We start from the raw sequence: 144,179 nt of genomic DNA, 5'->3' as shown, positions 1-144,179 counted from the left end.
ATATTTGCCATCAGAGAATCTCTCATGATTTTGTGGTACATATAAGCACTCTTATTTATACTGCTAGCAGGGGACAATCACTGCCAATGCTGCTACCAGATCATGTGATTTCAGTCTTTTTTTCATGGCCTTCTCTCATGGCAAATATCACAGTATTGTGTGTTCTAACACAACATCCACTTTTAAGTGGTGATAAATGTTACCTTTTGGTATTAATATTGCTTTTGTAGCTTTAATTATTTTTTAATAAGCCAACTGGCTTTTAGCAACACCAGTGCTTGATTGGCACTGTGATCCAGCATATATTGCTAGCGGGATGGATACTTCTATTTCCAGTAATCAGGTATCTACCATTTAGAAGGCCAAAATCATGTGATCTGTTAATCCTGGCAGTGATTGTCTCCCACTAGCACTATAAACAAGTGTGCTTACATGCACCTCAAAACCATATGAGAATTTTTTATTTCTTTACTGCCCACAAGGGGCTAAACACATAGGGGACAAACAAGGACAGACAAACGGAGTAAGTTGATTACATTGACTCCAGTACGTAACTGGTACTTATTTAATTGACCCCAAAAGGATGAAAGGCATAGTCGACATTGGCGGAATTTGAACTCAGAACATAACGGCAGGTGAAATACTGCAAAGCATTTCGCCCGGCGTGCTAACATTTCTGCCAGCTCGCTGCCTTATCCATATGAGAGTTTCTCTCAGTAAATATTGCTAACAACATCCACTTTTAAGTGGTGGTAAATTTTACTTTTTGATTATATATATATATATATATATTATATATATATATATATATATGTGTGTGTGTGAAAAACAGAGAGAGGGGGCGAGTCAAAGACAGACAGACAGAAAGAATATCAACTGCAAAGTATCTCACTGCCAATACTGGAACATTATTAACAGCACATTAGACTTCACCAATGCTTCAGCCATTTAAGTACTGTAAATCGCTATTTAGCTGTCCTGTACTGCATTGGGGTGTCCTACTCAGTACCTCACCTAGAGTTGCTAATTCATTTCTGTGCTATCCAACAAGAACCAGGCTCTGCTCTGCTTCCCAACAAATCCATCTCATCTATCTGTATTCCTGGCTTTAGTTTGTTACTAAGATGCTGCATCAATTATGTTTTCTATTATATTTAGTTGTTAATATAGTTTCCATGTCTACAGTTTTGCAGCTAATCAGTAAAATGTAAGAATATTTGTTGTTATTGTTTTTTTTTTTCATCTATTATTGTTTAATTTTTTAATATTCTTATTATCATCAAATGTAATGCTTTGAAGTTTCGAGATTTCAATGACGTGACTATTTTTAGAATGACATTGTAGCATAGATGTGAGAGGCGCCAGATCTGGTCAGTTTGAAGATAAAACAGTTAGAATATATGGGTCAGATATAGCTGGCTTAAATGCTAGTGTTAAACCCAGGTCAGTCCTGATTGAGTGACTTATGATCAGCAATGATCTTGTCATAACTTTACCATCTTATTTTTAAATAATATATCTAGTACTACTGTATCCAACATATCTTGTATTCTTTAAGACAAGAGTGCAATTTGAAGGGTATTTGGCTGCTATTTCTAGCAGGCTGGAGAACTATTTGGAGCCTTCTCTTTTAGGCTCTGTTCTTTTCCTATCTACCTTGTTTTTTTGTTGTGCAAGATAAGATATTAAACCAGTACTTTGTTGTAGATGCATAGTCAGACAGCAATAAAGTATGTTATTTGGTTGTCCAACTTTAATGGTTCCATATGGTTATTTGAAGTTTTGCTTAGTGGCTTGCAGGTTTGTTGTTAATGAAAAGACATTTAAATTTCCTATTTTTGTAATATATTATTAATGCTTGTTTGAGATTAGATTTAATGTTTGTCATGTTCTGTTTTTTGAAGTCTTTTTATGTCTATCTGTTATGTAGTCTAGATGATTTTTGGTTCATATAAACATTGTCTACATAGTTTGTTTTTTATTAGACATAATATCTGTTCTATTTACTATAATAAACTTGTTTCTGTTTTTGTAATTATTGATGCAATAACATTTATTAATATTTCAGTACATACTGATGTAATATATGTATTATTGTTTAATAATAATACTGAGTGTGTTATATACAATGCTCAAGTGCACTACAAGTTGTCAGAAAAGGATAAAAAGAGAGGACAGAAAGCAGCAGTAATAGCCAAAAATTACATGCCTTCTGCATAATATAAAACACAAAACAACAAAGGTGAACAGTAAATGGGTCATAAAGAGAAAGGGTGCACCGACACATCAGGGGTAATGTTAGCAAATTTCAGAAAGTATGGAGTTTTTTAAGGATGTAGTGTCCTGACAGTTAAGAACAAATATAGATAGTATATTCCATACTTTGACAATTCTGAGTGGGATTTTATAAGCATGTATGGCAGATGTTGAATTCAAAATGGTGATCAAAATTATTGGAAAAGATGGTGGGGAATCTTGCAAGTTTTACTAAGTCAGCTGCTAGATATTGAAGCCCTGAGATGCAAGATGTTTAAGATATGCTAGGTGACTGAGGGAAGGTATGTCTCTGAACAGCATCCAGCATCATCATCATTTAATGTCCTTTTTTTCATGCTGGCATGGTTGGACAGTTTAACAGGAGCTGGTAATGCAGGGGCTGCACCAGACTCCATTGTCTGTTCTGGCATGGTTTCTATGGCTCATTGCCCTTCTTAAAACCAACCACTTTACAGTGTGTAATGAGTAATTTTAATATGGCACCAGCACCAGTGCTTTTAATGTGGTACCAGCACAACTAATATTCTGGACAAGATGAGGGTTCAGGACTTGAGATGAAAACTGTAAGTGTAGATGTACTACAGCCATTTACAGCTTTAAATAGACAACCAGTGATTGATTGGCAAAGTTCTTACTGCATGATGTTACATTTATACCTGAGAATAAGTTTGCTGAGCTATTGGAATCTTTAGTTGTGTTGGATGTAAGCATTTTCCAAGATGGCTAAGCTATATGAAATTGCTTTAAAAAAATGCTATTCTAGTAAACAAAATCAGTATTCAAATAGCTTATTTGATTAAATAATGTCATTAAAAAGGAGAAATGTATATAGTTAGGTTTTTGTATGTGCCCATGCACATTACACACACATACACATGTGTATGTATGTATATGCAAAAGATATGATTTTACTTACCATAATAGTAAATTTTTTTGCAATTTATACGTTTTATCCATCTTTATATATATATTTACACTTTCTTCATTATTCAGTGGAGAGCAGTTAAAAATATCCTCTAAGGCTAAATGCTAATTCAAACTATCTGAACTATATAGTCTAGACTTATATAGCTTTGAATTTCTCATATTTTCTATCATTAAATTGTTACTCATCTACCATGTTTCTTCAAACTACCTTAAATTTATTCCTGCTGTGTGAATTGTAATCAGTATTAACTGAAAAAAAATATTTTACTTTTTTAATATACATGTTGCTAGCTGTTTAGAAATTTTAGAAATCTTTAGATTTTTTCTTGGCCACGTAAAGTGGTATTTTCTATTTTTAGCTATAAATTTGGTTTCAAATCAATAAGTTTACTTATCAAGGTAATTTTTATTATTGAAAAATCAATTTTTTTGCAGGGTTTTAAGTTTACATTTTGATCAGCCAGATCAAATCATATACAAGCTGTGCACTTTGAACCTCTCTGTAAATACACTATCCCCCTTTTTCCCCCCCATATACACTTTAACCCACACCTCTTCTTCATATGCAGTGGGATTTAGCATTTTGATAAGCATTTACTTATTCAAACCTTTGACTGAATTCCAAGACAATCTAGCTTTCTTCTTTTATTGTCATACACATGGGTTTATCAAACATTCTCTACTATTAACTTTTCTTTGTTTATAAACGATTCATCATATCCTTGAATAGCCCATCTTAACACATAATGATGTTTCCTTTTCTTCTTTGTTGATGACTTGTCACATGACAGATGATTATAAAGCTAATCCTGTTGTCAATGATTAGATATTCGACAAATGAGATTGTTGTTGATTCCTTGTCTTGATGTTGTCATTGGTGACATTCTTTTTTTTTCTCCCTTGAGGTCATACATCTTTCTCAAAGTGGGAGACACACTCTGAAGTGATTCCATACTGAGACAACTATTCAGTTGTGAGTCAGAAAGTTTGCAGCATGCCTTCATTGCTTTTTTAATGTGCTCTTTGTACCTCACTTTTACAACACACAGAATTGTTTTCAAGATAGCCCGTAAGAGATCTCGTCCCTCCATATTACCCCCAAAAGTATTGGAGGGAGTGGATGTAAAATAAATCAAGAATCTTAACATGTCAATGATAGAGTCCAAGTTTCACAGCCACTCAAAAAAATTCAAATGCAAACTACTCTATATTCCCAGCGTTGTGTGCAGTCAGAGGTCCTAATTATAAAATAGTTCTTTTATAATGCTGAGGAAGAAAATGTGGAGTTTTGAATTTCTTCATATACATGTTCCCAAACTGACAACGATACTTCCAAGTGATGTGATGTGCATTTTGAAGCAAAGTGTCATCAATGAACAATTGCACAGAATTTGTTTTTCCTCAGGTACTTGCAGTATTAACTTCAGTTTTTTTTTTTCTTTTTAACAATTAATTTTTAATTCTGACACATTGGTAAGTATTTGATGCTGATATTATACTATTCTAAAGCAATTGTAGCTGATATGGAACAGCAGCTGAATCACCCATATACTGGAGTTCAAATAGTGTTTTGAACCTTACTTTAAGTCTACGGAGATTACTAAAAACACCATCTGAACAATAACAGATTCGAATACCATCAACTGAATTGATATCTACTTGTGAGAAGAGTGGCAATGAATTATAAACATGTTGAAGGGCACAGAGACAAGAACACACAAACTTGCTTCACTCTAACATTAGCATCAAATGTTTTGGATTCTTTCAAATATTATCCAAGTTCACATCCTTTCTTGAAACTGTCACAGAAGTCAGAGGAATTTTGGTGGATAACCACATCCCTGTAAAACACATCACAAAATATTTCTGTTGACTATGAGAAGCTTTGGTAAGGTCTATAAAGGCAAAGTACATATCTCATTGTCATTTTCAAAAGTTTCATGACAAAGAGACAAGAAATGAATATATCAGCTGTGTTTTGACTCAAAACTTACAGTGAAACTTTAGAAAATCTCTGAACAGTGTTGAAAAATTTTCCCCTCTAATTCCAAGATTTTTTTCTGCCACATCAAAAAAAAAGAGATATATCTTGACTGTTTCTAATATCAGCTCTCTCTTATATACAGCGACACTGTTAGTGCATTTCCAACATAAAAGAATTATAGAGTTCTTTTAACATATAGTAATAATTTCATTAATTCTGGTTACTAAACTTACACTGCCATATTTGTAAATTTCATTTGGAATATTATGTGTCAGGAAATTTTCAGTTTTCCAGGTTTTGAATTGCTGTCTGTATTTCATTTAGTATTGGATCAAAGACAATTTCAAAACGTTTTTCACTTGTAGATTGTTGGTAGAATTACCCCATATTGAATAGGAAACAGAAGTGCTCACCTCATCATTCAAGAATTTACCCCTCATTTTTTATTAAGATTTGTTCATTATAAGAGTATAAAAGTGTATCAAGTCAACTGTGCACAGCTAAGGTCCATTTACTGTTTTAAGCACATTGTAGAACTTGTTCTTTATTAGTGATTGGGTTACATATGACATAGTCTGTCAATTTCATTTTGTAACATGTTGTAACATGTTTTGTATCAACATTTGGTACAAGTTCTGGAGTATTAAGATTTTCCACCATACTAATTTTGAGAAGTTGTATTTTGTAACACATTATTAGAATCCTGCTTCTTTTTTCAGCAATTATCCTTTGTGCATGCAATTTTAGATAATTTAGTACTCTAGTAATATTTTGCTAAGATAGTTTACAACCTACTATTGTTTTGTTGGTTTTTCAAATGTTTTATTGCTTCCCCACTACTTTACTTTTAAGAATATATGGCTCTAAACCTTCTTCTGGTCTTTCTTATCCCAGAGTGTACATAATGTTAAATCTCTTCTAATGGAATACTAATATAGTCCATTCATATATTGTCCATCTTTCCTCAGTTCATGTTCTATATATCAGCATGTTATTATTTTTGTCTTCAATGAAACTATTTCTCTATTTAGCCCATCTTTGGCAATTTGGTATGTCCGTTTCCATCTGATTTCCGTTAAACCCTTCTTGCAGGGTTCTAGAAAGGTTTCAATGCTTGTAAAACAGATAATTGAAATGAAAACCAAGGTCTGGAGAGGAGCACTGTAAAAGTGTGACATTTCACAGTAATTGATTGGAACACTGAGACAACTATGCAAGAAAAGTATTTGGTGCAGTTCTGGAAGACAAGGAAATAATGCAAAGATGAAGCAAATGTTGAACTGGGACAAAGCTGCTGCCCATTATAACCAGGACTTTTCAACATATTTCTTGAACAAATCCTGACTGGTACCCAAGAAGATTCTGAAGGCACAGGATTGGCAGAAGATTAATTGCAACCTTAAGATTTCCAGACAATGTTGATCTGTTAACCTGTCCTAAAAGTGAATTATTTGATATTAGGAGATTAGATATTTATTCAAGAAATATGGTGAGGAGAATTTGGGTTATGGGGATGAAAGAACTGAGATACAGATGTGAATTGAAATAGAACAATTATCAAAGATCTGGAACAGCAAAAACATTACAATGAGTAACAAGCTATGGCTAATACAATCTATGATAAGTGCAATTGTTTCGTATGGATGGGAGACATAGACATGCTCAAATAGCATGGAGAACCCATGCCAGCATGGAAAATAGATGCTAAATGATGACAACGATGAAATTGTCAGTATTCAAGATGAGGTGCTTTCAGAATTGTTGGCATTACTTAACAGGAATCGCAGACAAACCAGTCAGTCTTAGAATAACTTAATGCATTAATTAGGTAAAAAGAAAGACTGACAGAAATAGCATGTCGAAGAAAAATGCAGTATTTCAGTCACAATAGTAAAATGACTAGGTTGCTTGCAAATATAATCATGTCTGGAAAAATAGATGGCAAAAGGAAAGACTAGCTCAATGATATTCAGATATGAACTGGAATAAGAACATCAGATTGCATAAAAACAGCCCAAAATCAAGAATGATGGAAAAGGTTAAGAAAAGATATTCAAAGACCTCAATAGTGAATATATGGTAATGTTTTGATTTGATTTGACTAATATTTTGATTAGCTAATGAAGCAGTGTTAAAGTGTTTCATGTGCTGAATGTAGAATGAACAGAAATGCACATTTTTTAACATATCATCTGATAATCCATCAAGTATCGAACCCTCTACATGGTCTAAATCATTAGACTGTCCTAAAAGTCCCTTTATCAAATAATAATGTAACCAAAAGATGATCACTTCTTATATCAATCTGCCTCCACAATGTTTTGTACATATATTCTTGATAAAATGTTTGTGATATACAATTTATTCTCTGAGTAGAAAGTGAGAAAACACAGGTAATTTTAGATCATTTTACTAACCCTTTGTTTATTTATTGAATTGAAGTCACCAAAATGAGTTTTCAAAGTTGGCTCTGTAAAACTTATCTTTTACCTTCCTGTTGGTACTTAAGGTTGATTCCTAAAAACTGAAGATAGTTATAAACTTGGTTCTTAGACAGAAGAATATGTAATGTTGTTATACATTCATTTATTCCTAGAGGGGTATCAGGGAGGGTGTGAAAAATTAGGTTCTTGATTGTATTGTTAACACCATGAATTGCTGGTAGATTAGTTCACCATTTAAAAAATAGTGTAACCACTGCAATTTATCTGGCTTTCATAGTTTCAGGACTGCTGAAAGAGATGACTGAGATCAGCTTCTGAGTCATGTGAAATCAGAGCAAGCATTCTTTCAGCCCACATTTACTAGGTCCCTTTATATGTGCTATCCTTAAATAAAGTTGTTTACCACATAGGTACGACTGGAAGATGTCTTTGCTCTGAGGACAGCATTCAATGACCATTTAGTCCATGTGTATTATATTGTAGGACAATTTCCAACCAATGTCCTGAGCCTGATCCTATTGTGAGCATTCCATCAACAAAGGACTTTATGTAGATAATCGGAAGAGCCTGCACAATGAGCTGTTTGAGGTATTGAAGCTGGGCAAGCTTCAGCATAGAATTGAACTCCTAATAACTGTTCTCAAAATGATAGGTATCTCATGTTTGTTGGAGTGAGCTGCTACACACCTTATATATTGAGGTACACTTTGAAGTTATTATTTTGTGTCAAAATAGATCTGTAAGCCAGTCCACCTGGCCCACTGATACTCATTGTAAGAGCCATATGGCTAAGACTGTGAGGCATTGATATACTTGCTACATGAACCACAGACATATTTCTATTCTTGCACCACCTTGCAAAAATTTCAGGTAAGGGAGTTCTATTGAGTGTCAGAAATTGGAGCTGATTATATTTGCCTGTATTTTCAACCTTATATCCATTTTGTTTTTACAGAACATGTCATCATAATGTCATAGTAAAAGAAAACTTGCTAATGTATTTAAAAAACAAAATCACTGTATAAAATCTTCTTAATTTCTATAACTTTCACACATGTTATGTTAGTCTTACATTCACATACAAACCAGATTATGAATTATTATTAATGTCTCTTTTACCACTCTTGAACTCAACAATACTGTAATTTTATCTCTCTAACATAATTCCTTTGCTTCTTTTACAAATTCCCCATACACCCAGCCTTCAAAAATGATTTGTTTTATACATTTATTAAATCTGTTGTTCTATCATTTACCTCTTAACTCTTTCATAGCAATATTTTTATCTCTATACATCTTTTATCTTTTACTTGTTTCAGTCATTGAAGTGTGGCCATGTTGATGCACTGACTTGAAGGGTTTAGTCAAATAAATTGACCTTGGTACTTATCTATGAGTTTGGTACTTTTCACTGAAATTATTTATAGGGATGTAAACCAACATCAGTTGTAAAAAAAAAACACATACAGATATATATGATGAGTGTCTTTCAGTCTAACAAATTCAGTTACAAAGCTTTGGTGGTCAGCCCAAGGCTATAGTAGAAGACATTTGTCCAACGTGCCACACAGTGGAACTGAACCCAAGACCAAATCAAGAACTTGGATGGCTGTAGTAAAATAACAAACTTTATCATTATTAAGTTGGTGCCTGGAATGTAGCATAAAATTATAATAGAATATGAACATTATAGGTTCACATAGTAAAATGAACAGTCCTGTCAGAAACAGAGGCAATCTCAGGTGGGTTGGTTTCTGTATTGATTGTAACTATCTGAGGTATAGTCATTTGATAGCTTTCTTTCAGTAAGAATTAATGATTTGTTCTTAGCTTTGACTTAATATTTTTGAACTCCATTTGTTATTTTCTTCTTTTTGTTTCTTTAACTACTTTATTTTAACCGACCTTCAAAACTTGCACTTTACGAATTGAGATAAAAATTTATATTTAATTTTAAAATATTTGAACAAGAATGTTACTTCTTAACCTTTATTGATCATAATTTCTTATCATAGTATGTTCCATGTTTATCCAATTTAACAGTGTCATGAAGTTCACAACTTAAATGTGTGCATGTGAAAATAACTATAATATACTTTGCAAACTATTTTATTATAATAAACATTTAACATACTTTTAGGAAATTATTCTCTGATAAGGGTTAAGTTTCCTTGATACTGGAGCTATTATATTTCTTGTGTTTTGTAAAATTTAATTTTATTAGTCAACCTTAAATTGGAAAGGTTATATTTAGCCCATCTTTAATCCGAAAGGTTATATTTAGATATTTTAATAAAATATATTTTTGTTCTCTTCTCTAAAAATATCACACACATACACTCAAATACATTAAAAATATTTAATTCATATCTCAGATGAAAATAAAAAAATAAATTACTGGGATGCAATGAATTTAAGTTTGTGTAACATATCAAATCTAATAATATAACCATAACTGCTATCAGCGCATTTGTATGTTCTGTAACTGTTAAATGTCAACAGCTATTGATATAAATTGTTTTCCTTAGTGGAATATGAATTTCTCTTCATGTTAGTCTACATTTATATAGCAACTATAAACAACATACAAAGAGAACTTCATATACTTTTGAACTCTAATTTAAGTACAATAATTGAAATTCAACCTGCCATGATCTCTGGGGATAACATTCTGCAGTTTAATAATTTATGAATCTGCACCACTATATTTACCCAGAAGCATATATTTTGGATACTAATTAAATTACAATAGAAACTTTTTCAATTATGTATAGAGCATTTAATGAAAGTATTTTCTATTTCAGTCTTAACTGGCATAGTTTTTCGTAATAGATTCTGTAAGGACAACTACTCTAATCTCTATGAAAATCTCACTAAGTTTATTTTAAGATGGTATAAAGATAGCTACTTTGAAGGTAAACTCATCTTTAAAAACTACCTCTGGTATATTGTCCATTTATATATCTTCTCTGTGCCACTTGTGTTGCTACTAGACTGTTCTTCAAAACTTTTTGCATAACTTGTATTTTGACTGTCTCATTCAAATGTACATTTCCTATTCCATCTTGGAACTCTCTTCGTAAAATCTATACAAAACACTTTATCATGCAGTAGCAATGATCCGGAATTGCCTTTCTCACATTAAACCCTATGACATTGATTATATTTACATCTTACACCTCTAGTCCATAACAAGATTGTTTGATTTCAAAGGACTTACTTTTAAGCTTTATAGATATATTTTACATAACCAAGGTGGCTATGCATACAAGTAAGAATGATACACAATTTTATTCATGTCTTCTTAACTCAATATCATAAAAACCTCACATAATTCTTTGAACTTACTAGCAATATTTTTTTAGCCTTACCAATTGCTCAAAAAGAATATCTCTAACTTATGTAAGTCCTTCATTATTTCCAACTAGCAATTGCAATATATTCTTTAAATAGCTTCCGTATCAATTTCTATCACTTTTTCCTATGTTCTCCTTCCTGTTATATATCCTTGTGCTAAGTTAACTTTCAATTCTGTTCACTTTTATTTTAACCTTCACTTTGTAGGGTTGATTATTTAACCCAAAGAACATGGTTTTGGATATGTTTGTATTGTCAAAGGGGAAGAGGAATCTAACATCTCAGGACTGACCATTCATTTGTGAGAAAATAAATTTTCCAACTAGTTGATAAATTTATTTTGTACCAAATGAAATGATATATTCCCACCTCTGCCCATGACATAAACTTATTCAAAGTCATGTACTTCACTTCAAAAGTTTTGTCAATGCAGACCACCACCAGTTACTTTGGACTTTATTATGCATTTAAACTAAAGTAATTTTTGATACCTACATATATGTCTTTTCATTAAAAAATGCTTATTTAGATCCATTTCTAGTATTTTTATCTCAAGTATAATTATGACAAATTTGGGAAAAAAACCCACCTTCATTCATTAACATACTGAAGCTATTTACCATCTTGTCTGATTTATATATATGTCCCCACACATATGGACTCCATGTCCACATACTGAAATCCCAGGCAACATTTGACAACTGACTTTGTTTTATTTAATGTGTATTCTATCATGAAAAAGAAAGGCTTTCTAGCAATTCCAATTTACTAAAAAATTTGAACTTTTTAGCTAATATTCGTTTTAATGTTCAAAGATTCATTGAATATTAAAATGAAATCTTGTTCTTTTGTGAATAGGTATACATTTTTCTTATCAAATCTATAGTTTACATTTGATCCGCTTAAACAATATGTTACTCTTTTACTTGTTTCAGTCATTTGACTGTGGCCATGCTGGAGCGTCGCCTATAGTCGAGCAAATCAACCCCAGATTTATTCTTTGGAAGCCTAGTACTTATTCTATCGGTCTCTTTTGCTGAACTACTAAGTCATGGGGATGTAAACACACCAGCATCAGTTGTCAAGTGATGTTGGGAGGACAAACACAGACACACAAACACATATATATATATATAGATATACATGATGGGTTTCTTTCAGTTTCTGTCGACCAAATCCACTCACAAGGCTTTGGTTGGCCCGAGGTTGACAATCTAAACCTTTCTGAAGCTCTTTTTATAGTATATACACTAACTTCTTAGTTGATATGCATTGCAACATTTTGCTTTTGTTAGGAAAATGTGAGAGTTTACTGCTACTACAAATATAATTATCAATTTAATTATAGGCAGTGAAGTTGATGAACAGAAGTGCTGAAGTAAAAGAATTTTTATTTGTTTCACAAAATTTACATTCTGCCAAAGTCAATTTTACCTTCCAGCTCCTTACGGTTGATTAAGTAAATACCAATCTATACTGAGGTCAATTTAATCAACTAGACCTCTGTACCCACTCCACAAACACACACACTTAAAATAAATGTCATTTACAAATAATAAATAGAGCCAGAATGTATCAGACATTAAACAGATATTGAACTAGACTATATGCAGTAGAAAAATAAAATAGATCCTTTACTGTTAACCTCCTTTGCTGTTTGTGCAAGAGACATTGGTAGATATGGTGAAATAAAATTTAGGTTAAGAGTAATAAATGTATAATTTCAAAATTATTCAATTGTACAGTAACAATTTTATTAATAAGTTCTTTGATTTCTAATTTTCCCACATTTTAGTATAAAATCCACTATTACAGTGAGTCGTTTTTGAAATAAAAAAGGTGACCTATAAATTATTCAAAATATCATACATAGCACATGTACCTCCCACACATGCATATGTACACAAATGCACATATCCAGAATTATATTTATTAAATATTAATTATCACTGTTCCCTTGGTTATTGTTCTTTCATCTCCAATAAAAAAAATGTTAATATCATTTTCTGTATTCCAATTTGAGAACATTATTTAATTAACTAAATTACTTTCCCCTTATGTTTCCTCAAATGTTCCTTTCATCTATTAAGTTCTAATAATAAATTCTTCATTCTCATTTCATGACATCTGAAAACTCTGTAAACAATAGTACAATTAAAGCTAAAACTGCCTGTCTAATGTCAGACACTATACCTCCTGTACAATTTTTTAAGGTTAATTACTAGCCATTGTTTTACACCTTGCATAAATTTCTGTTAGAACCAGTTCTAACAATAAATAATGAACCAAATTTTTATAAGCATCAGTTGATGTGTTGTAAGGATTATTTTCTCCGTAATTTTATACATTGGCCTCAATCTGTATTCCCTTGTTGAATATCATCATAAAACGCCTTCCTGTTCCTACCCATCTCAAACTCTTTACGCACCTTCAACAGACAGCCTTTATTTCTAAACATTTATTCTCCTTCTCGGTGCTTCTGTTATCTTCTCAACCATCTTTTCTTATACCTTGATCACATCTTTCAGCCAAAAAATAATCAAAAAAATAAAAAATATATATATGGAAAAGGATAAAACATTATTGTGTCTTTGATGAAAGCATTGTATTTTTGTATCTTTGAAAGCAATTTTTCTCAATAAAATGTTGTTTGAGCTTGATTTTGTATTGTTATTTTTATGTTTATGCACTTTTGTCTGTTGACTGATAGAAATCTATTTTTAATATATATTTTTTCTAGTCTTTGACACTATTTTTTTTCAATAAGAGGATAATTAGATTTTTTTTTTTTCATTGAAACATTTTAGGAACTGTTTAGTAGCAGGTTACCATGCTACTGCTCGGAGGGAGAAAAACATTAACTATGATTCACTTGATAGAAAGCAGATTAAAATGTTCTTTGCTATATTTCTTTAATAGCAAATACAATGTAAAATAAACTATACTGTAATTTACAATTACCAACTGAATTACTTTTACTATTTGAATAACATATTGTTTTCTTTTTCCTTCATCATCTGAACAAACATTTTAAAATAATGAAGAAAAAATCTGTCTATAAGGTTACTATTATCAAATAATTAAGTTTACATTTGGATCTCTAACTATAAAGTCATTGAGTTTAAATTAACTAGATTGAAGTGTTTTCAAATAGTAAACATTTATTTTTTTCCTACTGATGTGAGGTTATTTTAATTTGTTAAAGATACTAGTTTCCATATTAAAAAGATGCAACATATTCAGAATGGCATTTTTTTTATTTATTTAAGATTCACCACTGCAAATAAAGCATTAAACTTCGCCAAAATGTGTGTTGCTTTTATAGAGTGTGATATGTGGTTTAAGATGGTACACTCTTAATGTTGTTGGTGAATAATGTGCTGGAAGGTTTGCTTGTTGCTATTGTCATTTTGTTTCTATGGAGCTGGGTTTCTAATTTATGATTGTTTGGTTGTTATTAAGCAACTGTGTCTGTGAGGTTTAGAGATCTGAAGAACACTGTTTATAGCCATTATCAACTCTAAATTACAAAATATATTCCTCTGCAACTACATGCCTAACATTTTACAGATATATTAACATTACACCAAAATAACACTGCAACAAACACTATATACCAAAATAACTACAATATCAAGCATCAGTTAAATCTAAACTATAGAATTCAATGTAAAAGAGAGTCAGTGCATATGATAAAAAAGAAACGAGAGTATTAAAATCAATGCAACTCGGTACAAGAGTTTGGAAAGAATGCTTAGTTTTGAATCTTGCTACTAAAGTTTAAATACTGCTACTATAGTAGTTTCTGCTCTTTTAGAGTTTGCTGGTTTCACACAATCTCTACTTAGATACCCCCAACTCATACATCTTTCCTTTTCTCAAAGATGTTAACCAGCAACTGTTCAAGAGAAACTTTAACAGTATCATGGGGTAGAAATTTCATTGATTGTTCCCTTCCAAAGGAAAGCTTTTTGCTTTGAGTCAATGACGGAATCCGAACACAAAACTATATAGATTGTAGCATTTGTTTCCAACTTTCAACATTCCGATCTATTTGCTTCATTTTTCTCTCTATGGTTGGTAAAATAAGTATTACTCTTGCTCTGGGTTTGATTCATTTAGCTAAAACTATGTGACTATTTAAGATGGTACCTCAAGTACCATTTAAGATGGTACTTGAGGAACATTTGCAGCCAGTTCTAGATCAGGAAAGAAATGAAAAGACATCCTTATTAGTGACAAGGATGTCTTTTCATAAAGGCAAGCATAGCTGAGTAGAAGAAGTTTGCTTCCTAACTACATGGTTCTGGGTTCAGTCCCACTGTGTGGCACCTTGGGCAAGTGTCTTCTATTGGGCCAACCAAACCTTGTGAGTGGATTTGGTAAATGAAAACTAAAAGAAGTCCATCATATATCTATAATATATATGGTAGCTGGTAATTTGACTTCTGGTAATTTCACTCCTAGTATTTTGACTCTGGTAATTTGACTCAAGGAGGCTATGGTAGATATGAGAGGGCACTGAGGGTGACAGTGTGTAGGTAGACACACGTGAGAGTGCAGAGGTGTACATCAGGTAGTAATTATGGGTGGGGAAAGAGGGTGATTGCAAGGGACAGATGTAAAGAACAAACTTGTATGGCCTCAGTTTCATCTTTTTTAAAATTTGCCCCTCAAAAAGTAAATAGCTCCCACCCCAAATTTTAATTTACTCACATTACATAGATAAATATTCAAGATAAATAGAGGATGTTATTTATTTTCATTTTAATATAAAAAGTTCATTGGTGTTTGTAACTGAGATTACTCAGGCTTTATATGTTAATAGTTTAATCACTGTTTTTTTTTTTCTTTTATTTAGTCCCATGTCAAACCTATGATCAATAGCATTTCAGAAGTGACCAGCTTTTTGTTCAGACAGAACATAGGGACTATATTGGTAAATCTGACCTTCATTTTCTTGAAGACTGTAAGGGTGAACTGTAATGAAGATTTTACTGCTATTTCAGAAACTATGCAGAGGTTCCTATATGGTGACAAACTAATTTGCTAAAATTTTAATCTTGTTCTGTCATTCTTAAAAGAGTGATATTAAAATTGTTATTCTAAAAACCTAACTGGTTTTATTTCAATAACATCAATCAGCAGCTGCTGTAACAGTGAATAATAAATGCTATTTGCATATTTGCACCTCGTTCCTTTGATATATCTGAAGTTAAAATAGATTAAAATACAAATTGCTTTCAAAAAGAAATATTTTACCTTTTTTTTTCAATATATTCTACAAGAGATCATACTTCTAAAATATTTCACAACATATATTGGTTATTTAATTGCATCAAAATTATTTCCTTCTATTTCTCATTTGTTAATAATAAATTTTTAAAGAACTCATGCCAAAATGGGAATTGTAACTTTTCCTAAGTTTTCCTTGGGGGTGATATTTATTATAATCATAAATATTCCACTATATTCATTCCCTTGTGTCAAAGTAACATATATTTCAAAAACTGTGGAGAATTTCTATATGATTTTACTTAGTTCTTGTTCTCTCTCTCTGAAAGCCACAAATATTTCAGCTGGTTTAGTAAAAGTCAAAGATCAAAATACAAGAAGATAATAATAAAGCAACTCTTTTATTAGATTTCACCAGAAGCAATGTTCACCTAAATAGATTTACATTGTGCAAATATTGTAGCAGCAGTAACCAGTGATATGATTAGTTGGATCTTGACTTCTTGACTTCACTTAATTTGACATTTTCTCCTTTTAGTATTCCACTATATCAACCAGATTAAAGGCTGATATGAAAGAAAGAACTAAAAAAAACAAAAAATCTATAAACCCTAAGTCTACTGTTACTACCAGATAATCATTTTCATAATCCATGTTCACCTTCCATTAGTATGTTGATGTAATGTTGATTAAATGTTGAAATCTCACCATCATCCTCACAATTTTAATAAATCAATTCACATGTTTTTTCTCTGTTGGCATGAGGTACTATCTGTGAGCAATGATTGTCCCTCTCTAATTCTTTACAATGTAGACTTATGCATTACAAATCATGGTATTGGAAAACATAGTGTGAAGAGTCTTTTGCTTTCAATATACATGAATGTTCTAAATTAAATGTAAGTTCCTGGTGAGATGAGTTGATGCCCCAGTATTGATTCCTTGTCATAGTCATTTTATTTCACTTAGTTACTACAATTCTTGAGGAGGACATGTGTAACACAGTTTAATTTCCTTCTTTAAATCTGAAATTATGTATATGCACAAAATCAATATCATTTTCACCCTATTTACAAGAACTTTGAGTCCAATAGCATTAACTTCTTTTCCTTACAGTACAATATGAAAATATTAGTTTAAAACTTTGGCCATCAATTTCAGGGAAGAGGGTAAGTCACTTATACATTGATCCCAGTACTCAACTGGTATTTAGATTGACCCCAAAAGGATGAAAGGCAAAGTCAACCTCTGCGGAATTTCAACTCAGTACATAAAGACAGACAAGATGCATTTTCCCCAGCATGCTAATGATTCTGCCTGCAAACTGCCTTACAGCATGAAAGTATTAAAAAGAAAAGAATTGTATTTAAAATATTTTAAGACTTGTCAGCATCATTTGTAATAGGAAGATTACATACTAAACCATGGATTTATTCAGTTTCACTCATCACAATTCTTTTAATTTTTTTCCTCTGCATAACATTAATAACATGTTACAAAGTAAAATTGCAGAGAGAAGGAGTATCATCCATTAAGTATAACTGATATGGATCTTATTGACTCAACGGAATTGAAAGATCATATCCACCTTGATGGGATTTAATTCAATCTGGTGTTCTTCCATTTCTATTTCTGCTTTTTAAAAAATCTTTTTTAGTCAGAGTGCCCATGATCTATTACAAGACCTCTGAAACTGGTGGGAGGGAGAGAGGAAGGAAGGTATCCCCAGGCTGGAAATGTTTGCAATAGAGTGGACTTCACTGAAGGCACTAGGTGGGGTGTTAAACCAGGCAACACCTAGGCCATGGTGAGATTTGAAGCCAGAATGCAAAATGGCAGTACAAATAATGCAAGATATTCAGTCAAATGTCCTACTAATCCACTACACAAGACTGTCACATTTTTAAAAATCAAATCTGAAAGGATGACAGGTAAAGTTGACTTTGGTATGGGTTGAACTTAGAATGCAATAAGATGGAACAAAAACTCTGAGGAATTCTGTCCAACACTCTAACTTCTCTGCCAAATTGCCATTGTCTTTTAAATTGTTCTAAAGTCAAAAATAAATCATCTCATTATTTCACTCAGTAAGGCAGCAAGCTGGCAGAATCGTTAACATATCAGTTGAAATGCTTAATGGCATTTCGTCTGCCCAACTTGTTCTGTGTTCAAATATTGTCGACTTTGCCTTTCATTCTTTCAGGGTCAATAAAATAAGTATCATCTGAGTACTGGAATCAATATAATCAACTTCCCCTTCCCCTGAAATTGCTGGCCTTGTGCCAAAATTCAAAACCATCATTATTTCACTAAGGTGGCAGGCTAGCAGAATCATTACTGCACAAAACGAAATACTTAGAACATAAAGCTGGAAGAAATGCTGCTGAGTTCAAATTCTGCAATGGTCGACTTTACCTTTCACACCTTTCAGGGTTGATAAAACAAGAACCAGTTGAGCACAGGGGTTGATGCAATTGATTAGACACTTTTAAAATTTCAGGCCTTGTGCCTATAGTAGAAAGAATTATTTTACCAAGTGTTAATGAAATGCATAAGGGTTGTAAGAAAAGCAAAATTGTAGCAAGAACAGAGGCAAGTCAAATAAGACGGGAAAACTTGACAGAAGCAATTTACTCTGGACAAAGCATGTCTCTAAAATTGTCAAGAAGGCTGAGGGTATCTTGGCATCACTCAACAAGACCTTTGTCAGCCACTCTTCAGCGATCTATTTAAGGCTGTATATGGCCATGGTGCAGCCAAACTTGGAATTTGCATCACCAGTCTGGAATCCCTATCTTGCTCAGAACATTGACTTCCTGGAAACTGTTCAGAGACATGCAACCAAGCAAATACCCTCCATCAGGCATCTACCACATTCTGGGCATGGATACATTGAAGCTCTGAACCTGGCACCCACAAAATTATTAACAATTGTGCCTACAACAACTCTGAATTCCAATGTCTAATGCACATGGGCATGCCTACAAAGTCAGAAAACAGCACAGCTTCCATAACTTTTGGAAACATTTTTCATTCTCAGAGTTGCTGAAGCATGGAATAAATTACCTGCATTGGTTGTTAGCTGCTATAACATTGCATCCTTTAAAACCTCCATGCTTTCTGAAATTGGCCAACACCACACCTGATATCACCCCACTCCATATGCATGCACACATGTATATCATGACTCATACACTGTTCACTTTCCTGATATTTGTACATAATTCTATGTACTATACATGCACCTTTGATAAGTTGTAGTGCACCGGAGCACTGTACACAATAATTCCATTCATTCATTATTATCATTATGACCTAAAATATATTACATTTAATACTGAATTGATGATGGCTAATATCTGGTTTTGAGCATAGTAGCCAACTGAATTCTTTCATGGTTCAACATGAGCTAAATGTGTGTACTCAACAAAAACTAAAAGCACTAAGACATATGAAAATGCAACTCCTTCAGATATTGTTATCATGGTGGTGGTAAATATTCGAATTATTGTTGTTTGTCTAACTTCTGTCAGACTTGATTGAACAGATCTTTGAACAAAGGCCTTCCAGTCATGACTGTCCTGTTTTTTTTCTTCTTTTTAAAGACTAAAATATCTAGGACTAATTATTCAATGTGTCTTTCCTTTTTTAAAAACAAAGTACAGTTTGAGGCAAATTTGGCTTCTGTTTCTAACAGGTTTATTAATCACGATGAGATTCTCTTGTGATGGTGGTGGTTAAAGTTTTGCTAAAAATCCAAAAATGAGCAACAAAAATAAATGGCTTTATTTAATTTTCTGTTTTGTGTTAGAGAACTTTGTTCATGTGTTATATTCATTCTCAAATGTTATTTTCAACCATTTAGTTATCTTTCCAGGTGTGAAATTATAATATAACAAAGAACATTCTAATAAAGTTAGTGATTAAATTATACATTATGATGATGTTATTTCTTAGCTTTGGTATGGTAATAGCAGAAACTCCAAAAAATTAACAATCTCACAGTGAAAAAATTCACCACTAGTGAGACAAATTTCTATGGCTTTCCAACATCATGTAATGACTATAATTTTATCCCAACGTTAGTCATTTCTATCATTTCTCAGTATTAATGAATAGCTGTTATTCAGTTAAGAATAGCCAATTCAAATTTCTTTCAAACATTTTTTTTCCCGCAGCAGTCATAATGTGGCATTAGTTTGTGAATATGACTAGAAGGATCCATCTTACAAATGTGGGGTAATCAGAGCATCAGATAGAGTACCTCACAATATTTATTCTGGTTTCAGGTGTCCTGAGTTTAAATTCTACGAAGATCAACTTTACTTTTCATTCTTCTGAGGTTGACAAATAAGCAATCAGTCTAGCATAGTGGACCAGCAGAATCATTTAAAGCATTGTGATGGAATGCTTTGTAGTATTTGTTCTCAGCATTCCGAGTTCAAATCCCACCATAACCTACCCGAGAGGTAGACAATCTGTAATACAACAGCCTGATACCTTCAGTGTCTTTAACATAGTCTATTTCATTGCTAGCATTCAAGCTAGTATCTAATTACAGGATATCTTCCTCCCTCTTTCCCACAGTCATGAGTACTGTCTTTCCTTCTAACTAAGAATAAATAAACAAACTTAACTTCTATGTGGTGCAACATGAACACATATCTACAGAAATACATATGCAATAGCTATCCAATACAAACAGCCATCTAACATTTCCATCAATGAGAGAGAGAGAGATGACCCTACATGTAAGGTCTCTAATATTTTTATATTTCTTTATTCAAGTATAATTTTAAATTGTAAGTAAATTTGCATGCTTTCAACTTCATAACAGAACTAGAACCTACGGTTAAGCTTATATGGTTCTTTCTGGAGAACAGATCAACTAGTTTTGCCTGGTTTTTGCCAACTTAATAAGAGTCTCTAACCTGTTCTTTAAATGAAATGAAAGTGTACCTAAACTGTTCCATTCTACAGAAAGAGGAAACAATTTTAAGCTACTTATAAATAATGCTAAGAATAACGTGTAGATTTTACTCATATGCATACTAGCACATACTCTGGCAGTGTATTAAAAGTATTAGGACAATGTATGTGTGGATAAATTATACTTGTGTGTGTGTTTAATAAACATATATTTAACCTTGACGATTAACTATAAGTTTATATATAGATTACAATTCATGGTGTTCTTCACTATTTTTATACAAATGATTTAATCTATTCTTCAAAAAGTACTTTTTTTTTTTCTGGAGTTAATTCAAATATTGTCATTTCATTTATTTAATCTTCTCATCTTTCAGCAAACACTTCTTGACAAATCAGCATCTATTACAAAATTTCTTTTGGTAATAATAAAGACGATTCAGCCATAGCTCTATGACAACAAGTATATAACAACAGGTGCTGTCAACTGCATTTATTTGATATTCATTTGATATCTAAAGAATGTCTCTAAGTAATAGGTGCAAGTATGGCTGTGTGGTAAAGAAGTTTACTTCACAATTACATGGTTGTGGCTTCAATCCCATTGCATGGCACATTGGACAAGTCTCTTTAACTATAGCTTCAGGTTGATCAATAGCTTGCCAGTAGAATTTGGTAGATGGAAACTGGACAGAAACGTCTGTATGTTGTATGTGTCAGTGAATGTGTCTCAAAATCACCAGATAAAACAAGACCGAAATGATCAAAATGGTAATATAGCCAATAGTTAAATATAGATCAATAAAATAAGAACTGAACAGAAATAAATACTGGGGCTGTTATGAATAACGGAAAATGCCTGAAGGCAGTGTTCTAGGAAAAGAATATAGCTGAAGTTGATATTGATTATAATGATGAACAATTTCTCAATTATAAAGATAAATAAAATTAGGAGTTTCATATTTTGTATTGCTAAAGGCAAATCTGTGTTTTCAAAGTAAAGCACAAACTAGGCTTGAATTTCATGAAATTTGGAAACTGTTTCCTCAGGGTTTTAAATTTCAAGAATTTACTTTCATTAAATGTGGGAGTTGTTCAGAGATTGGACTTTTTAGCATGATTGAGATGGGATTTTCACTGCAATTCTAATCTTGTTCTGGTTTAGATTAAAACTGATAGTTTCAAAACTTAAGCAAAACTTAAACTTGTCACTATTTTAATAAATGTGGGATGATCATTTTGCAATGCAACTTACTGAATTACCAAAAACTTCACATTAGAGTGAAGTTCCTTTGAAATTATAGAAATACATAGCAGAACTCTGTTTACATGTAGTTCTTCTTACAAACATTGCACAGTATCTTTGAAGAAGATAATTTTATAAAGGATATTTATCCTCATCTTGTTTGATGTTAACACAACGTTTCGGCTGATATACCCTCCAGCCTTCATCAGGTGTCTTGGGGAAATTTCGAACCTGGGTTCTCATTCCTAAGATATTTTTTTGATGTTGTTGTTATTATTCAGGTCACTGCCTGGAATTGAACTTGGAATTTTGGGGTTAGTAGCCCACACACTTAACCACTATGCCTATGAATTAAGAGCGCGGGCTGCTAACCCCAAGATTCCAAGTTCGATTCCAGGCGGTGACCTGAATAATAATAACAATATCAAAAAAATACCTTAGGAATGAGAACCCAGGTTCAAAATTTCCATAAGACACCTGATGGAGGCTGGAGGATATATAAGCCAAAATGTGTTAACAACAAACAAGATTAAGACAAATATCCATCAAATGTAAATAATTCCTCATCTCCTAAATACAGAACTGTAAATATCACATGTTTAAATTGTGTATAGTATAAACCGATTTTTATTTTTATTTATTTTTTCCTTTTAACTAATACAAATTTTATCTTTAATATCATTAACAGCAACCATGCAATGCACTAAATGGTGTCGATTTAGCAGAAGACTTAGCATTATAATAGCACTGGCTCTTATTCCATCATTTTCAATATCATTGATTCTGTGCTGGGCTAAAACAACAGGATTTTAAAAAAAATTTCTCTTGTGGCTGTTTAACTTTTGACTAATTAAAAGATTTTTATTAAAAGTATTATTGAGTTTATTAAAATGTCAAAGAAGCCAAAGAAATTTTTCAAGTAATCTTCTTTATTAAATAAATGAATAAATAAAGATACTTTATAATATTCTTTTATTAGTTTTCTGAATACGTATAAATTTTATCAAAATTCTTTTTAAAAACGTTACATGAAATATATATCTTTTTTTTTTTTATATAATTTTTAATAATTTTCCATAAAATTTTTTTCTCACGATTGTTCTTTCTCGTTCTTTTGATTATATAGAGTGTAAATATGCATATAAAATAGAGGAAATATAATCCTTGTAATTTAATTAATAAAATATCCTGTAGATGTTTCGACGTCTATGGTTCGATTTTCCAATCACATGAAAAATTACTTGAAATAACTTGGGAAATTTTTTAAGAAAATAATTGAAAGGTTCACCCAGGATATCTTTGACTTCTTGACTCCTAAAGATATTAAAGATCATTTTAAAAAAGTATTATAATATTCATATGACAATACTTATATAATTACTACAATAACTATCAGGGGGCAATTTTTCAAAGATAATAATAGAAAACTGAATAGATACAACAAATTTTGGAAAGGAATTTAATTATTAAATCCCAATTGAGTGTGACAGCTGTCTTTTGCAATTTTATTCCTTGATTTGAATTCTTTTTTCATTCACCTTTGCTCCCAATGTATTTTAAGAATTCAACACATTACACATGTGTTAACTAATCCAATTTCCTATGTACAAAGCTTAGATGCTTTCAGTGAATGTTTTTAAAATTTTCACTGATTTGGATTCTTATACATTGCATTTACATATATTTTTATTACTGAGCTAAAAATTTACACACATGCACACACAAAACCAATGCAGCATACACACACATAAGAGAGGAGGTAAAGAGAGAAATATATATATATAAATACACCCCAATATCATACAGGTGGAAGGTAGTACGGTGGTTGAACAATAAGTCATAAAAGCTAAGAGACAGGCTCAGAAAGAATGATGGTAAGATGGAGAGTAAGAACTACTATCAAATAGCTAGAAGAGAAGCTAGACATTAAGTATGCACAGCGAGTGGGGCAGCCAAGAGCAAGAGGTTTACAATGTTCTATACCATGAGAGCCAGATATGTGAGGTGTCAAGTTAAATCAGATTGTGGTCAGCAAAAAGTGCAGATGGATGACAGCAGGGTGGAATATTTAAGGCATATAACCCCTCATTAGTTATTTTATTTTTTGGAATTTGCAGAAAATCTTTGCAAATTTGTGTTCTAAACAAGGGAAACCATATGACTATGGAAAAACAAAACAAAAATTTTTGCGTGATTTGCTGTTATTTTTAGCACATCTCACAACTACCTCATACCATCCTTGTTTGTTTGTCAGTCTGATGTATTGATGTCTTTCAATATCTTTTTCCCCATGAACACATTTAACGGTCTATTGCTGTGATTTACACCAAAAATTCAGATTGTATTTTAAACTGTGATTTCTAAAAAAAAAAGTTGGAAAAATTTTTTTTAATTTCTTTTTGCATAGTTCTATGATTTCCTGTGTGTAGAATACAAATTTGCAAACATTTTCTGCAAATTCCCCAAAATAAAAAAGTTATGAGGGGTTATATGCCATGCATAAAGCAGAATTCTGCCAATAACAGCTAATTTACTTTGACTGGTGCTGAGAAAGAAGAGGCTGGAAAACAATACAATGAAGGGTTACCGAATAGGGGAAATGTGTGTGTGGTGGGGGTGGGAGTGGATGTAGGTACCCAAAGTGGATCCATAAAAAAGGATCAGCTACTGCAGTTGATTACCATTAAGGATATGAAGACAGGAAAAACTGCTGGACTAACATAGATACTCCCCAGCAATATAGGGCATGCACTGGTTACTCATATGGCAATCAAGTAGTGTAGGAAGATGCTATCACTAATATTTAGTATAATAGCATCATCATGAATGGCTACAAGAGCAAAGGAGACATTTTAGAAAAAAGTCACTGCAGAGACATTAAACCAATGGGTCAAGTCATAAAAGTGAGAGAGAGTGAGAGCGCTATAGCAATGTATTACAATTTTATATAAATAATGCTGGATTTTACTAACAATAGAAATAGCAGTAACAGGAGATAACTATTGAGCAATCTCCAGTGATACCACAAACACTAAGAAACCAAAGGCATTGGGCCCTTGAATTTATGCAAAGATAACACAAAAGGCATATGACAATCAACTTTGAAGATAATGATCCACCATGGCTTTAGCTGTGATTACTAAAACAAACTAAAGAGCACATATACACACAAACAATTAAGTGCAGACTGGCTGTGTGGTTAAGAAATTCACTTCTCAAACACAATTTTGGGTTCAGTCTCACTGCATGGCATCTTGGAAAAATGTCTTCAATTGTAGCCCCAGGCCATCCAAAGCTTTGTAAGAGAAAATGGTAGAAGTAAAGTGACTGACTAAGTGGTTTATTGATTATGTATGTATGCAAGTATGTATTTGTCAGTGTGTGAGTATAGATATCAATTCATCATGTCATTATCAATGCCATCTAAATGAAATATGGTGACATTGATTACTTTAAACTACTGGTGTGTTAACAGTGTTGCTATAATGAACAGAACGGGTCAATAGACTTATATTCAACACTATGTTACAATAGATGAAATCGTGTCTATGTACACAATATGTTGAAGGACAGAAAAAGAAAGAACAGCTGTTTATGCTACACATTTCAACTTTGCTTGGAGTCTCATCAGCAGCTGTACACCTTCCTTACCTCTCCACCAACATACTGCTTATATCAATCATAAGGCTGTGGGGGTTAATTCCTAGTCCAAGTGGTATGTTGTATCCATAGGCAAGTCCATTTATTTTATATTGCTCCAATCCACTCAGCTTGCAAAAATGAATACGGAGATTGAGAGAATGCCCAGTCAGCATCAAGTTAGCAGAGAAGAATTAACAAATCGGTGATGCAACCAAAAATCATTATGCATGAAGAAGGATACCTCCAACAAATAGACAGTTATATCCTGTCTTTATTTTTCTATTGACCCATCTACCTCTCTCTTCCTCCATCCCTCAGGCCCTAACCTTCTCCTCTCTTTCTGCTCCATCAAGCATTTCCCCCCAGATCTCATCCTAACACCTACCACTCCCCTATCTTGACACAACTCGACTACTGTAACTACCCGAAAGCCAAATTGGCATATTTTACACCCTTCTCCTCTGGTTACCTCCATCCCTCATCCTCTCCTTCCTGGAACCACTTCCATTTCTTATCATTCTCCCTGCTCACAATATTTCCACCAATCACCTACTTTTGTACCTTCAGTACAAAAGTAGGTGATTGTTGAAAGCATCCCTCTCCCCTCCCTTGACTAACTGTCTGCATCTTCTCTAATGCTCACCTTCTTGTACCCTGAGAGTTTGCTCTGGCTCACCATCACAAATTTCCTTTATCTCTTCAACTACTCCCATCCAACTATATATATATATATATATATATAATAGTGGTTAGCCATGCATCTCCTGTGTAGCAAGACACCTATGCTTGACTCTCTATCTTATTTTAGCCTTCCAGCATCTAGCATAAACCCATCTTCCCCTCTCAAATATTTCCCATTTAGTAGTGGAAGCTTTTTATTTTTTGTCTCCTTGTTCTTCTGTCTTGCAAATTACTTGGCAACCCCACTAGTGCCAGTGGCATAAAAAGAAAAAGAAGCACCCAATACACTCTATTAAGTGGTTGGCACTAGGAGAAACATCCAACCCTAAAAACCATTCCAAAGCTGACATTGGAGCCCAACACTGCCATAGTTTGCCAGATCCTGTCAAACAATCCAAATCATACCAGCATGGAAAGTGGATGTTAAATAATGATGATTTCTATGTAAATATATATATGTGTGTGTGTGTGTGTGTGTGTGTTTGCTTGTTTATTCATTCATTTAACATCTGTTTTTAGATCATACTAGCAAGGATTGGATGGAGAGTTATTTTAGGCAATATTTTACAGCTGGTTGCACTACCTGTTGACAAACTTTAGGGATTTTGAAAACCCAAAGTGACAGGTCATATTTTGAATAAGGATACACCATTTCACCCAAGCAATAACAAATATAGAATATAAACATGTATATCTATGCATGTTCCACTCTGAAGAAAAAAAAAAGAAGATTCATGGCGCTGAAGTTCTGTTCAGCCTGAATACCCCACATGAATCCTATCAAGGGTCCTCAGTGCAGTCACTGAATCAGCAGGAAATAGCAACCAAAGAATTTTCTTTCGTCTTAAAGAAAGAAATGATATGTGTAACATAGTCCCAAACTACCCTGAGATTATAAGAATATATGGTCATGGTTGGAAAGTTTTTCACCATAAGTCTGCTCAATTCACGACAGACTTGGACTAGCTAATAACTAACAATATATATCTCATCTGCTAATGCACCACATGATGTCCCATTTCAACACATCACATTTAGGAAAAGTCCTATTGATACAGTGAGCTACTTCTTTCTGGAACCATGGAATTCAGAGTACAAAAGTTCTTTAGAACTCTCTTTAAATACATCTCATACTATGAATCAAAGAAAAAGTACAAGATCATGCATCTCATTAGAAATAGCAGCTAAATCTATCTCAAACATTATCCTACTGTCTTAAATGTTGACATTAGATAATTTAATTCATGATATACTATGCCTGTACAAGGAAAGACAAAATGACTACGGCTGGAATAAATGTATTCGATAATAGATATGATCAATTCAGGGTTGACTTGGGATTAAACAACAATAACACTAACAAAAACAACAATGTCAACAGCATCAGTTGATACGTTAATTTGAAATGAACCAATGAGGAAGCCTTTACATGGTCACTCACCTCATTAGAGATAGCACCCAAGTCTCCCTCAAATCATTCCCTACTATCCTGAATAAGAAAGCACATTAGATAATGTGGTCCATAGTTCCGGAAAGATATAGATAACTGTATCAAACGAGCTTCTCTGAAATGTGTTGCAATGGGACATCAAGCAGTGCATGAGCAGATGAGATGCTCACTACCCAGAATATCTTTGATCATGTCTTCCACATCTGGACCAACCTGGGGCTAAACAACTGCAATACATAAAAGCCAAAATTTCCCTTAAATCACAATGTATTACATCGAAGATGGAAGTAAGCATAAAACTATTCCTAGATCTACAAATAAGACAGGATGGTCACAGCTGGAATGGGTCTTCTCAGATAAGGGTTAATCTGAAACTAAACAAGAGAGAAATATTTGATATTTCTACAATCTATATACTGGAAGTTCTAATGAATTTCCCTGTTGAATTCTTCAATGATTCAACAGGATAACCAACAGCTGTTTATCTGTGAATATTTTTCGCATTTTAACATAGTTCTTTTGAAGTCATTCACAATATTTCAAAGTGAGAGATAACAAGAGCTGAGAGCTATTTATTTCTTCTATAACATTCGTATGATCATCTTCATCAACACCACAACCAACAACAACATCATTTTACATGGTTTTTTTTCATGCTTGTATAGGCTGGACAGGACTCAGATTGTTATAGTTATCTCTTTTTCAACATTGTAATTAACCTAGACCATTATAATCATCACAATTTAACATCCATATTTGATGTTGGCATGGGTTAGACCCATATATATTCATACACACACACCTTCCACATATAGATATGTATCACCACATATAAATAAACATATATATATATATGAAATCATCATTTAATGTCCACGTATGTATATGTAAGTATATTATACAAACACACACACACATAAATGGATATATGTGTGTTTTAGTGTGTGTATTTGCTCATTGGTTTTAAGTTTGTTTTCTATGCTGGCATGAGTTAGAGAGAGAGAGACAAACTGTTGCAGTATTTAACAATCCTCTCTGAAGCCAATTCTTAGCTGCTTCAAGTAAGGAAATATTTGTTTAACTCTACTGGTCTTCAAAAGTACAGAGCAACAGGAAATACTGCTTACAGAGAATTTAAACACAGCATCATCATTTTGCTCAATGTCATGTGATAATGTGGAATATAAACAACCATACACACACACAACATGATAAAAGGTCTGGAAACATGTAGTTGGAAGCAAACCTCTTACCAAACACCTATGCCTGCACCTATAAACAAGGCAAAAAAGACTACACCAAAGATGTGTATGGACACACACACATACACGTGTACACCTAGTCATACATACATACACACACATATAAAAAGCCTGCATGTTCACACATACTCGACCAAGATGCCAAACACAGGAATACAGACACACACAGAGAATGGATACACAAATGCACACAGTCACATCCATGCAAATACACACTCTCAGACAGACTCACAGACATGTACCCAGGTACATGTATTTATGGTGCCAAGTGTGGGTAAAGATGAATAGTTCAACTATGTGCAAATAAATGGCTTATGAGAGCCATGGAAGCCAAATACAGAGATTTCACTAGCAAGGTGAGAGTTAACGACACGTTAAATGAAGAGTTTAGAGTATAGATAGGTAGCCATCAGAGCATTCTTTCCAATCACCTCCTGTTTGTTATAGTTCTCTAGGCCATAACAGAAGAGTTTAAGATTGATTGTGTGAGAGCTCCTGTATACTAATGATCTAGCTCTCATAGCTAATTCAAATATTTATAGAATAAATTCCAAACATGGAAGCAAAGCTTAGGACTGAGAGGCCTCAAAGAAAGCCTATCGAAACCCAAGGTTTTAGCTGGTAGAAAAGAAAAGAAAAAACTCAACAGCCACGTGAGAAGTTATCATACTCAATACGCAGAGATCTGAACTATGGGTGCACAAGAAGTGAGCTGTGATCACAAGTAGGCTAACAAAAAGGAGAGTCAGATCCACTGGAGCAGTGAGCAATAAGTACACTCATGAAATGAATTCTTTGAAATGTTCAGATGGTAGTAATTGACAGCTCCTGTTACCTAGATGGCCTAATGAGCAATAGAAGGTGTCCTGAAACTATAATAGCCAGAGTAAGAATAGATAGAAAGAAGAGGTTCAGCGAGTTATTACTTCTGCTAGCAACAAAAGGATTCTCTTTCCAAGTGAAAAGCAGGTTGCATAAGTCTTGTGTACAAAGTATGATATTGTATGGTTGTGAAACATAGGCAATGGTGTGTGAAAGGTAGAAAGAAATGAGGTGAATGTGCTTTGCTGGATGTGCAATGTCAGTGTGCATGAACAGAGAATAAATAAGTTGAGAGAAAAGCGGTGTATAAAAGGAATCAGCTGTAGTGTGTAAGAGAGAATACAATATAAATGTGTGTGTGTGTGTGAAAGATGACAGTTGGGTATATAAAAACTAAGCAATTCATATGAAAGGAATCTTCCTTAGTCTTCGACTTTTAATGAAGTGGAAGATTGAGGAAGATATTTTTTACACTTCAAACCTAGAAAACTCACCTAACTCCGACAGGAATAGAAAACAACAGGTGTTAAAATAAATTAAATTAAATGATTAGGGAATGACATAAGGATTATTCACTGCCAGATTAAAAAGGATTAAGGTTGAAATAAATCATGTGTATAAACAGTATATAAACACTTACATTTGTTTATACAAAATACAGGTGTTGTATAAGAAGATCACCAGTTCAATCACTGAATTCCTTATTGGTCTGATTTTCTGTAATTCTTCTAAGATGATCTTATCAATAAGTGACATCTGAAAAGGTCATATTTAAATAAGTAATATTATATTGAACAGATACCAAGCCAAAATTTTGAAATAGCACAAACAGCAGATCTATGACTAGGATTTCGTTTATGAATGTAAAAAAAATGTAGGGAAAAAATCACAGAGATTTGTATTTGGAACAATGAGATGCTGAACTTGTTATGTTATAGTATATAGTACAACGCTCTCCTGATATAGTCATCTATATAACATTCATTTAATAATATTTAGCCATCTAAATGCAGGGTTTATAAGTTTTGTCTTATCTTGAACTAAATCAATTTCATGGCAATGCATTTTTAGACTAAAAGTTACGGTATCTTATAAGTACATGCTTATAAGTTCAATTTTCCTATCAACAAATTTCACTAAATTTGCAAATATATACCGTTTGCTCTTGCCAGTTTTGTCAGCTTTAATAAAAGTAAAATGTCTCAGCCCATTATTTTGTGAAAACTAACAGTTCCTAGCAAATGATTATGATTAAACAATACCTTCTGTTATTAGATTTATAGATTATTTCTTAGAAAAAACAAAATTGCAAAGAATAGCCTATTTGTATTGTGAATGATTTATGTCCGGTCATTATGTATGTCTTGTATCTGCACTTTTTCTGTAATTTATTCAGTGAGCAATTGTTCTCTCTTTCTATGAGTTTGAACTAAAGTGGGTCTTGGAGCAAAGTTTAACAGAAGGTTCTGTTTTGCATGGAATAAGAATTTTTCCCTGGTCAGACTATTAAGTAACCAGAACACAGCATGTAGTGCATTTTACACATACTTCTGTACATTTATATCATCAATTGCCTTCCATGGAACACACACTATTCAAACATAACTTGTACCTTTCTCAAAGTTGCTTCATCATCATCAATCCTACTCTGCTAGATCTGAAAGATAAGAGCTGACCAGGAGTTAAATAATAACAATCTGATAGAGGGGATAAAGTGCACAGTTTACTATTTTACCATGCTAACATCTAATGTTTGTTTACTGAATGTTTTATTGAATAAGTTTATACATGTTTTTAGCTATATATATATATATATATATATATATATATATATATATATATATATATATATGGGTAACACTATCAAAATAAAGCCTTTGTGTATGCATAACAGAAACAAATACTTCAGCAAGATACATTTAGACAAGCTGTAACTCTCTCAGAGAAAGAAGAAAAAAACTATAAATGAAGGCTAAAATCTTACCCAATTCTTAAAATATCCAATTGTGTCACAAATGCTCAGACAGTATATGATGCTGGCTTCAGTGTTGTAGTTTTTTCTCATTTAAAAAGATATAAAAAGTATCCATGTATATTAACTTGAGGATATTTCAATACAATATAAAATTATTTTGTAACAGCATGTTATTAGAAAAAATTTCAAACAAATTAAAAAATTATTATTGTTTTAATTTCAGTATGATGGTAAAAGAAATATACAAAGGCTGAAAAAATACATTTCTGGTCTCATCAGCAAAAGGATGATCAAATCCTTCAGTAGGCATCCATAAGCTTGTTACTTTTAGATAAAACACTTTACTTGCTTTAGCCTATATTACTCAAAAATTCATATCAGTATCATTTCCTAATAGAAAGAGCATGCAACTTTAAAACACCTACTTCAATACCATATATGAAAAAACTGAACAGTGGATTGAAAAATTACTGACTCCACTAGATAAGCCACATAAACATGCTTAATTCAATTCTTATCATCATCAACATTGAGTACCATCAACATCATTGTTGATATAATGTTCGTTTTTATATTCCAGAATGGGTTGCATAATAGCAGCAGCCTTCCAACATAGCTTGATTGTGTTTTCATAAGTTTGACTTTCTCATGTCTGATATAACTTCATCCAAATTTTCACTGCACCATTTGTAAACACTACTGCTAAAGCATAGCATTTTCCTTTAAGCATATATTGCTGTTACTGAAATTCTCAATGTCAGTAATTGAAGCACAGCTATGAGTGAAAAATCATTGAAAATCCTAGCAATGTTAGACTTAGATCAACATTAATCAAAGGTGTTTTGCTTATGCCTATCCCATCTTCTTTTTTTTTTCCAAGCATAGTGTACCATGGACTACATTATCTAATGTGTCCTTTCTTTAAGATGGTAGCATGGGATTTGAGCATAATCTGAATGTTATTTCTCAGTTGTCAAGCAACCACCTCAAGATTTTTCACAGTTTTAGTCTGATAATTTTTGGTATTTGAGAAAACATAAAATTAAGGTTGATAAACCAAAACAGAACTATATCCACTTACTGTAACATCAAAGCATTTAGGATATCACTTCCAACAGTTAACAAGAACTGAAGTTTCCGCTGATTTGACCAAAAGTAAGGATGCCTATTTAAAAAGAAAGGTATTGAGTTTTGGATAGTAAGAAACTCTTCATAGCAAAAAGCAGTCCCACTATCCTTAATGAATTCTACTGATGAGTAAGAAAAATATGTGAGAGGTGAAGAAGAATTAGCTAGTTATGGATAGTAATAAAAAGGAAAAAATAGATAATTTAATAGCTATGTTTGTTTCACCTTTGTTTAACGTCCACTATTCCATGCTTGCATGGGTCAGATGGAATTTTTTGAAGTGGATTTTTCTATGACCAGAGGCCCCTCCTGTCACCAAACATCACCTGATTCCAAGTAAGATAATATTTCCCTTTGACCAGACATGTTTTGACAGAAGATTAGAAATGAAGGTCACCACTTGTTTACAATTATCACTTGTAAACAAGTAGAACTATCACGCAAAATCAAGGCAAGAAATCAGTCGCACAAGGCTTTGGTTAGCTCAGAGCTATAGTAGATGACACTTGCTCAAGGTGCCATGCAGTGGGGCTGAATCCAGAACCATGTGGTTGGGCAACTAACTTCTTATCATACAGCCACACCTGTGAAAATTTACCCATCCCTTTTAGTAATGGGAAAAAAATCTGCTCTGAAAATACACATACTCGCTGACAATAATGACAGTAGTGGCAGTACTAACTGATTACTATTCTATTAGCCTTATGAAGGTGCATGGCCTAGTAGTTAGAGTATTGAGCTCATAATCATAACACCTTCAGTTCAATTCCTGGATCAAGTAGCACATTATGTCCCTGAACAAGGCACTTCATTTCATGTTGCTCCAGTTAACACGGCTGTAAATGAGTACCAGCCAAGTGCTAGTGCATCTGTCTCTCCATCCAGTTGTTACATCCTCAATGTTCTCCTAGACCAAGAAGATGTCTATAACTGTTCACAATTACATAGTGCCTAAAACAATTAACAAAAGTATGCCATAAGATATCAGATCATACTCACACGCCACAGATGGATAAGCTATATTTTTTTACTCTTATTGTAATTGCAGGTTTCCATCGCATAACTAGGCACAGCTCTATGTGCCTTGGATGTGCAGTGCTTTTATCAAATTAATTTGTATTCTAATTATAATATATGCAATGCCTAGTGGTACTATTCTCTATATATTGCACATTCTTTTATTCTTTTACTGGTTTCAGTCATTTGACTGCAGCCATGCTAGAGCACCACCTTTAGTTGAACAAATTGACCCCAGGACTTATTCTTTGTAAGCCCAGTACTTATTCTATCAGTCTCTTTTGCCGAACTGCTAAGTAATGGGGATGTAAACACCCCAACATCGGTTTCAAGCGATGGGTGGTGGGGACAAACACAGACACACACACAAGTATATGTGTGTGTGTGTGTGTATGTATATATATATATATATATATATACGACAGGCTTCTTTCAGTTTCCGACTACCAAATCCAATCAAAAGGCTTTGGTTGGCTCAAGGCTATAGTAGAAGGCACTTGCCCAAGGTGCCACGTAGTTAGATTGAACCCAGAACTATGTGCTTGGGAAACAAGCTTCTTACCACACAGCTGTGCCTGTGCCTATAAATCATGAGGCTTTGGTTAAATAATTATAAGCATCACTTTTTATTATTTCCAAACTCATATACTTTATTTCATGCTTGTACTTTGAAGGTGCAGGTGTGGTTGTGTGGTAAGAAGCTTCCATCCCAACCATATGGTTCCAGGTTCAGTCTTACTGCATGGCACCTTGGGCAAGTGCCTTGGGCTGACCAAAGTCTTGTGAGTAGATTTGCTAGACAGAAACTGAAAGAAGCCCCTCGTATATATGTATATACATATATCTGTGTGTCTGTGTTTGTCCCTCACCACTGCTTGACAACCGGTGTTGGTGTTTATCTCCCAGTAACTTAGCAGTTTCGCAAGAGAGATCGATAGAATAAGTACCAGGCTTCAAAAAAGTACTGGGGTCAATTCATTTGACTGAGAATTCTTCAAGGCAGTGCCCCAGCATAGTTGCAGTCTATTGACTGAATCAAGTAAAGGATAAAAGATAAAGCTTTGAAAAGAAGTTTTTAACTTAAAATATCAAGGTTAATTAAATATTTTGAAGGTAACATTTTAATATCTTTGTTAATTTTTATCTTTACCATTCTATTTTTATTGCTACTGCCTTCAATAACATACACATATGTCAAATATGTCATATCAGTATTAGTAAGTTTTCTTTCAATTTTAGTACAGAGTGGTTAGCAGCGAGAAAAAAACATCTTTGCTAACATAAAAAAATGAATGTAAAACTGTAAAAACAATGATAAACTGTGTAAATGAACATGACGCACTTTAATACTTCACTTGCAGTTGGCCTTTCATCAGGAATTGCTGATAACATCATTGTTATAATGTCACTTGCTTCCAAACTTAGGTTGCATAACTGCTTTTCATGCAAAATGATATTGAGTGGTATTTCTGAAGAAGATTTACCAAATGGGTGATGGCCTCCACTCAGTATGAAATAAGCAACCATACCAGCAACCTACAGAACAAAATAACAGTTGTAATTCTTGGATAAATTTTATTGTTTGTGCATGTTTGTGTTTCTGTGTGATTTTGTATAAGTGCATCTGTGTGTATATATTGGATGCTTGTGTACATGTCTGAGATACATTAATCAATTATTTAGGGTAATATTAATGTCTAATAGACAAGATGGAAGTCAACATTTTAATTTAGTAAGTTCACAAATAATTGATATAGCTTCAGAAGCTGGATACTTGGCTCTTTCTGAAGGAGTTATGCAGAATTTTTGCACTAAACTATCTTAGAGTTTCTAAAGATGTACACATTTTTAAAAGATTAAAACACACACTCATTGGATTAAGCATATTCAAACATGATAGGGCTCTATGCAATCTGAGCAAACAAGGGGATTTACACAAAATTTAAGACAACAAAGGAACGGATAAATAGTTTAAGCCAAATCTTCACTATTTTTTACCACTTAGGGAAAAGCAGCAGCCATGATCATTTTTGTTTTCAGGTCTTCTAAAACTGATAAGAAGAAGGAAAGAAGTTAGCCTCCAACTAGAGATCTGGTTTAAATTATTGCAACAGATTAAACTCTTTTAAAGGCACCAAGGAGTGGCATTAAACCAGATAATAGATTAACTCCACTCAAAAAGATAAAGACACAGGGAATAATGTTGTCCTAGATATGCAAAAAAAAAAAAAAAAAAAAAAGTAAGATGGTCATGGTCACAGCAGGAACATTTTTGAGCTGGTCATTCCAGTGCATTGTTCAAGAAAAAGTTGCTTGCAATAGGCTGACATCTTATACACTGGAAGATTTATCTCATCTACTTAATGTGAGCAACAGAAACCAAAGATAAACAGAAGTCTAGCTGTTATTGTTCATTTCCAAGTTAGATTTGGTTAAGCAAATCTACAATCAAATGCATTCCAGTTGTGACCAGCTGATCTCTTTTTTTTATAAGTATCAGTATAAGTATCATTGTCTAATTTCTCCTGTTTCTAAGACAGTAAGGTGTGGTTTGAAGGAAATTTATCTGCTGTTTCTAACAGATAAAGTGACTGTGTAGAGGATCACTAGTTATCTACTGAGTTCAATGAAAGGATATATGAAAAGTATTATGTCATATGCTTTGTTAATAAATCAATATGGAAACATAAATTCACCAATTATTTCTGCCTGATTGATAATTAGCTGATAACTCATGTTAAGCAAGGAAAAATATGAAATCTTATAATTGAAATCTGTAAAAGCCATAAACATCAGGATATCTTATTTCCCTTTGTCAAATTTCTAATACCTAATCAAAATCAATGATCATTAATATAACTCCCAAAGACTTATTTTCCTTATCTAATTAAAACTTTGTGATATATTTTCATAAGCAATATGGTTTACTAAGGAAAGAGAATTACTATGAAAGCCATTATATTGGGTTGTTACTCACCTGTATATCAGATTTTATTGAAAACTTTTGGCCATCACATGATCGAAGAAATTCTGATGGTTGCCAGCATTTCTGACTATCTTGAATAGACAATACAATGCAAGCTATAAATTGTAATATAACCAACAGGTTGATTTTCATCATATTAGAAAATGAAGACCTTTTCAGTGAGAGGTATCAAACATCTTGAATGATACCCACAAAGCACTCAGTAATTAATTCCTTTACTAAAGCAGATTGCTGAATTAAGATATAGTATTTCTCAATGCTTCTAAGTTAGTTGACATTTCTTTGCTCTGTTTATGTATGGTATGATGTGTTGACTATTTTATACAAAAGTGCTCCACACACAAGTCCACCGGTTTTCAAACATGTTCTAAGAAAGCTTTGATATGCCTTTTCTCTGTTCCCTGTAGTGCACTAGACATGTGGTTGAGGAAATAGCTCTTGAAGCTACCTTTGCACATAATATAACATTTCTCCAGTTTTATGCCATCTATAAGATATTACCATCACTTTATGTACAAGTTTTGTTTAAGCAGTTGCTGTTTAGTGAGCAATATGGCCTAACTCTGAAACTCTGAGATCCAGTTTCTGATGTTCCATTTTAGTTAGTCCTTTAGAGATTGTTCTTTATAATACTAATGGAGTTCCTTGAACAGCTTTAACTAACTTTGATATTGTTCTTGTTAAACAGCATGTGGTACTTGTGGTTAGCTGGGAAGTGCTCCCTGATTAACACTAGTAAGTTTTTATCTACATTAATTACTACATTCATGCAAAAAGATGGGTTAAACCAGATGATACTACTCCTACAGTTTTTGTACTGTTTCTTTTGCCTCAATATGCAATTAAATCTTTCTTTAAATCCACTTTTTTCTGGTTCATTATTGTAATAGTGGGCAGCTTTGTTGAAAGTGAGCCCAGTTGTGAATATGCTAGATAGTCACCCAATTATATTGATAACATGTTTTTTATTATATTTGCATGCTGGAGAGTGGTAAAGTTTTTGCTAACACCAATCAGATTCTTGATGGCTTTCTATGAGAAAGTATAGAAAATTAACTCTAAAATAGGTGGTGGTATACTGTAAGTTTTAGGTTAAACTCTTAAAAAGTGTTTATTAAGTATTCCTAAATATATTCACTGTACAAACTTACAAATACAATATAACACAAGCTCCCGTACAGTTGAACACTTTTAGCAAACAAAATAGCAAGTTGACCAATAAAACAAGGCTTAAGAATATCCTAATATTTTTAAATGAAGAACTACAGAATGTGGCTAAGAGAAAAAAGCAAAGGATTTTTTCTTCTACTGCCACATGCAGAGTGAAAAAGATTATACTTTCTCTAGATTTGCTACTTTCTAGAGTCAAACTTATACATTGTCTATTGTAATATAATTATCAGTTCTAGGAGGTTCTATCTGTTGAAATTGTGAAATATACTTGTTGATATCATCATCATCATCGTTTAACGTCCGCTTTCCATGCTGGCATGGGTTAGACGGTTTGATTGAGGACTAGTGAGCCAGAGGCTACACCAGAAACAATCTGGTCTGGCAAAGTTTCTACAGCTGGATGCCCTTCCTAACACCAACCACTCTGAGAGTGTAGAGGGTGCTTTTATGTGCCACTGGCACGAGGGTCAGTCAAGCAGTTCTGGCAATGACCACACTTTAAAGCTGTTTTTATGTGCTACCTGCACAGGAGCCAGTCTGGTGGCACTGGCAACCACCATGATCGAATGTTGTTTTTCACGTGCCATTGGCAATGATCATGCTCGAATGGTGCTTTTCATATGTCACCGGCACAGGAGCCAATCCATGGCCCTATCAATGATCACACTCGGATGTGCTTTTAACGTTCCACTGGCACAAGCGCTAATCAGGCGGAACTGTCATTGGCCACATCAGTGATTTTGGTTTGTTTACACTTGCCTCAATAGGTCTTTGCAAGCAAAGTTCATTGTCCAGTGAATGAGGAGTACTCATAAGAGGGCCAGTTACACCCCATGTTCGGATGTGCTTTTAACATTCAACTGACATGAGTGCCAATCAGGCAGTACTGTCGTCAGCCACATTAGCAATTTTGATTTCACTTGCCTCAATAGGTCTTCACAAGCAAGGTTTATTGTCCAATGAATGAGGGGTATTCATAAATGGGCAGGTTACATCCACTAGCATAGGCCACTTGGTCTCACTTGGCTTGTCGGGTCTTCTCAAGCACAGCATATCTCCAAAGGTCCCAGTCACTAGTCATTGCCTAGGTAAGGCCCAATGTTTGAAGGTCGTGCTTCACCACCTCATCCCAGGTTTTCCTGGATCTACCTCCTCCACAGGTTCCTTCAACTGCCAGGGTGTGACACTTTTCCACACAGCTGTCCTCATTTATTCGCAACACATGACCATACCAGCGCAATCGTCTCTCTTGCACACCACATCTGATGCTCCTTAAATCCAACTTTTCTCTCAGGGCACTTACACTCTGTCGTGTATGCACACTGACATTACACATCCAGCGGAGCATATAAAATTTTTTCTTTTTTATATATCAAGAGGATGTGAAATTAGAGTCATCTTAATGTACATTAATTTCTCATCAACCAATTTAATATTGAGACATTCATATTCTCTTGCAGCAAGTTTGGTTAGCATAAAAAGAATTTGCAATACATTTTCAATACCAAAGAGAAAAAGGTTGACTGAACTTTCAACCATGCATAAAGCCATCTCTAAAGAAAGGTGAGTGATGGTGCATTGGTGAGCAAATACATGAACGCACAGATGGTAACATCGAACAGATCCTGTCAGTGATTTATTTTATAGCATGTAAACAGATGGTGGGTTGGATTATAGATGTAAGTGCCAGTCAATACTATTATGATACAACAACATTGGAAAAGCATGAGATTACCTTAAGTAAATGAAAAAGAAATGTACCATAAAAAGATTTAAAAATCTAAATCTACTCAATAGGAAAATATTACTGCACAGCTGCTGCTGCTGCTGCTACTACTACTACTACTACTACTACTACTACTACTACTACTACTACTACTACTACTACTACTACTACTACTACTAATAATAATAATAATAATAATAATAATAATAATAATAATAATAATGATAATACAAACACCAACATAGTTTTACTTTTGTTGGTGGTGGTTAACTTATTCTTTGTAGCGTTGTTGAATAGCTTCCGTCAATTCTACTTGAGTAAACCTACAGTCAACTGAATAACCCAGAATTCTACAAAACCAGATAATGCTATTCAGTGTCATCAGGGGACAAGTTATATGTGTCATTACGTGCTATCTCACTGTGTAGTGATCAGTATGACAGTCTAATATTTGAAGCAAATTACACAAAAGAACCTCAGTTGTCACAGTCTGCTGTGACACCTTCCTGAATTACAATTCAGAAAGATGTCAGCATTGAACTTGTCATCATTTAATGTTGGTCTTCTATGTGCTGGCATGGTTTGGATGGTTTGACAGGAGCTGGTCAGCCAGAGAGCTGCACCAGGTTCTATTCTCTGCTTTGGCATGGTTTCTACAGCTAGACGCCCTCTCTAATGCCAACCACTTTACAGAGTGTACTGGATGTTTTTTATACGAGACCAGCACAGATGCTTTTTACATAACACTGACACCACTAGGGTTGCCAAGTGACCTGCAAGAAGATCTCTCAACTGGGAGAGGGAGTGGAACTGCAGAAAGTAGCTTTCTGCTAAGTGGGAGGTTAGATTACAACAGAGAGATAGAGATGAGCTCCTTACTGTAGAGGAAATTCTTAGCTACCCCAGTAGGAAAAGAGAGGAGGCAGGAGAGACAGAGTTAGAGAGAAAGCTAGACAGTCTGGGTGAGAAAGAAAGAGAGAAATAAATGGTATTGGAGAGGTATTGCTACCTTGGGTAGCAATGGTTGGGAGTATATGTGGCACAGAGGGGATGTTTCATAAGACCTTATCTTCTAAAGCACAGCGAATTGCCAGAAGTCTCAGCCCCTTGTCATCTCCTCTGTAAAGTTCAACATCCAAAGACTGTTTCTCACCACTTTGCCCCACATCTTCTTTGGGCTACCTTACCCACAAATTCCCACTACAATTAGAGATCAGCACTTCCTTATGCAACTGTCCATGTCCATATGCATCACATGGCTATACCAGCACATACTACATCTGATGCCTCATACACTCAATTTTCCTCTTAGAACACTAACACTCTCTCATACATTGCACATCCAGCAGAGCATGCTGGCTTCATTTCTTTCAAGTCTTTGCATGTCCTCTGCAGTCACAGCCCATGTTTCAATGCCATGTAGCATAGCTGTCCAGACACAGGTATCATACAATCTTCCTTTCACTGAGGGAGAGGCCCTTTGTTACTAATGAAGGTAGTAGATCTCTGAATTTCACTCATCCTATTTTTATTCTAGCAATTATGTGTTCAGAGCATCCTCATCCACTGCTAACATTGTTGTTTAGGTAACAGAAGCTACATACTACTTCTAAGTATCTACACACACATTTGACAAAGTCTTTGTCCTGCACATTTTTAGTGTTTGTTGCATTTACATTCCTGCCACACACAAAGACTACTTTCTTTGTTAACTTTCCTGCACCTCTTATGTGTCCATAGCTTGTCCTGGGTACACCATATGGAATTTCTACCTACACCTTTTCTACATACTGAGCTGAGCCATTTCAGTGAAGGGATTAGTAATTGATTACTTTCCTACATACTGGGACTTTGGTCTACTTTCCCACATACTGGAACTTTAAATTTACTCTAAGACCCTTTGATTCCAAATGTTGCTTCCACACATGAAATTTCTTTTCTAATTTTTGTAGGGATTCAGCTATAAGAACAAGGAGCTCCCAAGAGCAACCAGTCTTAGATTCCAGTTATGGAATATGATAAACAAGAGGGGGCTGAGAACTGTTCCTTGATGAACTCCTACCTGTGCATTAAATTCGCTGTTATACTCATTGTTGACATTCACCTTACTGACAGCATCCTTGCACATGGTTTGGATGGCTTTCACCAACCACTCATCTATCTCTAGCTTCTGCATTGATCACCACATTAGGAAGCAGGGGACCATCAATGGCCTTCTCCATGTCTACAAAATCCAAGTACAAAGATTTACCTTTTTGCTAAATGCCTTACTAAAATAGTATCACTAGTGCTTCTCCTGGCACAAAACCAAACTACATCTCATCTAGGTTAACTCTCTTCCAAATTAGTTGAGTTATGAGCCCGTGTAACTTTCATCACCTACTCCAACAATTTGATGCCTATGTAATCATTTCTGTCTAAGGCATCACCTTTACCTTTGTAGCTGTTGACAATAATACCGCTACACCAGTCATTGGGTGTGACTCCCTCATTGACCTGATTCACTATATGGATGACTAGATTATATCCCACTCTGCCAGATATTTTAAGCATTTCAGAGGCAATTCCCTGTCTTCATGCCTTTAGTTATTTTATCTACCAAGCTACTGTCAATTTGGATAGCTGGTCCCTCTGTTGGGTCCACATTAGGTAGACTTTCCCCTCATGCATTCTCCATATTTAGCAACCTTCCATAGCAGCACTTCAAAGTCTCTTTGCAGAATCACAAACTGCATGTGTACAATCATCTATGCGAACACACTTCACTCCTACAATATCATGATTTTCTCTGACACACTGTCTTGCAATCCAAAACACCACAAGCCTCTGGTCCTCATGCTGCAGAATATTGACAAATTTCTTCCTTTCTGCTTCTTCCTTAGCTCAATAAACCTTCTCTTTTTCCTTCTAGCTATCTGATATAGTTTTCTGCTGCTACCACTCTTTCAGTCCTTCCAGGCTTGTTTCTTCACTCTAATAGCCATGTCTACTACCTCCACTACCATGTCACCCTAGGTCCGGTTGGAACTTTGCACCATCTACAAATTTGGTCAGTGACCCTCATTAAGTTTTCTTATAGGAACTTCAATTGTACCCTATGCTATATGTCACTCTTTCCTCCTCCTTCTCGTCAAATGCTTCAATTAGAACATTTCTAAATCTCTGACTATTCAGAGGGTCCTTAAGCTTCCTAACAATACTTTTCAAGACCAATTTGCTTCTTGGAATCCTTCTAGCCTGCAGTCTTAAGTCACTAACAACTAACTTATACTGAGGAATGCACTCTTCACCAAGGAAGGTCTTTGCATTTATAAGTAACCAACTTTCCCACTTTGTAGTGAGAATGTAGCTTGTACTCCCACCAAATTGATAGGTGTCTAGATTCTAGGCTGGTTTCTGGAAGTTAGTGTTGCAGATCATTAGGTCATTTGCATCACAGAACTCCAGAGGCCTAGTTCCTTCCTCATTGCAGGAACCAACTCCATAGCCTCCATGCACACCATAGAAGCCACCTAGGTGCTGTCCAGCATGAGATTACTGTCATTTGTCAAAGAGGTAGTCTGTACAAAAATAATGGAAGAATAAACAAACAGAATTAGTATAAAACATTAATACAAAATACTACAGAAATTTTAACTCATTAATTTATGCCATAGCTCATTTCAGATATTTAGATATTGTTAAATGGTTCTGTGACTAACATTTACTAAGTGCTTTCACAAAAAACAGTTCTAATGAAACATACCAGACATGAAGAAATTACAGTTCTGACAGTCAGGTCCATGAATCCATGAAGAATGAAAGCCATAATTGCTCAGAAGAAGTTTCCCATATACAGTTATGAGAATATTTTTGGGCTGAAATATTATGAAAATGTTCAGTTTTAACTCATTATTATTCAAAAACAATTTTAAAGAGGGAAAAACAACAGTGATAGGTTTGTGTATCCTGAATTTTTTAAAGTAAGTACACTACCCTTTCATGTTGTAAGACATGCAGTGTTTTAGAGTTGGATACTGTTCTTGATATCAAACTAAAAGGTTGGCAGCTTTAATACCTAGTTCAAGCTATTTCTGTTTTTTTTTATGCCACTAGAACTAAAATGCCTGTTATTAGGTTGTTCCAAAAATAATGGCCACTTGAAGTGTTGTGTTTTCAAACGCAATTTTATCGTAGTATTTTAATTATGTTTTAGTTGAATTTCGACATACTTAATAATTGATGTATGCTCCTTAATAATTTTCTACTTATTTCAAACAGAAAACATTCTCGAAGCATAGATGTCCTTAATTATGAACATGACAAAAAAGGACCTTCGCTTACTTTTCTTGCATTAGTTCAAGATTGGGCATAATGCCTCCCAAACTGCTGCCAATATCAACAAAGAATGGGGAGAGGGGTCCACAATTGATCACAGAGTATGAAGGTGGTTTCAGAAATTCCGTAGTGGTGATGAAAGCCTTGAAGATGAAGGTATAGGATGGTCATGCAGTCTTGACAATGAACAATTGAAAGCAATTGTTGAACAAAACCCACATCAAAGTGTCAGAGAAATGTTTCAGGCACTTGGTGTCAGTATTGCAATGGTCTCACACAATCTGCAGAAGATTGGTAAGGTGAAAAAGCATGATAAATGGGTAATGCATGAGCTCAAGGAAAATCAAAAAGTTCAGCGTTTTGAAGTGTTCTCGGTGCTCTTTCTGTGAAACAACAATGATCCTTTTCTTGACCGAATAGTCACTTGTGACAACAAGTGGATCCTTTATGATAATCGCAAACGGTCAGGTCAATGGCTTGATCATGATGAGCCTCACAAACATTTCCTGAAGCCAAAGTTGCATCAGCAAAAGATTATGGTGACTGTCTGATGGTCTGCAATTGGTGTTGTCCATTACAGCTTTCTGGAAGCCAATTAGAGCAATACAGTAGAGGTTTACTGCAATCAACTCACTGAAATGCATGCTCACTTGCAAAAAATGAGACCTGCATTGATGAATCTGTGTTGCCCAATTCTGTTCCACGATAAAGCAAAGCCACATGTTGCAAGAATGACACTGCAGAAACTCACAGACTTGGGATATGAGACTTTACCACATCCTCCATATTCTCCTGATCTTTCACCAACTGACTACTGTTTTTTAAAGCATTTAAACACATTTTTAAGTGATAAAACTTTCAGGTCCAAACCAGAGGTGGAATAATCTTTCAAAGATTTCTTAGCTTCAAAGCCAGTAAGTTTTTATCAACGATGCATAAATAATCTCGTTGATTGATGGCAGAGATGCATAGATGTTCACGGCTCATACTTTGACTAATCAAAACATTTCTATTGTTAATTTTTCTAGAATAAGATTATGCTTCTGAAATCAGCCATTATTTTCAGAACAGCCTAATAAATAGAGGGTTCTAGTGTCTCAAGCAAGGTACTTATTTTAACTATTCAATTTTCATGCATTCTTATCCATTAGTTTCACTTAAATCAACTGAAAAAGAAAAAAAAAACACTTCTCCTCCTTGTGTCATTCATTGTCTCCCACCTCACACTCTATTGACACATTTTCCAAACCTGAAAATATGTTCAAAACCATTTCCCCAGAACTAAACCCCTTTGACACACCCTTCCAACTCAAATATTACCTACAAGTTTCACTTCATACTGTTACAAGTTAGTGTCTTAATTTCTACCAGTCCCCATCCCAAGTCTTTAAGTCTGGTTGTGATGATATTATAACATATAGAGTACATTGTCCAAATCCATTTATCAAAGACCATACTTCACTGTCACTATATCCAACTCAGTATTGGAAGTAAATAAATTACTTGTCAATGTTTATCATACTGTTGCCTACAGCAGTGAGTTTTGTCTTATCCTTCTACAGTCAGATAATTTAGGATAATTTGAAAATTAAATATCTCTAGCATGGATACAATGTAGCATTAGCGATAGGACATGAACCACCAACCTTTCAATTATGTGACTGGTACTTACCTGACTGATTTTACTTTCTGCAACCTGAACCAGAATATTGATGATAATAGTAGTTTCAGAATAATGACGGTAAATGTCATTCATAATTTTATTTAGGTGATAGGTTCTTGACAAAAAAATTCAAATCTTTGGGTTTAAGTCAAATCTCAGATTTAGTTATTTACCCTATTCTCTCAAAAGAGACCAGGCACTTACTTATAAATAAGAAGTCATCTACTGAACACTGTATGTAAGAAGAAATTCTTTATTGAAATTTCCCTGGTAGACAAAGAACTCTGATGTAATTGTTAGCAACTCCCAAAGAGAAGGGGAGATACGTGCACAAAAAAAAATTGATTTCTCAAAGTTAATTTTAATGTTTAGGAATAAAGGTATGATCTGTCTTTGCAAGCAAGAGACAATTATGAACATTCTTTGGTATATTAGACATCATCAGCATAGTAAAGTCTACTGAAGCCTGCTATTATCAGCTGGTGATAATACTATAAATGTTGTTTCTTCACATTTGAAAGCCGATATGATTGGTCTCCATTTGATGAATATATCTCATAACAAAGATGAAATAGTTAACTATCACACTAACTGATTATTAAGGTATTGTTGGAAATATTGAAAGGATGATTACAGTCATTCATCATATATTTGAAAGTATTATTATCAATAGAGGATGGGGACAGTGTCAATGAAAATGTTGACTGACTAAAGAAGGATTCTAGGTTTTCCATAAATAAATCAGATACATTACAGATTGTCACAAACTTTATACTGAACATACTCCAACAAAGTTTAACATCAGGAACAACAGTGCACAGAATACTAAATCAGCTTGTTTAAACTTTGAACATCTTCATTGATGATGATTGTGATGATGATGACAATGATGATGCTGGATATGCTGCTGTTGATAATGGCAATAACAATGATGATGAGGAGGAAGAGGAGAAAGGAGGAGAGGAGGGGGGAACTTGGCCAAAATTCTGCAATAGTGATTACCTCAAGTCGACCATGTACAATATTATTGTCATGCAAATATTTCAGACTGCTGACCATGTGCCAGAAGAGGTAAGAGGCCGTGTTGAGATCAAACCTATTGGAGAATTTTTTCCAATCAATGTATTCTTTCAGGTTGCATTCACACAGGTTCATAGTCGCCAGGAAGAATTTCTGGCCAACCATCACAGACTGAAATTAGAATAAACATCAATGAATTATAAATATGTCAAAGTAGAAGGCATTGTCATATAATCTTTTACTTTTTACTACAACCATACTGAATCACTGCTTTCAAGGTTTTAGTCAATTATATCAACCACAGTAGTTGCAAGCTGTTTCTGATTTTATTGACATCAGAAGGTTGAAAGGCAAAATAGACTAGGATGGGGGTCTGAACTCAGAAATAAAGCAACATGACCAAACACCACAAGTACTTTGTTTACTGCACTAACAATTCTATAAGCCACCATCCTATTATCTATATCATTCACTAATGTCCTCCTAAAATGTTTCTTCAAATCAGCTGACAGCAGAGAAACAAGAATTTGTGATTGCAAATAATTGGTATGATTTTTTAAAAAAATGTTTCATACCTTTGTTTTTGTTCTTTCCTATTTCTTTGAGTGATAGAGTTTTGGGGAATCAGGTTGCAATTGGCAGAGTTGTAAAAGTATCAGATTCAGTGTTTTGCACTATTTCTTGCAACTTCTCTGCACTTGGGAGTTAAAACTCCTCTGAAGTTAACTATCATTCTTACAGGATCAATAAAATAAGGTACCAGTTAAGTACTGAAGTCAAGGGTACTAAGTAAACTCCTCCTAAAATTTCAGGCCTTGTGCCTATGTTAGAAACATTCTTTTCTACTCTAGGCATGAGGCCCGAGATTTTTGGGGAGGGGGCCAGTCGATTAGATTGACCCCAGTATGCAACTGGTACTTAATTTATTGACCCCAAAAGGATGAAAGGCAAAGTCGACCTCGGCATAATTTGAACTTGGAACGTAAAGACGGATGAAACACAGCTAAGCATTTCGCCCGGTGTGCTAACGTTTCTGCTAGCTTGCCACCTTCCTATGTTAGAAACATTATTTGCTAATGGCTGTTGCCAGTGTCATGTAAATGGCACATAAAAAGCACCCATTACACTCTCAGAGTGGTTGGCATTAGGAAGGGTGTCCACTTGCTAAATCAGACTGGAACCTAGTGCAGCCCTCCAACTTACCAGTTCCAATCAAACCATCTAACCTATGCCAGCATGGAAAGATGATGTTCAATGATGATGTTGATTAACACTTTTGATACCAACCCACCTGACTTTGACCCTTATTCTATGATACAAATATCCTGGTTCGAAATGACCTAAATTAAAATCTTCCATCAAAATTTTATGTTAATTTATGTTCTTAACACTAGCTTAATAATGACAAAATTAATTTACTAAATTCTTCATTTTTTAAAAATTAACAGAAACAAAGACAGTGTATTTCAATAGAAGTAAGGGTTAACCTGACTGCAGATTGACTGTGGATTGTCAATGTAATTTGAACCATACTAACTTCATATTATTGTCACCCTAGACTTGCCAATGAGCTACAGAATTCTAAGGATTGAAGTTCAAAAAAAGAAGGCTTCTGATCATCTGTTTTTCTGCAAATTATGTAACAATACAAGCTGCTTTGATCAGTGAAATAAACTGAAAAATGAAGGGAAAATAGCTTATTAGAAATAAAATCTTACTTTATAATTCACCACAAACCTGGAATCCAGGCTTACTTGTGAAAGTTTCCTGAGGGCACCACACACTACAGGGCATTCATTTGCTCGATAAAGCTTGACAGCTAGCTCAGTTCCATCAGAGAGAAGTCCCACGACAACAAAATGATTTCCCCTGAAGTAATATAGAAATGAAAAAGTAATTAATTAAATTATACTATATAAATGTATGCTGTTCAACTTGAATCAGATTGGGAAAACTGGACAAAAACAAAAAGAAAAAATATATAACTCTAGCAAATCATTTGCTCAGTAAACAAACAACTAATTACAACAAAAGCTCTAAAAACAAAATATAACAAAACAAGAATTAAGAATAAAAACTGACAATAAAAATAGATTTAATAATATATCTGTGTATGTATATATATATATGTAAGCATTTGTGCAATGTCATGTAAAAACATCCAGCACATTCTGTAAAGTGGTTGGCATTAGGAAGGGCATCCAACCATAGAAACCATGCCAAATCAGACTGGAGTCTGGTGCATCCCCCAGCTTGCCAGCTCTGGTCACACCATCGAACCCATGCTAGCATGGACAACGGATGTTAAATGGTGATGAAGACGATGATGACCTCCATTTTAACAAGCTAGCATGAGCAGAGGAAATCTGAAAATTCAGACTTTCAAGTGAATCATCTGAACTAGGTACTTTCAATAGCATTAAATACAATTTTTTTTCAATAATAATTCTTTCCTATTTGAAAAGCAGAATCTTTTCTTTTTAGTTTGAATACAGACATGGGTAGCATTAAACTCAAATATCTAACCCTGCACACTAGGAGGCATTAAAAGCCAACCCTAAGATATAGTAACTAAATGCATGAAGTAAGACTATCTTCTTACACATAAATAGCACAAAGAAGACCATCACAAATTTTACAATTTGTGATGCACCCACCACTCCTATGTCTAGTCCACAAAATCTCAGCACTAATTACTTCATCTAATCTTTCCTCCTCAGAACTGCAATCCTCTCCTTTCCTACCATTTCTTTTCAAATCTCAAGTTCAAATAGAACATCAACTGCACTGACTTCACTAGTTTAGTTAAAGTCTGCAAAAGTCATAAATACCACACCTTCACAGACTAAATTAATTTTAAAATGCCATCTAATTAAACGCCTCATATTTATAACTTTATATACACTTACAAACTCAACACAGAAATTTCTTTCACATAATATGCATAGTTTGCATGTTAAATACTTCTATAAAAGATCAGGAAAGATTGTAGTAAAAAGTTAATGACTTGCCTTTTATCTTAAAATTGCTTCTGACTGATACATAATATTTTAGTTTTAGACATAGTTAATGTGCTATCTCAATGACTATAAATTCAGTATTTCTCATAATATATCTTTTATATATGATGTATCAATCAACTAGTTAACATTGATATGTCATTTATAAATTCCAACAGCCTTCTTGTGCATGTTACGCAAAAGTTATGGGTCCTGCCCCTCTTAATTGGACAAAATAAAATTTGTACTAAGAACTATACATCAAAATTATATTTCTGCTAGTTATCTATCCATATCTATGTAGTCTTGCTATGAAATTAGCATGGCAAGAATGACACTAAGAATAAATGCACATGGAGATGTTGCGATACATTTATTCATTTGTTTATAATCTATGCTGAAATGGCACGTTAATAATTATCTTGAAGCAGGAATGGTAACTATTTTCAGTAGAGTTGATTGAGGCAAGTAGAGTTGTATAGTTTAAGAAAAACATGCAGCCATACAGATAGTAGACTCCTAAATAAATTACTTAAGTATCACAAAAATATTGTCCATTGGTTACCTTACATTGATGTTATAGTTTCTGATATACAGTGGTAAAATAACATCTTCAACATAACACAGGTTTCTAGGGGAAAGCTGAAGTAGATGGTTCAGATGCTTTTGCCAACGTACAGACTTCTGGTGCTTTTCAAATGGAATAAAAGACTTCTTAATGTCACTGAATATTGTTGGTTGCTTTAAAAACATTGGAATGTTTAATTTTTGCTTCAAAGTGTTATCTTTATTGTCCTCTTTCATGGATGTCTTTGTTAAGTGGTAACTGATGTGATATCCTGTGGATACATTTGAAGAGAATATTTCCGGGAAATCAGACATGAGGCTGTCTTTTTCTTTCTGACTGAAATATGTCATGTAGTAAAAGGCATTGTGATTATAGACCAAGTCTCTGGTAATAGAGTTTTGACAAAGCTGTTGTAGATACTGACGCATCCATGTTAATTGTATATCTCGGAAGGCTGGGCTGCTTCTAACAGACGAGAGGTTAAGGCAAACTGGATCTTTACTAAATCTAGCCATATGATATCGTTTGGTCTCTGTTTTCTTCAGGCAAATTTCTTTATCACTTTCTGTGTATTGTTTAGGAGTTTTAAAAGAAAAAGCCCTTTCCATACTTTTTTCAATACTTTTAGATACTTTGTCATTCTTTTGCTCATACTTTTCATCACCTTTTTGTTGAACTGGAAGTAAAAGGTCTTGGAAGAAATGTGAATTTACTGACTGTGCCCTCTCTGCAAGTTTCAACTCTTTTGAAAGAGAATTGTTTGTAAAATCCTCTTTTTTCTGTCTAATTTTAAAATATTCTTTGTTATCAAGGTCATCATCTTCCATTTGTAAATAATTTTCTTTATTTGTTGAGATATCTTGAGATTTTGTTGCTGAATTTACAAATTCATGGTTTCTTGAAATGTGAACACTTTGTATATTTTGTGTGGTTGTGTAATTTGAAATAGATTCAACATCTGGCGTAACATCTAATTCTGCTGCATTATCTAACTCTTGTGTAACATCTAAATCTGGCATAGCACCTAAATCTGGTGCATCATCTAAGTCTTCTGTCACATCTAAATCTGATATAGTATCTATAACAGCTGTATCATCATCATCTGGTACATCTACATTTGGTGTAATACCTACATCTGGTTTAGTATCTGCATCTAGTGCAACATCTACATGTGTTGTTATAGCAACTGGTGTAACATCTACAAGTGTTGTTATAGCAACTGGTGTAACATCTACAAGTGTTGTTATAGCAACTGGTCTAACATCTACAAGTGTTGTTATAACATCTGGTGTAATATTTACATTTGGTTCAAAATTTACATCTGGTTTAAAATTTACATCTGTTCTATTTACATCTGGCTTGTTATCTACAGCTGGTGCATTATGAATGACTTGTGTGTGTTTTTTATCCAGAAAGACTTGTGTTTCTAGAGCATCTGATTTTTTTAATGTTTTATTTGGTAAAACTTGCCTAGGAGTTACAACTTTCATTACTTCTGGCCTATCTTTTTGGACATCAGTCTGTAAAGATTTCTTATTAATTCTAGCTGGTTTCCAGTCTTTCTCTGATTCAAAATGTATGGAAGGCATGAAAAATGGCAAACCTACATTAGATTCTTTACTTGGATTAGTAATATGAGTATTTGCCACTGAGGTTTCTGGTTTTGTTTCAAGTGATGCATAGTTGTTGTCGACCAAATTATCCTCACTTTTGCAATAAGATTCAATCTTAGCTATCAGTAATTCTTCAAGGCTTATTTTTCCTGTTTTATGTTGAGAATCGAAAACTGAGCTATATGTACAGTTAACGTTCTGTTTTGTAACCAAATTTGATTTGTTTTTCTTAGAAAAGTATGGATAAGGGGATGGCGTAGAATTTATAGAATTTCTCCTTCCACTCTATAAAAGAATAAATATTTTAATTTTAAAAAATACCAATAAATATGGAAATAAAAGATATGTTAAAAATTCAGTCTTAATCTTCCACACCAAGATTCCCTTATACATTTACATTTGGAGCTACTATACTGACAGAATGTTAGGTGAGATAGAATCTAACTAAGTTTATTATGCATTATAAAGGAAAGAATATGAAATAATTTCTTTTGTGTATATAAACAAGCTTATTGTTCAGTTCTATATTTAAGAGATGAGGAATTATGTATGTTATTTACATTTGACGGATATTTGTCCTCATCTTGTTTGTTGTTAACACAACATTTCAGCTGATATACCCTCCAGCCTTCTTCAGGTGTCTTGGGGGAAATTTCGAATCTGGGTTCTCATTCCTAAAATATTTTTCGATGTTATTATTATTAGTATTATTATTATTGTTCAGGACACTGCTTGGAATTGAACTTGGAATCTATGCCATATGCCCATGGTGATGACAACGACGAAAAATACCTTAGGAATAAGAACTCTGGTTCGAAATTTCTCCAAGACACCTGAAGAAGGCTGGAGGGTATATCAGCCAAAACGTTGTGTTAACAACAAACAAGATGAGGACAAATATCCGTTGAATGTAAAAATTTGTAAATAAGCTTATTTTTGCCATAAAAACAGGAAATATTTTTTTTGTATAAAAACAGGAAATATTTTCATTGTAAGACAAAAAGTAATGATGAAAGCTAATGAAATTTAACTGCAACTTGACTTTCCCAACCATTTGGTTCCAGGTTCAGTCTCACTGTGAGGCACCTTGGGCAGGTGTGTTCCACTATAGTCTCAGGCTAACCAAAGCCATGTGAATGGATTTGATAGACAGAAACTGAAAGCCCATCATATATATGTGTGTGTATGTGTTTGTCCCCCACCACTGCTTGACAACTAGTATTGGTGCATTAACATCCCTGTAACTTAGCAGTTTGGAGAAAGAGACTGAAAAAATAAGTACCAGACTTTAAAGAATAAAGTACTGGGGTTGATTCATCCAGCTAAAAATTCTTCCAGACAGTGCCTCAGTATGGCTGCAGTCTAATGAATGAAACAAGTAAAGGATGAATGGAAAATATTTATCTCAGAAAAGTGTGATTTATCCTATAGGGGTCAACTGATTAAAGTTTAATAATCATACATAGAATTTTTCAATGTGTGATTAACACTAGTGACTTTGGAAAGTAGGAAATGGGAGTTATAAGATTTCTGACATTAACCCAGAAGAGCTTTAGCAATATAAGTAATGAGACCAGCAGCAACTAAGATCTGAAAGTGACTTACATTAGTAGGATTCATCTTAGATTCTACAGAGCTTGCCTCAGTTAAAATACAGAAAAGTAGTGATGAATGAATTACGTGGGTTGAGCTTTGGAATATATAGGTAAAATTATTTTAGTACAGTGGAACTTCATATATTAAGAATTTGAGAAAATTTTATCTATATTATTGGTTTTTGATAGAAGCATGTTTTTTTGTGTTGTTTTTTCAGCAATTTCTAACATAGGCACATATTTGGATGGAGAAAATAGTGGATTAAACCAACCCCAGTGCTTTGCTGGAGCTATATTTCACTAATCAAAAAAAAAAAAATGACAGCAAAGTTCAACTCAGATTGATTTAACGTCTAACCCAGTCATATAGTCTTTTCTCTCTGCCTTTCAGTTATTGGGTACTACTGATAACCTCTGGCTAAGCCATTTACTTTACACTATATAACTAAAATAACTTTTGAAGTGACTAATGTCAGTGTGAGCATTTATTAAAAAATATAACAAAATTACTTTCACCTAGATGCAACACAATCTATTTCAACACATGATTTCAGACCAAATCTCAAATGAAAAATACCTAAGAATGCGAATCATTTTCTACCTTCAACTGCACCTAAGACCCTCTTCAGTCATGAATGACCAAGGGATGCACCTAGAAAGTTCCCCTCCAAGGCACAAGTCTGAGTAAGGTTGTTTATGGAAGACCAGCAGTGCCCATGTATACCAGCCTCTCCTCTCCATGCCATCAATATATATGCAAGGGAAAGGCAAAGGCCAATACAGCTTGGCATTAATGCTATCACAACTCATTTCAACAGCTGAGTGAATTGGAGCAATGTGAGATAAAGTGTCAAAAACACAACACACAACCTGATCTGGGAATTGAACTCACTACTGCAAGATTGTGAGCCTGATGCTCTAACCACTGAACGATGCACCTGATTAATAAATGGAAATAGATATCTCTGATTCTTTTACTTTGTTAATTAGCAAGAAGTTTAGTTAATCTATTCTCTGATATAATGCCATCCTTATTAATGTTTAGAAGCTGCTTATAATAAAGCTATTAAGAAACATTAATTAATTATGACATGACTTTTCTTGCATTTTGTTTATGTATAACATTCCCTAACTAAATAGGTTTAGGCTATTTGTTACTCACTGTCTTAGTTCATGATATAAGTGAAATAGCATTAGCTCTCCCTCTTAATATAACATGAAAGCACAGATAAAAATGGCAGATATTTTTATGACTTTTCTTGTATTCATAATCAAGGCTGTCTGGTTAAAACATCTGCTTTGCAATTACACAGTTCATCTCAAGCCTTAAATCTTGTGAGTGAAATTGAGAAAACAGATACTATATCTGTTCATGGGTGTGGACTAAATCCATCACTTGGTTTAACACCACCTGACTCCTAAGTGCCATTAGCACAATACATGCTGTTGCAAGCATTTTTGTTACAGTTCCCAGTCTGAATCCGCAAAGTCATGTTTTCTTCTTTTTTTTCTAATCAGTCATGCAGACGGTCAAACAGTCATAGGCACAGCTCTTTGTCCTCTGTCATACACCTTTCTTTAATTATGCTTTTGTGGTTAGGAGGGCCTGCAAAGGTTATGGACAGTACTTCCCTCTCCTTAAATTTATTTTATAAATAGATAAATAAAATGGACACCACATAAAAGACATTTTGTAGAGAACATAAAGGTTAGCAATAAAGTCATAACTAAAAACATATCCTATGTTTGGAAATAATTCACAAAATGTTATACATACCACAGGTTTTGCTTTGTACTTTTCAGGAGATTCTGAAGAAGAAGGGACTTGTGTTGCCTGAATTTTTTGTTTATTTAAATCTTGGGGTATATTTGTAGAATAAGTAGGACAAAGAAAATTTTTTCTTGGAGTAATTTTATCACTTTCCACAGGTATGTTGCGATTTTCTGAAGTAGCATTTAAAGCAGTTTTATTATTCTGAGTCCTAAAATTGGACCCTAAAGTACTGTCTACTTTAACTGCCCCTTCATTTACATAATGTTTTGTAATTGGATAACTTGAAGATTTTCTGGAATTATTATCTATTTTTTCAGGAATTTTTACTTCTGTTTTCATTCCATGTTTGGTTCGATTTTCATATTTACAAGTAGATTTCTTGGCAACCACTGTTGTCCACTGTGCACCTAAATCTTCATCTATTGAATAGCAATCTCTATTTACATTTGTATTGTGTTCCACTTCATTGTAAGATTTAGAAAGCAAATCTTCAGAGACAGTTTTTTTACTTTCAACTGATTTTTCACAAATAGTGTCCAAACTATTTCCATTTGGAGATGGAAATACATCATGTGAGTTTTTAGACACTGAGTTCATAAGTAACATTTTTTTGCATGCTTTTCTGCTCAATTCAGTTGGTGACAAAAGTGACTGGTCAGATGTATTATCAACTCTGAGCTTTCCTAAATTCGAGTCATGCACTTCTTGCTCTACAGCTTTAAAAATAGAATCTGAAGAACCTTTATTTGTATTATTTGTCACAGCATCATTATTGGCCTCAGAGAGAGGATTTTCATATGCCTGTTGAGATTGTTGTGGGTGATGTTTTCTCTTTAATTGTTTCTTCACCAATTTCTTTTCTTTTTTTTTGTTCAACCGTATTTCATCACCCAACAGCTGTGCAATAGTCTCTTGTTGTTTTTCATATGCTATTGTATTGAAGTATTCTATAAAATGTGTCCAGATCTAAGAAAAAATTCACAAGAATTTCAAAATCAATTGGATTTTATCTATAAAGTGTGAAAGGAAATATACCAATGTAGAAAGACTTAAAAAGCATCTAATTTCTAGATAACGGTCATTTTTATAATAGCTTGTTTTGATAAAAGCACAAAACAAACTTTTGCAGGAAGGAAAACAGATATACAATGTTATCAAATCAATATATTGCTGGTGCTTACTTCACTGACCAAACAAATATAAAAAAACAAAGTAAATTCTTTTCTACTCTAGGCACAAGGCCCGAAATTTTGTGGGAGGGGGCTAGTCGATTAGAATGACCTCAGTATGCAACTGGTACTTAATTTATCGACCCTGAAAGGCAAAGTTGACCTCAGCAGAATTTGAACTCAGAATGTAAAGACAGACGAAATACCGCTAAGCATGTCGCCCGGCGTGCTAACATTTCTGCCAACTCACCACCTTAAAACAAAGTAAATTCTAATGGAATTTGAACTTGGATCCTATGACAAGACAAATTTAGCCTTGCCAAAAAGGCAGTACAATTATTGGAAAAAGTATTGATGGTTTAATAATTAATAGTCCTTGACCTCAGAAGAATGAAAGGCAAAGTTAACAACATTAAGATTTTAACTTAAAATGGTAAGGTCCATAACTAAATACTGGCACTACCATTTCTGCCAGCCTATTAATCATTATAAATTAAAAAATGGATCATTATGTAAATAAAACTCCATAAATTTCTAAGGGGAACATATAATCCATTTCATTGACTACAATGTTTGAGATATTGTATTGACCCTGGCAAGGTGAATATAGACACAATATAGACAGATGAATATCAATGCCATTAAACAGTTTATTATTATACCATTCTTATTAATTCTTTAGAGACTGAATAATGACAATAGATATGATTCATTCTTAAAAGTGACAAAGTTATACAAATGAATCAAACTAATGTATTAGTGGTACTTATTTTAGCAATAATGACAATATGGTAAAGACCATAGAAAATGCTATAATTTGTTGAAAGACTAGTTGACAAGTACAAAAGTGAAGTATGGCCTGCTCCAGCAACATGCTAATTGAAACAATGAAAGTCTTTGATAAGGTTTTCTGCCATTGCACTGCAAACCCTCAATTTGCACAAGAGCAGAGGAGGACAAGGAACATGAGATGCAGTACTAAGTAAGGCATCTTGATGCAGTGCACGATAGTCAGACATAGAAGTACAAATGGTCAAAACATTGATAACCATTTTTTTTCATGGGTTGGAGGTGGGGTCAGAGAGAAGAAGAAACTATAACTTGTAATGTTTTCCACAGACCTGCTCTGAATGTTTGTAAAAAAATAAACTTAGCAAAAGCACATATAGCCAAGTGGAGTACTGAACTGGATAACACCCAACTTGGCCTTTGTTTTTCTCTCAAGATTAGGCACAGTTTATCCAACAGGCTTCTATACAGTTTCCTTTGTCCCAAATTCATCCAACCATATATATAACATTAGCTATTTTGTAATGGCATAAATGTCACAGCTCTCATTTCCTCTTTCTGCAAGTGAAATAGGTTTACTACCTCATTGATAAATACTGGTATTTAAGAATTCTAAACCAGAGAAGATGTCTAACTCTTTCAGAGTTATTGAACAGATATTTTTTTTTAATATGGAGTTAAAACAATTGTTTTTATCTTTTCTCTCTGATTCAAAGGTCTTTGAATGTAAGAACAAAATTAATATTTCATAGTATCCATTACTTGTTAATCTTTTGGGATAAGACTCTCACCCAACATTGCCAGAGGCTTTCTCTAGTTATTGAAACAGGATACACTAAACATTATAATAAATGCAATTGAATATGATAATCTACAATAAATATCATGAATAAATATCAGTATGTGACAGTATAATGTCTATAAAATAATGCAATAAGCATGAAATCCATATAAATACTGTCAATCATATCCTGATTGTTATCCTGGCTATGATTACAGCTGCTCTAAAGCTAAGATAGATATTAGATTTAAAATCCAAATTAATTCAAATTGGGGCTAACTATAGGATTAAAATAGAGGCTAGAATTTAAATCATAATTATAGTTTTCTTTATTGCCATAATTTGTTTCTGAAAAATTTCAAAACATAAATGTGTTATTTGTTGAGGTTTGAACTTCATTCCAAACCTGAAGTTTTCAATACTCAACACATAGCCTTAATCTGTAATCAAATGTACTAACCTACAAATGAGTACACTGACATGTAACTACCAGCATAAACTTTGTTATTCAAAACTTAACTACTTTTCATTCCTTGAACAAGATCTTGCAGATAAATTGAGACCAATTTTAAGCAGTTGACTTAGCGGGTTTAACATTTTATTTTTTGATAAATCCTTGCTTGCTTAAAAATCTAATCCTCCTCTTTGTTTTTTCAGGTAAATAGTGAACTGATTCGACAACAGAAAGTCATGGAACAACAGAATCATTCCGCCCTTATTGTTTTAGTGCACACCAGGCACACTGCCAATAAAATTGTTAAGTTGATGAAACTTCCAAAAACAACAATTTATTGTCTGTATAAACATTCAACAATGCCATTGCCTCTTAACAGCCAAGGTCAAAGCAATCAGAGCTGAGAGATGCCCAAAGCTTCTATCATTCATCAAGCATCAAGGTGCAGGAAAAACTCTTGTGTTTGTGGACGAGAAGTTCACTCTGGATGCTGAGATGAATCACAGAAATTCTCGAGTGATTGCATACCCTTCTGATGTCTCCACTGTGTTTGAGACTAAGAATCCTGCTTCTGTGATGGTATTTGGAGCCGTGGCGAGTGATGGAAGTGTCATGGATTCACACTTCATTCTGGACATCCTGAAGAACTCTCTGATACCTTGGATGGAGCAGAAGTTTGGGCCTGAAAATGTGGTGCTTATCTAGGATTCTGCACCATACTCGAGGTCAAAAGGAACACAAGCCTTCCTTGCTGAGAAGATGCCATTTTTTGTGAGGGCCCAGTAATAGCCAAGATTTCAACCATCTCAATTACTTTTTATGGGATATAATTCAAGCAAGGACCAATGCTACACCACACTCGAGTGTTTGAAGACCTGCATCATATGTGCAACATACAAAATGAAAAAGGCAGAGGTTGCAGCAGCTGCAAAACATTTCTTTCTCATGTGGAGGCAGTAATTGCCCAAAAGGGTGGCCATATTGAGTGATAAGCGTTTTAGTTGTAATAAATGTTATATCAGAATTATATTTGTCTACTACCATTATTTTAGTATTTATAACTAGTTGTATGCATCATAAAAATTGTCTCAATTTATCTGCAAGACCCTGTAGTTATATGAATAGAAATTAATACATTTAGTAATATTTTTACATGACTTCAAGAGGAAGCGCAACATCTATGACCTTTTTCAGAATCTCTTATAGTGGTGAGAGAGTGGAGCTGGCCTGAATTTAACACCACTACTAAAGACGCCCTAAGACCAAGTAGGTGATGCTATCTAGACAACAGTTTAAATCTATCCCTCAAAAACTGGAAAGGTCACTCTGATGATTTTTCATCCAGCTTCCATCAACTGTATTTCACTCACAACTCTTTAATTGACCAAAGGCAGTAGAAGAAGGTACTTGAACTTGATACCATAAGTTCATATAGCAAACTTCTTAACAAGATAGCTCTGCATGAAAACACACGACACGATGACTGCAAAGGATTTAAACTTCAAACTTATGAGCCTGTAGTCAATACTATAACCAATCAGTCATTTTGCTTCTGCTTTTTTATACTGCCTTGTTACATAGGGAAATCAATTTTTAATAGACAAATGTTCTGTCCAGGAAATGAATTTACAAGGAAACTACAGGCGAACACTTGACTGATTAATCATTGCTGCTTAAAAATGGATAACAGGATATAATCAATGATCTTGCATTTTGGTATTTAAAATTCAATTCTCGACAATAAAATCCTTTCTGATGAATAAATACTTGCCTTTTTATGGATTGACTGAGATCCTTTACCAGACAATTTTATAGTGAACATCAAAAAGCAGTTTTCCAGACAACAATCTTGGAAACTTTGCACTAATGGAAGCAATCTCATGACATTATTTCTAAGCCACTCCTTTCCTGAATTTACTTCAGACAAAAATAATATTGGAAGGAGACATGCTGTTGAACAAAAGTAATTTTTATTTCCATCTTTTTGGTGAAAAGTAGCTGCCTGATAAAAGAAAATTATAATATTAAAAACAATACATATCAATGTTTCAACTGTTTTCTTTATAGTATTTCATTCACAGCAAAGTCATGAATGGCATAACTTCACACTTTCTCTTCTTTCATAAATCAGGCTTCCTGCATATAGAGAATATAATTTTTATCATAATCACCACCATTATCAATTCCAGCACACCTGTTTTCTTTGTTTTAGCTAATTTTTCCCATCATAAACATTTTATTCAATTGGTCCTACCTATTTAATCAGCATTTTTCAGTTGACAAAAATGGAATTTTTAAATTCTTTTCCTCAGATTTTCTCTTTCTCCTTTGAGTGGTATAATAAAATCGAAACCTCAGACTAAGTCAATCAAACTGATCTATCATTTTGTGAATCTAGATTGATACCATCAACTGTTGGTTACAGTTTTCATCTTCAAAGTTCTAACTACATTTTCAAACTAAATAGTATTATGATTATTTCCATTACTTTAAACAAAAATTATTTAAAAAGTTTGACCCACTTGACCTTTTCTGATTTTTTTCTCATATTCTTATATAATATTAAAATAAATTTATAGAGGAAATTGCAGAGAACCTTATCTGAAATTTGGAGGGAATGTAATTCCAAGTTCATAAGATTCAACTTTATCATACAACCAGAATATAGTCTAGCATTATGTAATGTTCACTTATAAATAAGTTTTTTTGTAATTTTTAAAGTTATCAGCTTCAAGCTCTATTTTCAAAAACCTTAAATTATTTCCATTGTGTAAGGGGATTAAATTTAGTAGTAATATTTCATCTTCAGAGTGGACCTAGTCTGAATACTTGCTAATAGAATTAACACACTACTAAAGGCACCCAAAGCCTAAGTGGTGTGCTATCTGGGCAACAGTTTAAATCTATTGTTTAAAAACAGGAAAGGTCATTCTGATAATTTTTCATCCAGCTTTCATCAACTTAATTTAACTCACAAGACTTTAATTGACTTAAGGTTAAGTTAGCTATATGAACTCATGGTATCAAGTTCAAACACACTCACATGTGCTCTTTCAAATAGAAATATTTCTACCTGGTTTATTTCATATTGTATTTGTCACAACTTTTTTGTTCAACAGAATGCTAGTGTATTGAGAGAGAAATTAGGCATAAGAGGAATTAGACGCAGTGTGCAAGAGAGAAGACTGCACTGGTTTGGCAGATGTGATGCAGATGGATGCTGACAGCTCCATAAAGAAGTGCCAAACTTTCAAAGTAGATGGAACACGTGGAAGAGGGAAACCCAGGAAGACGACGAAGTACTGAAGGATGACCACACGACACTGAACCTTTCAGATGAGATGAGAAAGGATCAAGATACCTGGCACCTTACTGTGCTCAAGAAAACCTGCACTCTACAACAGAAGTGTTAAGGTCACTCCTCCTGGTGAAGAGGATCAACCTGCAAGAGTCTTGTGCTGGTACCACACAGAAGGCATTAGTGCTGGTCCTATGTTAAAAGCACCCAGAACACACTGTAAAGTGGTTGGCATTAGGAAGGGCATCCAGCCATAGAAACCATGCCAAATCAGACTGGAACCCTGGTGCAGCTCTCTAGCTTGCCAGCTCTGGTCAAATTATCCAACCCATGCCAGCATGGAAAATGAACATTAAATGATGATGATGATGACGATGGTGAATGATGATTGAAGTCTTTAGGAGTGGCTGTGTGGTAAGTAGCTTGCTTACCAACCACATGGTTCCAGGTTCATTCCCACCATGTGGCACCTTGGGCAAGTGTCTTCTACTATAGCCTCAGGCTGACCAAAGCCTTGTGAGTGGATTTGGTAGATGGAAACTGAAAGAAGCCCGTCGTATATATGTATATATATATGAATGCGTGTGTATATGTTTGTATGTCTACCAACCAGCGATTATAGTGTATTACTTCATTTAAGTAAGCCCTTCCTTGTACTTAGTTTATAGCTTAAATTCATATTACAACTCTCAAAATCTTAAACCATTAATGAAGAAATGAATGATCCAGATGTTTATGTAAAGTCTCAGTACTTTTGTAAATTGAGGAAAATATAAGTCATAAATAAATAATGAGGATTGAAAAAAAAAAGACCTAGATAGAAGAGAATTAGAGATATTACCTTAAGAAAGAATTCTGGCCCACCAGCATGGAGAAATTGCAGAACAAAACGGTAGGTAATTTCTAGTTGACAAGACACAAAATTAAAAGTAAGACAACAGTTGACACATAAGAGGCTGATAAAAGTCACTGTTTCACATTTATTGATGAACATTTGCAGGCTGCTGAGCACATTAGCTATCACTTTTAGTTTGTAATAAACTTTCATAATGTATGCATCTTTCTCAACTAGTTGAGCAGTTGCCATCAAACACAGAAGAATCCAACCATAATATTCAATTTTTTCAGCTTCAGTGCACTCCTTTGGAGAACGAATTTTCTCCAGCAGACTCTGAAAAAAAAAAAATCAGTATTTTGATATTTTGGTTTTAGTATTTAAAAATAATTCAGCATTGGTCAGAAGTATATTGTTTTGACAAGTCAGTTCATTGTAAGAAATTAATGAAATTAAATTAATGAAATGTATGTAAAATACTGTTTATTATTTTAAGAGAGAAAATAGTTTAGTCTTCAGATAAATTGATATTAAAGAAACTTTTTCTAATTAAAATAAATATTGATCAAAACTCAGCAGTGTTAAAGAAACTGAAGAACTAAACTGTAATTGAGATTTGAGAGAGTAAATAATACAAACGAGTAGCCTGTAGTAAACGTTTCCTCTGTAAGAAATATAATTAGTCCTGACATAAATGGCTTGACAAAAAAGATACCCAAGGAAAAATCCTACAAAAACTGACAATGCTGATTTCACTAAAATAAACAGTAAGTTGAGAGAGTCAACAAGTGAATGAAAACCAACTATGCAAAGTATTATAATTATTCTTTGTTTTCGTTCTGTAACAATATAGTAAATTTTAAATTTGAAGTGCCATGCTAAAATCAATGGTTCAACTGCCATACAGATGTAACATAATGTGTGTGTGTGAGAGAGAGAGAGAGAGAGAGAGAGAGAGAGAGAGAGTATGCTTGTGGTGTGTGTGGCAAAGAGAAGGAGATTTGCAATATATTTAGTTGCCAAATACTTTTAAGAGATCACAAGAATAGATCATGAATTTGAGAACATTAATGTTATAGAGAAGGCAGTTCAAGAAAAGTATTCTCAAACAAAGTCTGCATTTTTTAACAGTTGTGCCAGATGGGATCTGGAAGTGGAAGGAGATATTAAAATTGTTACAGTAAGGCATACAATTCTATGGTGCTACTGCTGATCACAGAAATGAGTTTGTAGTTATTATCCTGCAGTACTCATATGCAGCAAAATACACTAGGTCATTTAGTAACTGAGTGTCTTAACTTCAAGCACAATACAATGCTAGGATCTGTAATGCAACTGTAGCGCTTAGTGAAATACATCATCTCTCTTTGAGAGATATAATACAAATGCAGACATTGCATATAACAGCCGGCCTTCGGCTGCTTAGGCCCAGTTGTGTCCACTGCTCTGATTGGTTGGTTTTGGTGCAGTTTTGTCTCTTGCTTTATTTCACACCAATGTGTAAACAAACCAATCGCAACCTTCTGATAAGGTCCCGTGACATGGTTTTCTAGGTTTTCTCTGGAGCCCACTAAACTCTTTAAAAGCTAGTCACAACAAACTATTACTGGTATTTGGTCCTAGACCATTGACCACAGAGCATCCAGCAACAGACAGTCAGTTCCAGTGACTCAGTCATGTTCCAGCAACAGTGATACCAACACCACAGCAGCATTTCAGGACCTTTCTCCACCGTCACCTTCACCACCATCGTCTTCATCAATACACACACAGCAACAACGCCCAGGTTTAAACTTCACGCTGTTTGTGACTACTCACCAAGGTTAACAGCTCAGTCTACCTGCAAGAACTTTCTGTACCAAGTAACCCAGCACAGGATAGCAGCCTCAACCTCTACACGTGTAGTAACCGGCTCTCCACTTTTGCCTCAACCTCATTGTTACAGAACTAACTATTGTGTTCATTACTACGAACTGGTATTTATCTACATCTTGTGTGATCTTCTTCTAGCATCCTGATGTAAACACTTTCTGTGCTCTGTATTTTATCTCACACTTCATTGTGTCTGAACTTCTAGTGTCCTGTTATAGACTCTTTCTATGCTCTGTATTTTACCTCACTTGCATACACCTTGTTTGTACACACTTATGACATGCACACACAGACACACACTTATGTCGCACTCATACACAAACACTCTGCTACCCACGTGTCAACATCTGAATAAAACCTTTCTCTTACATTATTGGTTGTGTCATCTTTCTTATTCCTTTTGGCACTTATCTTGGCCTTTAGTGTAAGGCGACTGTGCAGCATTTAAAAGGAGACATTCTTTGTCACCATCTCCTTTCATACAGTCATTCTACACAAATATCTTGGTTGGTTATCTAGTATTTATCTACTCAAGATATCTGAATTCTGCTTAATAGGGTATTTATTCACTTTTTACAAAAGAAATAATAAATAAATAAAAAATAGACACTAAAATATACAAAATTATTCAAATTCAAGTTACCTTCACATACTGTCTACACTCATTAGCTGTGAGTCTATTAAGCATTTGCTGAGCTGTACACCACATTAATGACTGGTAGGCATGACAGATGGATGTCTCTTCATACTGAAAGTAGAAACATTCAGTTTCATGGCAGTGTTGATGACAGCAGGAACAAAAACAAATTACATGGAGAAAGAAAAGGAGAAAAAGAGATGGGAAGATAAAAGAAAAAGGAGGCTAAAAGAGAAGGGAGAAGTAAAAGGGATGATAATAACTAACACCTTTCACAAAAGGTATGAACAACGCAGTTCCACCCCCACCCTTGTTCAAGGTATCTAAATATCTACTAAATCTATGAATGTTAGAAATCTTTTCTAATCTAGGCACAAGGCCCGAAATTTTGGGGAGGGGTGGCTAGTCAATTAAATCGACCCCAGTATGCAACTGGTACTTAATTTATTGCACCTGAAAGGATGAAAGGCAAAGTCAACCTCGGCAGAATTTGAACTCAGAACGTAAAGAGACGAAATACCGCTATGCATTTCGCCCAGCATGCTAACATTTCTGCCAGCTCACCACCTTAAGAATGTTAGAAATTTAGTTATATTAAAACATACATTTTTTAGCTCCAACTTACAACTTAATGTTAAACATTCTAAGTACTTCTAATTTAAAGTATTATTCACTTATGAAAACTTTAAATTCATAGTATTCATTTCCTTTTCTACTTCCACTCCGTTATTCTCATTGTGTGTATTATATTACTCAGTAGTCAGTCACTTCGAATACTTCCACAATTTAAATGCAATTTTTGTAAACCCTATCAGTATAAGATTTGATCTGAAGAATAATCATACCTTATCTGCAGTCAATATATTACTTCCAGCAAGAATAAGTTGTTCAACAATTCTGTTATGTCCTTGTGAAGCAGCCAACATTAGAGGTATCTTTCCTTCCTTCAACCAAGACAAAAATGCTTTCAATAAATAATGATTTAGCAATAATCAAATGAGACAGTTTTGGAGAAAAAAGTTACAGTATGCTTCTGGAAAAAAACTCAGATGATCACGCACGCACGCATGCGAGCACACACGCACGCACGCGAGCACGCACACACGCACACACACACACACACACACACACACACACACAGAGGAATGGCTGTGGTTGAGAAATCTGCTTCCCAACCACATGATTTAAAGTTTAAACCTGCTGTGCAACACATCTTTCATGATACTCTGGACACATCAATGCTTTATCAGTGAATATAGCAGATGGAAACAAAGAAGCCATCATATGAATGAGAGAATGAGGAACTTATATATTGACATAAATAATGAAATATATTGAAATAAGTTTCATCCGTAAAGATTAGGCAGATAGTTGGGAAAATTACGATCCTGTTAGCAACAATTCATCTCAGAAACTAGTTCCATCTTAAGACAGAAGTACACTGAATTTAGAAATCCAATGGTAATCTATGTATACTGTGGTTGTGTAAGTGGTCCCAATGCATTGCTTTTAGAGCCTATAACATGGTTCTGCAGACATTAAGATATTTATAGTAAAACATGTTATAAACAAAGTAAAATGTTTCTTAGTTGCTTTAAGTTTCAGACATGATGGCAAAGTTTAATTTCTGTTAATGTGATTGAGACTCTCAAGTAACAGAATTGATAAGAAAAAAGATAATTTTCCTTATAGTTCTTATGTGTAAAAAGCCTTAACAAGTGGAAAATAAATATAGGGGGAACTGATGACTTAAATTTACTTTGCACACTGTTAATATTTTCATTTAAATTTCTCGAGTCTGTTATTCCAGAACCATTAGTAATAACTTACATTGTCACATGAGTTCACTGAAGCACCATTATTGATCAATAACAAGACACATTTCTCCCACTGTACTTCAACTGCTAAATGAAGAAGTGTTTTGCCTTGCTGAAAGATCATATTCAGACACAAAAGAATCAAAGGAAAGTGAAACAGCTTTATTAAAAAAATCATAGATATTGACACAATAAGCAGCAGGTCAACAATTAAAGATTGCAGGAAAGAAACACTTATAACAGAGGTACATGGTTACACAAATACATCAAACACATGCTAAGTTAGAAGAAATTGTTATTAAACAAATGAGGATTATAATGGTGATAACAACACCTACAACAACAATGACAATGAAGATAGTATGAGATGATTATTGTTGTTCGTGAAGGAACAGAGGGGAGAGCAAGTACAGAATCCTAGCAACAAAGTTAATGTTAAGGACAATCTCAATGAAAAATATAGCTAAAATAGCAGAATAAAAGTGTTCATCTCACAAGGTCTGTTTCAAGTAAACTTATGCTGTCATTTCTATGTTGCCAGATGATATGAAAAATATTCGAGTCTTTAACCATGATAGCTTTCATAAGGGCTGTTTTTCCATACTGCGAAGGGAAAAATAGTAGTATTCAAATTCAAAATTTGTAAAAGTCTTAAAATTTAACTCTGCTTTTCAATTAATAACAATTAGGTTTTTTTCTGTTTTGCTCACACTTATTGAAATTTCAAAATTAAGTGAAAATTTTCAAATTTGACATATCAGTGTTTTAATCAACAGTTGTGCAGTGACAAGTAGACTATACTTTGGCTTGTTACTATGGAAACAAGCACCAATATGTCTATGGCTTTCAATTCACCAAATCTGAAAGCACTTGGAACAAAATTAAAAGAATTGAAAAATGTGATCCAGATCTTTTTTGATCCTTGAATTAAATTACTATATACCGGGGTACAGGATGGAATTTGATCTTCAAAAAAACAATCACCCCAAAACTAAGGGTTGTCTTATATACCCCGTATAAATTCTAAACCTTAACTTCCTGTGGCTTAGAGTAACACCAATATCAATGGAGAACAGTGTAAACCACTCGCATAGATCCTATGGTTCTACAGCGCAGTATTTTCAACAAATACTTGCATGTATTGATGGAGAACTCCGTAAACCACTTGCATAGATCATGTGGTTCTACTAATACTTACATGTATGTTTGAGAAATTAGGTTAATTATATCAAAATAACAGCACAGCAAACTTAGCAGACAGACACCAGTTGCCACTTGCAACAGCTGACGAATAGAAAATGTAAACAATCAGCCTATTCAGCCTGGTCCCTTGGTCTGTTCTGTTTACACTGCCTCATTTGAGCGCTCTCTTATACAGCATTCAGCCAGATTAGGGCTTTCAGTACAAGTGTAGTTTACAGTAACTAACCTGCTTGTTATATTAGCAGCATGTACTGATACCTTCTGTAACTGGCTGGTTCATGTCAGTCAGACCAATCACAATAAACCTTACAGTTACTGGTTACTTTCAAACATTTACAGACAGGGTTTCTTGGAAAGGATCAAGTTGTCATTCTTTCATAAGCATAGTACTCTCACTGAGTGAACATTAATTTCCAACAACTGTAAAACCCCCTCATGGCTCAAAGTGATAAACGAAGGCAATATGAACCTGTTTTAAGCTGAAAGTGGTAGCATACACCAAGTCCCACAGCAACCGAGCTGCTGCGAGAGAATACAGTGTAACCGGGAAGATGGTAAGAATTTGGAAGAAGACTTATGAAGGAGTATAACCAGGACTGAGAGGCACTGCACACTGGCATGATTCCAGAGAAGCATGTAACAGACCAGGTCTGTGAGCAGCGTCAAAATGGATATGTTGTTTCAAGACCAATAGTCTTGTGAAACAAAAAAACAAACCCCTTTAGCTATGAACCTCATGCCTTTGGCACCCAAGCTATTTTCCACGATAACTTGGGTCAATCTTATATAGCAGGTATAGCTCAATTCCTACTTTCTAAATGGAAATCCTGGCATTTGCCTTGTACACCAAGTTGTATTACAACGCCAGCATATACGGTATTTTTACATCACACAAACCAAAAAAGTACCTATGGTGACTATAGAATTAAGGTATTACTTGAATTTGATTTACAAACTCAAGACTATTCATAAAATTACACAGATGTCATGTTTTTACTTTCAATGAATATAAATATATTGTGTCTAACAAGAAACTGGCCGAACTGAAATAGTGTAGCAGTCAATAAAAGCTCTTAATCTCAGTTTTGTGTATGAGTAACCTTGACTTTCAGTCAAATAATTACCATATCATGCCAAATTAGTCATCAATTAATAGGTACTACAGTGAACATATCAAGTGCATTTGGCGATTTGCTGCAAATTGAGCAAAGGATATGGAAGAGCAGTGTGACTGTGTGAAATTTTGTCACAAATTGGGAAAAACCTTTATGGAAACTTTAGTGCTGCTTCAGGAATATGGTAGGAATAGTTTCAGCCATGTGCAATGTCTTGTGCTAACAAATTGGGAAGAACATCCGCCAAGGCTGATGCCAAATCTGAACAAAGTTTCACATCAATATATGACAATATGATAGTGCATGCTGATATCCATGAAAATCATCACTTGACTGTCGAAATCTAAGCAACAACTGTGTATTTATTATAAAGGAGATCAATTGTCTGATTATTCAACATTCTAACAAAAATATAGCCTTAATGTGATTTATATAAAAAACGTTATTATGTGTGTGCATGTGTTTGTAAATAAAGAAGTCTTTGTGCTTAGAAAATCCTGAATAATTATTTAACAAAATGTCATTCTTACATCATCTCTGATAGAAATATCGGCCCCATTAGTGATCAAACATTTGACCACATCAAAACGTTTGTGTGCAATGGCTTCCGCCAGAGCTGTTGCACCATCCTGTTTAAAAAAATAAATCATAACGTATAATTAATATAATGTTTATTGATTTATTTTATTTATATAGACATTAAGTCAAAACAATTTCACCATAGTTATTAAAGTATAGCAGATGTAAATGGCTGAAAAAATTCTATATGTATAAATAGTATAAATATTGGGTCATCCCATAAATAATACGGCTTTTTCAATTGCATGAACTAAAAGGCAAGAGGTGGGATAAACTACCTGCATTAACTTTCTATAAAAGCAGGTAGTAATTTTACCTTGTCCTTATTCTTAGTGCAAGTTTTGAAGAGTGCAGTTCAATTTTAAGTTATTTTTTTCAAAGCTATAGTGGAAGTGACAAAGGAGCATATTCAGCATATTTTGCTTCACGAGTTCAATAAAGGGAACAACGTAACAGAAAGTGCGAGGACTATTAATGCAGTATATGGGGATTGGACAATAAGCGTAAGCTAGTGTCAACGGCGGTTCCAGAAATTCTGAGCCAGAAACTACAGCCTAGAAGATGAGCCTTCTCCTGGAAGATCTGTAGGTCTCGATGAGGACGTCCTGCAAAGCCTGGTGGAACAAAATTCCATAATAATTGTTGAGGAGCTAGCAGAGAAGCTTGGATTTGGTCAGTCAACTATTCAGCGATGCCTGTGTGCAATCGGAAAAGTCAGTAAATTGGGTCCATGGGTTCCTTACAAATTTTCCGAGTCAAGTTGCATGCAGAGAGTGAATGTGTGATCTTCTTTGCTGTCACATCTCACAAATGAACCTTTTTTGGGATCGAATAGTGACTGGTGACGAGAAATGGGTTCGGTATAAAAAAGTCAAGCACCGAAGACAGTGGGTAGGGAAAGGGGAAACACCAGTACCCCAGGCTTAAGAAGGTCTTCACCTATATGGTGTTATTATTTGTTTTGTAGGATATGAAAGGTTTAGTCCACTTTGAACTTTTAAACCCAAGCCAAACGATAACAAAGGAGGCCTACTGTGAGCAGTTCAAGCAGCTTCAGTCAGTGCTAGAAGAAAAATGACCATCTTTGGTTTCAAGACAAAAGGTATTCTATCAGGATAAAGTTCAGCCACATACAGCTAGGATGACATTTGAAAGGTTGGAGCAGTTTGAATGGGAAATGATGCCTCACCCACCATATTCGCTGGGCATTGTAAGCTGGTATTAATTAAATATAAACTTGACGTGAGATGACAAATGGGAGTTAAACTATAGTTGGATGTCCCACTGACTGTTTCCTCATAAATATTTTCTTAATGTATATTTTTAAATGAAATTTTGTTGATACATTCTTGAAAATGCCAAGGATAATTATGTTGAAATTTATTTATTATTCAGAAAAATGGTCATACCTTTTGGCTGACCTGGAGCACAGTCCCCCCACCCCTTCTAAACTGACCTTTCAGAATTTTTTTTTTCACCGGATTCCTATGTCTTCAATGACGGAGATTCCGAATATGCAAAAAACCATGTTTTACAAATTTTTAATTCTACTCGCCACCCCCACCCACCAATTTTTAATTTTTTGAGGGTTTTTTTCCAATCTATGTGGGAAAATAGAGATTAAAAATATGTGAAAAAAAATTTAATTTCAAATTTTTAATGAAAAATTCCAAAACTGATCCACACCCCATCCTGCTGTCTAAAAGTAAAAGGACCATGGCATGGTAAAGCCCTCACCACAAAACTTGATATGCTAAAAATAACAGCTAAATGTCTGGAGAATTTTTGTGCTTGTGTGTGCGCACATGCACAACTTCTACAGCTTATCCATATAAACAGAGAAAGAAGTACACAAAATATATTTTACATACCTGTTGTTTTGCTTTTTCACTTTAAAGGTAAATGATTCTGATAGAAGCAATTATCTTGTTGTCAATTCATTGGATTAATCTCAACAAAATACTACAAGTTTAGTCACTGGCTCAGCACCTATGTTTGTGTTCTTCATTCCAAAATAATAAAAACTTTAACATACTTCCAAAATGGGACTTCATCCATGTGTATCTGTGTGCATATATGTGGGTGGGGAGGTGTTGGTGTGCAAGAAAACCACTTACGGATGTACTCATAAAATTTCTATTAAAATAAGTTTTATTTATATGCCACGATTGCAATTCTCCATATAAATGATAGCAAGGTGTGTACCAAATGAAATTAAAATCCTGGTTCAATAACAGAGCAATCAAGTTACTAAAGTTTCAACATTGTTGGTAACAATATATTCTCTCTTTTAATTAGATATTGAAAGAGAAAATGTAAGAGAAATTAATTTTGGCAGTAACGACTAAACCCCTTGATTAATTATCACAATCAAAAAGAAATTCAGAGGTGTAACATTGCACAAGTTCAGGTGGAACAGGACATCGTTATACTTAGAGACAGCTCAGCAAATGCCGCTTTCTCACTCTCTCTCTCACACACACACACAGTAGTATAAGAGAAAAAACGTTTTTTTTTTCTTAAACACACAAGATATAGTCGAAAATTTAGGATGTTTTAAAAGATACTATATTTTATCATCAGAATATATATACTTTCTCACAAAACAATTAAGATATATTTATTTTAAACTGCTTCTTTGTAGAGAGACAACTTTTATTTTTGCTCTTCCCCAACACACAAAAATTAGTTTGGGTGCGAAATATTTTTGTTTTTTTCTTCCTAAAATGCTGGTATAAAGTTGTAAAATTTTGTTGAGAAAAAAAGTGTATTTTGTTGAGAATTAATCCGTTTATTTGACAGCAAAGAGGTAAGTAGTACTTTGTCGGTGAATTTTTACCTGTCTACATACACATACATGCTATTATATATATTAGACAAAATGAGATAACAAAGCCTTGGCTTTTTTTTATCTCATTTTGTCTAATATATATATATACATGCTACCCACATTAGACACCTCACACATATCACTATCAAACCAAGAGTTTAACTCCGGTCTGTCCATAGCGCTTACTACTTACCTGTCACTCTTTGGGTTTTATAGATACCAATACCTCACATGTTGTATATATATATACACACGCACATTTATATACACTATGACTTCAGAAGATATGTTCAGTGTAAAATATACACAATATAAATGTCACATTCTCTATATATTTAATAACGAACCATGTAATTCACACTCTGGAAAATGTATTTCTGTAAAATGTTGGGAATGGGTAAAATTTTGACCCTGCCAAAGGACATTGCAATGGAACAAGATACATTATCACGCAACTCAATTCTCACGTCATCGAGGCAGTGATAGCGATTGGCTCTCACAGTGGTAAACGCTTATTCACACCTCAGATACCACTGGTATCTTGCGACAACCAGTTTCCCTTCCAATTATAATGCAGGCAGTTTCCCATCAAACTAGCCTTCTCATTCACAGCCAACAAGTCTCAGGACCAGACTTTAGATTGTGTTTGTGTGTTTCTGCCCACTCCAATGTTTACACATGTCATTATGAGCTGAGCATTTGAAAATTAGTGCGGATCAAACACAAAATATCATTTACAAAGAAGTTTTGTAAATGTAATAATATCATGAATATGTACTGTGTAGAGCTGCACATAAATATAATAAAAACCAACCATTATTTATATTTTGCAACATTTCCCATGCCATATTTCAGTATAAATACATTCATACTTAAAGTTGTTATTTTCCACCCTCCTTTCATTTCCCATCATAGATGGGTAGGTTTGCTAGTATATATAATAATCCCAGATTGCAGAATAGATTTGAAAAATTAAAGCATTTTCCCTTTGCAATTTTTGGTGCTGAAATGAGTTTCATTTTTGTGACAGGGTGGGAGAGAGTGAGAGAAAGAGAATGTGAGTGAGTGACAAAGTTTACCTAAACTTTGAATGGTGTAACAATCATCGTTTAACGTCTGCTTTCCATGCTGGCATGGGTTGGACTGTTTGACTGAGGACTAGCAAGCTAGGAGGCTGAAATCAGGCTCCAGTCTGTTCTGGCAAGGTTTCTACAGCCCTTCCTAATACCAACCACTCCAAGAGTGTAGTGGGTGCTTTTCAAGTTCCACTGGTACAGGGGCCAGTCACATGACACTGGCATCAATCATGTTCGAATGGTACTTTTTATGTGCTGCTGGTATTGGCATCAGCTGTGCCAGTGCTGGTGGCACGTAAAAAGTACCATTTGAGCGTGATTGATGCTAGTGCCATCTGATTGGCCCCTGTACCAGTGGAACTTGAAAAGCACCCACTACACTCTTGGAGTGGTTGGTATTAGGAAGAGCATCCAGCTGTAGAAACCTTGCCAGAACAGGCTGGAGCCTGATTGCAGCCTCCTGGCTTGCCAGTTCTCAGTCAAACAGTCCAACCATGCCAGTATCTCTCTCTCTCTCTCTCCCCCCAAAAATGAAACTCATTTTGGCACCAAAAATTGCAAAGGGAAAATACTTTAGTTTTTCAAATCTATTCTGCAATCTGGGATTATTAAATATATTATATCCAGTGATTTTAAGAGGTAGGAAAAAGATATTTTGTTTTAATATTATACTTTTACTCCGTTTCACACATACATACGAAAACTCTAATGTGTTTTTTTAGATGAATTTATCGTTCATTATTTCTCAACACTTTGTTACCACTAACTTCTATAACCTCTGCATTTTCACTTATTCATTTCAAACTTCTTTGAATTATCAATCTAATGTAATCCACACTCTCTTGAAAACGTATTTCTGCAAGATATTATCTAAAATTATGGGAAAAGAAAGAAATAACAAAAAAAAAATATGAAAATGGGGCTGGGGTGAAGTTTCTGAGTTTCTGGACCCCAAAATGGGTTTTGTAGCATATTAAGGTCACTGGAATTCATTCAACAAAAAAAAAAAAAAATTTCCATTGATTCCGGGGAGTGGGAGGAATCATGAGATTAGGCATCCATAATGCATGTCGTTTGAAAGGTATTTATATACAATTTCATTAAAAGATATTCATTTTCCTTAAAGTTACGAGGGAAAAAATCAAAATCTTGTGAATTTTCCCTAGTCCTCTCCCCACCCCTTCCGAAAAGATTTTATCCACAAATTTCATTATAATAGTAATGTATGCCATTTGAAAAGTATTTATATAAAATTTCATATAAAAAAAACCCCATTTTCCTAAAAGTTTTGAGGGAAAAACTCGGTACTTGTGAATTTTTCAAAGTTCCCCACCCTGTTGCTTTCCGCGCATTTTTGTTTTCATATTCGTTTCCGACACCTTTTTTTGTTTTACACCCGTTGCACTATTTTTTTTTTTCTGATTTCGTTTCTGGGTAATAATGTGAACATTAACCAAAAAGTGTATTTTGTTGAGAATCCATTTATTTGACAGCAAAGAGGTAAGTAGTACTTTGTTGGTAAATTTTTACCTGTCTACATATACATACACGCTATTATATATATATATATATATATATATATATATATATATACACATACATACACACACACTACTTCAGGAAAAAATACATACAGTGTAAAATATACACAATATAAATGTCACATTCTTTATAAATTTAATAACGTACCATGTAATTCACACTCTGGAAAATGTATTTCTCTAAAATGTTGGGAATGGGTAAAATTTCCAAGGGTTCCATTCCACTTCACCCCAGACGGTTTCCTAGATCCCAAAAGGGTTTTGTAGCATATTAGCAGGTCACCAGAATTCATTCAACGGGGGAAAAAAAGGATTTCCAGAATATGTGGGGGAGGGGGAATCCGGTTTCCCAAAATAAAGAAATTTACTCTTCCACAATTCTTTGTGATGGGGTGAAAGTAATAGTAGGCATAAAGTCGGTAGTAGATTGATGGTTGTGATGGTAATGGGGTGGGCAGACGTAAAGAATGTGGATCGCACCCCGCTTTCCGCCAATGGGGTGATAGTAATAGTATGAGCTGTAATTGTGATAAAGGTGGAGTGGTGGAGTAAGCGATGTGAAAGACAGTGGTGATGGTAGAGGGGAAGGCGGTGAAGACAAAGGTATTGATGGTGGTGGCGATAGAAGTCTGAATGGCGTGTGTACGACACCTGTGGTGGCGATGGTGGTGGTACTTGGTGATGGTTGAAAACAATCAACAGAGAGAGAAAGAAAGGTTAGACAGAAACCGTACAATTTTTGGTTAATGTTTACAACTTGACCCGAGTTTAGTGAAGAGGCACTAAAATAAAATCATATTTTTTTTAACAACGGTAGTATAATACCTTGTAATGAAATAATAGACAACATTCAGAAGGTTTAACAGAACAATAATGATTTATTATAAGAGGAGGTGATGATAGCATTCAGTCAAGGTTTGCTTGCAAGCATACGGGGTATAGCATTCAAAGATATGGTTTAACAGTGTCCTAAGTGAACAGAAGAGAAGTTCGTTATAGGGTCACAAATCCAGAAAAAGGTGTATGCAGCATATTATTTATGTAACACTTACTGTTACTGCATATTGTAAAATATGAACATGATAAATTTTCGAACAGTCCATAAATAGTTATTTAGTTCTAGAGTGTTTCTCCATTAGATGTTGTCTACATGATAGAGTTATGCTCAGACAGCGATATAACAGTACACCTACTTCTCTTGGAGGCCTGGTTAGAACTTACTAGAATTTTCCTGCTACTTTGTGATAGGCGGTAATGTGTATCTATGCACAAGGCATAGTGGTTGGCTCCACCAACCAAATCACATTTAGATGGATAAGTGTTCCGCCAAAGGGAAATAGAGCTCCTACCAGAGCAACCGAAAGAGGTGAATATAATCTGAAGGAGCTATATCAAGAGAATATGATGGATGCGGCAAGACTTTCCAATCGAGCTCTTGAATAGTATTTTTGGTCAAATTAGCGACACAGGAGCGAGCGTTGTCTTGTTGAAAAAGCACACCACGTAAAGTTCTGCATTGAATATGTGGTCTTTTTCAAGCATTTCACAGTGGATTTACCCTTCCTAATCCCATCAAACGCAGATCATTGTCAGGCATAGATGTAGCTCTAGTTTGGCTCAGGGTGTTGCTTGTTTGTCGGGGTTGTTACGATGCGGTAAAGAAATTTCTGTATGTAAAAGAGTGTCACTGTTATACAAGGAGTGTCATTAATTTCCAATATTCTGCAAGAACATGTCTGACCATGGAAAAATATTGCCTTGTTAGCTAACAGGTGAGGGTTGGTAACAGGAAGGGCATCCGACCATAGAAAATCTTCCCCAATAAAGTCTGTCTGACCCACACAGGCATGGAAATGTTGATGATACCAATTAAATTATATTAACTCATTTTGGGACTTTGTTATGCATCTCGTGCGAGCGTAAATTATGGCTATCTCTATATTATAGGCCTAATCTTAAATTCTACATTACTGTCGAGGATAAGTATTGAAAGATTTGCCATCCGAAGCAAATGAACACTGTAACAGGTTGGCAGTGAGACAACAATTTCTTCAATTATATAATTATCAACGAAACAGAATTTTCAAATAATTTCTGTAGCTGTAATTAATTACAAAACTGCTAAAAAGCACAATTTACAAAAGTAATATAAATTCATTTTTAACATTAATTAATTGTAAAACTACTAAAGAACAGGTTACAAAATCAGACAATAAAAATTAGCGAAAAAAAAAAAAGAAATAACTAAATTAAAAAATAAGGCATGCACACTCTCAATTACATACTGCACTTATAACAAATTTTGAGGGAATCCTAAACTCAAGGCATTGTGAAGATGATTGTAAGACTAGAGCGCGCTGGAAATTTTTCCTTTTTTCCTTGTAATTAAATTGTGAATCCAACCTTTATGTAAATAAAAATTCATTTGTAAGTGAATTACATTTTTCAGCTTGTGACATTTGAAGTGTTCAAGGAGCTGGATTGCAGCCAACAAAGTTTTACCATCATTGGCATCGCGTCTTTCCAGAGTATTAAGCAGCAAAAAATAAGTGGAGGGTAACGGGTTGTGCACCCCAGAACAGCGTATTCAGCTGTGCCCAGCGAGCATGACAGTGATGGTGTTACAACAGAGATGGTCAGTGACAGACGCTGCAGCAGCCACCCAAACTTGTTGGGCCCATCTCTAAGACTGGCTGCAGTTATCCCGATTTTGCAGATGAAATCGCCAGCGCGGTGTCCAAGAATACCTGAGGTCTCAACGGCGACCGGCATAAAATTGATAGCGGCGGATAATATTTAATTATTTAGATCTTTTCCTTTTGAATGGCACATGTCAACACAATTTCTAGTTAAGTAAACACTTTTAAACTTCGTATACTGGTAGAATGTATTTAAAAAACATCATTTTTTTTTTTTGGCTTTATTGAGAAAATTCTATATGTTGTAACATATTTCCACTTTAATTTCAAGCATTTCGGCAATTTTAACCAATCGCTGACCTCCATTTAGGTAAACAACATTCCGTGCTGTATGAATATGTCCCTCGTTTAAGAAACAGATTGGGTTTATTTACATTGGCGAAGAAAAAAGATGTGTTGACATGTGCCGTTCAAAAGGAAAAGATCCAATAATTTTTCTCTCCGGGTTTGCGACCGATTCAGCAAGACTGGAACTGAAGTCAAATTAAAATACTTCAGTATCTCATTTGATTTAGCTAAGGGTGCAGTAACCGCCACATCCGCTGTAACATTAAGGATGTGTGATCGAGCGAAAGAGTCGCTTATACCGGCGTCCTATATGAGGCACCTGCTTCTAAAAGTAATCTCAATGGATCTCTTTTCGTTTCTCCACCGGGACAAACTTAGCTCCAGGACCTAAGGATCATATATTCTGACTAGGGTTCGTTTGACAAATTTAACTCGTTGCGTTGAGCTAAGTAACCCACGCTCAGTGAAATTGTTAATCCATAAAAATGTCCGGAATCGAGTATATTAGCAGAACAACACCTCATTCCCCCCACATACATCAGCTCCGACTCTATCAGTGCTGGAGATGTGGAGCTCATCCGAGCTAAGTAAGCCGATGTTCGTAACAGGCAATGCATCTATTCAATCTCCAAAAATTTAGCATTCACAGAAAGTAAGGTACACTTTCAAAATTGATCAAATTGGTTTGAAAAAAATAACAGTAAAAAAAAAAGGTGTTTTGACTGGAAATTGTCCCGAACTTTCTGTATTGATCCATCTTGCTCTAAGACTAACAATCCAAGCCCCTCAGTAATTGTAGAACTTCATCCACCTCTCTGTTGGAAGTACTCCACGTTGAAATGGGGAGAATATTGCTCTCAGAGAAGAACTAGTATAAACAAAAGAAAGCGGGACAGACACAGAGGAGCATTTACGTAACTCAAACCACACCAAATCATTTGGGCGACAAAGCTTGAGTAAAAGATTCCGAAATGATTTTAACATACTTTCTAGTGCACAAATTAATTCATAAAATTGAGTTACTTACAATTACACTCTTCTCATTTATGTCCCAGCCGGAAGTTAACAATTCTCTTAATACCTCACTGGGGTTATTACTTGAAAGTAAGGCTACCACCTAGAAAGTGTTACAGAAAAATGACAAGAAGTTAGTTTGTGTCTATATGCATCTTTATATAACTGTACGCTTATTTGCGTCTGTGGAGATGATTATATTTATGATGTTCAGTTGAAAAGGCAGTCTAAATTTAACAAGCACCAAAGAAAAAAACCATCGTTAAAAAGTAAAAAAATTGCTAATTAGAAAATGACGAGATAGTGAAACATCGACAATATTTATCATCCCAATGAAAGGTTAAGCAAATTAGGGATTCCTTGCACGCGCTCGACAGCTGGGAATAACGACCAAACCTTCCTCTACTCGCACCTTGTTGTCTTAGAAAAATTAGAAAATGTAGTCTAAACGAATATATTTTTCAAAGTTAGAATGCTTTTTGATAATAGGTATGGGCGCAAGTCCAGTTCGCACTAGCACCTAGGTTTGTTTGAGCAAAGATAACCTGGAGATAACCCGCCAAACAAAAAGTGAGGTATAGTCTCATCAAGGTGACAGAATTATTCAAAATTTTCAGCAAAGTTCACATTCTTATTGTTAGCGTTGAATTCTTGTTAACGATAACGATTACTATTTCTATTAATTTATAATTTGGATAAGTTCGCATGCTGACTTTCTGTTGGAGAAAACAAATCTAATGTTTCCTGGGCCGACTTTGACAGTATCTTCCATGTGTAGGAAGTTGTGTTAGGTTTTCTTCTAATAAAGGAAAGAAACATGACAAAAAAGAAAGAAGCAGATGCTACAAAATATATATTATCCAAACAAACATTTTTCCTTCGATTTTAGATCTGCAAATGTTTTCCATTGAACTCTATAACATGACTGAGTGTGCAGGACGATTGCCAAGATTTCCATTTAAAAAGTGGGTTTTGAGTTATACCTGCTATATAAGACTTACCCAAGTTATCGTAGAAAATAGCTCGGGTGCCGAAGGCGCGAGGTTCATAGCTAAAGGAGGTCGGGTGAGCTATAGTTTCCCTAGCGGCCCCTGCTTTTCTTGTGTTACAATAGAGAGCCTCTGCTTTTCTTGTTTCAATAACATTTTAACTATGTCTCAATCAGTAAACTTTGTATGCAACAATTCTGCAGTGCTGGTTGTTTATAATTTATTCAGTTCTTTTCAAAAAGTGGGCAAATATTGTAAATTACCTACTATAATTCACATCAAACGTACCTGACTGGTATAAACACTACCGCAGTGACGTCATTAAGATGTCGGTTATTTTACAGGAACTAACACGGTGTCAAGTATACCGTAACACCTTTCACTTGAAATGGATTTACTTACGGTATGTATAACATGATATTGTAATATATTAGAAATATTGTTGTAAAGTACACTGCAAGTATTTTCTTTAATTTGTCAATTTTGTTGTGTTTCACGAGACTATAGGTCTTGAAATAACCTATCCATTTTGACGCTGCTCACAGACCTGGTCTGTTACATGCTTCTCTGGAATCATGCCAGTGTGCAGTGCCTCCTCTCATTGCACATTCAGTCCTGGGTATACTCCTTCATAAGTCTTCATTTAATCTCCAAATTCTTACCATCTTCCCGGTTACACTGTATTCTCTCGCAGCAGCTCGGTTGCTGTGGGACTTGGTGTATGCTACCACTTTCAGCTTAAAACCAGCTTTATATTTCCTTCGTTTATCTCTTTAAGCCATGAGGGGGTTTTACAGTTGTTGGAAATTAATGTTCACCCAGTGAGAGTACTACTGCTTATGAAAGAATGACAACTTGATCCTTTCCAAGAAACCCTGTCTGTAAATGTTTGAAAGTAAGGTTTATTGTGATTAGTCTGACTGACATGAACTGACCAGTTCCAGAAGGTATCGGTACAGATCAAACTAAAGGGTTTGACCCGAGCAAAAAAAAAACAAAAGTAGTGTAATAGGTGTAAAACAACTTGCTTTAAACGAATATGGAGAAAACAATGCGCGCTCAGGGTGGGAGACGACTCGGAAAGTTCACATCGTGAATGTTCCTCGGAAAATTCACATCGTCAGACCTTGACCTTTAAACTCTAGTGTTTGACCAGAGTAAAAGCAAAAAAAATAGTCTAATAGGTGTAAAACAATATGTAGTAAACGAATATAAAAAAAAATGTGCGCTGGCGAACGAGGGGGTGGAGGAGAGGACTCGGAAAATTCACATCGTCAGACCTTGACCTTTAAACTCCAGTGTTTGACCCGAGCAAAAACAAAATCAAAATAGTCTAATAGGTGTAAAACAACATGTAGTAAACGAATGTGATCGGGTCAAACACTAGAGTTTAAAGGTCATGGTCTGACGATGTGAATTTTCCAAGTCCTCTCCCCCACCTCACCCCGTTTGCGAGCGCGCATTTTTTTTCATATTCGTTTACAGCAAGTTGTTTTACACCTATTACACTAAATTTTTTTCTTTTTTTGCTGGGGTCAAACCCTTTAGTTTGACCTCGATACATGCTACTAATATGCCGTAACAGGTAGGTTAGTTACCAAAAGCCCTAAGCTTGCTGAACGCTGTATGAGAGAGCACTCTAATGAGGCAGTGTAAACAGAACGGACCCGGCTCAATGGGCTGATTGTTTACATTTTCTGTCCGTCAGCTGTTGCGAATGGCACTGGTGTCTGTCCGCTAAATTTGCTGTGCTGTTATTTTAATATAATCTTACTATTAATCCAGTAAGTATCAGTAGAAAATATCATAGGATCTATGTGAGTGTTTTACGATGTTCCCCGCCGATGTGTGCAAGTATCAGTTGAAAATACTGCGCTGTGGAACCATAGGATCTATACGAGTGGTTTACAATGTTCAGATTTTAAAAGGGGTATATAAGACGACCCCTAGTTTTAATGTGATTTTTTTAGAAGTTCAATTTCCATCCTGTATTTCAGCAATATCATTTTCACTTTCCACTGAAAAAATTGTCAAAGAATTTTAACTGTCTTTGTTCATGAAACATCGCTATCTGATTAAATAGAGCTGCTTCTAAAATCATTGTTTTAAAAATATTTCTTCACAAGTGCTCGAACTGAATACATTTATTTTTTAAATAAAAAAAGAAACTTTTAAAATGCTTTTAATCAGAATATCGATGAAAAAGTTTCTTCGAAAGGAAAATAGCCTCGTATTAATGTCACAGAAGACAAACTACGTTGCGAATAGGCTATGCGAGTGGTTTACAATGTTCAGATTTTAAAAGGGGGTATATAAGACGACCCCTAGTTTTAATGTGATTTTTTTAGAAGTTCAATTTCCATCCTGTATTTCAGCAATATCATTTTCACTTTCCAATGAAAAAATTGTCAAAGAATTTTAACTGTCTTTGTACATGAAACGTCGCTATCTGATTAAATAGAGCTGCTTCTAAAATCATTGTTTTAAAAATATTTCTTCGCTAGTGCTTGAAGTGAATACATTTATTTTTTAAATAAAAAAGAAACTTTTAAAATGCTTTTGATCAGAATATCGATGAAAAAGTTTCTTCGAAAGGAAAATAGCCTCGTATTAATGTCACAGAAGACAAGCTACGTTGCGAATAGGAAATTAATTAATGTAATTGATATGTAACGAACAGAACTGCTTGCACGTCAGACAAGGTGCTTAGCGGCATTTCGTTCGTCTTTACGTTCGGAGTTCAAATTTCACCGCGGTTGAATTTTGTCTTTTATCCTTTCGGGATCTATGAAATGAGGGACCAGTTCAGCAACTGGAATCAATGTAATCGACTAACCCCTCCACCAAAATTTCACTGCATGTATCTTTAATAGAATGGATAATTAATGAAAGTGATCCAGTATACTAATGGTTGAAAAGATGAAAAGTAAATGTTAATCTTGGGGAGATCAGAACTCAAAAATTATGGTACCCTGAAAGGTGCACTATATGAAATCATTGACACCATATACAAATACCGTTGAGATAAATATGAGTAGACAGCGGGTATCTGGGATTTTTGTAGTGGTTTTTCCTCCCACGCAGTTACTTGTTATCTCAAGATTTGTTCTCTTTACCTTTTTAAAAAAACAATAACGACGTTGAAAAGCAATCAGTTACAAAACAAACAAACTCAAGCAGTCTCAAAATATTTTCAAATTACATCTTGACAAACATTTCTCAGAATTGATAACAACGAGGAGGATTATGATGATGATTTTGCAGCTCGATTAGGTGGGTGATGGATATTTGTTCATGCTGCGTGTTATTTCACCCATATAAAACCAAGTCAATATTTAGTTTCTATTAAGAATCACTTTTTGCAAAGATTTCTTGCCGAAAGGTGTAATGCTAAATAACAGAAGTATGTTTATGTATGTACTTGTAGCGCTCCAGCCACTTCGTGAAAGCCACATGGAAGCCCGAAGGTGCCCTTCTCAATATTTTCAAAACGACTGCCTCTGAGGTTGTCCTTCAGTTTGGGGAATAGCCAAAGGTCACAGGGAGCAATGGTCTATATTGTGGGAAATGTGAGGGACAGTCTTGATACCTATCTCTGTTAAGTATTTTGTTACCAGGACTGGTGCATTGTCCTAATGCATGTGTCACAGACCCGAGTGGAAGAGCTCTGGCTGTTTGCGACGAAATCTCTTCTTGAACTCGTTTAAATCCTCCAGAAATTTTGTTGGCCATCTGTGGATGGAGGTGATGCCCTTACTGTCAAAGAAAGAGCGAGGGTCATTATCAACTTTCCGGTGAATTTGATTTTCACGGCTTTCTTTGATCTGGGATGCTTCCATTACACTGTCCCTTGGTCTCTGGATCATAACAGAAGATCCGGTTTTCGTCATAGGTCACTAGAGACTCAAATACTCTTGGATTACAGGTAATAAGTTCAACCATCACCCTGCTATCACTTTTATTTTACACACTTCATTCAATGATAAACAAATCCTTTCAATTTTTTTTTTTTTTACACGTCTTTCTGAACGATTTCAGTCAATCTTTAAATTTTTCCCAAATCCTGTGTATCATGTTCTATGCATTAGAATACATTTTTTCACTTATTCCAGTTATTGGGCTGCAGTTCTCCAGGGGCACGGCCTTGAAGGTTCTGGCCGATGAAATCAACTCCAGTACTGACTTTGTTATAACGTTTCGTATCCGATACGTAAGATGTAAACAAACAATGAGATCGAAGATGAAAAAATGTGTAATGGGCGCATATTCCACACTTCGAGAGTTTTTGCTCCTTCATCAGCATCCATCCTACCTATCAATCATCCACGAAATCATTGCCCAAATAGTCACCACATACAGCGGTGCAACGTCATTGGATATACCAATTTACATATTAAACACATTCCTGGAAGCTAGTTTTTTTGGGGGGCTTTTTAAACATATTTTCCGTGCAGTTTTCGTCTTTCAATGGCTTGTAACTGAATGCATGAGATGGAAACTGCTGCGCACTAGGACTGAACCCCAAATCACTTGACTGCGAACTGAACTTAACCACACAGCCATAGTCTTGCTGTAAAATATTTTTAGAGTGAAAACTCTAAATAGAATGGGTGGGCTGAACAAACATATAGACGCTATTTGACGTAGTTGGGTCTCATTATCTTGACATTTTGCATACAATCTAAATTCAGCATTAATTAACCGATTGTTTAGGTTTGAAATTATCGATGCAATTATAATTACATTATTCACCTTACAGCCAAATGAATTAATTTCAAGTTAGAATAAATATATATATAGTTTCGAATGATTTTGTGGTGTTAAAACTGCAAGAGAAATATGTGAAGATGAAACGAACATTTCTCTTCAACAAATTTAATTATCAGATACACCTTTAAAGGGAAGGGTAGAATGTATTAATAAAGTGTCAACAACAGGCTTTATCACATATAAAAATATTTTTACAAACAAAGATATTTAATTGTATACATACGCTCACGCATAGATACGTATGCATATGGAAAGAAGGAATACAAAGTAGAGAGAGAAAGGGTTTATAGAAGGTATAATTGGTGTTAACTGAGCCAACTTCGGAAAAGATACAGACTGAACAGAGATGATGGATGCGAGGATGTCTGGCATAGTGGAAGGCAGTTGCTTCAGGAATAATTGTTTAAATACTTCGTCCTAAAATGTTTTTAACAGAAAAAGAAAACAGATGTAGTTCTTGCCTTAGCAAGAGCTGCGACCTTTTTTCTTCCTTTTTTTTTATAGTTTATCACCAAGTTCTGTTATTAAGAGTTGGTCGAGTCATTTCTTCTGTGAAATGGAGATGCTTTTAATGAGTTCCTTCCGAACTGATATGTGCCGTTCAGGTTGCCTCACTAATGATTCGCCTTGCGGTGAACTGTACTGCAGTATGTACGAATCGAATGGGCTTATTTGACAGGTGAACAAATTCTGAGAACAATTGAAACAAATGTGAAGACCGAAGTTTCGATTCTTGGTTACGACTCTCTTATATATCTCCTACAGTGTAAAGAGTTTGGTAAACATCCTTCTGTGGTAATAGCATTTACGGAGCTATCGTAAATATCCTGAAGCGAAGCACTTCCTGGATTCTCAGCCATGATTCGAAACCTAATCTAGATTTTTATATGAGTTCCTTCTTATTGTTCTCGGTATTGGCACTAAGAAATTTACCGAAATCAACAATAATATTTAGATAAATCCTATTGTTTCCTGAAAATCCTGAGGTTAAATATAGTTCAAACAAGATGACTGACGGAAAATTTTTTGTTTGGACTAACCTAATTTATTTAAGAAAATATAAATTCAGTTCTTCCTCTTTCGCTCGGTGCCTTGTCTAAAGTTAATCTTGGTCTTTCGCATGGTAAAGGGAGCACCTCTTGCATGTAAAAGAGGGCCTATACAACTTTCACTCTCTACTTGTCAACATAGAAAGGTAAATTCTTTTATACTCTAGGAACAAGGCCTGAAACTTTTGGGGAGTGGGGGCCAGTCGATTAGATCAACTCCACTACGACCTGGTACGTAGTTAATAGACCCCGAAAGGATGAAAGGCAAATCGACCTTAGCGGAATTTGAACTCAGACGGTAGCAACGGGCGAAATGCTGCTAAAAATTTTACCTGGCATGCTAACAAATGGAGAGGTAAATTCTATTACACTTTCTCTCTCCTTCTCCCTTCTGTTTATCTAGCACACAGATGAACAACCAAACTTCAACTAATCTTTATGTAACTTGAAGCAGAAGTATTTTATATCATAACGGTAAAATAAAGGCCATCTACTATTTTTAGCAGTTGAGGGAACCTGTGGAAGAGGTAGACCCAGGAAGACCTGGGATGAGGTGCTGAAGCATGACCTTCGAACATTGGGCCTCACCAAGGCAATGACTAGTGACCAGGACCTTTGGAAATATGCTGTGCTTGAGAAGACTCGGCAAGCCAAGTGAGACCATAACCTCGTGGCCAATGCCAGGGGTGTAACCAGCCCACTTATATAATGCATACCTTTCCTTCATTGGACACTAAACTCTGCTTGCAAAGACCTGTTGAGGCAAGGGAAATTGAAATCGAAATCAAATTCAATGACTGGCATCCGTGCTAGAAGAGTGCTAAGAGTACCATCCGAGCGTGATTGTTGCCAGAGCAACAAACTGGCTTCCTTGCCAGTGGCATGTAATAGCACCATTCGAGCGTGATCATTACGTGCATCACCTTACTGGCACTTATACTGGAGGCACATGAAAAAACATTCGATTAGGGTCGTTGCCAGTGCCGCTGGACTGGCTCCTGTGCAGATGGCACATAAAAAGCACCATTTGAGCGTGGCTGTTGCCAGTACTACCTGACTGGCACGTAAAAGCACCCACAACATTCTCGGAGTGGTTGGCATTAGGAAGGGCATCCAGCTGTAGAAACTCTGCCAGATCAGATTGGAGCCTGGCGTAGCTATCTGGTTCGCCAGACTTCAGTCAAACCATCCAACCCATGCTAGCATGGAAAGCGGACGTTAAACGATGATGATGATCATCATTTATTCTGCGGACATCTTTAAACCACAACCATTACACAATTTGTGACGCCAACATGCAACCATCTGCACATAACCAATTCAAACAATAAATTCAAACATAATCAATTCTAGACAATAGCGTTTAAAGAACTAGACAAAGAATCTAGACAATGGTATACAGAAAGCTAGGCAAACACTTATTGAGACAGCAATGTCACTTCATTCTTTAGGCATGGGGGTCGTCCAGAATTTGGATTTCAAGAGCTATTCATCAGTCCCTTGTTAGATGTAATCGTATGCAGAAGAGTAAGCACTCTTCGTAATGTTTACTAACTAATCTTTTGAAACACATGATCACCAGCTGGGAGAAAAGATGAATAACATATAGTTATGTAATGTTAATTTTATTTAAATGTTTCTATAAGGACAGTATAATATAAGTATGAGGAAACATAGGTACTTGATAACATAAAAGTGGGCAGGGAAACATAGATGCTGGGGTACATCGATACCAGAGAATATAGGTACCAGGGAGCATAGGCACTGGTGAACATAAGTACCAGGAATATTGGGCCCAATACACATAGGTACTGGGGAACATAGATACTGAGAATTATAGTTACGTACTCGTTGAAAAGCATGGGGAAATTGTGCTTGCCTCACACAAAAATATCACATTAGTCATTTACTGAATTATACAGTGAATTTAATGTATTAAATTACCATTTTTATAATTATTATAATCAATTAGGAATTATTTACTTTTTAGGTTTATTAATTCTAGCAGGATCCATGATTATTTCGTGGAATTAATGGTAAACTTATTGGATTATTTCTGAAAACTTTATCCAAAAAAACCTGAAGTGTAGCCTGTGTTGTGTCTGTATCAAAAGATAGTCACTCATCTGCTACCCATTGAAATGTGAAGGAAATTGGAATATGATGATTACGTAATGCACTTTATATACTTTATACACAATTTTATAGACTTAATACACAGCACTCAATGAATAAATATTCACTCTTATTTTCCATTTTTCCCCATTAACAAAAAAAAAAAAAAAAATTACATTCTAAAATTTATATGGCCACTATTTTATAGTAAAAAAAAAATTATTTTAGATGTAAAATATAGGAGTCACAATTTCACGGGGGTAAAAATGCAACATGGCATGATCTGAAAATCACATCATTGGTAACATATAAGCCAATACACATTTCAATTTGTGAACACCTTTCCATTCACCACTACCACTGTCATCATCATTTCTCTCTCACTCTCTGCCTTTCTATAACCTCCCAATCAGAACATCACCCCTCTGCTAAAATTATATTCCTAACTCTCTTCCTCTATATCACTGCCTTCAACTAACTTTTTTAACCACATAATAAATATTACATCCTCACTCTCTGCCTTTCTATAACCTCCCATCAGAACATCACTCCTCTGCTAAAATTATATTATATATCCTCTTTTTCTCTCTCCTTTTTCTTACTTCCTCTTTCCTTTCAACTAATCACGTTAAAGCATTACAATTATGTTCCCTCTACCTCACTTCATGGAAGCTTCTCTTTCCATCTTTTTCCCTCTACCTCTTTTCTTTCTCCCACTTTTTCTCTCGCTCTTTGCCTTTTCCTTCAGCAAATCACATGAAAGAATTATGGATGGGCTAAGTAACGTACAAATAAGCAGAATCATTATAAGATGTGCATGTTTAGTCTGGGAAGTACTGCACACATCTTCCCAAACTAGGTGGCAGGCTCTTGTTGAATACTTGTGGTATTTAAGACACAACATAGTTTACATAATTTGGCATTTATGTCTGATTGGTATCTCTTGATCAATTTTTTAAAATAATTCCAAAAGCCTTGACATTGAACTCTAGATGTTACTGTTGTTGTTGAAAACGTTTGTCGTTACATATAACTTGGATACTAAACCATTTCAATTCAGAAACTTTACATAGTTGTTTAGCAAATTTTAAATGCCTGTGGCTGCAATTTTCCATTTAGTGATCAAGTTAAATTTATTGCTGGTAAGTTTATTTTTGCTCTTTTTACTTTATAATTCCTGAAAACCATCATCCCATAATAAATTTAAACTAGTATTTCTTATAAGTAAGGGAAGAGAAAGCTATGAGGACTGAAAATGGAGTGGACAAATTTCTATATTTTATAGAATTAAAATAATTTTAAACATCTGAAATCTATCCAATACTACGACAAAAGAAAGAAGAATAATGTGGAAGCAAGCTTTATTGTCTTCTCATTAATAAGGGGAAGGGGAAATGTCATTATTATTGTTATTTATTTATTTGGTAGAAGGTCTAGTCTTTGTCAGTTTGAGGATGACTGCTTTCATTTGTCATTAAAACAAAACCTATAAAAATTATTGATTGTTTCCTACATTTTAGTGTCATGTATTTTTGTAAATGAAAATAAAGATATTTGAGGTCATTATTTAAGTAATTTATTTTTGTATGTCATAAATGTTTCAGAAAACGAATAATTAATCTTTATTTGAGATTGTGAAATGTTGACTTCAAAACCAATCATGGTTATTAATCAGTCTCATTTAACTGGTCTTCGTTACAGTCGACCAAACAAAACTGTTTAGATGTGAAACAAAACTAATGCAAATAAGAGTTTAAAAGTCTAGTTCACATTGTATGGATGGTAACACACACAAAATATAAATACGAACAAGAGCACTCAGATAGCGCAAACCTCTGCCAAGATTACACCAACATCATCTCAGCAATTAGCCAAAGATGATTTTTAAAATGAGAATATCTAAAATAAACTTGACTGCTCTCACAAATGAGAATACTAAAAGTGAACCTGACTCCTCTAAGTTAAAAAATACGAAAAATAATCCAGAATCCTTGTCCGTAACTGGATTGCTCCCAAAATCTAATCAGTTTGTGCCAGTCATGAGGCCAAACATCCCAGAAAGTTTCATCTGAATCCATCCAGCAGTTCTTGAGATATCTTGTCCACAAACAAACAAACACAACTGAAAACAATATCTCCGCCTTCACTAAGGTGGAGGTAATAACGCTATAGATGGAAGAGAGCAGCAGGTGAGAATTGAGACTACGTCACCTAGTTAAATGACTTAATGCTTAAAGCAGCAGTTTTCAAAAGGTACGCCGAAAACACTGATGCATCACAAGAACAACTAGGGGCAGTGTGGGTTAAAAAAAATATTAAGGCTTGGAAAATTCTATACTGTTTGAGCCGTGCCTTTTGCTATTCCAAGTGTATGGCAAGAGCCAAAAAGCCATCACGATGATTACTATTTTTGCATGATTGACATAAAAAGTACAAAAAAGTTAAAGGAAGACAAGCACTTCAGTATTCCAGCATACCTGCCTCTTTTGCCCCATGATGACAAGTTACTGGTGTGACAACCACCAGAAAGTGTAAAAAAATCCCATTGCAATGTTTAAATCAAATTTAAATTTCATATTCTAGATAAAATAATCAAACTTTAAAGGTTAAAAACATTTAACTCAGTTTTCGGATCTTTTCTGTTTAGTTGCCAATGTTTAATATCTTCAATTCCTGTTCAAACTGATTTCATATTCAGTGTAATGATATACTTTTATATGCTAATCAATACCATGAAAATCATTTTCACCATAAATCAATAAATAAAGAGTTATTAGCTATTAAAATTTTGAAAATTTTAGGTAAATTTAGCCAATCATAAGCCACAGACACATTCATACCTGTTTCCATAGTAACAAGCCAAACATGAGGGCTCTTGTCTGCAAGAAAGCACATGTTGACTAATATGTTTCAGTCATTGAGGTGGTTGTCATATGTACTAAAAATAGCAATCAAATAGGCCTTAAATCATGCACCACAGGAGGATGTAGTTTTGTACTTGCAAGAAAAGGATGTATACTATGATATTTGTGAAGATCTCTGTTTCTGCAAAGATATAAGTGGCTTGTTTTCAGCTATTAGAATTGATCATGACTGAAAAGAATGGCAACTTTTCATAGACAGCTCAGCAACAAGCCTCAAAGCAGTTTTACTGTACAATGGAAGTCAGTATTCATCTTTACCTATAGCATACTCTGTACAGATGAAGAAAGAATATGGAAATATTAAAAAGTTTCTACAGGAAGTAAAATATGCAGGCTATAAGTGGGATGTTTGTGGTGACTTAAGATGCTTGCCTTCTTGCTTGGACTACTGAGTGGATACACAAAATATTCGTGCTTTCTTTGCCTATTGCACAACAGAGCTGATCGTGAACATTACCGGAATGGTGAGTGGCTCTCACGGAATAACATGCAGCCAGAAAGCAAAATATTATAAGACATCTTGTAGAGCCTGCCAAGGTTTTGTTATCTCCACTTCACATAAAACTGGCTTTTGTCAAACAGTTTGTGAAGGCCTTAGATCATGGTGGAGAAAGCTTTCAAGAAATTCGTCTACTCTTTCCAAAGCTACCTGGGGCAAAGGTTAAGGATTGCATTTTTACTGGACAAGACCGCAAAGAAGGACAATGCTTGAAAAGGCAATGAGTAATGTTGAAAGAGAGGCATGATGTGCACAGTTCATGATTTCCCACGTAACAACAAAAATCTCAACAACAAGCATCTATTGGTAAAGTTTAATGAGAGTTTTAAGAACTTAGGCTATTGAATGTCCTTAGAGGTATACTTTTTGCATTCAAATTTGGACTTCTTTCCTGAAAACTCAGTCAAATCAGTGAGGAGCATGGTAAGAGATTCCACTAGGACATTGTTGCAATGGAGAAGAGATACCGAGGAAGATGAGACACTGCCATGATGGGAAACTATATATGGCCCGTTAAGATAAAGATGCTCACAGTAGGAAAATACAATCTTTAATGCATTTCTAGGGTAAGCTCATCATATACCTACTTGCATTTTCTGTTTAGTTTAAAGTGAGATGCAAAAAAATGATTAGAAAAATATTACTTGATTGATATTGTCGCACATGTAAATAAGGTCAATAAAGCATTACTGCAACAAATTATCTTTTCTTCCAATATAAAACTATGATTATCTCTTAAAGTATTCATAGCAGGCAAAATTAAGTATATTTTTTGAAATCAGGAGAAGAAAAAAAGTATTGAAAAATTTAGCCTAAATTGGTGTTAGGCAGTTCTATTAACGATTGTGTTTATTGTTTCAATTTGCTTAACTTGTATGCTAGTTCAGACTTAAAATTATCTTGGCTTGAGTTTTGGGATCAATCACAAGTTATTGTATTTGATGTTTTATTTAGGCGTACGAGCTTATAAAAACACTGGGATCTTTTCCTTTTGAACGGCACTTTGTAACATAATTTCTAGGTAACTAAAAAGTTTTAAACTTCATATACTGGTAGAACGTGTTTATAAAACATCATTTTCTCTTGGCTTTTTTGAGAAAATTCTATAGGTTGTAAGATATTTTGTCTAAAATTTCTAGCATTTCGGCAATTTTAACCAATCGCTGACGTCTATTTAGGTAAACAACATTCTGTGCATAATGAATATGTCCCTCCTTTAAGAAACAGATTGGGTTTATTTACATTTGTGAAGAAAAAAAGATACCCTTCCCCAACCCCTAACCCTAAATCTAAAATAGATTGAAATGCAATAGATCGATACTAGGGCCATAATTATGGGTGACATTTTCCTTTGACACCGCTAGAAAAAAATCCCATTTTCCGTTGCGGTGTCGTATGAAATTGTTACCCATAATTATAACCCTAGTATCGATCTATTGCATTTCAATCTATTTTAGATTTAGGGTTAGGGGTGGGGGAAGGGTATCTTTTTTCTTCATAAATGTAAATAAACCCAATCTGTTTCTTAAAGGAGGGACATATTCATTATGCACAGAATGTTGTTTACCTAAATGGACGTCAGCGATTGGTTAAAATTGCCGAAATGCTAGAAATTTTAGACGAAATATCTTACAACCTATAGAATTTTTTCAATAAAGCCAAGAGAAAATGATGTTTTATAAACACGTTCTACCAGTATACGAAGTTTAAAACTTTTTAGTTACCTAGAAATTATGTTACAAAGTGCCGTTCAAAAGGAAAAGATCCAAACACCGCTCAATTGCCGACAGTGTAGGGCACTGTCTAAGGATTTATGACGGACGAAATGTAGACAGGAACTTCGCTGTGGGCTAATTAAGGAGCTGGTCTGTACTGAAGTGAACTTCCGATTAGGCGGGACATCTACGAAGCACGAGTTGATCGATGGCTCACGTTCTCATGTGTTTAACTAAATGTAACTAAATAAATCTTTCACCAATACAGTCAGGTTCTCCATTGAGTTTTTTCTGTATAGCTTAACAAAAGCTATAACAGGCTCTTTCTTGAGCTATCGCTTGTCAATAACACAAGTCCTGGTATTACGTTAGTATGACGCAAGATAAAATTCTGGAACATTTTTCTTTTTAAATTATGCCCTGTAAGTTATTGAATAGAGCACTTATAAAGAAGTGAAGTTTATATTGTATAATCATCTGTTCCCTTTCCCTAAAAATTCACGGCCATGATACCTGTGTTTAGGAATCATTGTGTAGATTCAATTAAATAATTTAATTAGAATAGGTAATAAATATTTCCAAAATCCATGAATTTAACAACTAATTGAATATATACAGGCTAAGTATTTCCTTATATAGTTAATTTCCCTTCATCGTTATAATTGTTGCGTTTCTTTCTGGAATAATTGGTCTAAGTTTAAAAAACGATTTTAAACAGAATACATTTTGTTGAAGAGACGAAGTAGATTTAATACACCTCAGATTTGACTAGTATTTTATCGGCCCACCAAATGAAATACAAATCCTAAAACTAGTTTTACATTAAAGATTAAAAAAACTTACATTCTGTGTGGCATTATTGAATTTTGGGACCACTTCTTTTTTCATTTTGTTAACTTGTAATTTTGCGGTGATTGTTTCAGCATTTGGTAGTTTGCTATCTTTATCATCTTTCCAACACTGGCAGAATTTACTCTTACATTCTAATGAATCCATATGGATTTTCCGGCGATTAGATTGTTCAGAGTGGATTGCCTTAGAACTGTTGGCTTTAGGGGTAAACCTTTTCAATGTTTTATGTCGCACCATCGTTTAAAATTTTTTATAAAATCTATAAAAGTCATTCCGTTTGTAATAGTAATAAAATCGTCTTGGTTTGAAAAATGCTTCTGAAAAACCATAAAAAAGAGCAGCGTCTCAGAAAAGTGTCGTTTAACTCTTGAACGCTTGTGTTTGTCTCTTATTTTCCTCGGTCTCATGTTACAAAGAAGCTATTCTGAATTTTTGAAGTCGTTTATTGTGATCGAGTAGACAAACGTATGATCAAGGATATTCTAGCTGTGATAATCCCATCTTTTTAGTTCAGACATCGTGTATCTAAGACCTAATATATCGCTGTGTAAGAGGATGGATTGAAATATGAGGAAACATTTGGCCCCTATTTAATCCAACAACGTAGAAATCTAGGTCAAACACTAGAGTTTGACCGAAATCTCTTATTAGCACAAAAAAAAAAAACAATCTGAAGCGGATAAGGTTTTTTTTTTCTTTCGTCCTTTGTTGCAGTTGTTAAAATCAAAACAGACTTTTTTACAGAAAAAAAAAGAAAGAAAAAAAGTGAAATTATTTTAATTCCTTAGAAAATTATCTGAATGGAACAAACTGCCGGCATCAGTTGTTAGTTGTCGGAGCAATGCATCCTTCAAAACTTCCATGCTTCCTGAGATTCGCCATACACATACAAGCATGTATCTGACTCATGCATTGTCCGCTTTCCAGACATTTGTACATTGCTGCACATGCTTTATACGCACTTTTGACAAGTTGTGGTGCACCTGAGCCCTGTATACAATATTTCATTATCGTTATTATATTTAAGAATGCACATATACATACACTGTTCACTTCCCAGACATTTGTACATTGCTGCACATGCTTTATACGCACTTTTGACCAGTTGTGGTGCACCTGAGCACTGTATACATATAAATGGTTACCTTTTAATGAAATTTTATACAAATACCTTTCAAACGGCATAGATTACGGTTATAAAGAAATTTGTGGGGGGAAATTTTTTCCGAGTACGTAGGAAAAAGAGTTTCGGATCAGGAAGACCAAATAAGTTGGAACTACTCCGTTTTGACGGGTTTTTCCTATTTTTTTTTTAAACTACGGCCTTCGAAATGATGGATGGTGGGGGGTGGACACATCTTTGTATGAAAAAAAAAAAGGATTTGAAATCTTTTTGTATAACCCCACTAATCCCACTTCGGATCAATTTTGGCCATATTTTTGACACTTCAAAACCATGAGAGGAGCCTTTTCGGTACTTGTCTATTGTCGTGGTCCCGGTTTCGCACACGCGAATTCGCGCGCGCGCGCGACAGACGTAGGTACTCGATACTCGAGATCCTACGAGGTGACATGCGCAGTGCAGAATTCGCGCATGCGCGTTAACCCCCCCTAAAAAAAAGGTGTTGGATTTCACTAAAAATATATATGTGTGTGTGTGTGTGTATATATAACATTTTCAATTTTACACAAAAAAATTACATAGTCGCTTTCCTCGCGGATTTACAGATAAATGAATTAATTACTATTTTACAGAATAAAATTAATGAATTAATTATATAAATTAAATAATTCTTGAAAATTAATTAATATCAATAATATTTTTTGAACGAAGTAAATAATTTATAAAACTTGGTTAATATTTTTTTTACACAAACGCGAACGTATATAATTTGTGAAACTTTTTTTTTTTTACAGACGTATATATTTGGTAAACTTAATGAATTAATTTCTTATCATCATCATCATCGTTTAACGTCCGTTCTCCATGCCAGCATGGGTTGGACGGTTCGACCGGGGATCTGGGAAGCCAGAAGGCTGCACCAGACTCCAGTCTTATCTGGCAATGTTTCTACAGCTGGATGCCCTTCCTAACGCCAACCACTCCGAGAGTGTAGTGGGTGCTTTTTACATGCCACCCGCACAGGTGCCAGGCGAGGCTGGCAACGGCCACGGTCGGATTGGTGCCAGTCGAGGCGGCTCTGGCATCGGCCACGATTCGGATAGTGCTTTTTACGTACCACCAGTCCAGGGGTCCTGGCATTTGCCGGGTGTCACACTTGCCCCAACATGTCTTCGCAAGCAAAGGGGGTTGGCATGGGTGCCTGTCGTGGGATGAGGTTCGATATCAACTTCGCTTGCCTCAACAGGTCTTTGTGTATAAATGTATAAATTTTTCGCACTAAATTCTTTCCGTAGAATTTATCAAAAAACGCGCAAAATTATTCCGTAGAATTTATCAAATTAAAAAACGCAAAATTAATATATTTTTTGAAATTGCAAATTATTTAGAATATAAAACAAATGAAGTTAAATTTTAAAAAATAAATGTCATATACTTATACTCTGTAAGGTGCTGTGTTCACACTTCAATTACTATTTTCTAGAAATGTTGCTTTTCTAATTGAAACAATTTTTCTCAATCTCCATTTAAAAGTCCATCATGTCTCTTGAGACATATCAAATGAACACCGCGGCGGCGGTGGTGGTGTGAGGTTCTAATTTTTTTTTCTGATCTCTCTTTGCCCCCCTAGATGGAGGTGTGGTGGGGAGACAGATGAAAGATGTTTCATTCTCTACTATATATGTATATATATATATATAGCTATATATATATATATTTCTTAAACCTACACGATATAGTCTATAAATTTGGGATGTTTTTGAAAGATAATATATTTTGTCATCAGAATATATATACTTTCTCACACTACAATTAAGATATATTTATTTTAAATCGTTCATCTTTTCCCGCGACAACAAAAATTGGGCGCGAAAATTTTTCTAAATATTAGCGGAATGAACACTGAGATAAAGAGGGGGCAAAGAGAGATCAGAAAAAAAATTAGAACCTCACACCACACCGCCGCCGCGTAATTCAAAGTTGTTCATTTTGATATGTCTCAAGAGACATGATGGACTTTTAAATGGAGATTGAGAAAAATTGTTTCAATTAGAAAAGCAACATTTCTAGAAAATAGTAAATTGAAGTGTGAACACAGCACCTTACAGAGTATAAGTATATGACATTATTTTTAAAATTTAACTTCATTTGTTTTATATTCTAAATAATTTGCAATTTCAAAAAATATATTAATTTTGCGTTTTTTAATTTGATAAATTCTACGGAATAATTTTGCGCGTTTTTTGATAAATTCTACGGAAAGAATTTAGTGCGAAAAATTTATACATTTATACACAAAGACCTGTTGAGGCAAGCGAAGTTGATATCGAACCTCATCCCACGACAGGCACCCATGCCAACCCCCTTTGCTTGCGAAGACATGTTGGGGCAAGTGTGACACCCGGCAAATGCCAGGACCCCTGGACTGGTGGTACGTAAAAAGCACTATCCGAATCGTGGCCGATGCCAGAGCCGCCTCGACTGGCACCAATCCGACCGTGGCCGTTGCCAGCCTCGCCTGGCACCTGTGCGGGTGGCATGTAAAAAGCACCCACTACACTCTCGGAGTGGTTGGCGTTAGGAAGGGCATCCAGCTGTAGAAACATTGCCAGATAAGACTGGAGTCTGGTGCAGCCTTCTGGCTTCCCAGATCCCCGGTCGAACCGTCCAACCCATGCTGGCATGGAGAACGGACGTTAAACGTGATGATGATGATGATAAGAAATTAATTCATTAAGTTTACCAAATTATATACGTCTGTAAAAAAAAAAAAAGTTTCACAAATTATATACGTTCGCGTTTGTGTAAAAAAAATTATTAACCAAGTTTTATAAATTATTTACTTTGTTCAAAAAATATTATTGATATTAATTAATTTTCAAGAATTATTTAATTTATATAATTAATTCATTAATTTTATTCTGTAAAATAGTAATTAATTCATTTATCTGTAAATCCGCGAGGAAAGCGACTATGTAATTTTTTTGTGTAAAATTGAAAATGTTATATATACACACACACACACACATATATATTTTTAGTGAAATCCAACACCTTTTTTTTAGGGGGGGGGGTTAACGCGCATGCGCGAATTCTGCACTGCGCATGTCACCTCGTAGGATCTCGAGTATCGAGTACCTACGTCTGGCGCGCGCGCGAATTCGCGTGTGCGAAACCGGGACCACGACAATAGACAAGTACCGCCTTTTCGGTAGAAATATTTTTTTAATTGTTAATATTTTCAGAGGAAAAAGTAAGTGATTTAAGGGAGATTTGACTGTTGTTTCTAACACATAATCCAAGACAACCCTCTTCGTTTCTTTCTCACTCTCGCCTGTATTGATGTTTTTCAATATCCTACTCAATATCCTACTACTTAAGGCGGCGAGCTGGCTGAAAGGTTAGCACGCCGGGCAAAATGCTTAACGGTAGTTCGTCAGTCTTTGCGTTCTGAGTTCAAATTCTGCCGAGGTCGACTTTGCCTTTCATCGTTTCGGGGTCGATTAAATAAGTAGCAGTTATGCACTAGAGTTGATGTAATCGGCTTGATCCCTTTGTCCCTCTATGTCTAGCCCCCTGTGGGCAATAAAGAAATTAATACTTTATTCTCCATAAATACACTTATATGCTATAAAAAAAATTGAAAAATATGGGTTTTTTGCAACCCCACTCCCTACCCTCAATTGTTTTTGTTTATAATTTAAAATACTGGAGAGCCGCCTCAGAAGGTCATTGCTGGCATTTATCTAGTGATTTAAAAAAAAAGAGTTATGTAAGCGATAATTCAGGCAAGACTTCCGCCTGTCCCCTCCGCTTCAAAAAAAAAGATCACCCTTTTTTTACTTTTTTTTTTCGGTACCCCCCCCTCCTTTTCAGCTACGGGGAATACGAATCTGCAAAAAAATTGGCAAAATCGGCATTTTTAAATTACCCCCACCCCCAGTTCCTTCATTTTTTTAACTTTTTCAGATATTTTGTTTTTTTTTTCAAAATATGCAGAAAAATAAGATTATGAGTCTGAAAAAATTTTTGTAGAATTAAAAAAATTTTTTTTTTTTTTTTCTAAATATGCGGAAAAATACGGACATTACGATTCTGACAAAAATTTTTAAACCTTTCTGTAGTTATGGTTAGGGTTAGTGTTGGGGGAAAGTGGGGAATTTAACAATTCCTATTTTTGGCAATTTTCCGGAACCTCTGTATCCGAAAACGGGTTTTGGGCAAAAAAATTTTTTTTAATAAATAAATTTGGGAGAAAATGGTGGGGTGGGGGACAGAAGTTTGACACACACACATACTTTCTGTTAGAAAATGTATTTTCATATACATACACACAGCTTCGCTTGATTGAGGTGGGGGTAAAAATTTTAATTCTTTTTTTTATATATATTCCACCAATGGAACATGCGTGTGTTACTTTGGCATCATCATTCCATAAAATGTGTTTAATGAGAGAAAAATATGTGGTTTCAGTCATGGTGAGGCGTACAGGCATGATAGGATGTATTTCCTTTCATGCAGGCAAAGATTAAACACCTTACTCCTGCTACTCAGGTAGACATCCGGGTGTTGGGTATATTTTAAGATTGCTATCTTCTCAGTCAGGCATAACTGCACTTCCTAGGATCTTCCACTTTATATTGTATTCCATAGTGCTTTCTTTCAAAACCCAGGCATACTTGGCCAGAGTTGTGGCATTACATCTCTCTGGGATGTTGAAGGAGGACTTGTGGTTATTAAAACAGGTTTTGAAGGAGCCTTCCATTGCCCCCCCCCCCCATACATCTACATGCTCGGTTGTCCATTGGGTCCTGTTGCTGTTACCTCAACCTCGTAAACAACTGTCTCCATATTGCAGTGGTTGTTCAGTGGACAAGTTGTGTTATCCCTGCATGAGCATCCTGCCTCTACCTCGGGTATGGGTCTACCTACTAAAATCTTTTTTATGCTAGGTGCACAGCTAAAGCATAATCTCAGGGTATTTCTATTAAATATTTTGTTGAATCTATTAGTACAGGGGAAGTGTCTTTCAACTAAATTGAGGAAGATCTTACCTACTCTGGTCTTAACGTTTAAACCACAGTACTTTCCAGTGGTGCTAGGGTCTGGCATGTAACTAATTTTTACTTAAAATATTGCAGCTAAGGATAAAATATCAAATAAAATATTTAGATTTAGAAAATACTAGCTTTTATTAAAACTAAAAGTTTCCATTACAAGTTATTACTTCTATTTATTACTTGTTACTTCTATTAAAAATTTAAAATAACTCAAAATATTTTTTGCACTTTAAAAGAATTAATTAAGAATTTCAAATTTGAAAATAGGTTATAAAAAATAATAGTAGTACATAATTACATAATTAGTTAGTACAATAAATAGAATAATACAAAAATTAGTTATGTTTTACTGTAAAATCTACCTATAACAACAAATTTACAGTAAAATTTGCTTGAGTTATTGCCTAAGTTATTAAAAAGTTTCCACATTTTTAGTCCTGACCCAATGCCTATAGTTTTACGTAATGAATTTGCCCACCATATATACTATTTTACTTTGCATAAAACTTTAACTATATTGGTATTTTTGGCTCTCATTTTTTAAGTATTCTAGTGTCTCAATATTTTAACAATCTGATGGTACCTTTTTTAATTAATATGTTACTTTGTAAATTAAAATCAAATAATTTTTAATATACAAAATTTTACCTTAGCTGCAATATTGTAAGTAAAAATGTTCTTGTTCTGTACTTTACCAGATCTAATAAGTTGTCCTGAACTTTTCCAAGTGTTATAACTTGTCCTGTACTTTTCCAGGTTTATAATCTTAAGAATAGTATTTCTCTTGTTTGCATTTTTCCATGTAATCCATGTTTTTTCCAGACCGTAGTTTTATGCTAATTAATAATGTGTCAATTAGCAGTGTTGTTGATAATTTTGTCCTTACCTCAATGACACCAGTGACATATATTAAAAGTACCCTTATAGAACTATATTCATAAAAAAGTTTAGAACTATATTATCACCCATGAAATTTCTTAAATTGAGCTGTCATTTAAGCTTAATTAAAATATAGTTTGTTTTTAAAAAAGTTAATTATACTTAAACCCAATTTTTTGCCTTACTTATATATTTTTTCATTATATTTTACCTCACAACTTTTTTGATACAAATTTTTGTTGCATGGGACCAAAACACATATTACATATTACATCTCATCATGCAATTGAACCAATGAAAGAGCATCTACCTGGTTGCTTGACATGCTAAAAATAGCAGCCAAAGTATCCCCCTACCTAAATCACACATCCATTATAATGTCCTAGATTATCCCTAAAAAGACGGTTTACTGAAGGCTGGAATGTCTTTGATGATACGTTTGCAGAGTTGATTTGAGGCTAAATATCAACAACATTATGGTCAATTTCTATATTAACACCCACACGATTTTCACTAAGAAAGAAAAAAATTTGATTTTTTGTGTGAAATCAAGTACCCTGACCTCCTAATATGCTGCAAATCCCTTGTTTTGGTTCAGAAAAAATGAGGTGGGAGGGTTCCCCTCCAATCCCGGAATCATTGGAAATATTTTTTCTGTTGAATGAATACCTGTGACCTCCTAATATTGCAAAATTAGGTTACTTAAGGTAAGCCTGGTAACTAATGGTTTTGGGGTCTTGTTGTTTGTAACTTTTGGTGAGCCATGGTGCAACCAGCCTGGTAAAAATCCCTGCCATTAATTTGGTGTGGATGGGTCGCCAAACTGATGGAATCCTGTATCAGAGAAACCCTCTGGAACTTCTGGAAGTCTCACAGCCTCATCCAGCCGTCACAATTTGGATTTATTCCTAACTCCAGCTGCTCTAATCAACTCATCGAGTTTCTTGAGGACGTTACCCAAAACACTGATCGCGGATCCTGGGTGGATGTTGTTTACCTGGACTTTGCTAAGGCTTTTAACTCTGTGTCACACAAAAGACTTATGGTGAAGCTCTCTGCATTGGGCGTAAGAGACGAACTCTATAACTGGTTGAAGTCTTTTATCTTCGGCCGAAAAGAGGTTGTCACAGTTCTAGGACAGCACTCTTCACCCTATGAGATGACATCTGGTGTACCACAGGGATCTGTTCTTGGCCCCCTTTTATTTGTTGCATATGTTAATGACATAGATGCCAACTTAAAGAATGCCACAGTGCTGAAATATGCAGATGACATCAAGCTGTACCTCGAAATAAAGAGGTCAGATCCTGTACACTATAGATCTCTATTGCAAGCAGACCTGGACACAATGCAGCAGTGGATCATGGACTGGCAACTCAAGCTGGCTGTGGACAAATGTACCACCATGCATTTTGAGAGGAGAACCCCAGCGTCCACCTACTCCCTCCACAACACTAATCTCAAAAAGTCTTCATGTAAACGTGACCTGGGTGTTATTGTCGACAGTGATTTGCGTTGGACAAAACACATCGCTAAAATTGTCAAGAAGGCTGAGGGTGTCTTGACATCACTCATCAAATCCTTTGTGAGCCGCTCTCCGGCTATCTATCTGTGGCTTTATATAGCTATGGTAAGACCTCACCTGGAATTTGCATCACCGGTCTGGAACCCCTATCTTGCCCAGGATATCAATCGTCTGGAAGCCGTTCAGCAACATGCAACCAAAAGAATACCCTCCATCAGGCATTTGCCATATTCTGAACGCCTTACTTCCCTGGGCATGGATACATTGAAACTCCGACGTCTGGCAGCTGACTTGGCAGACACACATAAAATTATCAACCATCTTACAAACAATAACTCTGAGCACCTTTTCATACTCCACCCGTCTAACACCCGTGGACATATTTACAAAGTCAGAAAACAGCACAGCTCCCATGACTTTAGGAAACATTTTTTCACACTGAGAGTTGCTGAAGCATGGAACAAACTGCTGGCATCAGTTGTTAGTTGTCGGAGCACTGCATCCTTCAAAACTTTCATGCTTTCTGAGATTCGCCAACACTACACCTGATTTTCTCCCCTCCATACACACACAAACATGTATCTGACTCATACATTGTTCGCTTTCCAGACATTTGTACATTACTGCATATACTCTATACGCACTTTCTGACAAGTTGTGGTACACCTGAGCACTGTATACAATAATTTCATTATTATATAACATAAATTTAAATTAAACATGAAAAAAATTGAAATATTATCATCACTTACATGGAAAAATTGAAATATTATCTTTCAGTATTTTATAAGGTAAAATCTTAAATTATTAATTATCTTATAACAGCAATGTCTGGAAAAATCATGGATTACATTGGAAAATGTGAGCATGAAAAGTAATATTCTTGAGATTATTAACCTGGAAAAGTACAGGACAAGTTATTACACCTGTAAAAGTATAGGACAAGCTATTACTTGTAAAGTACTTTTTAGTTAAAATATTGCAGCTAAAATTCAAATTTGAATATTAAAACTTATTTTATAATAGTTTGCAAATAACACTAAACTTATTTAAGTAGAATTTGGATAATTTACTACCTTAAATACAGAAAAAAGTGATTATATTCAGAACAGTCACTACCTATGAATTTATTCAAAACTATTCCAATCACTACTATTACAACCCTAACAGGTCACTTGACCTTTTAATTGGATTCCACCAACATCCTACTACTGTCATTACCACTCCCATATTTTTCTTCTTCTTTCTCTTCTTTTCCTACTCCCTACTACCAAGCTTTCACAAGAATAAAAGAGAGAGAGAGAGAGACAGACAGAAAAAAGGAAAATGTCTCTTGTATTTGAAAACTATGGAAATATTTTAAAAAACATTTCCTTTAATTTTTCCACAATTTAATTGTTTTTCATGCTTTACTCTAAGTTGAAAAGTCGCAAAGACTGAAACTGGTACTAAAATGTTCTTCATGATAAAATTATTTTAGAATTTTCTACCTTGTCTTATTTTCCTTATATATATACACACACGCATATGTGTGTGTGTGTATGTATGTATATATATGTGTGTGTGTGTGTGTGTGTGTGTGCATGTCTATGTATTTGTTTATTTACACCCACATATACAAACACAAGGTATATATTAACAGCAAAAGTAGACAGACTATTAAAAAATACTACAAAGCAAAGTGTGTGCGATAACATAGAGAAGGTGTAGGATGAACACATTATCAGTGATAAAGTGACAGGGTGTAATGAAAGAACATTGAATTAATATCACTAATTAAGTAATTATCTACTTTATTGCTAATAAAACTAAATGGAATAAAAATGACGGTTGTATTTTAATTGGCAGTATAACACTCCCAAAGTACAATATTTGCACTTCACAACAAGAATTTTGTAAGAGAAATACAAGACCATCATCACCATCATTTAATGTCCATTTTCCATGTTGTGAGATGGTTCAACAGGAACTAGTGAGCCTAGGGCTACATCATTGCATGGCTAAATCTAATTACTTTAATTTCTCCTTTTTTCAAGAACAGCTTGATGTATTGGTGAACAGTCAATGGCATTGGAGAGCTTAAAGATTAAAGTTGTCGTTGAGAAGAAATTAGTTGACGTGGAGGACTGGGTACCATCTGAATATTGGAAAGAAGTTCTGGGTATCAAAATGCTGATATCATAACTCCAGGCAATTATGGAGGAATTCAAGACAGGTTGCCCCTGGGAGCTCCTCTATGCTGACGACCTTGCTCTAATTGCTGAGTCACTATCAGAACTGGAGAAGTTCCAGGTGTGGAAGGAAGGTTTAGAATCGAGGGGCCTTAGAGTCAACCTAGCTAAAACCAAAGTACTAATAAGTAGGAAGGTAGACAATCCACAAATGTCTTCAGGAAGATGGCCCTGCTCGATCTGTAGAAAAGGTGTAGGTAGAAACTCTATAAGATGTACCCAGTGTAAGCTATGAACACATAAGAGGTGCAGCAATGTCAAAGGTAGGCTAACTGGGAAGATAGTTTTTGTATGTGGCAGATGCTCGGGAGCATTAACCTCCGAAAATCTGCAGAAAACAACTTCCGTCACTTTCCAGGGGGAAAACTAGAAGTAGTTGATAGCTTCCGTTATCTAGGTGACCAAGTCAGTAGTGGGGGTGGGTGCGTTGAAAGCGTAACTGGTAGAATAAGAATAGCCTGGGCAAAGTTTAGGGAGCTCTTACCTCTGCTGGTGACTAAAGGCCTCTCGCTCAGAGTAAAAGGCAGACTGTATGATGCATGTGTACGAACAGCCATGCTACATGGGCCGTGACTGCTGAGGACATGCGTAAGCTCGCGAGGAATGAAGCCTGTATGCTCCGATGGATGTGTAATGTCAGTGTACATACTCGACAGAGCGTTAGTACCTTGAGAGAAATGTTGTACCTAAGAAGCATCAGTTGTGGTGTGCAAGAAAGACGATTGCGCTGGTATGGTCATGTGGCGAGAATGGATGAAGATAGGTGTGTGAAAATGTGCCAATCCCTAGCAGTTGAGGGAACCCGTGGAAGAGGTAGACCCAGGAAAACCTGGGACGAGGTGGTGAAGCACGACCTTCGAACTTTAGGCCTCACTGAGGAAATGACCAGCGACCGAGACCTTTGGATATATGCTGTACGTGAGAAGACCAGGCAGGACAAGTGAGCCCAGCCCACTTATGCATGCCTTTCCTCCCTTGGACACAAAGACCTGTTGAGGCACCTGTGCGGGTGGCACGTAAAAAGCACCCACTACACTCACGGAGTGGTTGGCGTTAGGAAGGGCATCCAGCTGTAGAAACACTGCCAGATAAGACTGGAGCCTGGTGCAGCCTTCTGGCTTCCCAGATCCCCGGTCGAACCGTCCAACCCATGCTAGCATGGAGAACGGACGTTAAACGATGATGATGATAACTACTGCTCAATGGTTTGTAAACACTGTAAAGGCTGCAAGACATGACATGGACAGCTGCAAAAAGACAACAAAGCAATAGCCAGCAGGAAGGGACAAAATGGACATTCTGACTGCATCCACACGCAGCAGTTCATCCAACAACTGCAGGACAAGGTGATGGAAGATCTAAGCTAGAGAATCTGGGCTTTTGCCAGATTCCCTTGTTCATATCTTTCATCATACATACATGGATAACACACACACAAACACACGCACACACTCACACTCACACACACACACACACAAATATATATATATAAATAAACAAGTCTGGCTTCCATTCCGGTGGCACGTAAAAAGCACAATTTGAGCGTGATTGTTACTAGCGTCGCCTTACTGGCACTTGTGCCGGTGGCACATGAACAAAACATTCAAGCGAGGTCATTGCCAGTGCTGCTGGACTAACCCCTGTGCAGGTGGCATGTAAAAAGCACCATTTCGAGCATGGCTGTTGCCAGCACCGCCAGATTGGCCCTCGTGCCGGTGGCACGTAAAAGCACCCACTACACTCATGGAGTGGTTGGCATTAGGAAGGGCATCCAGCTGTAGAAACTCTGCCAGATCAGATTGGAGCCTGGTGCAGCCATCTGGTTCGCAAGTCTTCAGTCAAATCGTCCAACCCATGCTAGCATGGAAAGCGGATGTTAAATGATGATGATGATGATGACATATATATATATGATAGGCTTCTTTCAGTTTCAGTCTATCAAATCAACTACCAAGGCTTTGGTTGGTCTGGGGCTATAGTAGAAGACAATAATTTACTAATCCCCAAAACGCTGGTAGCATAGTCACATTATTTGGTGTGAGTATATTTTTTATTGCAGTTGCTCAACAGTTCCACCCACTCTGGGCTGAACAAATTTACTGAATTTTTTAACACATACTTTTGCTGTTTTCATTTCGTCACGAAATGTCACATTACACACAAATTCACCTACAAATACAATCTTTTACCCGTAACACCGTGTACTACTTTTGTAGACTGACTTAATTTTGGCTTTCTGATATACTTCCAAGTTTCTTCACTCACAATGGTAATATTTCCAATGTTTAACTGCATTTTTACTCTTATATTTTCAATTTTCAATATATCCCAGGTGACTGAACCCAAGTGCAAGAGGTTGGGAAACATGCTTCTCACCCACACAGCCAAAATAATATTCAGTTTTCAGGTCCAAACCTATAAACAAAATCATTGGCTAAATGCCTTTTGATTGGCTAAACAATAGTATCACTGAATAATTATCATAATGTCTACTTTGTCAGATTCTTTCTCCATCTCAGTTATTTTCCCTGATAGACATACAGTTACCCTCACCTCCATTTCCTTTCTTATCCCCACCCCATAGCAGGGACTATTGCTAGTTTGATTCGTAGGAGGCTTTCATTATGCTACTTTACTTATTGTCACTTTTTTGCCTGTTACTTTTCATTGTCTCTAACTTTTGGATATAATTTTCCTTCATGAAATTCTAGTTCATATGTACACACTTTCTTTTACTGTCCAGTAAGTCTATCAGTTCAGGTTTCTGCAGATCTTTTTACTTCTCACAGCATGTCTGAGACTTTGATGTTGTCAATTATTTGATTTGTAAATGGAGTTTCTCCCTTGCCTGTCTCAAATAAACTTCAGCATTGAACCAATGTTTATCTGTCTTCAATGCATGTAGAAGCTTGATTTAATTAAAGTTTTCTTGAACATCACATTAAGTGTTAGTATTTACTTCCCAACTATTAATTTTGACGATTAATCCCTATGAAACTTCTTGCCAATCACATCTTCTTAACAAGTACAAATTCAGTCAATTTAATAATGAATATGTACATGATCCCCAGCTCCTGTAGGTTATTTTCGTTTCTCATATAAGCTCGTCTTCCTAGCATTCATAATAATTTTTCTATCATCTTGGCTTAACAGCCCTCACCGTTTGTTTTTACTGTTTTGTTCTCACTGTCCTGTTCTTGTTACCACTTTCACCCTCTGCAAAAAATCCCAAATTTTATTTAATTTGCTTTGCGAGAAGGACTGTTTCAACAGAGTCGCGTCTTGTCCTTGCCTTCGAAACATGGAGTAGTTGAAACAGGAACAACTGAAGAAGGGGAATATTTTTTAATGTTGTATGCCTTGTTTCTCTGTTTGTTTTTTCGTTGTTCGAAAAAATGTTCATTTCTATGTTTTCGTTTCTCATTGTGTTCAACGTTTTTTTTTTATGTCCTGTACCCATATATGCATGTATATATACACATATATGTAGGTATGTACATATATGTATGTATATATGCATATATTTATATATTATTTCTTTTATTATATGGTCGAACGCCACGTGTCCTTTTTGAAGTATGTATATATATATATATACATATTTATACACATACACACACATGCGTACATATATATAAAGTTAAATTTTCTTATGAAGTATGTTTTAAGTATACTTTACAAAATATGGACTGTATTAAGAAGTGGTCATTGCAAGCTAAATTGAAGGATAAGGGAAATTATAGAAGGAAGACATCTGGGCAATCAATACAAATTCCAAAGCATAATTTAAAACACATAACGAAATAAATATACATATAAATTTATAAAAGAGTGAACAAAATTACATGTAAAAGTCATATGTGAAAATTATGTGCCATGTACATTGGGTTCAGGTACCGAATGGAAGAGTGACAAATAAAGAGATAAAAATTCAAGGTAAGGACTTCCAAAAGGAACTGCCTGAATCAACTAAGAATTTGATGTTTATATGAAATGTCAGATGTGAGTTCAAAATTTAAAATTCAGGGGTAAATAGGTAGATAAAGTAAATATGAATAAGTATACAGATTCGGGTGAATTCAAGTAAAGGATATCATCTACAGCCGTTTCAAGGGTGCAATGAATGTACAAATGGCGTTTTAAGCATTCCAAATTCAGAAACATAATGCCCCCCTTGTCAGGATACTTTCCTTCGGGATAAAATGCCACATGGTAATAAATTTCCCTTACATACTTACACACACACACACACACACACACATATATATATATATATATATATATTATATATATATATATATATAGAATAAAACTTTATATACATAAATATAAATAACGTGAAATACACGAAGGGACGAACATAAAAAACAGACGGGTCATTCAAAGCCTTCATTCTTCAGTCAGAAACCGATTCATCATTGCAAATTTCGGCTGTTTAATACTGAGATCTGCTCTGAATCGGCCAGCCCCAGAAGGAAAGAATGCAACGCAACAGATATATATACATATATATAAAGATAAATATATATACATATATATATCCACACACACACATATATATATATATACACATAAATATACATACATAAATATATATATATACATACTTATATATATATATATACTTATATATATATATCATCATCATCATCATCATCGTTATACTTATATATATATATATACATACTATATATATATATATATACATACTTATAATATATATATACATACTTATTATATATATATATATACATACTTATATATATATAACATACTTATATATATATATATATACATACTTATATATATACATACTTATAATATATATATATATACTATATATATATATATATATATACTTAATATATATATATACATACTTATATATATATATATACATACTTATATTATATATATATACATACTTATATATATATATATACATACTTATATATATATATACATACTTATATATATTATACATACTTATATATATACTTATATATATACTTATTATATATATACTTATATATATATATATACTTATATATATATATATATATATATATATACTTATATAATATATATACTTATATATATATATACTTATATATATATATATATACTTATATATATATACTTATATATATATATACTTATATATATATATATAATACTTATATATATATATATATATATTACTTATATATATATAATATATACTTATATATATATATATATATACTATATTATATATATATATTACTTATATATATATATTATATACTTATATATTATATATATACTTATATATATATATATATATATTATATATATATATATATATATATATATATACACATATATGTGTAATATATATGTATACGTACATATACATACATAAATATATCATAGTGAAAGTAATAGAAATGAAACTGATATATATATACATAGTGAAAATATTAACAGTTTCACTATTAAAACTGAAAGTATTATCTCACATTACAATAGAAATGTTATTGTTTCACTTTTGACACAAAATACTGAAATAGTGTAAGAGATAAGACATTGCTCCAAACTCTCATTGGGCAAGAAGTTGAAAATTTTTTGGCCCATGACACTGCATGGACTCTAAGTAAGGCATGTGAAGAATTTGAATAAAATCCATTGGGTAATTCTTGAGTTTTAGTGATTCACACACACATACACACATTCTCAGTTTTATATATATAGATATCTCTAAAGTTGGTTCTTGCTAGCTCAGTGTGGTCTTCTTCTGACAAAAACATGCTGTTCTTTTTATTTTCTTTAATTCACTGCCTATATATGTATTTTTTCTCACTAGCTGCTTCCTAATTCACTATCTAGATAACTATATGTCCCTCCATCCCTCTCCTTCTCCCTCTTTCTCTCATTGCCTCTGATGGACTTTCAAACTCTTCAACAGTAAACTTGCTCTTGTTTCCTCTACTAGAATGATTCTGTTTCTAACATAGCAATGTTTTATTACATACGTATATGTCTAAAGCTTGTTTTTGCTGGCTCAGCATGATCTTCTTTTGAAGAAAACATGCTGTTTTCTTATTTTGTTTAATTCACTGCCTAGATACTGATATCTTCCAGCTTGCTTCCGTTCTCCCTGTAGCCCTTTTGTTGGAATCCGTCAAATGCCTTCTGGCACTTATCAATCCAGCACCATTTTACCATTTTACTTTAACAAATCATTTAGCGGGACCCTTACATTGTGTATATTGAGAATATAAGTTTGGTAATAATTTACTAATCCCCAAAACGCTGGTAGCATAGTCACATTATTTGGTGTGAGTATATTTTTTATTGCAGTTACTCAACAGTTCCACCCACTCTGGGCTGAACAAATTTACTGAATTTTTTAACACATACTTTTGCTGTTTTCATTTGGTCATGAAATATCACATTACACACAAATTCACCTACAAAATACAATCTTTTACCCGTAACACTGTGTACTACTTTTGTAGACTGACTTAATTTTGGCTTTCTGATATACTTCCAAGTTTCTTCATTCACAATGGTAATATCATTTCCAATGTTTAACTGCATTTTTACTCTTATATTTTCAATTTTCACATTTACAGATTTCCTCTTTGTTACATTACCATTTTCTTTCAACAACATCTTGTTTACTCTATTTTCTTTGTTCCAATGTCTTATCATCTTGGTTTTACAATGCGCTTTTACATGTCCAATCTTTCCATGAAACATTCCACTTTCATAAAGGAGCAGTTTTTTTTCTCAGGTGTAGACCTCCACCTCCACATGTAAAACACAAGTTTGTTTCCTGACTTTTGTCCTGTTTGTACTGTATTTTAGTACACACTTGATTTCTATTCTCCTTGTTTCACTTGGGAGCAATCTTTATGTTCAATTTTCTCTGTGCCATGTCTTAGATTTCCAATTCTTTCACACTCTTTTGACACTTGTGAAGTTACAGCTTGGTTTTATTCCAGCTTAGCGAGAATTCTTGTTCTTACTTTGGCATCTTTTTCTACAGTTAGTCACTGAGTAAATATCAGGTACTTGAACATTTCTGGCATTAACTCATCCAGTTTGAACTTTTTACATTCTCTTTTAACTCTACCATCATAGATTATATAGTCCTCCTGGTTTTTTGCTAGGTTCAAACATTTCCACCGTGTATTGAACAATGAGCTTTTCTCGCTGAAAATTTTACACAATATATCTATTGTATTTCTAAAGTTTATGTCAAAATTTTTTTCGGAAGTACGTAATTGGTGTAATGCTCATGTTCTCCGGCTGCCAGTTTTCTTAGGATTAGAAACATTTTCATATTGCCATCCCAATCTTTGCACTCTTTATTGAAGATCTGTTCTATTTTCTATAGTATTCCTCGAAGGTAACTCCTTTGTCTGATTCATACCTAAATTCCATTATTGAGTTTGCAACATAATCTGGCGGGAACATCTTTTCAGCATTTTTGGATGACTTACTATTCATTAATTGCAGCATTTGTTGCTGTAATAGTAATTGTTGTTCTTCGTGCAGTTGTTGTTGCTATTTTTCCAACTCAAGCAAACTGGCCAACAATTCTTCCATAATTTTACGATTTTGTATACCATAAAATTCGCACAAAAATCTTTTGTGAGTTTTGTAACTCCTAGTGAGTATGTTAATTCCATGTGAATTTGTTAATTCCTCAACGCCACTGTTGTAATCAAACGTTGGACTGTTATAACGTCCACTTTCATATAGCAGTATAGTTAGACAAGTAAAGACACAACTATTTATAACCGACTTCACCAACTTCTCAACTTCCTATGTCACAGTATTTGTAACGTCTAGTCATACTACTTGTCATGTGAGAGGGGTGTTCCATTGTTATCCTCATAACACCTTTCCACTCGACCCCTAACAACCACCTGATCGACCAAACAGCTTGTTTACCACAAGGATTTCTCCTTGGGCAACAGGCCAAAATAAAAATAAAATTATAACCCTAGTAATAAGCGGCATCAACTCCCACATTGCCCTTCGGTGTATTTAAGCCTCTCTGCTTCTACGACTAAAACTACTGTTAAAGTCTTTTGTGTTCCCTCTTTGTACCTGTCTCATGCCCCTTCCCACCTTTTCTCTCTCTCTCTCTCTCTTGTTGCCAATCACTGAATCATAGGTGCCAGGTGTTGGGCTGTCAGCATCTAAACCAGCAACTCCACAGAACTTGCTTTGTGAGGAGGGTGCTTTTCTTGCTATTTAGTCACCCCGAAGGTTTAAATACAAGACCTGTCAAAGGCAAATGAATTCTGAAGAGTCAACAACCATCCAAATAAGCAACTCTTGTTATTAGCTGTACTGCTTATTAAGGCAACAGCGATAATAACAACTCCACTGCCTTGTGGCAATACCCACTTAAGGCTTCAGGAGTAAACCCTAAGGATAAATCAGAAGTCAGAGTTCCTAAGGTAGTTCAATGCTGTAGACCTCATTCCGGCAACTCTTGCGGCCCCACTGGTGCCAAGTTGTACTGACTGCCGCTCTTCCTTTGGATAACACTGGTGGCAACTGCTGATCTCCCATGAAAAAAACTGCCCAGTCTGCACCCTGGAGAGGACACTCCAGTACCATCTAACTGCAGAAGTAAAACATGAAAAGCAGCAGTCTACTGGTTTTAAGCCTGCACATAAATGGTGTAAGAGCAAGGCACCAGGGGCTGCTTTCGACGGGGAGAGAGGCCATTATGCCTCACTGGACAGCTACCACTCGCCTCAAGCTGGGCAGCCCCAGCCAATTAGGTGCTGTCTCATCACAACCAAGTGAAGCAATAACTAATATCCTGAATCATGGGCTGTGAACACTGCACCAAGAAAAACGAATGAGCAACACAAACAACACAAAACACCAGCATTCAGACTCAGATGTTGGAACATAAGAACCATGACAACTGGTCTGTTAGAGGACCTTCAAAAGATCAGTGACACATGCAAGACAGCAGTGATCAACAATGAACTGTTATGACTCTGAGTGGACATTGTAGCACTCCAGGAAATGAGGCCCCCAAATTCAGGGACTCTTCATGAGAGAAAGTCTACCTTTTTCTGGCAAGTGAAAGGCATAGATGAAGTCAGAGAGTATGGTGTTGGCTTTGCTGTGAAGAACTCTCGGCTGAAGTTGAACTCTCAGGGGCAACGGTTCGGAGCAGATACTCTCACTTCAATTGCATATATATATATATATATATATATATATATATATATATATACATACATATATACATATAACAGGCTTCTTTTAGTTTCTACCTATCAAATCCAGTCACAAAGCTCAGGGTTATAATAGAAGACACTTGCCCAAGGTACCATACAGTGGGACTACCCAAAATCATTGTGGTTGGAAAGCAAACTTTTGCAATCATGTCTGAGGATATATATATATATATATATATATCTTTGTCAAATATATTTGAAGGAGCAACAAACCTAAAATTTTGGTTGATTGGTCTTGGATCAGCTCCTAGTTGAAGAGACATATAGGGAAAAGCATTTCAGTCATAACCATCCAGTCTTTTATTTAGACATACTGTATCTAAAACTACATTGTCCAATGTGTACTTTTTCAAGATTTGTGGTAGGTTAAGGGACCACTGAGAATTCCAAAAGCATCTAAACAGGAAAAATGGGTAGTTTTGACACATTCTTTCACTTACTTCACCCTCAAGGTTATGAACAACATAAAGAAGTGAAGTATTTCAGACAGCAATCAAAACTATCTAAATTGACACACCAAGAAATTATCATTACTTTTTTTTGCATCTGCTCACAATCCTAAATAATGACTTCTAAACTTTAGAACAAGGCTCTGGATTTTTAAGGGAAGCAGTATAATTTACTGAATTATTACTAATGCTTGTCTTCTTCTCTAGGGCCATTGGTACATTTGAGCAGTACATTGGGCAGTCAGTGATCACCAATCATTTCTGTCTTTGGTCAACTGGTATGCTTCTGCCCAGATGTTCAGTCTGTGTAGGTCTTCTTTGAAGGTATTATGACACGTCTTCCTTGGCTGACCTCTTTTTCTCTTACCTTCCAGCCTATGGCTGTTTTGGAAAGCCTCTGTCTGGCAGTCTTAGTATGTGTCCAGCCAGTTTCATTTGTATTTGGTTACAATTGCATGCAGTGGCCTTACTCTAGCTGCTTGGATAATGGCTTCATTTGTCACTGTCTTGATAAGAGATCTTTACAATCTTTTTGAGATACTGCTGATGAAATACATTGAGTTGGTAGGCGATTTTTGCTGTCATCTTCCAGGTCTTAGTTGCATAGATTGCTATTGGCCGTATTGCTACTTTGTACAGATGAATCTTCAGCTTTACATTTATATTATTGCTACACCAAAGTGTTGTCAGTCTTCTAAATACTGCTGCTGACTTGCCAATTCTTCAACTTACATTTGTCTCTGCATTGCCATTGCTTGTCACTATATTTCCCAGATACGTGGTTTTTGTCTAACTTTCACTGATACACTTTCTACTTGTTTTCCAACTTACATTACCTTTGATTTTTGACTGCTGATTCTCAACTTATTCTTTGCTGCTTCCCTTTCCATTTTTGTTGTCATTTCTTGTAATGTTAGGCAATTCTCAGCCACCAGTCTGTTAGCTGGTCCTTCACCATCCATGGTATGCCTATAGCTGGTCCCACCATTGATATTCACATAAAATCGATGACTATCAGAAACAATATTGGTGACAGACTGGTCTTTCCCCAGTGATGATCTGAAGAAAACCAGTGTATCCATACTCTTTTCTAATGCAGCAACTTGAGTTGTAGAAACTGCTAAGCAGACTGATGTAATTGGTCTGGTATTTCATACACTTTCACAATCTTCCTGGAAGTTTCTCTATACACACTGTCAAACACTTTTTTGAAGTCAATAATGTTTATTATTAGTGGTCTTTGATGTTCAAGACATTGTTACGCAGTGTGAATATTTGCTTGCAGCACGATCTGCTGGGTTGAAATCTGGCTTGTTGTTCTCTCAGTTTTACATCTAGTGCAAACTTCAACCAGAACAGCAAAACTGAGTACAGTACTTCACCTAGCGTTGACAACAGTGTTATTCCTCTCCAGTTTTGGTAGTTGCTCAAATCTCCTTTCTTTGGTAGTTTAATGACTCCCTTGGTCCACTCTTCAGGTACCCTTTTTTCCACCCAGCATGCATTACATAACTGTGTCAATCATGATCTGGCCACCTGCTTTCAATAATTCTGCTGAAACGTATCCAGTCCTGACACTTTCTTATTTTTTAGTTTCTTCAATGCTTCTCTCACTTCATCTTCCCTTATCGGTCCCCTTTCCACTTCCACCTGTTCTATTTGTTGGTCCTCTAAATTCAATTCTACTGTTGGTGTTGGTTGGTTTAGGGTTTCTTTAAAGTCGAACCCTTTAAAGAAACTAATGCTTCACTAATACTTCTATACTTATTTTATTTCCCTCCAAAAAGAGGAAAGGGTAAAAACAAATATTAATTTCAACAGGATACAATTTGTCTTACACTGCAATATCTGCCACTCCACCTACAACAATTACAAACATAGGCAGAGAACCAGGCATTGTATATGAATATCAACACAGTACTTGGCTGGTACTTATCAAATCTGAAATATGTAAAGTGAAGTTGACCTTGGCAGAACACGAACGTTGAATATAAAGGGACATAACTATGTACATCAAGTTAATCTGCTGCGCTATCATTTCGTACATCTTCCTTATAATAACAAGAAAATAATTTTTATAGAAAATCATTTTTTAATTAGAAAAATTCACTTCACAACAGTTAAGTACAGTAATAAACAACACAATAGAAAGCATTAAATTAAAAGTTTGATTCAAAAATACAAATGACTCTGGAAATATGTAAAAATTATATTTTTCTTTTGAAATTTTAAAAATAAATACTCCAACATTATCTGTACTGTAATAATTTTTTTCATCAAATATAAATTAAAATAAAACTAATACATATATGTGGAATTGAAGTTTAGTGATATCAGGAATTTACTACATTATTGCACTCCCCTAATCACAACACAGTTGCTTCAAAATTACTGATATCACAAAATGATTCTTAGTTGTATCATGAATGTGTTGTGAATTTTAAATATGGTTCTTACTTCCAACTTTATAGAAGATCTTTCTTTAGCAAAAAGTTTAGAAACCTACAAATCTAATATGCGCTTTATCTGACAGAATGGGATTACCCAGTTAATAATTCCATGATTTATGATTCAAGATACAAAATTCAAGAAAATATTACCACCATTTTAATGTCCACTTTACCATGCTTGATTAGGTCAAGTGGAATTCATAAAGGTAGACTTTCTATAGCCAAATGCCTTTCCTGTCATCAACCTTTAGATTGCACAGAAGACTGGAAACAAATGACACAGTTTGTATGACAATAGCACTAATTTGCAACTATCACAGGACACCCAGAAAGGACAAACAAATGCACAATAAGTTTTTTCAGTTTTCATCTGCCAAATCTACAGAAAAGGCTTCAGTTGATCCAGGGTTATAGGAGCTGATGTGATTAGGAATAAAATCTTACAGCTATGAGTAATTCAAGGAAGAAACAAAATATAAGTGTGTGTTTGTACACATATTTGTGTTTACATTCTCCAAAAATTGCTTGGTTATATAGGCAATGATGTTACTGCCATTCAAAGACATTTGAAATTATATATCCCTCAATTGAAAAGCAGGTATGGTTTAGCAACAGGAAGGGTATTTGACTATGAAACACTACATCAGTAAAATATTAAACCTAACCCATGCTAGCATGGAAAGTAGTTGTGGTGGTCCACCACCTCAAGAAATACAAAGTAAAAAATAAATGTTTTTAGAGAAAAAAATTTGACTAGAATTTCTATTAATTTTCAGCTCAAATATTACTGAGCCAAATTTGAAGGTGCAGAGGTTAAATAAAATCCAGTGATACAATCACAAAAAATCCAAGTACAAATGCCATAACCATAGTTCAGAAAGTAGAGATTAAAAGGGTCCAACAAGATACTACATTTCTTAAAGAAAGTCAGTTATATATAGTTCATTAAGTAATATTGTTTTTCTTGCTTTAGCATTAAGGAAAGTATCCCACTGCAGAATGAATGTTACATGCACACAAACACAAAGAAGTCTAATAATTGTCAAGAGTTCTTTAAAAATAAGAAGACAAATGAGGGCAATATTTATAATTATAACATTAATAGAAAATATACATTGATATGTTCATGAAATGACTACTTTCTATGCATGTGAAAATTCTGGTTTATGTAGGAAGGGAAGTGATAAATCATGACTTCAAATTTTTCATTAAATAATTTCATGTAGGTGAAGTAACACCAAATAGAAATCAAAACCCTGATGAAGCCCTCAGTGTGCTAAGAACTTATATGTCATAGAATTGACAGCATTTTATATGAAGGAGGCTTTGTCTTTTCAATAATTCATTCTAAAGAGAAACCACTTGGGCCATATGTAGCAGGATGGAACAGTAAGATGAAACATTAATTTCATATAGTAAACACTTTCTTTATAGTATCTACAAACTGTAATCAAGAAAGCCTAATGTGTCAAACTTGATAAAGTCAGAATGGAAAAGCTGAATTCAAGTATGATACCATTTGGTATTAGTCTGAATATTCTTTTCTATTCTAGGCACAGGATCCAAAATTTTGGTGGAGGGTGCCAGTTAATTAGATTGACCCCAGTATGCAACTGATGCTTAATTTACTGACCCCGAAAGGATGAAAGGCAAAGTCAACCTCGGCAGAATTTGAATTCAGAACGTAGCAATGAGCAAAACACCACTATGCATTTCGCTTGGTGTGCTAACATTTCTGCCAGCTCGCTGTCTTAGTGTTAGTCTGAATATTATGTTAGTTCTGGTTTTGAAAAGAACTAAGATTAAGATTGGAATATTGTATACACATGATTTTATTACAGTCAATAATTCAGGCAAAACAGTAAATCATGGTAGCTTCAGTTATTTGAAATACCTAAAGATCAACCATAACTGATTTTCTCACATAGTAACTATTACTTTAATGCAATAAAATCAAAGAAAAATATTACATCAAGTAAAATGAATTTGCTAACAATTTATGTCATAACATCAAGAATTTTTGTATTTGAAAATAATGAAGCAAACATCTATTGCATTAGAAATGTTCCTTTATAACAAACTTATACATCATCTTAAAGCCAATAAGGTCCACAGGTATGAAGTAAAGCTTGATGAATAAAGTCCAGACTATTTTTGTGACGGTAGGGAGCAAACTTGGCAAGTCAAACCAAAAATCTTTTAATAAAATTACAGGAAATACATTGTATTTCATCAAACAGCTCAGCATAATTTCTTTGTGAAACCATCCAAGCTGGAGCTTCAAGTTAAAGTTAAGAGTCTCTATGGCTTCCATTTTAATGAAATATGGTCATTTTACACTTAATAAATGATATGATTGTTTGGATAAGTACCACATTTACAAAATGATTATAAACCAATGTTATTTAAATGCACATAAAACTGCAAAAAGTCAATAATCAAGTCTTATTTTCATGTTCAACTGTCCATAAAAAAAATTAAATTACCAGAATAACTTACCCAGTTTATAATTTTTAATCTCCTGAAGCATAGAAGCAAAATTAATTATTTTCTTATATTTTAACAGAAATATAGCAATATAATCTTGACTGAAAGAGTAGTTCACCAATATGTTTTGGTATTATGAAAAAGTTCATAAAAATTGCTTATAAAGTAGCAAGTCATTAGGATTCAACAGAACTGCAAATAGTCAAGATATATACCTAAAAGAAATGAAACTTAAATTCAATATCTAAATTTAGAAAACTTTTCAGCTCAGAACATGAAAACAAAAATTTGACTTAGAAAAAAGTAACAGAAGAGAATATTGGCTTGAAAAACAAAGTGACAAGGAGCTCACTAAAAACTGAATTTCTCTTTAAAATGGAATAGTAGAAACAGTTCACTACATGCCAATATACAAATTCATTAATTTTCAACAATTATACAAGTCAGATAAATGTACCATAAAAAAAAAACAGCATAAAAATACAAACAAAAATAAATTGCAAGCATCTTCGACAGCCACAATAAGAAAAAAATGTGCTTTTGAGAGGGATGCTTTAATAAGGTCTGTTTAGGCTTTCATTTTTTAGTTTTTCAATTTGTTTTTAGAGAATTTAGATTTTTTGGTTACTATTTGGGAAATTAGATCAATTAATGTCTGATTTTTCAATATTTTCAAATGGTCTGCTCCTGATAAAGTATGATGGTAAACAGGCTGTTTTTGTTGTTTTGACCATCGAAGACAACCATGTAAACTTTGTAAATTTACTGTCCCATCTCCATCTCCATTTATTGTCGTTGGTTGAACATTAGGAAATCCTTTACCATAAACAAAGCTAGCTGGTGTAGATACATTGATTCCATGTATACAATGAACTTCCACTCCAGGTGGACGGAGGTCTTTCACAAGATTCTCTGTGTCTTTACGCATTTCATAGCCAATTGTAAAATTCAAATCTGCAAAAAACTGTTTGTAATCTTTAACAGTATAATTGCGACCTGGACGGGAAACAAGAATTTCATCAGATTTCCAGAAAGTATCGTATGGCATAAGCCAAGCTGTTGAAGTTGCAGTACGTTGGTATTTCCGAACAATATTATCTTTCAATATAAAAATACCAAGATTATCTCCTGAATATGAATAAAAAGAAAAATATTTTAATAAAAATTTTTTTAATAAAAGTAGAAAAGAACATTCATCATTTAGATAATAGTACAAACTTTTGCATTGCTTTTACTAGTGACACTGAGAAATATAGTTCTGTATCATTCAATCCATGTCAATAGAGATGACAATGATGATTAGTAAATATGTTATCTATTCAACCATGGCCAAAGAGTTGTATGTAGATCTAAGCTACGCTGAATGTTGCTAATAGGCAAACCTTGCAATGTTTTGATCATTTCAAGCAAACATTCAAGAAATGTTAGGCAGCAATTATCATAAGTCACCCAGTGAAATGAAAGATATATTTGCTTCGATAATCTTCTATAAGAGAAAATGTGATAATAACAAAAATAATTTCATCAAAATTTCTTCTGTTCTTAAACAATATAATTACTAAATAATTATTTCTTAAAACATACTATAAAAAAATTCAGGGATGTTGACAACCACTATTTCTTACCTGACGCCATGACTCGAAGGGTTTTTGCAGCACCACCCCAAACTCCAGAAATTGTGATAAAAGATTTAATATATTTATCTTTCCAAGCCTGTGTCTGAGAATTGAGAAAATATAGCATAGTTGGACAACCCATGCTGTGTGCAATGATTGTAACTCTAGATCCATTGTTCATCTTGTAAGTTTCTTCAACCATTGATTTAAAGTTCTTAAAATAGTCTTGAAATTCATCTGAAAGTTAAAAAACAAAATTAGAATTAGAAACAGAAGTCATTAGTAAGTTATTCATAACTTACCCTTTTGAACCAGACTTATTAAATTGAAGCTTATCTCAGCTTCATTTCCCAGTTAAATGAGTCCCATTGAATAGGTTTAATTAAAAACCGATTCATCAGGACTTATTTAAGCAGGAGATGTGCCTATCACAGGTTTAATTAAAACACCCAAAGCAATATTATGAACCTTATAAACCTCCACACATACAGACACAAGCCTTCTTTGGATTTTGAAAGTGGGAGTTGACAAAAAAGTTATGCGATATTTACTTCTGTAAGTTTGTAGATAATTCCTTTCTTTTTAATGTAGCATAAGCTAAGGTCACACATCACTTAAAGTAACAGGTATCTTAGTATACATTTTACAAGCTAATCATGCACCAGTATTTCTAACAGAGATACTTAAAACAAATGAAAGAATGACACTTACTTGGAGAACGTCTAAAATCATATGGTGCTCCTCTAATAGATACATTTCGTGTTAATCCCAGTTTGACAAGTTCTTTAACAACATAATAGTAGTAGGTAGCTAAAAGAAACAATAAAAATTGGCTTAAATTTCAATGAAATGTTTTAATTATATTGAAATAAATCTTTGCAAATTTAGAAAATTTTGCTGTATGTTTGAAATAGAACTTTTTACCAGAAAGAGATGAAATGTTCAGTTAATGCTGAATTAGTTTAACAATTGCTATCTACTATAGGCATACACTCTATTTGTAACTTCTTTACAAGTGTGATTTTATGCTTTACTAGGAACCTTGAAGTAGAAAATGAATTATATTGTATGTAAACGATAACTTTTAATATTGATTTAAAGGTGTTCATATAATTCAATGGTGTAAACATAAACCTTGTACATTATATTCTCTACTTGCTCTGATATAGCTATGGTAAGACCTCACCTGGAATTTGCATCACCGGTCTGGAACCCCTATCTTGCCCAGGATATCAATCGTCTGGAAGCTGTTCAGCGATGTGCAACCAAAAGAATACCCTCCATCAGGCATTTGCCATATCCCGAACGCCTTACTTCCCTGGGCATGGACACATTGAAACTCCAACGTCTGGCAGCTGACTTGGCAGACACCCATAAAATTATCAACCATCGTACAAACAATAACTCTGAGCACCTTTTCAAACTCCACCCATCTAACACCCGTGGACATATTTACAAAGTAAGAAAACAGCACAGCTCCCATGACTTCAGGAAACATTTTTTCATGCTGAAGCATGGAACAAACTGCCGGCATCAGTTGTTAGTTGTCGGAGCACTGCATCCTTCAAAACTTTCATGCTTTCTGAGATTTGCCAACACTACACCTGATTTTCTCCCCTCCATACACACACAAGCATGTATCTGACTCATGCATTGTTCACTTTCCAGACATTTGTACATTACTGCATATACTCTGACAAGTTGTGGTGCACCTGAGCACTGTATACAATAATTTCAGGTGTTTCCACACCTGAAACTTCTCTAGTTCTGATAGTGACTCAGCAATTAGAGCAAGGTCGTCAACATAGAGGAGCTCCCAGGGGCATCCTGTCTCGAATTCCTGTTATTGCCTGGAGGACTATGATATATTTATCATAGTAAGGGGCCGAGGACTGAACCTTGGTGGGCCCCTTCCTCTACTCGGAATTCTTCACTGTACTCGTTGCCAACCCTCACCTTACTGACAGCGTCCCTGTACATGGCTTGCACAGCTCTCACTAACCATTCATCTATCCCTAGTTCCCTCATTGACCACCATATAAGGTATCGGGGGACCCTGTCAAAGGCTTTCTCCATGTCAACGAAAGCCAGGTACAGAGGTTTATCTTTGGCTAGGTATTTCTCCTGCAGCAGTCTTACCAGAAATATAGCAACAGTGGTGCTTTTCCCTGGCATGATCCCAAACTGCATCTCATCTAAACTGACTCTCTCCCTAATTAGTTGGGTAATGACCCTCTCCGTGACCTTCATTACCTGATCCAACAACTTGATACCTCAGTAATTATTTGTATGTAAAGCGTTACCTTTATCTTTGTAGCAGTTGCCTATGGTGCTGCTACACCAGTCATTGGGTATGACTCCTTTGTGTATCACCTGGTTAATTATACGGGTGACTAGGCTATAGCCAACACTGCCAGATATTTTGAGCATCTCTGCAGTGATTCCTGATGGGCCAGGGGCTTTCCCTGTCTTCATACTCTTAATTGCTTTATCTACCAAGGTACTGTCAACTCGGATAGCTAGTCCCTCTGTTGGGTCGACATTCGGCAGACTCTCTTTCTCCCATTCATTTTCTTTATTGAGCAACCTTTCATAGTGGCGTCTCCAAACCTCTCTCTTTGCAGCCTCATTTAGTGCAAGTGAACCATCATCCATGCGGACACATTTCTCTCCTACAACATCACTATTCTCTCTCACACACTGTCTTGCAACACGAAATACCTCAAGTCTTTGGTCCTCACGGCACAGAACATTGGCAATTTTTTTCTTATCTGCTTCCCCTCTGGCTAAATAAACCTATCTCCTAGCTTCCCTTCTGGCAGTTCCCTGCTACGACCGTCCTTCCAAGCCTGTTTCTTTTCTCTAAAAGCCTTTATAAGAATTCAATTAGCATAAACCAAAAATAGGGTTGACTTGAAAAATACAAAATCAGAAAATAATTTATGAAAAGAAACTAATAAATACAAATGTGTAACATCAAATCTAAGAAAAAAATCTTTTAAATAATTAAAAGGAATGAATTAACTCACTGAATCTTTCTCTCGCAGGGTCCAAATATTCTACTGTTGGAGTACTGCCAAAACCAGGAATATCAATGGAAACACCTGGGGAATCTAATGTTTTTCGAGTAACATTATCATACACTAATCTGCAAAGAAAGAACAAAAAAAAAAAACATTAAGAAAACTGTATTTTGACAGCACAGCTAGCGCATTGTAAAAGAAATTTCAGTACTAGCTATGATGATTTCTAGATCAATTAACAATTTAACAGTGCATATAACTAAACTCAATTATAAATCTCCCTAATATTTATTCCACACTCACATTTAACTTCAAATACTGAGTATGAAATTAAATATATTAAATTATGTTTATGCTTTTATCATGCTAGCACACTGAAGGATTCTATAGACTCATATTTTTATAGGAATTGTTGGAGTTAGTATTTTACAGTTAAGCACTCTTTGTGCTTAAAGAGTGCTTTGCCTATCACAATGATGTAATAGATTGTGCACTTCAAGATATATGTAGGTAGAAAGACATATACTAAGTCTTTCTATCTATCTAGATATAGATGTTTCATGCCAACAGGGTTTGTGTGCTATTCTTTATAGCATCTGAAATCATGGAAAATAAAATCCATAACTAAATTAGAACAAGATTACACAAAAGATAACACTTTCATTTCCAAATTCATCATCATCATCGTTTATCATTCATTTTCCATGCTAGCATAGGTTGGACGGTTCGACTGGGGTCTGGGAAGCCTGGAGGCTGTACCAGGCACCAGTCTGATCTGGCAGTGTTTCTACAGCTGGATGCCCTTCCTAATGCCAACCACTCCGTGAGCGTAGTGGGTGCTTTTTACATGCCACCGGCACAGGGGCCAGAGAAGACTGGCAAACAGCCACGATTAGTTGGTGCTTTTACGTGTCACCAACATGGACGTCAGTCAGGCGGCGCTGGCATCTGCCACGTTTGGACGGTACTTTTCTTTTAATGTGTCACCGGCACGGGTGTCTTAACTACTATTTCCATTAGCTAATAATTAATTTAAAGCAAATCTAATTTCACAGTCTACTATTACAAGCATAAAAGAACAAAATGAATACTGAAAGTTAGTCTCAAACCAATCAATAAGCTTCATACCTTCTTTTGAGATGACTAAATAAATTGTATCTTAGTAGCTAACCTACTTACATCTGTTAGCCTAATAGATATATTGTCCATTCATGCACTTTAACTTGCTTTTCCATACTAGCATGGGTTACATAAAGAGGTATTTGAGGGAAGATTTTTACAGCTGGATGCTCTTCCTGTTACCAAACCATACCTGTTTTTCAAATAAGGGTCTTTTTATTCCAAAGAATTTCAAAAGTACAGGACTAGTGTATAATTTGTTAAGAGGAAATATCAACAAACATCACCCTTGTGGCTCAGCTACAAACAGTTGTGTCATAGTTTGCAGTTTGTAGCTGTAGCTCAGTACCGATTGTAAAATTCACACACACACACATGCATATATACAATGGGTTTCTTTCAGTTACCATCAACCAAATTCTCTTATAAGGCATTGGCCAGCCCAGGGCTGTAATTTCCCAAGTTGTTGCACAATAGGACTGAACCCAAAGCCACACTGTTGAGAAGCAAACTTTTAACCACACAGCCATTCCTGAGCCTATATAATCACACATTTTAAGACACCACTTGTATAACTGTGATGCTTGTTTACTATTATCGTGTAACATAAATGTAGTATACATAACACTTCCTTCAGGTTTTGTCTCTCAAATCTACTCAAAAGACTTTGATCAGCTTGAGGCTAAATTGGAAGACACTTGCCCAAAGTGCCACACAATGGGACTGAACCTGTAATCATATGATTCAAAAATGAACTTTTAAATAAAGTGTGTGTGTGTGCATGCATGTGCACTATTAATACTTTAAAGCATGCATCTGAAATACTAATACATCACCATCTATGAAATAAAGTAGGTTAAAATCTGATGAACTACCTCATGTTGTCAACAAAACAATCCTGAGCAACAGTTATTTGAGTAAGATCCAGCCATAATGTATAATAATAATTAGTTTTCTTCTCACAGTAGACAATAGGAGATGCACTTTTATTCAATCTTGCTGTAATCTGGCTACCTCCATCTCCAGGAACTATAAATGAAGATAAAAAAGCAAAGTACAACCTATAACAATGCAAACAATTCCAATATCAATTTAAGAAAAATTTCAATGATTTAAAAAAAAAAAATATTTCAATTCAAGAAGGTATGGTCAAGCTTCCCCCTTGGGAGGGAGAAAGGTATTATTAGACTGGAGACATGGCTTGAATGCTTGAAACAGAGTAGACTCTGCAAAAGATACTCAAAGACTAGGTGGTAGTGTATAAGTCAAGCAAAAAATTAAGTCAACAACCCTAGCTGGTTGGGGTAGGATTTGAACTCAGGACACAAAAGTAGGACAAGTCCCATGAAGTATTTCCTTCAATACTTTAATGTTTCTGTATTCACTACCACACACTGGTACCACATTTTGGAAATTACTTCACAGTTCAGTAAATTATTATGCATAACGATTAAAATCTTCCATACTTTACCTCTTGATATGTCCATGTGGTCCCCCCCCCCCGCACATTATGGGGGACTCAGAACCTATTTACAACAAGGTGAAATGAATAATTTTAAAAAAGTTAAGTGTCACAGTCATTGACATCTTGCAGTTCCATGAATATAACTTGAAGCAAAAACATGAAATAAGACACCTGATAACCTATTTATTAAATAGGTTACCAGACTTGTGAACTATTAGTATATCAACTGGCTTTCAGTTTTTGTCAACTAAATTTCACTCACAAAGCTTTTGTTGACTGAAGTTATGATAGAAGACACCATAGTCACACAGTAGGGTTGAAGATTGAACCCAGAATTTCACAGTTGTAAATCAAACTTCTTAATCATACACATTTTTGAATGAATTCTATAAATTAGTCACTTTCTACTTTGAATTTTGTCAACTTCTAATAAAATTCAAAATGTTGATATTCTGAATGTTTTTAATAGAGTGGGCTATGGAACACAAAGGATAAGTCAAAGGAACTCAGTAGAGCAGTAAAGGTATTTACATCACTGCTGTACCACTATCATTTACATAGCAGTCAATTCCCCCACAAATCCCAGCCTGCCATCTTAAACAATGGAAATTCTCAGCTGAAATGCTGAGATCTTTTATAGGTCTGGATCAGGGTTGACTTGAAGTAAAGAGTATAACCTATCCTGATTCCCACTCTTTATTACAAACAATTGTTTGTAAAAAAAAAGAGTGGGAGCCTAGATTGGTGATAGGTTATGGCACATTCTGCTTTCCAGAATATGCCATATGGTTCTCAACTAGACAGCAGTAGGGATCTGTGAATCAATGCTAGTTGTTTAGCTGACTACTTATGCATGTGCCTTAGGATTGCTCAAAACAAATAGCCAAAAAATAACATTCCAACAACATTGCTGTTATTTAGACTAATATCACAACTGCTAACTGTTTCTTGGTCATTGTTACTTTCATAGAGAAGTTTATCTGTGCTGCAATCCATTGCAGTATGAATTCCACATTTCAAAAAATATTTTGGTCATTAATTCTACTCTCACAATTATCCAAGATGGTTTCACCCACTGACATATACATGGAACAGTAGGTTACTTTAAAAGTTCTGTTGAGGTTACTAAATTCCCAGCAATTATCCATTTGTTCTAATTTCCTTTCATTTGAAAGGTTTGCTAAAATATTTGCCTGACTTATTGACTGAAGCCTCTAGTGGCCATAACTGCAACATTAAACTGCGAGGGGTAACTACTTGTTTAGTTGCTCAACTTCTTTTGTCCTTGTTCCTGCAGTTTTGTGAGCTTGAAATTGATTCCACACCAGTAATGCTGGTTTCTTCAACAAACCACTTGGATACTCTGAATACAACTACAGCTTCACTCTGACTTCATCAATGCATCCTGTGTAATGAACAGAAGCAATAGAAAAATTATTTCTTTGGACACTGTTTTTATTTAAAGATAGAAAAGGTAGGAGCTTTGTGTTGTTTTTCTAACAAGCCTACTATACAGGGTCTTTCCAACAGTGTAGGTCTTTCAAATGCATGTTTTTTATAGTCACTGTTTTTGCACTTTCATTTTCAACAGTTTTATTTGACAGCACATCAAATGTTAATGCCACTTCATTGTTCAACATCAATGGAAATTGTAGCTGTGATACCAGTGCCGGTGGCACATAAGAGAACCATCCGAATGTGGCCATTGCCAGCACCGCCCCGACTGGCCTCCGTGCCGGTGGCACGTAAAAAGCACCCATTGATTGTGGCCATTGCCAGCCTCGTCTGGCCCCCATGCCGGTGGCACGTAAAAAGCACCATCCGATCGTGGCCGTTTGCCAGCCTCGTCTGGCACCTGTGCAGGTGGCACGTAAAAAGCACCCACTACACTCACGGAGTGGTTGGCATTAGGAAGGGCATCCAGCTGTAGAAACACTGCCAGATCAGACTGGTGCCTGGTACAGCCTCCTGGCTTCCCAAACCCCGGTTGAACCGTCCAACCCATGCTAGCATGGAAAATGGACGTTAAACGATGATGATCCATATTGCCAATTTGGTCTATTTGGAATTTTGTTTACATCCTGTTTACATTACTTATAAAACTTGAGGATTATTTGTTCATACTCTTCAAGTAGCTTCTCTGTAATTCAGGTCCTCATTCTCATGCATACAACAAACCTCTTCATAAAAAGGTAGCACCAAAATGAACATCCAGCAAACTCATCTGTCCCTCTTTGGCCAATCTTGTCTCACACATTATCATCTTTGTTGAGACTGTATACTCCATAATTTTATGTCTTCCTCTAGTTGCTGGAATTTTGTTTATGATGAAGTTCACATTTTTCTGTTCCTGTGTTTTTTTTTAATGTTTCCTGTTTTCTCTTTTCACAAATTGTTTTTTTCTTTTCATCTGGTGGGAGTCGATACCGTCACCCAACTATCCAATTGCTATGTTTTTTATATATTCAACAAATCATAGCTTGTAATCAATTATACATGTTAGTGTTCTCTGCTTGCTATCATGTAATGTCATAGATCAGTACTATCAGCTGATGAATTAAACTGACTGGCAACAGATGACATCTATTTCGAGGGTATTTCTGCCTGTTAACAAATGGCACAAGGATCATCATTATTGTAAATTCACCATAAGCCCAACAAAACAAATGGCATTCAATTACTGTTGCTAGTAAATTCTTGTAAACTTCTTACAGGTTATAATTAATATATTACAACATTGATATTGGGATATATTTATTACATGTGAATGGTAATTGAAAACTTACATCTACAAAACTAGGATTCTAGTGAAAACTGAGTCCAGTTCTCAAACCTAACATTTTAATAAGATACAAGGGATTTCTAGAGAGATATTCTACTGGAAAAAAAATGTCTTATGTATAAGGAAATATGGTGTATGTGATAGAAATGAAAATCTCTGGTCAACTGAATTATCCATGCAATTAAGAAACAAAAAATCCATCTAGAGGTCTTTAAAATCTAAACAAAAAGAAAGTAATATCAATAATATCAGCCAATAGAATTTTGGGAGTAATAAAGATAAAGCAGGTAGGAACGGGTCTTTAAAATCAACTGGGAGTTGTCTCTTGGTTTTTTCTTTTTCTTATTGTATATTTTAAATATTCTTTGTCCAATTGTATGGAAAATCTGAACTGAAGTTTTTCAAATCCCTATATTACCTTCGTGAGACCCTCTTGTATGTGTATTTAGTATACAGAATGCTCCCTTCTGGTCTAATGTTGGTAAACACACAAGATTATTCACCTTCTTTCCAACAACAACTTTGGGCACCTTTATGAATTCCATATGCCTATAACACTCATGGACATGCTTACAAAATCAAAAAAATAATACAGTACCTATGACTTTCAGAAACATTTTTTTCACTCAGAATAGCTGGAGCATGGAATAAATTACCTCCATCAGTTGTTAGCTGTTGAAACACTACATCCTTCAAAGTTTCCATGCTTTCTGAAATTCACCAACAGTAAACCTGATACTACCACCCACCCCCTTTCTTCCTTATTTTTCCAAGACTTTTTCACTATTCACTTCCTGTGCATATTTTACGTACTGTTCATGTAGCTTTGGTTACTTTTTCTGATGAGTTGTAGTGCACCTGAGCACTGTATATAATAAATTCATTATTATTTTAACATCATTACTTTCATTCAATTTCTATAGATACTTAAGTGTTGTTAGCTGAGCTATATATATTTTGTCCAAATCTAATAAGGTCTGAATATCTTGTTTTTATCAGTTGGCTTTAAAGACAGGCCTGCTCTTAAATTGCATTATCTTACTTTTCCAAAATTCTTGATAGGTCTAATATTATTGAAGTCAACTCCCTTGTATTTTCTTTTTATTATATGTTTTTAAAAAACCCTTGAAGGATGTATGAAAACCCATAGTTAATTGCAATTATCAGTTTATCATAACACACAAGTGAGAACCAAACTGTATGTGTATTTTGTGTGCAGAATACTTCTCAAAGGTATTTACCCTGAGCCCTTTTGCTAAAATTAAATCAAGCTTTTATCATCAGCAAGATATTCAAACTGTAAAAGCTGCCTTTTCCTCATTCTAATAATTCAAATATAAACATGCTATAATCAACAAGTATACTCATCTTCCGTTTGCTCCTTAATACCATTATACAAATACTTCTGTGAGAAGGTGCCTAATTTACAGCTCAACTTCTTTCTATTTTTGGAATACCATTAATTTTTTATCAAGACCGAGGTAGGCTCTATTTCATGTCTACCAAGTTGAAATAATTTCTGAACAGCCATAGGATTTCTATAAGTCTTACAATGCCAAATAATCCCTCAGAGAACTTGCATTGAGAAAAGAAATAATGAGATTATCAAGAACCACATAAAAGTTAGCCCTTGAAAGTAAGAGATTAAACATTTCACAATAGAAATATTTTATGTTTTAGCTCAACAAACTATATGACCACAACCATACAGTTTCCAATAAGACAGTTTGCAAATGGTTAGTTTTTAGAAAGATTTCTAATGGAACAATACACCCACTGGCTTTCCAAACTTGGCATGGTTTATCTGCATTGTCATGTACATGATTGAAAATTTTAATTGCAAAAGTTAATCTTGATTACACACATTTTAAAGTTTTCTAAATAGCAGGGAAGACAAGGTTTCTATAAGAAATCTATTTCCCAGAGGAATCAATGAACAATCAAACAATGCCATTCAGGCCAAAAGAGGGAGGCTCCACAATACTGCTTGATCTGCTAGAAATAGGAGCCAAATCTTCAAATCATAAATTTAACCACAACTAAAATCTTAAACTGAACAAATTTGATAATGCAGTTTGAATAGGATTGTTATATCCTGTATTTGAATAGATGGAGTTGTTATTGTCTGAATACATGGGATTGTTAGAGGCGGAAGGCCTTTGACCATAAGTCTGCTTAATCAGATGTGACCTAGAATGGGAGAGCAACAATTATGCCAGTAACTCAAGACATATGAACAGTTCAAACTTAAGAAGTAAATAGGTTAGCTGTGCTTCAATAAAAACACAATATTAATAAAAATAACTTTTATTTCCACTGGTACACGTATACCTACATTCAATGGCTCTAAGCCTATTGTGAAGAATCCTGAATGTGCATTACATATCTAAATGTAATACAGTTGATTGTAACAAAACTAAAAAACAATATGAATTCTCTACAATTAAGGATTTAAAAGTAATCATTTCTAATTATCTGAAATTTAATATATATTCTCAGCAAATTTGTAAAAAGAAGCAAAATCTATATCTGTAATGGTTTTCATAGTGTTAACTAAAGATAAAAACTTCTATGTCATATGTACAAAGCTTTTTTTTCAAAATTAGAGTATGCAACTGAAATTTGGAACCCATCTTATTTTCAAAGTATAAATAGACTAAACAAGTTGAGAAACAGTATTTCTGATGAAAATTAGAGGTATATCTCTTGCATCCAAAATGCCAGACTTAAATAAACTCAAATTGCAGTCTCTTGAACTGAGAGAAAATGTCAAAGACTTGTATAAAATGTTGAACAAGATATTTCATTTTTTTTTTTTTTTCAATTTCTCTATAATCTCTATTAGATCCAACTACTTCTTTCATATATTTTCTACACAGATACAATAATAAAGATAATTAATAGCACTTTTAATATAGGTTATTACCACTTGGAACTCGCAAGTCACTTCTTTCTTGGATTGTCTCTGATCCAGCAGATCAATAATCAAAGACATTCAAACCATAACTACCCCCTTTTTTTTTTGTTTTTAAATTCAAATCTCCTTTCAAATAATTTGTGTTCTTCCAATATTTCTATGGATTAAGGTGGTAAGCTGGCAGAATCGTTAGCACACCAGACAAAATGCTTACCAGCATTTCGTCTGTCTTTACATTCTGAGTTCAAGTTCCACCCAGGCTGACTTTACATTTCATCCTTTTTGGGGTCGATAAAATGAATAATGGGTCGATGTAATTGACTTGCCCCACTCCCGAAATTGCTGGCCTTGCGCCAAAATATGAAACCAATATTTCTACGGATTCATGTTAAGAAAGTTGGACCCATGTTGGAATGTAGGGTACATACTAACACACACACTCCTATATACACAATATATTTGTCGTTAGTTATTATTGCTTAGCCCCCTGGTCAGCTCCCATCCAGCAAACCTATTATCAAAGACATTCCGTCCATGACTATCCTATCTTAATACGTTGCAACTAAAATATAATAACAGCATTTTGAAAATCTTTTATTTTAGATGCTAAGGATCTTTTGAACGGCTAGAAATTATGTTACAAAGTGCCGTTCAAAAGGAAAAGATCCGATGCTAAAACAAAATACTCAATACACAATATGATTAATGTTCAGTTTTGTAAAATTCATATCCAGTTATATACGTGCACGCACCACATACTTTATTTGTGGATTAACTGTGTGCTGTAGGTGTGTACAACTTAACATTACTATCATGTAAGTTTTATGTAATAATTTTTCTCCTTTCAAATCTGAACTATGAAAAAATATGAAAAAGCAGAAAAAAGAAATATTCGATCAGTACGATTATTGTTTAGTCCCCTAGGGGCTATACAACGGCGTGATGTAAGCCATTCCTACCGTCACCATCTTTTTATGGGTACCTAGAGAACTACGTTAATTCATTATTTTTATAGCAAATGGTGTGATTTGAAAGGGGAAATAGCTTGTAGTTTAATGACCCATGTTAGCTTGTAGTTTTAAGTGCAAGGATGAATGTTAGTCAATTGACAGTGGAAATTCTCACAGAGAACAATGTTTTTCTGTGATTTAATGCAAAACGGTCAGTGTCACTTTGGGACATCTCTATAAAAATAATGAATTAACGTAGTTCTCTAGGTTGGGGACAGTAGAGATTATGTCAGAAATGAGGATCAACTTTCAGATTAAATACGTCCATAGCTAAAACATGTTAATTAACTGTGATTAAGTGTCGTGTGGCTCTAATTAAATGTAGCTTTATAATTGCTAAGAATTAGAATAATATTTCAAACTGGATTAGAATATTACAAAGTCGAAATGTAATGGCTTTTCATGACAATATTTCAACGCTTTCACAACTTTGAAATTCAGTTAATTATATAAACAAACTATTGTCTAAAAGAAGGAATTATTCAATATTCTAAGAGCACTGATGCTGCATATACTAACGACTGATTAGAGAAACATGCAACGAACGAAAGAGTAAAAATCGCTTTGTTGCATTGATATATTGAATTAATAAGGAAAATTTTAAAATATACAGGATGGAAATGTAATTAATTATAAAGGGCAGAAGAGAGGGACAAATCGAGAAATTCGTGTTTGAGATTTCTGAAAAGTTTTAAAACTCGAAGAAGCAACATTAAAATGGGACAATTTATCATGGTAGACAATAGTTAAATTTTCTTACCCAAAATGACTGGATTTATAGAAATAGTAAATGTTATAGTAAGAATCAAGAGTAAAAGAAGCTCCAACAGAGTTCTAGCAGAAGCTGCCATCGTGCGATCACTGCTGTCCACAAACAAGAAATTATTAATGTAATGTAAACCGGTGTCAGGCGATCTTATGTACTTGGATGAAAACAAACCGAGATTAGTAGTACAGCGAGCAAATGTTGGAAGTAACAGCTATCACTAGTGAAGCCTATATATATATGTGTGTTTATCAGGTGGAGCTGCGTGTTTGTCAGGTCGCGTGTCACCAATATCTGGTTCTCTCCTTTTCTGCTTACTTTATCGTCAATTTTTTAAAAAACAAATGTGTGTATGCGCGCACGTGCTTGTGTGTATGAGTATGTTATATTTTGGAACGGTCATTTTTTTTTTCTTTGCCAAATAAAAGAGAGAGAGTAAACCCCCCAACCATCCTGAAATATAACAATATCTGTTTCAGCACACGATTTCTCATCAGGAATCGTGCAAAACAAATTCATAAACGTGCACGTGTGTGTATGTGTGGCCTAAGAGTCCATAAGTCAGGACTTAATTGAAATGTAAAGTCAGCCTGGGTGGAACTTGAACTCAGAATGTAAAGACAGACGAAATGCTGGTAAGCATTTTGTCTGGTGTGCTAACGATTCTGCCAGCTTACCACCTTAATCCATAGAAATATTGGAAGAACACAAATTATTTGAAAGGAGATTTGAATTAAAAAAAAAAAAAACGGGGTAGTTATGGTTTGAATGTCTTTGATTATTGATCTGCTGGATCAGAGACAATCCAAGAAAGAAGTGACTTGCGAGTTCCAAGTGGTAATAACCTATATTAAAAGTGCTATTAATTATCTTTATTATTGTATCTGGGTATATGAATATACATTCATATATCTATCAGTAGAGTGGATATGTTTCTTTATTACCCACAAAGGGCTAAACATAGAGGGGACAAACAAGGACAGACACACGAATTAATTCGATTACATCGACCCCAGTGCGTAACTGGTACTTAATTTATCAGTAGAGTGGATATGCTATCCGAAGCGTACAGTATCATATATCCATTACGGCCGATCTTATCAATCGGTTTCACACTAGGGATTCAATGGAGTGTTAGGTAACAATCTGATCATTGTAACCCTGTGCTCATTGGAGGTAATCAATATGGAATGAAATATGGTGACTACTCTGTCTGTCTCTGTCTCTCTCTCTCTCTCTCTCTCTCTCTCTATATATATATATATATATATATATATATATATATATATATATAATATATATATATATATTGTTGTCTGGGGAGAGTGATTCTCTTTTAGTGCCTTAATATTTAGCACACTCACTGGTAAAGTTTCCACTCATTTACTTATTTATTTTTCCTAAAATTTTTGTTGTGTCTTGCAACCTTTTCAATAGTCATTGACTCTGTTATCCAAGCTGCATTGTTTTTGTTTGTGTGCATGTATGTTGGTCAGTGTGTGTGACCATACACATGTATGTATGTGTGGAGGCAACCTGGGTCAATTTGACATCTGCATTTTATCCAAGCACCCAAAGGACCCAACCCTCAGACAAATACAAGAGTATGCCCTCATAAATGAAACATCCTCAATACTAAATAGAAATATATGTAGTAGGTAATCATACCCCCATACCTACAGTTTATATTTATATACAGGTAGAATAGTTAGAGGGCTGTTATGTAAATGTATGTGTGTGTGTATGTATGTATATGTATATGCACATGTGTGTAGGCAAATGGATATGAATGTAAACAGATAGACATACAGACAGATAGGTACATCGGTAATATGAATAGACAAGCACACACACACACATATGCAAATGAAGACTGAAACACATGACCATACACACACACTTCACTTCACACAAAGACACATATGGAGACACACATCCATACAGACACAGTACATAGTCACAACCCCACCTTCCCACATACACACTCAAACATGCACACATATAGAGACAGAGGTACACACACACACACACATGCAAACACACAAACACATAAATATGCAGAATATATACATACAAACGTACACACATACATACATATATACATACAAACTTACACACATATATGCTTACACACACATGCATGCATACATACATACATACATACATACATACATACACGTGTATGAGCACACACTGACCCACACATGCACACAAACAAACAAAAAGAACGCAACTCAGATAATGGACAGAGTGAATGACAATTGAAAAGGTTGCAAGATGCAACGAAAATTTTAAGAAATATAAATTAGTAAATGAGTGGAAACTTTACAGGTGTGTGTGTTAAATAATAAGGCACTAAAAGAGAATGTCTCTCCCCAGACACAAAAAAATATGCTTCAACACACAAACTCACATAAAGATTCTTGCAAAGCAAATCTCAAAACAACATATATATATATCATCATCATCATATAGTGTCTACTTTCCATGCTGGCATGGGTTAGACAGTTTGACTGAAACTGGTAAGCTGGAGAGCCACACCCGCTTCCAATCTGATTTGGCATGGTTTCTATGGGTGGATGCTCTTTCTAATGCTAACCACTCCAAGAGTGTAATGGGTGCTTTTTACATATATGTATATATAGCACTGGTGTGGGTGTATGGGAAGAAGCTTGCTTCACAACCACATAGTTCTGTATTCACTTCCACTGCATGACACTTTGGCAAGTGTCTTCTACTCTAGTCTCAGGCAGACCTGAGGCTAGAGTAGAAGACTATATGTATATATATATATATATATTTGATTATGATTTGATTTTGATTTTTCCAGTTTCAGCTAATGAGCTGTGGCCATGCTGGGGCACCGCCATTTATATATATATAATAATTATTTGAGGGAATATTAATCCTAACTTACAGGGAAAAAATTCAATTTAGAAATACTAAATCAAATTTCACACAGTATAATATATATATATAAAAAATTAGAAAGAACCACCTTTTATCAATTCAAAATAAACAATTAAATTACACCATCTAGAAAATTACATCATCATCATCATCATCATTTAACGTCCGCTTTCCATGCTAGCATGGGTTGGACGGTTCAACTGGGGTCTGGGGAGCCCGAAAGCTGTACCAGTCCAGTCAGATCTGGCAGTGTTTCTACAGCTGGATGCCCTTCCTAACGCCAACCACTCCGAGAGTGTAGTGGGTGATTTTATGTGCCACCGACACAGGTGCCAGACGAGGCTGACAAACGGCCACGCTCGGATGGTGTTTTTATGTGCCACCGACACAGGTGCCAGACGAGGCTGGCAGACGGCCACGCTCGGATGGTGTTTTTATGTGCCACCGGACACAGGTGCCAGATGAGGCTGGCAAACGGCCACAATCGGATGGTGCTTGTTACGTGCCCACAGCACGGAGGCCAGTCGATGTGGTACTGGCTACGGCCACGTTCGGATGGTTTTCTTATGTGCCACGTGCCACCGGCACTGGTACCACAAAGATACAAATTCCATTGATGTTCATCTATTTTGATTTGTTTTGATTTGATTTCCACTTGCCTCAACAGGTCTTCACAAGTGTCACAAGAAGGAAGGTATGCACAGGTGGACTGACTACGTCCCAGGTAGGGGCCATGGGTTATGGCCTGACTAGTCTTGCCGGGTCTTCGGATGGTGTTTTTATGTGCCACCGACACAGGTGCTAGATGAGGCTGGCGAACGGCCACGATCGGATGGTTTTGTCATGTGCCCACCGCACTGACTACGGCACTGATGGATTCTTGTGTGCCACAGGCACTGGTACCACAAGATACAAATTCCATTGATGTTCATCTATTTTGTCTATTTTGATTTGATTTGATTTGATTTTCACTTGCCTCAACCGGTCTTCACAAGTGTCACAAGAAGGAAGGTATGCACAGGTGGACTGACTAGTCTTGCCGGGTCTTCGGAAGGTGTTTTTATGTGCCACCGACACAGGTGCCAGATGAGGCTGGCGAACGGCCATGATCGGATGGTGTTTGTTACGTGCCCACAGCACGGAGGCCGGTCGATGCGGAACTGGCTACGGCCACGTTCGGATGGTTCTCATGTGTGCCACCGGCACTGGTACCACAAAGTGTGTGCCACCGGCACTGGTACCACAAAGATACAGATTCCATTGATGTTCATCTATTTTGATTTGATTTGATTTTCACTTGCCTCAACAGGTCTTCACAAGTGTCACAAGAAGGAAGGTATGCACAGGTGGACTGACTACGTCCCAGGTAGGGGCCATGGTTATGGCCTGACTAGTCTTGCGGGTCTTCGGATGGTGTTTTTATGTGCCACCGACACAGGTGCTAGATGAGGCTGGCGAACGGCCACGATCGGATGGTGTTTGTCATGTGCCCACAGAACGGAGGCCAGTCGATGCGGTACTGGCTACGGCCACTTTCGGATGGTTTTCTCTTGTGTGCCACCGGCACTGGTACCACAAAGATACAAATTCCATTGATGTTCATCCATTTTGATTTGTTTTGATTTGATTTTGATTTGATTTTCACTTGCCTCAACAGGCCTTTGATTTTCACTTGCCTCAACAGGCCTTCACAAGTATCACAAGGAGGAAGGTATGCACAGGTGGACTGACTACGTCCCAGGTAGGGGCCATGGTTTATGGCCTGACTAGTCTTGCCGGGTCTTCGGTCTTCGGAAGGTGTTTTTATGTGCCACCGACACAGGTGCTAGATGAGGCTGGCGAACGGCCACGACCGGATGGTGTTTGTTATGTGCCCACAGCACGATGGCCAGTGATGCGGTACTGACTACGGCGATGTTCGGATGGATTCTTGTGTGCCACCGGCACTGGTACCACAAGCGGTACTGACTACTTTTTATGTGCCACCGACACAGGTGCTAGATGAGGCTGGCGAACGGCCACGACGGATGGTGTTTGTTATGTGCCCACAGCACGATGGCCAGTGATGCGGTACTGACTACGGCCACGTTCGGATGGATTCTTGTGTGCCACCGGCACTGGTACCACAAGCGGTACTGACTACGGCCACGTTCGGATGGATTCTTGTGTGCCACCGGCACTGGTACCACAAGCGGTACTGACTACGGCCACGTTCGGATGGATTCTTGTGTGCCACTGGCACTGGTACCACAAGGATACAAATTCCATTGATGTTCATCTATTTTGATTTGTTTTGATTTGATTTGATTTTCACTTGCCTCAGCAGGTCTTCACAAGTCGGAAGGTATGTACAGGTGGACTGACTACGTCCCAGGTAGGGCCCACGGGTTATGACCTGACTAGTCTTGCGGGTCTTCGGATGGTGTTTTTATGTGCCACCATGTTCCCACAGCACGGAGGCCAGTCGATGCGGTACTGGCTACGGCCACGTTCGGATGGTTTTCTTGTGTGCCACAGGCACTGGTACCACAAAGATACAAATTCCATTGATGTTCATCTATTTTGATTGATTTTCACTTGCCTCAGCAGGTCTTCACAAGTGTCACAAGAAGGAAGGTATGCACAGGTGGATCGACTACGTCCCAGGTAGGGGCCACGGGATATGGCCTGACTAGTCTGCCGGGTCCTCTCATGCACAGCACACTTCCATAGGACTCGGTCTTCAGTCATTTCCTTGGTGAGACCTAAAGTTCGAAGGTCGTGCTTCACCACCTCGTCCCAGGTTTTCCTGGGTCTACCTCTTCCACAGGTTCCCTCAACTGCTAGGTTGTAGCACTTTTGCACACAACTATCTTCAGCCATTCTCGTCACATGACCATACCAGCGCAGCCGTCTCTCTTGCACACCACAACTGACACTTCTTAGGTTCAACTTTTCTCTCAAAGTACTTACACTCTGACGATTATGAACACTGACATTACACATCCATCGGAGCATACTGGCTTCATTTCTTGCAAGCTTACGCATATCCTCAGCTGTCACGGCCCATGTTTCACTACCATGTAGCATGGCTGTACGTACACACGCATCATATAGTCTGCCTTTTACTCTTAGCGAGAGACCTTTTGTCACCAGCAGGGGTAAGAGCTCTCTAAACTTTGCCCAGGCTATTCTTACTCTAGCAGTTACACTTTCAGCACACCCACCCCCGCTACTGACTTGGTCTCCTAGGTAGCGGAAGCTATCAACTACTTCTAGTTTGTCTCCCTGGAACGTGGTAGAAGTTGGACTCTGCAATTTCCAGTGTTTATTTCTCCTGAGCATCTGCCACAGACAAAAACTATTTTCTTAGTTAGCCTTCCTTTGACATTGCTGCACCTCTTATGTGTCCATAGCTTACACTTGGTGCACCTTATAGAGTTTCTACCTACACCTTTTTTACAGATCGAGCAGGGCCATCTACCTGAAGTCGTTTGTGGTTGGTCCACCTTCCTACTTATTAGGACTTTGGTTTTGGCTAGGTTGATTCTAAGGCCCTTCGATTCTAATCCTTGTTTCCACACCTGAAACTTCTCCTCCAGTTCTGATAGTGACTCAGCAATTAGAGCAAGGTCATCAGCATATAGGAGCTCCCAGGGGCATCCTGTCTTAAATTCTTCCGTTATTGCCTGGAGGACTATGATAAATAGGAGGGGGCTGAGGACTGAACCTTGGTGGACCCCAACCTCTACCCGGAATTCTTCACTGTACTCGTTGCCAACCCTCACCTTACTGGCTGCGTCTCTGTACATGGCTCGCACAGCTCTCACTAACCATTCATCTATCCTAGTTTCCTCATTGACCACCAGATAAGGGATCGGGGGACCCTGTCAAAGGCTTTCTCTAAGTCAACAAAAGCCAGGTACAAGGGCTTACCTTTGGCTAGGTATTTCTCCTGCAGCTGTCTTACCAGGAATATAGCATCAGTAGTACTTTTCCCTGGCACGAACCCAAACTGCATATCATCTAAGCTAACTCTCTCTCTAATAACTGGGCTATAACCCTCTCCGTAACCTTCATTACCTGATCCAACAGCTTGATGCCCCTGTAGTTATTTGTATCTAGGGCATCGCCTTTACCTTTGTAGCAGTTGACTATTATGCTGCTACACCAGTCATTGGGTATGACTCCTTCGTGTATCACCTGGTTAACTATACGGGTGACTATGCTATAGCCGACACTACCAGATATTTTGAGCATCTCTGCAGTAATTCCTGATGGGCCTGGGGCTTTCCCTGTCTTCATGCTTCTAATTGCCTTAGCTACCACGGAACTATCAACTCGGATAGCTGGTCCCTGTTGGGTCAACATTTGGCAGACTCTCTTTATCCCATTCATTTCCTCATTCAGCAACCTTTCATAGTGGCGTCTCCAAGCTTCTCTCTTTGCATCCTCATTTAACGCAAGTGAACCATCCTCCATGCGAACACATTTCTCTCCTACCACATCTCGATTCTCTTTCACACACTGTCTTGCAACACGAAATACCTCAAGTCTTTCATCCTCACGGCGCAGGACATTGGCAAATTTTCTTTTATCTGCTTCCCCTCTGGCTAGATAGACCTGTCTCCTAGCTTCCCTTCTGGCAGTCTGATACACTTCCTGCTACCACCGTTCTCCAGGCCTTCCAAGCCTGTTTCTTTTGTCTAATAGCCCTATCAACAATATTGTTCCACCACCATGTTATTTTGGGTCTTAAGGGGACTTTGCACCAGCCACAGATCTGGTCAGCGGCTTTCAGCAGGTTGTCCCTCAGAAACGTCCAGTTGTCTTCTACCCCATGTGTAGCTATACCCCCTTCCACTTCGTCAAAGGCTTCAAGTAACATATCTCTAAATCTCTGTCCATTCGCAGGGTCTTTAAGCTTCCAGACCCTTCTTCTCCATGTTGGTCGTCTTCTAGTCGCCCTCTTAGTCCTGATCCTAAAGTCACTAACTACCAGTCTATGTTGTGGGGTGCATTCTTCGCCCGGGAAGGTTAGAAATATTAAAATTAAAATAACAATAAAATACCAATGATTAAGTAAATTGCAAAAAAATAATAAAAACGTATATAATTATATACGGTTTAATATTTCTATTATATGTAATTTTCTAGATGGTGTAATTTAATTGTTCATTTTGAATTGATAAAAGGTGGTTCTTTCTAATTTTATATATATATAATATATATATATATATATAAATGTGTGTGTGTTGTATATATATATATATATTTTATTTTTTTCCTTTTGAAAAAATAAATTAATTGCTTCATTGTTTCATTTAGAATTTAACTGGACTTGTCTCCTTTAAAATAGCTCCCTCCACTATCGATACATTTCTTCTATTCTTTTTCCCAGTTTTGGAACTTGTTTTCAGGAGAGTACAAAATTCTTGTGAATTTTCTTTGATCTCTTCTACTGCCTCAAATCAATCACTTTTCAAGGTGGATTTCAGCTCAAGATCGAAACATTATAGGGAGTGGCTGGCAAGGCTAAAAGTTAATTTGTGCTTTGCCAAAAAATGTCATACTTAGGATGTATTGCTTGAACAGATGCACAATCATGATATAGCATTCAGATCTTGTTTGTCCATACCTTCACATTGCTTCTTCTGAACACTTCAGCATATATAAATAAAACTATGTAAAACCATTAATCATCAAGCTGCATGGAACAAACTTATGGTGAGTGACGCCTTTTCAGTCAAAGAGGACAATTCATATCCCCTCACATTTGAATGACCCTGACATTTTTCTTTGGGTTATGAAAACTTTTGTGGAATAAATTCAGTGGGGCTAAAAAGTCATCATTGCTTAGTGACTAATTAATAACAGGCAATGCAAGTGAGGCTGGAAATGTTTCTGGAATCTCAAGAAAGATTTCTGACTTACAGACACACACATGCGCATGCACGCGTGTGTGTATGTATTGCCCAATTTCGTCCTTGAGACATCACCACCATCATCTCTCTAACTGCAGTATTCTGCTATTGTAATTAAATGTAAGCAGAACTGCATACTTCACCAGTTTTTACCTGATACCACTTATCTGTCTTATTACCTGAAACCATTTCACTTATTATCTTTCATTTTAAATAATGTCCTCTCCACTCACTCTTTACATTGATTACCAAATCCACACATCTGTCGTCCTTCCCATATCTATTGTACCATTATCATTATTATGCTGCTCTTCACTCACATTTTTTTCTGTACGGTCAGTCATTTCCTATTCTCCCCACCTCAAATTCTCCCAACTTATATGCATCATTGATCTCCCCTATCCCATATATCCACCATATACATTCACTATAGCTACCCCTCAACCCTCCTCAATTTCTGATCATTTGATGATGATGACACACA

At 35.2% G+C, this 144,179-nt stretch overlaps 2 protein-coding genes and 1 long non-coding RNA gene across 5 annotated transcripts in view; 1 reads left to right on the top strand and 2 right to left on the bottom strand.

The window, feature by feature from the left end:
- The window catches only part of LOC118762498, a 10,768-nt gene extending 3,887 nt beyond the window's left edge, over positions 1–6,881 (top strand). The window contains exon 2 of the long non-coding RNA XR_004998256.1: positions 6,281–6,881. This is a non-coding gene — a long non-coding RNA (uncharacterized LOC118762498). The remainder of the gene's footprint in view (positions 1–6,280) is intronic.
- A 16,568-nt stretch (positions 6,882–23,449) lies between these two features.
- LOC118762493 lies at positions 23,450–95,053 on the bottom strand. Of its 3 annotated transcripts, XM_036501107.1 has the most exons (20): positions 94,712–95,053; positions 79,821–79,910; positions 70,311–70,409; positions 67,958–68,065; positions 67,476–67,574; positions 66,491–66,589; positions 65,652–65,756; positions 63,143–63,472; positions 60,775–61,005; positions 55,814–56,776; positions 50,826–52,726; positions 48,980–49,130; positions 47,244–47,432; positions 44,007–44,118; positions 37,354–37,433; positions 35,719–35,912; positions 33,313–33,396; positions 32,241–32,316; positions 30,897–31,012; positions 23,450–23,713 (listed from the first exon to the last, which is right to left on the bottom strand). In XM_036501107.1, the coding sequence occupies exons 1-20, from the start codon at positions 94,955–94,957 to the stop codon at positions 23,575–23,577; spliced, it is 5,412 nt and encodes a 1,803-aa protein (XP_036357000.1). In that variant the 5' UTR covers positions 94,958–95,053; the 3' UTR covers positions 23,450–23,574. The 3 variants fall into 3 exon arrangements, with proteins under 3 accessions (XP_036357000.1, XP_036357003.1, XP_036357007.1); XM_036501110.1 differs by lacking the exons at positions 23,450–23,713; positions 30,897–31,012 and having other exon boundaries at positions 32,242–32,316; positions 33,309–33,396; XM_036501114.1 differs by lacking the exons at positions 23,450–23,713; positions 30,897–31,012; positions 32,241–32,316; positions 33,313–33,396 and having other exon boundaries at positions 35,825–35,912; positions 37,354–37,429.
- Positions 95,054–119,511: 24,458 nt separating this feature from the next.
- LOC115209378 (phospholipase A2 group XV-like) lies at positions 119,512–135,171 on the bottom strand. The gene is made up of 6 exons (XM_029777763.2): positions 134,877–135,171; positions 126,818–126,971; positions 124,830–124,948; positions 122,512–122,610; positions 121,810–122,037; positions 119,512–121,312 (listed from the first exon to the last, which is right to left on the bottom strand). The coding sequence occupies exons 1-6, from the start codon at positions 134,965–134,967 to the stop codon at positions 120,768–120,770; spliced, it is 1,236 nt and encodes a 411-aa protein (XP_029633623.1). The 5' UTR covers positions 134,968–135,171; the 3' UTR covers positions 119,512–120,767.
- Between the last annotated feature and the right edge of the window lie 9,008 nt (positions 135,172–144,179).

The sequence above is a fragment of the Octopus sinensis genome, linkage group LG1 (genome assembly GCF_006345805.1).
Source record: "Octopus sinensis linkage group LG1, ASM634580v1, whole genome shotgun sequence".
Lineage (NCBI taxonomy): Eukaryota > Metazoa > Mollusca > Cephalopoda > Octopoda > Octopodidae > Octopus > Octopus sinensis.
This window is presented reverse-complemented; position numbering and strand designations above follow the sequence as displayed.

Bases quoted from the DNA above. Each gene is read 5' to 3' on its own strand.
- LOC118762493 (XM_036501107.1), bottom strand. From the start codon at position 94,957: ATGGTGCGACATAAAACATTGAAAAGGTTTACCCCTAAAGCCAACAGT. The intron at 79,911-94,711 runs GTAAGTTTTTTT...AACACTTTCTAG, and splicing joins TCAATAATGCCACACAGAAT to GTGGTAGCCTTACTTTCAAG. The intron at 44,119-47,243 runs GTAATCACTATT...ATAATATTTCAG, and splicing joins TTGTACATGGTCGACTTGAG to CCCAAAAATATTCTCATAAC.
- LOC115209378 (XM_029777763.2), bottom strand. From the start codon at position 134,967: ATGGCAGCTTCTGCTAGAACTCTGTTGGAGCTTCTTTTACTCTTGATT. The intron at 126,972-134,876 runs GTAAGAAAATTT...CTTCATTTATAG, and splicing joins TATAAATCCAGTCATTTTGG to TTCCTGGAGATGGAGGTAGC. The intron at 124,949-126,817 runs GTAGTTCATCAG...CTTTCTTTGCAG, and splicing joins TGTTTTGTTGACAACATGAG to ATTAGTGTATGATAATGTTA.